Source organism: Sminthopsis crassicaudata, chromosome 2 (assembly GCF_048593235.1).
Source record: "Sminthopsis crassicaudata isolate SCR6 chromosome 2, ASM4859323v1, whole genome shotgun sequence".
In the NCBI taxonomy this organism is placed as follows: Eukaryota; Metazoa; Chordata; class Mammalia; order Dasyuromorphia; family Dasyuridae; genus Sminthopsis; species Sminthopsis crassicaudata.
The window spans coordinates 32,809,166-32,928,565 of record NC_133618.1 but is presented as its reverse complement, the minus strand read 5'-3'; the positions used below and the strand labels follow the sequence as shown (position 1 = coordinate 32,928,565).

General features: G+C 46.1%; 3 protein-coding genes and 1 long non-coding RNA gene across 7 annotated transcripts; 3 read left to right on the top strand and 1 right to left on the bottom strand.

The window, feature by feature from the left end:
- The first annotated feature begins 4,914 nt into the window (after positions 1-4,914).
- LOC141554076 (uncharacterized) lies at positions 4,915-7,183 on the top strand. The gene is made up of 2 exons (XR_012485775.1): positions 4,915-5,251; positions 6,348-7,183. It is a non-coding gene; the product is annotated as an uncharacterized LOC141554076 (long non-coding RNA).
- Positions 7,184-30,321: 23,138 nt separating this feature from the next.
- CAPG (capping actin protein, gelsolin like) lies at positions 30,322-68,151 on the top strand. Of its 2 annotated transcripts, none has more exons than XM_074285629.1 (10): positions 30,322-30,459; positions 55,546-55,582; positions 56,251-56,423; positions 56,618-56,772; positions 57,114-57,281; positions 61,729-61,878; positions 62,066-62,158; positions 64,070-64,202; positions 67,309-67,397; positions 67,902-68,151. In XM_074285629.1, exons 2-10 carry the CDS (start codon positions 55,560-55,562, stop codon positions 67,965-67,967), a joined length of 1,050 nt encoding a protein of 349 aa, XP_074141730.1. In that variant the 5' UTR covers positions 30,322-30,459; positions 55,546-55,559; the 3' UTR covers positions 67,968-68,151. The 2 variants fall into 2 exon arrangements, with proteins under 2 accessions (XP_074141730.1, XP_074141729.1); XM_074285628.1 differs by lacking the exon at positions 30,322-30,459 and adding an exon at positions 45,075-45,193.
- Positions 68,152-70,538: 2,387 nt separating this feature from the next.
- ELMOD3 (ELMO domain containing 3) lies at positions 70,539-92,903 on the bottom strand. 3 transcript variants are annotated; one of them, XM_074285626.1, is made up of 13 exons: positions 92,784-92,881; positions 86,838-87,357; positions 84,007-84,085; positions 83,390-83,464; positions 82,257-82,326; positions 78,401-78,475; positions 77,580-77,671; positions 76,425-76,548; positions 75,975-76,097; positions 75,426-75,556; positions 72,255-72,331; positions 71,697-71,824; positions 70,539-71,254 (listed from the first exon to the last, which is right to left on the bottom strand). In XM_074285626.1, the coding sequence occupies exons 4-13, from the start codon at positions 83,459-83,461 to the stop codon at positions 71,076-71,078; spliced, it is 1,071 nt and encodes a 356-aa protein (XP_074141727.1). In that variant the 5' UTR covers positions 83,462-83,464; positions 84,007-84,085; positions 86,838-87,357; positions 92,784-92,881; the 3' UTR covers positions 70,539-71,075. The 3 variants fall into 3 exon arrangements, with proteins under 3 accessions (XP_074141727.1, XP_074141726.1, XP_074141728.1); XM_074285625.1 differs by lacking the exon at positions 84,007-84,085 and having other exon boundaries at positions 92,784-92,903; XM_074285627.1 differs by lacking the exons at positions 83,390-83,464; positions 84,007-84,085 and having other exon boundaries at positions 92,784-92,890.
- Positions 92,904-92,982: 79 nt separating this feature from the next.
- Positions 92,983-111,763, top strand: RETSAT (retinol saturase). Its single transcript, XM_074285624.1, has 11 exons — positions 92,983-93,354; positions 97,421-97,603; positions 99,318-99,559; positions 100,419-100,620; positions 101,302-101,499; positions 103,959-104,078; positions 109,224-109,362; positions 109,672-109,781; positions 109,870-110,036; positions 110,279-110,438; positions 111,450-111,763. Exons 1-11 carry the CDS (start codon positions 93,189-93,191, stop codon positions 111,593-111,595), a joined length of 1,833 nt encoding a protein of 610 aa, XP_074141725.1. The 5' UTR covers positions 92,983-93,188; the 3' UTR covers positions 111,596-111,763.
- The last annotated feature ends 7,637 nt before the right edge of the window (positions 111,764-119,400 follow it).

The following is a 119,400-nucleotide window of genomic DNA, read 5'->3' as shown; positions in this document are numbered from 1 at the left end:
GCATTGTATATATATTTGTTTGCTTGTTGTCTCCCCCATTATATTATTTCATATCATGTTATATTGAGCTATATTACATTATGTAAAGTTCAATTATGTTGTGATTTGCTAAGTTCAATTATATTATGTTATATTGTACTAATATTAAGTTCAATTAGATTAAATTGTTATATTATGTTAAGTTCAATTAGATTAAATTATATTGTATTATGCTCCCTGAGGACAGGAATTATTTTTTGCCCCTTTTTTTGTTTCCCCACAGCTTAGGCACAGTGCCTGATATATAATAGTTACTTAATAAATATTTATTGGTTGATTGATCCAGGGATATTCTTATCTTCCTGATTCAGTTTGGAGGACTCAGTAGTTTTATCAACAACCAACTACCTTCCTCAAAAGGTAGTGTATTGGGTTCTTCCATTTTAAAATAATTTTTGATTAAAATTAGAAGTCCTTTGAGGATGGGTCCTACTTTAATGTGTTTTTTGTTGTTTTGTTTTTGCTTTTGTTATCTCCAGGCCTCACAAAATGCTTTGGAATGGATGAATGGACATTTTGTTTGTTTAGTTTGTTATTGTTCAATTGTGTCCTACTCTTTGTGACCCATTTGGGGTTTTGTTGGCAGAGATCCTGGAGTGACTAGTTCACCATTTCCTTCTTCAAGTCATAAACAGATGGGAAAACTGAGGCAAACAGGATTAAGTGACTTGCCCAGAATCACACAGGAAGTATCTGAGGCCAGATTTCAACTCTTGAAGATGAGTCTTCCTGACTTTGGCCCAGTGTTCTTCCCCCTGTACCACCCGACCTCCCCAGAATGAATATTTTCTGAACTTGGATGCTAGCCTGTGCTCTCTGTACAGGTGCTCATAGCTCCCTCAGCAGCTGTGGCACAGGACCGGACACCTAATTTAAATTTAATTTAAATCATCCACCCTTTCCCAGGCTGTTTCCTCATCTGTAAAATGGGGGTTGTAACAGATCAAGTGAAATGTTTTTAAAGCTCTTATCAGAGCACCTGGCACATAGTAGGCGCTTAATAAATACTTATACTTAATAAATACTTAATAATACTTATGTCCTTTCCCAAACACCAAGTAATAAAATGAGACAAGTAAAAAGACTGACTCCTGCCCAAAGGCCCCTGGGCTCTTTCTCCTCAGTGAGCCTAGAACCAGACAAGCAGACTCTTCCCCTACTCCAATTAGTTAGGCAATTTGTGTGATTTCCCCTGGAGAAAGTAAAAGTAAGCTCCTTGAGGACAGGAGCTTGCCAGCCTGCTTGTACATGTGTGCCCAGGCTTAGAACGCTGGCCTGCGCCCACCAGGCACTTAAATGCTTTTTCATCTTTCCTACACAGTTCAGGGATTCCAGAAATTCTTTTTTTTTTTTTTTTTTTTTTTCCTATTCTCTGTTCCTCTAATCTATTTAGGATCTCATTCTTTATGCCTAAATCATGGACCCATTTTGATCTTATCTTGGTATATGGTGTGGGTCCATATCTAATTTCTGCCATACTAATGGATTCCAGAAATTCTTGAAAAATATGATACGAATAGAAGATATTAATAATAATATATCCCATTATCTATCACCTTGTTTGCCCAGCCCTGGAGGGACATTAGGAAAGATAACTGCTTTTTCAGCGTTCAAGTTTTGATCAGTTGAGTTCAATAGATATTTATTTTTTTAAATATTATAGGCTTAAAGTAAAATTATAAAATAAGAAATAAAATTCCACATAAACCCGTGACATAATACAAGAGTGAAACAAATTAAATGTGGAAAAAAAACTGATAAAAGAAATGCTTTCCATCTCTGTACCCTTCTAGAACTGTTGAAGCTCCACTACCCTATTGTCCCTCCCTCCCTCCTTCCTTCCTTCCTTCCTTCTTTCCTTCCTCCCTTCCTTCCTTCTTTCCTTCCTCTCTTCCTCCCTTCTTTCCTTCCTTCCTTCCTTCTTTCTTCCCTTCCTCCCTTCTTCCCTTCTTCCCTCCTTCCCTCCCTCCCTCCTTCCTTCCTTCCTTCCTTCCTTCCTTCCTTCCTTCCTTCCTTCCTTCCTTCCTTCCTTCCTTCCTTCCTTCCTTCCTTCCTTCCTTCCTTCCTTCCTTCCTTCTTCCCTCCCTCCTTCCCTCCCCCTTCCTTCCTTCCTCCCCCCTTCCCTCCCCCTTCCTTCCTTCCTCCCTTCTTCCCTTCTTCCCTTCTTCCCTCCCTCCCTCCTTCCCTCCCCCTTCCTTCCTTCCTTCCTTCCTTCCTTCCTTCCTTCCTTCCTTCCTTCCTTCCTTCCTTCCTTCCTTCCTTCCTTCCTTCCTTCCTTCCTTCTTTCTTTCTTTCCTGTAGTTACAATCAATGTGTATACAATTCTAGTTCTATTTATCTCACTTTCTATGTTGCCTTATAGAGCACATATTATAATTTTCCACTGCGCTGTAATATGGCATTGAGAGTTACATAACAGGTTGGGTAGAAAATGTAAGCATAGAATTAAGAAGACTTGGTTCAAATCCTCCCTAAATCTATCCTGCTGAAGTCTGTCAGTCAGTAAACAATGAAAGGCTTACTCTGTGCTAGGCACATAGACAAGACAAAGAGAAAAAATAAGAGGGAGCTTTTTGGGGAGCTTTTGTTTCAATGGGGAGACATGCCAACAACCATGTATGAATGAGACTATGACAGGGTGATTTGGGGATAACTCAGAGGGAAAACTCTAGTGCTTTTTTAAAATAATTTTATAATTATAATTTTTTTTGACAGTACATATGCATGGGTAACTTTTTTTTTTACAACATTATCCCTTGTATTCACTTTTCCAAATTATCCCCTCCCTCCCTCTACTCCTTCCCCTAGAAGACAGGCAATCCCATATATATATTAAATGTGTCACAATATAACCTACATACAATATATGTGTGTAAATCCAATTTTCTTGTTGCACGGTAAGAATTGGTTCTGAAGGTAAAAGTAACCTGGGTAGATAGACAGTAGTGCTAACGTTTTACACTCAATTCCCAGTGTTCCTTCTCTGGGTGTAGCTGGAAAAACTCTAGTGTTAAAGAGATTAAATCTCCAGATTAAATACACACACATGTACATACACATACACATATACACAACCCATGTATTTGTGTGTATTTATGTATGTTTACATATGTATGTATGTATGCATATAAAATGTTTATATTTCAAGCTCTCCTTCCACACAACAATCCGACATTTTGAACGGGACGTGCAGGACATGTAACGTGTCCCCAACAGATCTCCTTCTCTTTCCTCTGAAACCCACCTATGTCTCAACTTCCTCACCTCTTTGGCGGTCCCGCCATCCTCGTTCCAAGTTCACAGCCTCATTCTCAATGCCCCCCCTTCCTTATATTCCATCTTATTATCCCGCCTCTACAAGGTCTGCGTCCTCCCCTCTCACTTGGACTGTCACAGCAGGCTCCTTGGTGGGCTTCCTGCCTCCAGTTTCTCCTGGCTTTAATCTCCGCACAGACTGAAGCCCCGGTGCCTCTGGGGACAGAAGGAGGCTGGTGACTTTGCAGAGCTCCGCTTCACTGAATCCAGTTCACTTGCGAGTCACGACATCCCCCTCCTGTGTCATTGGTTCTGGGGCACAACAAGCCTACTGAAAAAGCTTCAGTGCCTTCCTGCGAATATACGCAGTTTTCTATTTGACATGTGAAGCCCTCCACACTCTGTCTCTAGCCTACTTTTTCAATCGTTGGACATTACTTTCCTTTCTGCTGTATTATTATTATCATCATTGTTAAATAATGACAATAATATTCAATTATTTTATTCACTTTTGAAATAGTTGAACAAATATTGGCAAGAAATGGCCCTGGACCGTTCAGTTAAAATAAATCCAACAAGCATTCACTAACTGCTTCCTGCCTGCAGTATTGGAGGTGGCCCAGGGGAGAAGTCCTGCATTCCAATTCAGTCTCAGATATTTGCCAGCTATGTGACTCTGGGCAAGTCAGCTTACTTCTGTTTTCCTTGATCTGGAGAAGGAGATGGCAAGCCATTCAGTGTCTTTGCCACGAAAACCCGAGGTCGGTATTAGCAGGCGTTGGTCCATGGCGTCACAGATCATGGGACCCAACTGCTCTTGCAATATATTATTATGGAAATATCAGTGGATTCCTTCGTAGGTACTGCTGCCAATGAAGACACTGACTGTGCGGAGATTCAGGGGCAAAAGCCAGGATTATTGTACTTCAGCAGAGATCCAGAATTAATTCTGGGCCCTGAACAGAAACTTCCTAAAAGTCTTGTATAGTTCGAATTACATCAGAGAAGAACAGAACTTTTGGATTAGAGTTGGTAGAGAGAGAAAGGAATTGCCTTTGCTGGTAGGACAAAGTAGAGATTTACTTTACAAAGGCAACGGAAGGATAATATTGCAGATCTAGTTTAAATTAAAAAAAAAAAATAACTAACAAGGAAAGAGTCTGGAATTGGATATTATTAATTCTTTTACCCCCATCTGGTTTCTTATTTCAATTAAAATAACTGGGAGTCATAGGAGAAAACGTACCAGCTAGATGACTTTCCTTACAATTAAAGTGACTTTGCTGTACCCAAATTAATAATGAAGAAATAAAAACAATCGCTATGGCAATGTGGTGGCAGTAGGAAAGGCCTGGAGTGCACAAAAACAAAAAGAGGAATCCCTGCCTTCAGGGAGCTTACGTTCTATCCGGGTAGGGCTAGGGGAGAAGAGAGAAGACCTTTAATTCAGTTTGTGGAGCATTTCTTAAACACTTACTGCCTGCCAAGGCCTGTGCTGGGGCCTGGGTTACAAAGGGAAGATCAGTAACAGCCCATCCTCCAGGAGCTTCCGCTGTACATCCCATTAAGGGGAAAGACTGTAGTAGCTGTTTTATGGCTGAAATAGCCGGAAGGGTTCTCCAAGTGGCCACGGAGAAACCAGGAAGTTACCCAAACCGGTTCTCCCAATGGCAGGGAGTCACCTGGCAGGATGGCACTGCCAGGTGGTTCTGGCCCGAGACTTGATGTGCCAGTGATTGGGGTCAGAGGAAAAGCCTACGACAGGGCCCCCTGATGCTGCCCAGATGCTGAGACAATGCCGCAGAGGAGAGACCGGAGCATTTGGGAGCGACGGCTCTTAGAAAGGCCATGGTGAGGTGGAGGAGAAGCCAGCCTTCTCCCGATGGACTTCCCGTGGCTTCCAGTGTAATTCCAGCAATGGGGCTGGAGACCCTTCTCCTTCATCCTCTCCATCCCAGTGAGTAGGTTCAGGAGGGCATCTTTGTCACCCTTTTTTAGGAAGGACGCAGGAGGAGTTTGAGGAGCTGGTTACCAGTAGAGAACTCTGAAGGGGAACGTAAGGACCTTGTGACCACAGAATGTTGGGGGGATTCTTGGGTCCCAGTAGAGAAGAGGGTGGGAGAAGAAATTCCAGGGGTATGTGGGGGGAGGGGAGCTCAAGCATTAATTTTGGGGTAAAATAAAAATCCCTAAGTCAAGAAGCATTCAGCTCTTTTCCTTGCTATTTGGGGGGACGGATGGAGAACAATCAGGGCTGTTCTGGTTAATATTCAACAACTGACTTTCTGGAAAAAATACACAATTTTAAGTTTAATTTTTATTATTAACATATTTATCAACTTAATTTCTAAACAATTGATGAAAAATAAATCAGTCTGTGGCTCGGAGTATGTGTAGATTTTCTTAGTTGTCAAGTGCTCCCATGGAATTTTTAACAATGAGTTCTAGCTAGTTGGGGTCCCCTTAGGATTCGTGGGCTGAACACCCTCTGGTGACCCGAGGAGATACTGCAGCCTCCTACCCCAGAGAACCGGCATGGTGCAGGGCCAGGAGAGGGCCGCCTGATGGACATTACATTCCCTCACCGGATAATTCATATGGTGACATGGCTACTTTTCTGGAGCTTGGGGCAGCTGGGTGGTGCAGTGGTTAGAGCACCAGCCCTGAGGTCAGGGGGACCCGAGTTCAAATCTGACCTCAGACATTTAACACTTCCTGGCTGTGTGAGCCTGGGCAAGTCACTTAACCCCAATTGTCTCAGCAGAAAGAAAAAAAAAAGTCTATGGCCTCCTTTGGACCATCATTAATGGGGGGCCCAAGTGTCACATGATGTGCAGATAAAACACCCCATTAATGCGAGGTCACTTGAGGAAGGAGAGAAGCAAACGATCCAAAGGGAGGTTTTCATGGAGGAAGCCGGCTCCCCATGCACTTGGAGGAAGAAGGAGGTTTTGAGAGGCACAGAAAGAGCCATTCTGAGCTCCCTGCCCTCTCCTTTGAGTCCTCATGGGATTCACCATCAGTGCTCTCTCTCTTGTTCTCCTCTATTTCAGGTCTTTACCGTCACCTTCCTGCCATTTGCCTATGCAAAACCCTCCACCCAGAGAGAGTGGCTGGGCAGGCCGGAAGCCTGAGTCATGGAAAAATTGTCCCTTCTCTCTTTGTTTGATCTGGGCACCTCCCAGGTCCCCGGGAAAGGTCGGTCCCAGGGAGGAGCGAGAAGGGGGCCTGCAGCCGGGAAGACATGACCCTCCTTTGCTGCTAGGGGAAGTGGCCTGCCCGGGGACCAGGAATGTGATGGTTTAATAACTGTAAGCTCGTTTCCTGAGCAGGGCTTGAGCTAACCTGCCTGTGACTCATTGCTCGGAGCCCCTGACAATGTGGGTGGACTCGTTCCCCAGGGAAAAGGAGGAAATATTCACCGACAGGGTGTTCTTCAGCCTTTCCAGATCAGGGGCCTGAGAACCAAAGCTTGCCAGGAGCGTCAGGCTGAATGGAGGTTCCAGACGGGGCCCAGGAATGAAGGGAAATGGGTGTGGGCCCTCACTCTTCCTGCATCTCCCCAGATCCTGCAGGTGACAGCAAAAAGTTCCCGATCACTTGTCAAAGTATGTTTTTTTTACAGCTTCCTTTTTAATTGCTCTAGAAATATTGAGAAATTATATTTCTTTAACTTAAAACCCTTTCCAGATTTTTCCCTTTGACAAGGGGGAAGAACAGCGGTCAAGGTCATCCCTGGTCTAGATGATGGGATTGCTTCCCCAACCCTGAAGTAAGAGGCATCACGGCCCACTTAACCCACCCAACGACATGTTTTGAAATTCAAAGCTGAGACATTGGTCAGGGGAAAGAAGTCTTGAGGAAATAAATGAATGGGAACATTCTAAAATGTAACTCAAAGTTGTCTTTGTTCATTTTATGACCTTTTCCTTGTTTAAGATTCCTGAAATTTTGGGGCAACGAGGTGGGACAGTGGGTAGAGCATCATCTCTGAAATCAGGAGGAGCTGAGTTCAAATCTGGTCTCAGACACTTAAAAGTTCCTGGCTGTGTGACCCTGGGCAAGTCACTTCACCCCAATTTTCTCAGCAAAATTAAAAAAAAAATCAATTAAATAAATAAATAAGGTCTCAGAGACTTCCTAGCTGTGTGACCCTGGGCAAGTAAAAAAAAAAAAAAAAAAACCAAGAATAAAAAAAAAGATTCCTGAAATTTTGTTGGAGGTAGAGAGTCATATTGGAAGGCAAGGACCTTGCCAACTTGAATATTTCTCTCTCTACATTAGAAATGCACTGGAGATTAGAGGTAATTTTGATAAAACGGTTTCTGGCCTGTTTGAGCCTAAAATCACCAAAACCATTATTTTTCTTTCACCCACCTGCACCTCGGGATCATGGGAAGCATCACAAGAAGAGGCATCCGGGCCCATCTCTTGAGAAGTGAGAAAGTGAGGGAAGCTCTTGGGAGAGAATGTTTTCTCCGTCTCACCAATGTGGGATTTCTGAGAGCTGTTCGGCTTTCCTCTGCTGCGCTGATGTCTCAGTTTGGGGGCACCGCTTGCCCAGGAGAGCGCGATTTTACATTCTTCCTCTTTGATCCCAATCACTGGCACATCAAGAATAATAACCTTTTAGTGCTGATCCCCAGGTCTCGGCCCGTTTGCTGCTGCAGCTCCGGAGGCAGCCAAGAACTTAGAACTTGAGGGCAAAGGAAGGAAAATGCGCTCTCTGCCTACACATGCCAGTCCCGTCCTGCCAGGTGACTCCCTCCCCTGTGGGAGAACAGGCTTGGGACGGGACAAGTTCCCGGCATCTCCGTGGCAGCTTCTGGGATCCCTCTCACCGCTGCAGTCATGAGATGCTGCTGCAGAAATAGCTGCCAAGTTTCTTGGTCTGGGTACCTGTTTCTCCTTAATAGAACATACGACATAAGCTCCTGGAGGACCCGGCTGTCATCATTTTTTACCTTTGTGACCTAGGCCCTAGCTTGTCCACACACAGAGTAGATGTTTAAGAAATGCCTTTTAAAAAAAGAACTAAAACATAGAAATCTCTAGAACACAGAGCCCACCCTCCTTTATCACCTCCATGGGTGGGGAGAGTGTGCTCAAACTTAAAGGTGTGATCACTGACATTGTCTGTAACAAGGTCACTTCTGGGTGGAGCACTGCTGAGGGACAAGGTATGGTGCTCCCAAATTTGGAGGAGGCTGAGAGATAAAGAGATAGGGAAGGGGAAGAAAGAGACAGAGACAGAGAGACAGACAGACACACAAAGAGACATATATGCATGTATGTATTAAATATATGTGTATTACATATACACATACATACATGTATGTGTATATGTGTGTGTGTGTGTATATATATATATTCTTTTCTGTTTAAGCCTCTCTGTCACATATGCCCAGATGCAACTTGTTCAGAAGGGCACCAGAGTGTATGGTACGTGTTCTAAGGACTGGGACCCCAGTGGCCAGTCTTCCCATTGCACTTGCTTATGCTTTCAACACATATTAATTATTTACCTCCTAATAGCATTAGCACTTACAAAGCTAGGTCAGAGAGCCTGCCCTTGGGGGTCTTACAAGTGTATTGGAGGACACAAGATAGGTAGAAAATGAAACATTTAAATACAGTCAACCTCAATTTTTGGAATAATGTCTCTGGAAAATGATACAAAAGTTTAAAAAATACAAATGTTGATAAATTTAAATGGGAAATAGAGGGTTAAGATTCTGCAACCACTAATTGTGAATGGATCCAACCATTCTGGAGAGCAATTTGGAACTATGACCAAAAAGTTATCAAACTGCATACCCTTTGACCCAGCAGTGCTGCTACTGGGCTTATATCCCAAAGAAATACTGAGGAGGGGAAAGGGACCTGTATGTGCCAAAATGTTTGTGGCAGCTCTTTTCGTAGTGGCTAGAAACTGGAAATTGAGTGGATGCCCATCAAATGGAGAATGGCTGAATAAATTGTGGTATATGAATGTTATGGAGTGTTATTGTTCTAAAAGAAATGATCAGGAGGAGGATTTCAGAAAGGCCTGGAGAGACTTGCAGGAACAAATACTGAAGGAAGTAAGCAGAACCAGGAGAACATTGTAGACAGACATAAGAAGATTATATGATGATCAAGTCTGATGAATTTGGCTCTTTCCAACAATGGGATGATTCAGGCCAGTTTCAATGCTGTTGTGATGAAGAGAGCCACCCAGAGGGAGGACTCTGGGAACTGAATGTGGATCCCAACATAACATTCTCACTCTCTTTGTTGTTGTTTGCATTTTTTGTTTCCTTTCTCAGTTGTTTTTTCCTCCTTGATCAGATTTTTCTTGTGCAGCAAAATAACTATAAATATGTATGCATACATTGGATTTAACATATATTTTAACATATTTAACATGTATTGGATTGTTATGGGGGCGGGGGAAGAGAGAGAAATTTGGAACACAAGGGTCAATGTTGAAAAATTACCCATGCATATGCTTTGTAAATAAAAAGCTTTAATTATGGGGCAGCTAGGTGGCGCAGTGGGTAGAGCACCAGCCTTGAATTCAGGAGGACCCAAATCTGGTCTCAGACACTTAACACTTCCAGCTGTGTGACCCTGGACAAGTCACTTAACCCCAGCCTCAGGGGGGAAAAAAAAAGCTTTAATTTTAAAAAGGAGGAAAAAAAGATTCTGCAACCAAAAATCATGATCTTTTGCTAAAAGTTGCTAGAAATATACTTTCTGTATATAATTCTTCACAAGTCTGCAAACTTTTCTTAACAGTAACCATGAAATAACCCACAAAATGCGGTATGCAAAATAAAATCAATAACATACAAAACTTTTTTTTTTCTCACTAGTATTCCTTAGTATTCTGTGACCTTGTGTGCTAATTCTTTTTTTTCTTTTTTCCCCCCTGAGGCTGGGGTTAAGTGACTTGCCCAGGGTCACACAGCCAGGAAGTGTTAAGTGTCTTAGACCAAATTTGAACTCAGGTCCTCCTGAATTCAAGGCTGGTGCTCTATCCACTGCGCCACTGAGCTGCCCTTGTGTGCTAATTCTTAAAAAATATTTCAGACAATTGTTACTTTTTTAATGGATGAAATCTATGGTACCACAAATATTATACAACAAGTAAAATTCTCTAAATGAAAACATTTTTAAACCTTAACCTTACCTTCACATGTCAGATGGTGGTGTGGGAACATTATATTACATACTATATTGGTGTGAATCACCACCTTGGCTGCCCTCTGAAAACCAAAGGGAAGATTGTGTTGGGACTTTAGTTGCAGCTGTCAGAAGAAGAGGAGACTGTTAAGATCTTGACATCACCTCTGACACTGTGTCCTTCATGACTGATGGATGATGTTAGAGGTCTTGAGGGACCCGCCAGCTTGAAATAATCCTTCAGGATGGTTTGCTTCCTGAATTTTTTGAGACCCTTAAGGGTCTCCACCAACCAGGCTGAGTCGTTGGTTTTGTTTTTTGTTTTTTTTTTTTTTTTTCCCAGCAGTTGTTCAAAGTAGCCTGTGAAGTTTTCCTAGGCTATGACTTGAAGCCCAATGACAGAAATCCATTATGGTGGTTTCCAGGTTTGCTTCCAAGTATTTGTAGACACGGTAGTAGATTTCTCTGGTATGATGGGACTTAAAGGTTTTTATGATTCCTTGATCCTTAGTTTGGGTCAAAGAAGCAGTATCAGGTAGCATAAAAACAACGTCTATATTTTCAAGGGCATTTTCCAGCTGCTCACAAATCTGAACTGGTACATTGCTGAATATTTTTAAATTAAAAGACTCTATTAAAAGAATCTTGAACTCAAGGTTCCTTCCCTGCAGATATCATTCTGTCTTTGGAATGAAGTGGTTGTTGGACCAGCCCCAAAAGATCTCTGCAGTCATCCGTGGTTTTTTGTTCCAGCTCTAAAGTACTGACATTCTAACCTTTTTTTCCTTTCAAAACCCTGGGATTTGGGGCTCAGTAGGTCAGCAGGGGCTTATGCTGGAATCTCCAGTGGCACAACAATAGGGTCAAATGGTTTTTAAATGCCTTGGACCCAGGATGCTACATGATGACATTTTTTTATGTCTATGCTCTTAACTGTTTTCGTACCCAAACCAATCTCACAGGCAATAAACATTTGTTCTAGCTCCTTTTTTCTCAATCGGTATGGACGATATGATTTAAAACTCAGCAGCAGCCACAGCATTGTCAGAACCAGCTTCACTACAAACTCTCATATTTTTAAAACTATACTCTAACTTAAAATGATTAACCCAGCCTTGGCTAGCTGCAGAAGGCTTCCCATTTTCTTGGCCCTTTGCTACGTGGGTTGGGCCTTCAAGCTGGGGGTTAGCTGGATGGTTTTTATTCTTGCACCATCTCATTTACTTACGGATCTAGCTGTTTTTCCATTTTTTCCATTCCTTCATGACACATTTAAGAGATTACTTTAGTACTTCCTAGGGCCGATTCAAGAACTCTTTTACCAATACTTTCCTTCTTCATTTTGTGGACATAAGGGACCATTCATCCTTTACCACAAGTTGTGATATCTGTAGATATTCTGTCATGAGTTTCTCTTAACGTCGTTATTTTCCCACCAAGCCCTGTCACTGACTTGGCCCACTTGGGCTTAGAGTCCAAAGGACCTGCACTACACTTTGGGAACATAACTGCAGCCCAAAACTTGAGTTTTAAAGACAAACAATGAAAGTGGGCAACAAATGCAGGGGGAGTTTTTTATTCTCTAAGACCAGTGGAGCACCTAGTAGGATGCCAGCTGTTCCCCATACTAGTGGCCTGTGATACATCTCATTTTTTTCTTTACCATGCATAGCCAGGAATATGTGCAGCAGCCAATGAGAAGTTGAAAATGAAGTTACTAATAAGTTCACATAAATCCTTGATGTTGCAAAAGTTAAATGTGCTAATGTTGAGAATTGATTGTAATAGTATGAAAAAATTCTGATTGTCCATTAATCCGAGGGCAGGTGAAGAGTACAGCTAATGCGTCCCTGACTTCTGAAAGGGACTGAAATGATAAGAGGCAATTGCTCATTCATTTGATCACTATGTATTATGTACCAGATACTGTGCTAAGTATTGGAGATAATAATAATTAATAATAGAACAATAATAATTAACATTTATATATTTATATGTAGTGCCTACTATGTGCTAGATTGTATATGCTAAGATAATATTTAATAATAAAAATAAAAATAATATTTACATAGTCCTTACTATGTGCCAGACAGTTTGTGTTAAGAATTAGAGATAATAATAGTAGCTAATATTTGCATAGACCCTACTATGTGCCAGATAGCTTGTGCTAGGAATTGGAAATAATAATAGCTAATATTTATATGGCACCTACTATGTTCCAGACACTGTGTATTAAGAACTGGAGGTACAGAGTGTTGCAGTTGGAAAAGCCCTGGACTTGTAGTTGGGAGGATTTGGGGCAGAGGCTCAATTTTGAAGCTTGCCAGCTATGGGATTTGAGGCAAGCCACTCCCCCTCGCTGGGTTTCAGCTTCCTCATCTGTAAAGTGGAAATACTAATATTTGTATTATTGAGATCACAGGAAGGCTGTGAGGGAAGGTCTTTGTAAAACCTGACTTGGCAAAAAAAAATACCATTGTATTGGATTATAATGGTTGGAAAGACTTCAGAATCAACCAGGATTTTAGAGGACCAATGATAAAGGTGGCCAGAGAAGGGATGGACGCAGGAACAAATGAAAAAGATGGGTGTAAAACACATTATGTGGAGAGATTTCGTATTGTACTATCTCAGATATCAAGTCCAAGCCCCTGAGCGATGGAAGAACTGAGAATTTAAGCCCATAAGATTCTAAATCTCAACGTGCAAGGGACTTTAGAAACCAGTGGTTCAACCTTCATTTTTTGGTTGAGGAAATCTAGAACCAGGAGGTAAAAGTGGCAGAAGACAGATCCAAACCTGGGTCCTCCTGACACAGACCCGGCGCCATTTTGTCTCTGCCATTTTAGGATGGAATGGCCACTGGGATCATAAAATCATGGCTCTAGTTCTTGACAGGAATTTAGAATCATCTAGTTCATTTCCCTCGTATTACAAATTAGAAAATGTAGGTTAGGAGAGGCAGAGAGACCAGTCAAGCAGGTCCTTAAGGCAGTGCCAGGATAAAATGAGAGTCATTTTTTTTGCTTTTGGCTTAAGGTTATAGCCTAGAATAACTGCTGTGATTCTGACCTAAATGAGAGAGGATGAAAATGAGTTATTCTCAGAGTTAGGGATCGTGCCTTTAGAACTGAGCATGACCTTCGAGATCACTGAATCCAAACCCCTCCAGACAGATCAGAGATTCTGTGCAGGAGAGTACCTAGGAAGTCAGAGCCTAAGGCCACTTTTTCAGAGTTACATGGACAACAATTCTCCAAAGCAGTTAGTCAATAAGCATTTCTCAAGTGCCTGAGAAGGCCAGCTATCAGGCCAAGCTCTGAGGATACAAAAACAAAACAAAAAAACACTCAAGAGGGAGCTGAAAAGCAGTGTGGGAAGGAAAGTACCGTGTGGAGGTATAGTGGCAAAATCCAAAGAGTCAGGTCACCACTGGGAGAAGAATGAAAGAAGGATGGCCTAGTGCTCTTCCTCAAAGTGGGGTCCCAGGAGGAACTCACCAGTAGAAGAGGGCCTTAGGGGCAAAGGAAAGTTCTACAGGGGGAAGGTCATAGGCTTGGAGGGCCATCTGAGGGGAGGAGGCAGCTAAGGCCTATGTGAGAAGCAGAGCCAGAAAAGGCATGGAGAAGGGTTCCTGGACTCTTCTTCATATACTCTGAGCCTAGAATCCTATAAACCAATGGGTCTTAACCTGACATCTATGAATTTGTTGATAAAATTTTTTGATAACTATATTTCATTACAATGTATTTCCTTTGTAGGAGTATATATATATATTTGCTGAGGCAATTGGAGTTAAGTGATTTACCCAGGGTCACGAAGCTAGGAAGTGTTAAGTGTCTGAGGCCAGATTAGAACTCAGGTCCTCCTGACTTCAGGGCTGGTGCTCTATTCACTGAGCTACCTGGCTGCCCCAAGTATATATTTAATTCTGTGCATTTAAAATTATTATTCTGAGTCCATAATGGGCTTCATCAGGTTACAGAGGCATCCATGAAACACAAAAAATTACAAACTCATGCTATTGTTTATGTCAAATTGCTTCTTCAGTTTTAATTGGGTTGTTTTTGTGACAGCAACACAACATCTGAGTGGAAATGTCCAATATGCAATTAGATATCACCGGGGCTCCAGAGAAAGGTCAAAGGGAAAGCTATAAAGTCATACTTCTTCTGAATTAAGATGGTGGCTCACACTGTGGGAGAATGGGATGGATAGAGAAGAGTATAGAGAATTCAAGGCCTGGGCTTTAAGGAATGTCCTGAAAATAGGAATGGCCTTGGGACAGAACCAGGATGATATCGTTTTCCATTATTTGAAGAGTTTTATTTTCTAGTATTTAAAGTACTCTGCGTAGTTGATGGATTGGATTTGTTCCACTTGGGCCCAGAGGGTAGAACTAGAATTAATGGATAGAATGGCAGAGAGGATGATGTGAAAACCGAACTGGACCTGGCAGCTTTGCTCAGTCTCTCTTTGTAATTGTCTGGGAGACCTCGGGCAAGTCATATTACCATCATCACCATCACCATCACCACTATCATCATCATCATCATCATCCCCAACATCCCCATCCTCCTTCTCATCATCATTCCCAACATCCCCATCACTATCATCACCATTATCCCTATCATTAATATCATCACCATCCTCATGATCATTCTCACCACCATCATCACCATCATTACCATCAGCATTACATTTATTTAGTGTTTTCAGGTTTGCAAAGTGCCTCAGAAATATTATTTCATTTGATATGCACAATAGTTCCTGGAGGTAGGTGCTATTTGATCATATTACAGATGAGGAAACTGAGGCAGACAAGCCAAGGGTCACACAGCTTATAAGTGTGGAAGGCTAAGGACCTTTTGACCTCAGGTCTGTTTTCTTGACCTCAAGCCCACCCAACTGTCACAATCCAAGGTCCTCATGAACAAAATGGGAATATGTACTGAGTAGAGTGAAATATATGTGTTTGATGGGATGGCTGTGAAGATGCAAGAAGATAATATATTTCAAGAACTTTGCAAATATTAAAGTTGTAGAAATGATGATAAGGAAAGCCTTCCCTTCTGACCCGTCCCAAAGTGGAATGGACTGTATCACAGGAACTGGGTTCCTTTGGGCTATTGTTAGAGGTTTATTAGTAGAGGCTGAACGACTGCTGTGTTTTTCAGGAGGAGTCACATTTGCTCTGATATCTCTTTCAACTCAGATTTTGTCAAGTCAAGTGTCATAGGAAGCAAGTCACTTCATTTTTGACTCTGTTTCTTTCTTTGTAAAATGAGGTACTTGGACAAGATGATTTCTGAGGTCTATATCATAGGATCTTAGTCAATGGTTGGGGTCTAAAAATGTAATTAAATAATATTGTGTTGTAGGAAATGAACAGGAGGAATATGTCTTCTATTAAGCACCTCCTATACACAAAACAAAACAAAAATCAGTCTTCATTCTCAAGGAGCTTAAATTCTATTGTGAATCAATAACACAGGAAGACAACTCTTTTTTTTTTTTTTTTTTTTTTTTAGTTCTTTGTTTATTGGGACATGTATGTTTGCTGATATTCATAATAAATGTAATAGAAGTCTGGTCAAAGAGAACTCAGTCCTTTTGAGCACAGACAGTAGCTTTACCTGATAGAATCCCATGTGTATTGTGGAATTCTTTCCTGTCTGCTTATCTTGTGGAAGAGCCTCTCTAATTCATTGTTGAGCTAGAAATGATTGTGCACAAAGATTACTAGTTATAGAACAACATTTCACACCATATACCAAACTCAAAATGAGTACATGATTTACACATAAAGGATGATACCATAAGCAAATTAAGAGAGCATGGAATATTTTATCTGTCAAATTTATGGATAAGAGAAGAATTTAGAATCAAAATATAGAGAACATTACAAAATATAAAATAATTTGATTATATAAAATTACAAAGGTTTTGCACAAACAAAACCAAAGTGACCAAAATTATAAAGACAGCAAAAAACTGGGAGGAAATTTTTGCAACTAGTATCTCTGATAAAGGCCTTATTTCTCAAATATATAGAGAACTGAGTCAAATTTATAAAAATACAAGTTATTACCCAATTGACAAATTGTCAAAGGATATGAGTAAGGGATTTTCAAAGAAATCAAAGATACCTACAGTCTTATAAAAAAAATGTTCTAAAGCACTATCTATTAGAGAAATGCAAACTGAAACAGCTCACACCTATTAGGTTGGCTAAAATGATAAAAATGGAAAATGTTGAATGTTGAAGAGATTGTGGGAAAACTGGGACATTAATGTGCTGTTGGTGGAACCTAAGAATAGGAGATAAAACTTTTTTTGATTATATAAAATTAAAAAGTTTTTGCACAAACAAAACCAAAGTTATCAAAATTGAAACAATTCTAAGGTTCACTTCATGTCTTTCAGATTGGCTAAAATGACAAAAAAAGAAAATGTTGAATGTTGAAGGGATTGTGGGAAAACTGTCCTGATGGTGGAATTATGAACTGATCCAACCATTCTGGAGAGCAGTTTGGAACTAGGCCCAAAGGGGCATAAAACTGTGCATACTCTTCGGTCCAGCAATCCCACTACTAGCTCTGTTTCCCAAAAAAGATAAAAAGAACATATTTGGACAAAAATATTTATAACAGCTCTGTTTGTGGTGGTTAAGAATAGGAAATCGATGAGATGCCCATCAAGTGGGGAATGGCTAAACAAGCTGTGGTATATGATTGAAATATTATTGTGCTATAAGAAACGACAAGCAGAATGATTTCAGAAAACCCTGGAGAAACTTATACGAATTGATGCACAGTGAAGTCAGCAGAACCGGAACACTGTACACAGTAGCAACAATATTGTTCAGTGAAGAATCGTGAAGCTCTTCTCAGCAACACAAGCATCTAAGACATTCCAAAGGATTAATGATAAAGCCTGGGGCAGCTAGGTGGCGCAGTGGATAGAGCACCAGCCTTGAATTCAGGAGGACCTGAGTTCAAATTTGATCTCAGATACTTAACACTTCCTGGCTGTGTGACTCTGGGCAAGTCACTTAACCCCAGCCTCAATTAAAAAAAAAAAAAAAAAAAAAAAGAACTAAGAACTGATATTATTTGAACACAGACTTAAAGCTTGCTTCTTTTACTTTTTTTGAGTCTTCTTGTAAAAAATGACCCATATGAAAATGTTTTCCATAATTGCACATCTAATTGCTTACTGACTCAGGAAAGGGGAAGAGGAAGAAAGGAGGAAAGAATAACATTTGAAACTCAAAACTTTAAATTTTTTTTTAATTGGGGGGGAGGAAAGATGGCCAGAGGGCAACTTATTCTCTCTTTCCTGGGGGTGGGCTGTAACAGAAAGGACTGTCTTGTGCCTCCAGGTGGGAAGGGAGTTGGTAACAACAGCGACTGTAACTTCCTGCTGCGGCTGCTCATCTTGGCCAACATACGGCAGTCTGTTTCTTTGCCCACTGAAAACTGTTCTTCCCTTAGGTGAAGGAGACAGACCCGGCTCGGCTGCAACTTTGTAAGCCTCAGATGATCAGGACAGCACCAAGGCTCGGGGAACTGCGGTCCACACCTGAGTGTGCTGGGGCTGAGCCGAGTGAGTCACCGAGAAAGCCCCGAGGACCCATGTGCCGGGCAGAGCCCACGACTAGGTTGACTTCCAGATGGTGACGCCTGCTATAGCCAGGAATTATGACTCAGCCCATCACCGCCAGCCATGTTGCGTCTAGAAGTGAACTTGATGAGGTGAATGCCTTGTATGAACTTCTTTGTAGCCGCCCAGTGCCGCAGTCACAGGGATTGCCCCACTAGGCAGAGAGTGTCCCACTGGAGAGAGCACTGAGACTGGATTCAGGGCTTCCTTCCTAAACGTGTGAGCCTGGCCAAGTCACAGCATCCTGTCTGCCTCAGTTTCCTCATCTGTAAAATGGGCTAAAAAAGATAATGGCACACCCTTCCAGAGTCTTTGTTAAGAAAACTCCAAATAGGATCACAAAGAGTTGGACGTGACTCAAAACAGCTGGACAAGGACTGTCCTGGGACCGAAGAGGTAGCGGGGAGAATGCACCTGGGTCAGTGGGGTTGGGTTTGTACTTTGGTCCTTGCTATATATTCTTTTTTTTTTTTTTTTTTTTCTGAGGCAATTGGGGGTAAGTGATTTGCCCAGGGTCACACAGCCAAGCCACGTTGTGTCTGAGGTAGGATTTGAATTCAGATCCTCCGGCCTCCAGGGCTGGTGCTCTATTGACTGAGCCCCCTAGCTGCCCCCTTGCTATATATTCTTAGTAAACATCTCTTGTAACCAACCCCCAGTTGATGTTAAGTAGATTAAATTATATTGGGGCAAGAGAAATGCTTTTGGTGCTGCTGAAGGGCTAAATTAACAATGGATATTGGGAAAAGACGCCAGAACTGGGCGCTTGAGGTGATAGTAGTAAGAAAGAAGTCTTCCATGGTCTTCTAGAACCCGAGGGAGAAATGTAGCTAGCTCTGGGGAAGCTGATTCATCGAGTTCAAACAAGATGGAAACTAAGGATCCTGAACGGCGCTATAGGAGAAGGAAGGAAGGAAGGAAGGGAGGGAGGGAGAGAGGGAGGAAGGAAGGAAGGAAAAGAAAATGTAAAACAAAAGCAGAAGATGCGGACGAACGATTCAGGAGGGAGGGGGGAAGCAGGTGACCGCGGCCGGCGCCTCCGCTCTGAGCCGGACAGTCAGCAGCAGCCGCCTCGCCTTAAGCTGCGCTCCCTCCAGAGACGAGGCCGGAGCTCTCCCAGGTCTGGGCGGGAGGCCGAGGCCCGGGAGGGAGGCCGAGGCCCGGGAGGGCGCGACAAGGCGGCCCCGGATGCGTTTGCCGAAGACTTTCCTTGCTCCTAAGCAGGGTCCGGTGGGTGGGAGAGGGGATGTACAGCAGCGCCCGCGCGGTGGGGAGAAAAGGCATCAAGAAAACCCACAAGCGAGATAATGACCGTGAAGATCCCGAGGGCGCCTCACGGCCTGGGCTCTCTTCGCCACTAGCCGAGGGCTTAGGGAGACCCCTGGCGGCCGGGAGGAGCTTTGCAGCGGCCTCTGCCCCCTGACCCGAGGCTGCGGGACATATCGGGAGGAAGCTGGGGATTGGCCGCGTGGGTCCGAGAGCCTGGACCCGAACCGGGGGGAACCGCTGCTCGCCTCGGAGGCCCGTCTGTGTGGCGGCGCCGGAGGCTCGCTGGTTTCCGTCGCCTCACGTGCTCTCGTCTCATGGTCGGGGAGGGCCGGGAGACGCATGCGCGCATGGCAGAGGCGGAAATTGACCAGAAAAAGCAGAGCCTGCGGGAGCTTCCTTCACTAAGCACTAATTAGGCGCTTTTCCGTATCTGGAATCTTTCCGTCGTGTCTGACTTTTCATGACCCCATTTGTTTTCCCCTTGGCAGAAATACCAGAGGGGTTTGTGGTTTCCTTCTCCAGCTCACTTGACAGATGAGGAAACTGAGGCAGGCGGGGTGAAGCGACTTGCTCGGGGCCATGTAGTTAGTGTCTGAGGCCAGATTTAAATTCAAGAATATGAGTCTTCCCCTGGCACCTTGTGCCCCCAACTGCCTCCTCTGTCTCTCTGTCTCTGTCTCTGTCTCTCTCTCTGTCTCTCTCATTCTCTGTTTCTGTCTCTCTGTCTCTGTGTCTCTCTCTGTGTCTCTGTCTCTGTCTCTGTGTCTCTCTCTGTCTCTGTCTCTCTCTGTCTCTCTCTGTCTCTGTCTCTCTCTGTCTCTGTCTCTCTGTCTCTCTCTGTGTCTCTGTCTCTGTCTCTCTGTCTCCACGGTGCTGTGTATGTTTGTCCTCCAGCTGCCTCTGTGCGCACACACTCCATGCATCTGTACTATACACGGGTCATATGGATGCAGAGAGAACATACACACCGGCACATGTATATGTGTATACACACACATAGGACTTTTATTCATACACACACATACACAACACACACACAGGCACATATACATATATACATAGGCATATACAATGCATATACACAATACACACATACATACATACCATATAAACACAGGCATAAATGTGTATACATATATATAAAAATAAATATATGTGTGTATACTTACATGTAACAGTCCCTGACCTCAAGGAACTTAGGTTCTAGGGGAGGAAACTTCTCACATAGAGATAAGCAAACTCACCGTAAAGCAAACCAGATAACGCGGTAATAGATAGTAAACAGATAGGAGCTCCAAAGAACCCGGAGCGAGAGCGCTGGCGTCCCCGGCAGGGAAACCTGGGTGCAAGTGCAGCCTCCGGATCCTGAAACCGTCCCTAACTCCCGGTGCCCTGGTGCCCCGCCGCACTATTTGGGGAAGTTCTTCAAGGAGCACCTCTTAGTGATAAGATCACAGGCCAAGATTTAAAGAAGAAAACGGAAAAAAAGAAAAAGTGAAGCCTCACTTGCACCAGCAACGAGGGGAACTAAACCCAGACCACAGGCAAGAAGGAACTGTGCCTCAGCTGAGCCTTAAAGGAAAAGAGGAGCATTGCCCAAAAGAATAGAAACTGAATATTATGAAACGATGGTGACTGTGTGGTATGGAAATGGTGAAGGGTCACCATTTAATAAAAAAAGCTGGAGAGAGCTCTAGAGAAAAGCAAAGTTTATTGTACATTCTCGCGAGAAGGGCGTCCCACTCTTCGAGTAGACTATCGAAGAGAGGAAGCGCCTCCTGTGGGCAGGACAGCCCCTTTAATCCCTAACGCAAAACGCCCCCTCCCACCACTGACCCTCATCCTCATTGGCTGAGAGTCTTACATTCTAAACGCGAGATCTACCCATGAAATTGAGCTTGACCAATAAGTACATAGTTGCCCATATTTGGATGAAATAGGGAGATGTCATAGGAGGGGAAGGCAATGCCCTTCAGAGTCCTTCAGGCCTACTCGAACTCTGAAGTAGATGAAGCCTTACTCAATTTTCACAACTGTCTTGAAAGATCTCACCTCATCTCATTCAGTCCCTCCTCTTATTTTGTACACTGAGATCTCTTCAAATTTTTGTAACATAATTTCACATTCCCTATGAATTCCTCACTTCCTTCTGATTCCTGTTGGCCTTGGGCCACCGGCTCCACCCTTACCCTTTTAACAGCATTTAACAGACCCTTCAGCTTTCTCTTCCAACCTGATCATTCCAGATGATGAGTTTTGGACAATTCTGGTTATTAATCTGATCAAACAAGGGATGTAGATAGGGAATAATATAACACCACTAAGAGCTATAAGGCCAAACCAAAGGAGCTGCTTCCACCAGCTTCCCAAACCAGGACCATCTAGAAGTATTGAACAGTGAGGTCCAAGTCTGTACAGGAACAGGAGCAAGTTTCCTAATGTTCTTAGTGATTTCCTTCACTAGATTACCATTGTTATCAATCTTTATACAACATGTGGATTAATTTAGTTTAGCACAAACTCTCCCTTCCTCAGCCAACAAGTAATCCAGCACAAGTCTATGTTGTAAAACAGCTTCTCTGGTTTGAGTAGCTTCATCAGCCAAAAGATCTAGTGCCTCAGCTGTCTGATTGGTGATAATCTCTACAACTGCCTGAAGCCTAATTATCCTGTTCAACATGTATATTGGAGTTCTATATCCCCAACTTCCATCTTGAGCCCAGGTCGCTGGCCCATACTCTTTGACTATTCTTTCTGGAGGCCAGGCCTCCCCCCAACCATTTGCATCTCCAGTCCAAGTGATGGAGGTATCTAAACTCCGTTTCTCCCTTCCCAAATTATCATACAACTGAATCCCTAAATATTGGTTTGCCTGTTCGGGAAGAAAGAAAACTTTTGGCCTTATTAGTCCAATATAACAATTCCCTGTCCAATTGAGAGGCAGGTGATTATAGGCAGTTAAACCACAGATCCAATAATGACCCTTTAGAGCAGGTTGTTCCCTTGGAAATATGTCTGAGCTATTCCTTGTAAAAGGGTAATATTGTTGGTCTCTCGTCCCTAGGGGGCTTCCCCCCACAAAGGGGTCATATTGGCATTTCCATAAACCTTGCTCTTTTCTCCAACTACAATTGGCAACTGGCCACTGGCCTGTTAGATTAGAGGTACTCCAAAATGTGGAAAACAGAGTCCCATGTTGCCCGGGTGTCCCTGGGGTGACATTATACCAACCCCATTGGTAACTGTACCCAATGTATATGTTCCCTTTCCTCTTATTCTCTTTTATACATCTCAATACATCCCATTCTACTTCACTACACTCAGCAGTAGTGACTTGTTGATAGCAATATCCCTGCTCTCCTATTTCTGGGAGAACATCCAAGGTACAGTCTTTCTAGTCCTTCCCACACTTCAATTGAGGATTCCTCCCCGTATCCCGCCAATATTTAGACATTTTTGTACAGTCAATTGTCTTTGGCCTCAGGTCTGTTCTCGAATAGGTCCACTCACAAACACTATTTCCCAGCTTCAAACCTCGTCCTGTCTGATTTAAGCAGTATTTCCCTTTCCTATCTTTGGTCAATGACCACTGATGTTTCTCTTCTAAATTCCAGAAACCGGTCCCATTATGAATTTGGGATCTGTTGCTAAGGATCCAGGCTGGGCTTAAGGGGACAGGTACCCATGGCCATTGGTTCAATTGTTGGGATCCACCACAGATCCAACAATTTGATAAGTTAAATGTCCTCCCTATATTCTGCATGAGCAGGAGAAATTGGTTCTCATCTCTAGAAGGTCATAAGGAAATAGATAAACCCAAAGCTTAGGGAGAGCCTCATAATGTTCAACTATTATAACACCGTGAAGTTAAGGTGAACTTCCCAAAGGAAAATATATCAAATCACAAACAGGCAAAGAGACCCAAAGTAAGGAAAGAGAAGTCATACAGTTACAATGCACTGGATTCAGAATCAGTGTTCCCATTCAGTGGAGGTCCCCTCCTCTTATGTAATTGGAGGTCTCCCCTGTCTTCAACTGTCCACTCTGATAAAGGTGGCGCCACAGGTCCTTTTGTCCTGGTGTGGTGTGTCCAGCCTCGTTCCTGAGTGCGAATCGCAGTATCTGAAGTCAGTATCACTTGGTAGGGTCCGTCCCAGCACGGAGTCAGCTTCTCGTCCTTCCAGGAACGGATCAGCACCCAATCACCAACCTGAATTCTATGAACAGGGAAACCTAGAAGTCTGAGCTATTAGCCCTTTTTGTTGAAGTCCTTGCAAATGTTCCAGCAATGATTTCACATATCTCTTAACAAACAAATCCTTAGTTTCTAAAATAGGGTCCCAGTCTTCCTTAGGATAAGCCTGGAAAGGATGACCATACAATAATTCATAAGGTGAAAACCCAATATCTCTACGTGGCTTGGTCCTGATTCTAACCAGAGCGAGAGGAAGGCATTTTGTCCAAGGTAGTTGGGTCTCTAAAGATAACTTAGTCAGCTGCCGTTTTATTTCTTGGTTCATCCTTTCTACTTTCCCAGAAGAGGGAGGATGCCAAGGGGTATGGAGATCCCAAGTGATTTCTAAGGCCTTAATCGGATTCTGCAATACCTGGGCAGAAAAATGCGTTCCCTGATCCGAGTCTATCCTCTCCACCATTCCATATCTAGGAATAATTTGTTCTAATAAGACCTTACTTACTGTCGAGGCAGTTGCTTGGCCTGACGGGAATGCCTCCACCCATGAGGTCAGATGGTCCACTATGACCAGCAAGAACTCGACCCACTGGTGGCAGCTCAGTAAAGTCCACCTGGATGCTTTGGAATGGTCTGATTCCAGGAGGTGGTCCCCCTTTTGGAAGCTGGCGTTGGGCAGCCCTGTTAGTCCTTCGACAAACAAGACAACCGTCCACCAGTTGTTGAGCCATAGTATATAGGCCGGGGGAAACATACCTTGTCAGTATAGCATCACACAGGTTTTGGACATCCCAATGACTGCCCTGGTGCAGTTGCTGAAGGACTTGCCTCATACTTGCTTTGGTCAGTACCTCTCTGCCGTCAGGTAAGAGCCATCATCCTTCCGAGTTCTTAACTGCTCCGAGAGTTGAGGCTTTCTCTTTTTCCTCCTGAGTAAAACTAGGAGAGGGTAGACTAGGGGGAAGTACAGGTATCAAAGCCATTATATGAGAGATTTCCTGATCTCCGGCTCCCTTGGCCTCCCAGTCTGCTAATCTATTTCCCCTTACCTCAAAAGAATTTCCCATCTGATGTCTCTTTACATGTATTACTGCTATATTCCTAGGAGTCAGAATATTTTCTAGTATCTCTCTGACTAGTGTATGATGAACCAGTTCTTTACCTTTACTGTTTACATATCCTCTTTCCTCCCAAATCCTCCCAAATACATGCACCACACCCCAGGCATATTTAGAATCAGTATATATATTCCCATCTTGATTTAAAGCATACAATTCACAGCAATTCACAAGTTTGAGCAGACCAATGGGCAGGTAGACTGCCCTTGGTAACAGTGGAAGTTCTAACAAACCCATTTCTTTTCCCATTTACCATCCTAGAAGAACCATACATAAATTCTAAACAAATATTTATCATAACCTTGTGTTGATAACAATAAGGAATTTGTCCCAATGAGTTTATATCCAAGTAGATCTTTCATAAGTGAACATTATTCATACAAATCAGTTTGTTTTTAAAAAAACATCCAATGCAAATACAATCATATACAGAATGTCTAATTCCACACAAGAGAATTCAAGAAGTTTTGATAAGAGATTCCCATTAACTTGTAATGGGAGAGACATTCTGCTATTCTGAAACATAAGGTCTTGTCAAGTATTCTGATAGAGGCAGGGGGGTTTTTTTGCAGAACTAAGAGGCAAGGAAACTGAGGCAGGACTGAGTCAGGACAATAATTCAAAGTTAAAACATAAGCTAGCCAATCATAGTCTAGCAAATTTTCAGCTAGAGTCCCCTGTAAAGGCCTTTTGTCTCTGCAGCCTTCTCCAAACCCCGCATCTGCTAAAATCAGGTGTGTCTAGCTAGTGGACAGGTAAAGAGCTTTTTCAACTTTTTGCAGCCTCTCCCTTATCTGTAGAGACAAGAGAGCGAGACAAAAGGAGACCTTTTGTCAATCGCAGCAATTCTTAAAAGAATTGTGCCGAGCATAGAGCTCTAACAACGATCCAGGCCAGAAGCAGCCTGGATGTCCGGTGCAAAAAAAAGAAAAAAAATCTTTTACCTTTTCCAGAGTTCCATTCAGTACCCAAATTATGTCTATTTTCGAGGTCCTTCATCAGGGAACCAAAATGATGAGGTAAGCAAAGAGTAAGTAGTTTCCAATTAGGCCTGAACTGAAATAAGATATCAGTTTTTCCCAATTTTCTGACCAGTTGAAATCTCAGTTTCCCTCCCCCCCTGTTTACAGAAATTATCATATTATACACAACAGACTAGTAAATTTCCCAAAATAGCAATAGTCATACAGTTTTATACAGCAATAGTTCTGTTCTCCAGGGGACAAAAAGGAAGCAGGATTAAAATTTTTGCAAATAACCCTATCAAATTATCAGATCAGATTAAAATAAAACTTGTTTTCAGAAAACTTCAGTTCCAACTCCTTAGAACAGTTATAGACTTGAAAAATAAAAATAAAACATTCAGTTATCAACACCATATAAATGTAGGCTTTTCCTTTAAACAGTAGAAATAATTAATATCTAAATCAGCAAGGAGGTGCAGTTATTAAAAACAAAAAACCCCACTATACTTAATGGGAGGGACCTCTCCACGTGGTCACCCTTCCCCCACACCACCATGCTTCCCGACCCAATATATCATAGCTCCATTTAAACTATTAATTACTTTTACAAATCAATCTTTCCTGTCCCGCCTTTAAGTAAATATATATGTATATATTTTTAAACTTTACACTTCAATGTTTGCACGTAACTGACCCAAATTTCATAAACTTAATACATGCCCAACAGAGCTGACAAACACTTAAGGCATAGCTCAGTTACAAATTACCCAATACCTCTAGCAAACGTACCATCGAAGTAGGGAGATACAACCACAACCTCCCCTAAGTAAGCTACCAGCATTGTTTTAAAAACCTATGTTTTAACTTAAAATCCCAATCACAGCTTTAAATTCCCAATAATATAAAACTACTTTGCTATCAGATTTGAAACAATGAACTTCACTAAATAGCGGTTTCTTTCCCCCGGCCCACGTGGCCCTGCTGCAGTCAGGACACGTGGGAGGAAGAGGAAGGAAGCCACCATCTTCACTGGCTCAATCCCACATACTTCCCCGAGTACAGGGTTTCTGATCCCAAATGGGATCTACTAACAGCTATTTCTGGTCAGCTGAAACGACCCCTGCTTCAAAAGACCTAGTTCTCCTCCCCGCCCGAAGGCCCCTGGAAGGGCTAATGGAATTAAATCCTCTCAGGTCCTTCCTTTCAGGTACCATTTAATCCTTTTGGCACCACCAGTCTGCAACAAAACAACAATACCTTATCATCTTTTTCTTGCTTTTTATTTTTCCTCATATTTTGGCAGTTTGTTCCAATTACTTAATTTATCTCCCAAGGGAATATCTACCGGTATTTTCTGATATTTTTCTCATTTCTCTCCGCGAGGGCTGGCTGGGACTAGGCCACACCCATTGAATTTGGAAGGAGTTTAACAGACTCCTAAACGCCCAAACACGCTAACCGTCGCCTGTTAACTCAGTCACCCAGGAAGGCCTAGCTCTCTTCCTGTCTACCGTCTACAGCCCCCTCCAGAACCTATAACTAGACTCAAGGGGCTTCACAGGACGCTTACCTCTGGGTTGCTGCGCAACAAATTTCTTGACTGATCTGTCCTCCACCAACCGGTTGGGATTTTCACCGCGGAGTTTCCGTTGCTTTTCTCTGAGTTTCTCCACTTCGGGTCCACTCTACGTCAGGGAGCAAGGAGAAGCCCCTGGAAGCTGGCGGGCTGCCTAAATCAAGGCAGGGCGCCATCCCACTAGCACCCAGGAGTTCACTTACTCACCGAGTAAAGGATCCCGGACGAGCCCCCAAACTGTGTGGTACAGAAATGGTGAAGGGTCACCATTTAATAAAAAAAGCTGGAGAGAGCTCTAGAGAAAAGCAAAGTTTATTGTACATTCTCGCGAGAAGGGCGTCCCACTCTTCGAGTAGACTATCGAAGAGAGGAAGCGCCTCCTGTGGGCAGGACAGCACCTTTAATCCCTAACGCAAAACGCCCCCTCCCACCACTGACCCTCATCCTCATTGGCTGAGAGTCTTACATTCTAAACGCGAGATCTACCCATGAAATTGAACTTGACCAATAAGTACATAGTTGCCCATATTTGGATGAAATAGGGAGATGTCATAGGAGGGGAAGGCAATGCCCTTCAGAGTCCTTCAGGCCTACTCGAACTCTGAAGTAGATGAAGCCTTACTCGATTTTCACAACTGTCTTGAAAGATCTCACCTCATCTCATTCAGTGACCAAGTTTAACTCCACAGGAGAGACTGAAAATGCGCCTCCCTCCCTTCTTTGCTGGGGTGGGGGCCACGGATACGGAACACTGGGCTCAGGGGTTAGTTTTGCTCAATTCTTTTTTTTCTTTTTTTGATTCTTTGCTATGAGGCACAGCTCCCAAGGCGAGGGGAAGGCTATCTCAAGAAATGGAGTTATAAAAATAAAGAGCAGATATTTGTCGCACTGAATTAATGCCTGAGATAAAAGGAGAGGAAAAGGACCAGCTAGCTCCTCGATGCTATGGGCAAAGGGCACCCTACTGCCTCTGATGTAGGCTGGCACCTTCTTATATTTGCTTGAGTTAGAACCCCAACCCCTTACCCAGGATCATGGGTAATTAATTCCTCTCAATCTCACTTTCCTCATCGCTTAAATAGAGTATTAAAAAGGTACCTAATAGCATATGCAATGGCTTTGCACATTTTAAAATGTATTTACAGCCCAGCTGCTGTAATAATAATGCTGAGTCAGAGACTCTTCATATCTCAAACAGAAATAAAAGCATGGCAAGATAACAGGTTCTCTGCCCCCTCTGGGGAAGCATTGACCCCTTTCTGATGCCAAAAGAACCAATAATACCAGGAGAGAGGGATGGGTGTCCCTGAGGAGCATCTAGTCCAGACTGAGTTCAGTGCCCCAGACACAAGCCTCAAGCAGCCATTGTACCCCAAGGCTGTAACCTAATTATGAACAAGAGGGAAATGTTTCTGTGTGGAAGATCTATACCTGGGGAAATCTGGCCCGTAGCTCCAGCAGAGCCCAAACAGCTGGAGACTGGGAGGGAATAAAAGCTTGCTTCAGCCACTGTAGACTCCCTCTGGTTAAGTTTTATCAGTATGAGGCTGGCAACCTTGGAAGACAGAGCCTAAGAACAAGGGGCTTTGTCCTGCTCAGTTTTAGGTTAGATAGAGGACAAATGCTATAGAAACTGGGGAAGTTACCAACTTCCCCCAAAGGGTGCGTGTGTGTGTGTGTAGAGAGAGAAATAGAGGGACAGAGACAGAAAGAGGGCAAGATACAGAGAGAGAGAGAGAGAGAGACAGAGAGAGAGAGAAAGAGAGAGAGACAGAGAGAGACAGAGACACAGAGAGACAGAGAGAGAGACAGAGACAGAGAGACAGAGACAGAGAGAGACAGAGACAGAGACACAGAGAGACAGAGACAGAGACAGAGGAGAAAGATACTATTCAACAAAAGACCTCTCATTCAATAATTGAAATAAAACTCTTGAATACTGCCCATACCACCTCCTTGGAACAACAATTCATTGTTCCCTGAGAAAGATTCCAAGATTAAAAGGTCCCTTGTAGGATATTGAGTCCAACCACAGCATTTTACAATTACCTCAGGCCCAGGAAGGTGACCTGTTCAAGGTCACAAATTATTACTAATACGAATGATGATGATGAGGATGAGGATGAGGGTGGCAGCAGTAGTGTTGGTGATGATAACTTTTAAGATCTGCAAAGCATTTTAGACATCCTTATAGCAATCCTGGGAGGTTGGAGCCATTAGTAGTTCCATTACACAGATGGGGTCGCTGAGGCTGAGAGGTTAAGTGACCTGTCCAGGATCATTATCAGCTAGTCAATCAATCCATTAATAAACTTAGATGCCAGACAGTATGTTGTTTTTTTAATAATAGCTTTTCATTTTCAAAATACATGCAACAATAGTTTTCAACACTTACCCTTGCAAAACCTTGTGTTTCAAATTTTTCTCCCTTCCTTTCCCCCTCCCTTCAAGTAATCCAGTATAGGCCAAACATGTGCAATTCTTCTAAACATATTTCCACATTTATCATGCTACTGTGCTAAGTTTTTAGGGCTCAAAGAAAGGCAAGTTTTGACCTCAGTTCTTCAGAGAAATCCAATGCAGTGTAGCCACTGTAACTCTCTGTGAGAGAGGTAGAATTTGAACCCAGTCCTTTGCATTTAAATTCATTTCCCTCCCCTCCTCCCCCCATGCTACACCACTTCTAAGCTAAAAAGGTAAAAGGTCAATTGCCGGAATAATTCCTCCGATGATCCTAAAGTAATATGGAACCCTCCCCATTGGACATCCCTGTCTGAAGCTGTAATCAGAGATGTTTCCAGTTAGAAACATTCCAGCGCCTAAGAAGTAGGTGATTGTTTTGCCCAAACAACAACAAAGAGAACCCAATTCAGCTTTTAAGCATTGCAAAACAGTCTGAACCTCCCAGGGGAGAGGTTGGGTGAGAGATAAAGGGGGAGAGGTGATGCTCCCTAAAGAATGAGGGGTGGATGACATCAAGCACAGCCCAGGAAAAGCCTGAAATGGGGCTAGAGATGGAAAGTCCAATGCGTGGCTGACCAGTGTCGTGTCTTTGCTCCTGATAGGGCTGTAACCTGAGGCCCCACCTGGGAGCCAGACTGAGTTGAAAAGAGGCCTCAGGAGACAGGCTGCCCAGGGACCAAGGACAGAGCACATACCTGGGGCTTCCTCCCAATCAACAGGCAGACCACGGGCTGGCACAGAGGGCTCTGGGTAAGTCACAAGCTCTGAAAAGAGATGAAAGGGCTAAGGTGGGGAAGCCAAGGTCAGGATCTCTCTCCCCAAACTAGGATGCACAGCTGTGGTTAGGAACAGCAAAAAGATGGGGACCCCGTTGCTTTTCTTCCCTCTATAATCCAGGCTGGCTTGGCCTTGTGAGATGTGCATTTAGAGCTGGGAAATCATCGTGGAACTGGGACTAAGGGAAATGCTCATTTAGTAGGTAGGAGCTTGAGGGCAAGAGAAGGAAAGTGACAAGTGAATCAGCTACGAAGGGTGATGTCTGTCTGAATCTCTATCCATTATTTGATTTATAGTTGGGAGAGCCAGCCATTAACTGTGCCTCAGGTTCCTCATCTGTAAAATGATCCATTTGGAGCTCTGAGGTCTCTCCAGATCTAAATCAGCTCTACTAGGAGCCCTTGAACATCAGTGGCCCAGGGAGAAATGAGCAGGTTGGATTGGGAACCAGAGAGATGCTCTGGCCTGAGGCCTCTGGCTGAAATTGGGGAATTCAGGTCCCGCTCTCACCGCCCGGCTTGGGTGGGAGCCCATCTTAGCTTCAGCTTCTTTCCAAGTCCTGAGATGCCCTGCGAGTCTCCAGGGCCCCTCGTGCTGGCTGCAGTGGGGAATGGGTCTATAATAATAGCTTTAAGGCTTGCAAATAATTTGACTTCACGTAATTCTCACCAGGGACGTGGGGGATGGGAGCTGCTATTATTACCCCGATTTTAGGTTAACCGACTTGCCCAGGGTCAGGCGCCGGCTGGATCCGACACAGAGTGAAGGGGGGGGCAAACGAAGTCTCTCCTCCACAGGAGCCCCGGGGGGGGGGGAGGGAAACACGGAAAGAACTGGGTCCTAACAAGATCCACACACGCGGGATAAACTGGAGGAGATCAGTGGGGGGATGTCAGCTCGGGAAGGACTCCTGTAGAAGCTGGGCCTGAGGGAGCAGGAAGCGGGGCAGGGCTCTGGAGCATTCCGGCCCCCCGCCCGGAGTCGGGAGTTTAGAAAATCTGTTAAGGAACAGCCCGGAGGCCAGAGTCTGCAGATGGCGGGGGGAGGGGAGGGGTTAACGCGGAAGGAGGCTGGAAAGGCAAGTTATGAAGGGCTTTGGGTGATGAACAGGGTTTTTATTTAATCCTGGCGACGAAAGGGAGCCTGTGGAGTTATTTAATACAGGGCCAGATCTGCGCTTTGGGGAGATCAGTTTGACAGCTGAAGAGAGAGGGGGATTGGAGTGGGGAGAGACTCGGAGCAGGCCGAGCCTTCCCCGCAGGTTACAGCAGTGACCCGGACGTGGGGCTGCAGCGGGTGGGGGCAGGGCGAGAGGAGCCTCCCCTCTGTCCTCCCCATCCCCCGGCGTCTCCCCCTCCCCCACCCCCGGCCACGGGTTACAGCAGTGACTCGGGCGAGGGGATGCAGCGGGTGGGGACAGGGCTAGAGGAGCCTCCCCTCTATCCTCCCCCCTCCCCCACCCCCGGCCACGGGTTACTGCAGTAGACCAGTCGAGGTTTGCCCCAGAGGCTGGAATTGTCAGAGAGAAAGGGGGTGTTCGAGAGATGTTGCAAAGGGGAAACTGAGGAGGAGAGGACAGGCCCCGGCTACAATTTTTTTTTTTTTTGGAGGGGGATGACGGTGAGAGAGGGGGCGGCGCACAGGAGGACTCCGCCTGGGAGACCGGACGGTAACCGTAACGGCCCCGCCGGGGGTGGCATGGCAGCGCGGGTTTTCCTGATTTCAGCTGTCTTGGACACCCAGCTTGACTGCTGGCCCCGGGAATATTGTTCAGTTGAGGAAACTGAGACCCAAAGACTGGCCCGAGGTCCCGCAGTGGCAAAGCTAGAATTGGAACCCAGGGCCCAACTCCAAGAACGGCCCTCCCCCCTCACTGCTTTTCTATTCCTTAGGAATATGGATCCTGGAGGGATGCGGTAGGGGATGACGGGCCACGGAGCGGGGCTGGTCCCGAGGTCCGAGTCACGAGCAGGATTGGGGAAGGGGGGCAGGGAGAAAAAGCCGAACTGAGCTTAGGGTCTCTGCGGGTACCTCGGAGGGGCCTGAAGGAACTGATTGACAACTACCAGAGACAAGGGGCGTGGTCTTTTGCTGTCTCAATTCTGATTGGTTACTTTGCGAGATGGGTGGGGCATAAACGGGGCGAGGGATGGGTGCGGTGTTCTCTTTTCTAAGGCGTCGTGGGTCATCCCTCTCTTCCCCTCGAAGTCAGGCAGAACGATTCACAAACTCTCAGATTAGGGAGAAAGGCTTCCGTCCGAGGTCCCCCAAACTTAATCCATCCCTAAAAAGGCCCGGATCTTCTTCCCTCCTGCTGAATTTTGGGGTTTGTAGTACAGCCTCCTGAAGGGCAGCAGAGAGGGGGCTTCCGGAAAACTACCATTCCCAAGATGCTCCGCGAAAAGGGCGGGTGTGGCTTTGGAAGGCGGCTAATCTTGGGCGTTCGGAAAGGAGAACTTAGTGGAGCTCGTTGGGTGTGGCGGGCCTAGTGTGGCCTTCATTCTCGGTCTGTCAATTAGAAGTCACTTCCACGCCCCCAGCCTCTTTCCTCCCACCTCACCCCGACCTGGGATGACCATCCTCCCATCTCCGCCTCCTGCTGCAAGTCCCCGGATGCGGGGCAGTGCAGCCTCCTCCAAGAAGCCTTCCCGGCCTGGGGAACCCAGGTTCAGATGGACCCCTCATAGCTCTTCATCATAAGCCAGAGTGCAGCGATTTTGCCCGTAAACCGGGGCAGTGGTCCTGCTCAACCAGCGGGTGTCGTGCCCTGAGCGCTGGACCTGGAGTCGGGAGGATCCGAGTTCAAATGTGGCCTTAGTCATAGACTTACTGGTCACATGACCCAGGGCAAGTCATCTGACCTCAGCTATCCGAGGGGGTCTTCCTGGCAGCTACCTTGGAGAGGTGTTGGGAGGTTAAGGGGAGAATTTCAGTGTCAGTGTTACTACGGATCCTTGACGTTTGTAGAGCTATTGCCAAGGTGCATATAATAACTGATTTTTATATTCAAATGCTACTAGAGTTAGTTCTGTTATTAATATTAATGCTGCCACTACTTCTATTACTGCTGTTACTATGACTCCTTCTACTAGTGATGCTATTACTCTTACCAGTAGTACTTCTACCACCACCACCACTCCTCCTCCATCTCCTTCTACCATTATTACTAGTACGACTAGTACTTCTACCACTCTACTTCTCTTACTACCACTACTGCCTCTACTACTGTTACTACTACTACTCCAATCTCTACCATTAAACTAATACTACACTACCATTACTATACTCTTCTATCACTACACTTCTCTCACTACTACTCTTTCTACTACTGTTACTACTAGAACTTCTAATATGAAACTAATAATACTACCATTAATACTTCTTCTACTGCTGTTAGTAGTAAAACTACTACTTCTAGTAATATTGTTCTTTATATTACTATTCTATCACTACACTTTTCTTACTACTACTACACTGTTACTACTACTACCATTAAATTAATATTACTGGTAGTAGTAAACTAATATTAGTCCTACCATTAATACTATTATTATGTCTACCATTGCTCCTGACTGTAATTATTACTACTAGTACTATTTCTACTTTTTTTTTTTTTTGACAAGGCAATTGGAATTAAGTAACTTGCTCAGAGTCACATAGCTAGTAATTGTTAAATGTCTGAAGTTGGATTTGAACTCGAGTCTTCCTGACTACAGGACCAGCAGTCTATCTACTGTGTCATTTAATTGCCCCTATTTCTACTCAATACTATTACTACTTCTGCTGCTCCTGCCATTGATACTAATTCTTCTTCTACCATTAATACTATTATTTTTAGTACTACATTACTATTATTACTATTCCTACTACTATTGTTACTATTACTCCTCCTGTTCCTCCTCAGTACTACTCCTACTTCTACTACTATTAATACTACGACTGTTCATGATGTGTTGTAGCCCTTGGGAATGATGTCCTTGCTTTGGAATGTAGCTACTGGGAGGGATGTGGGCCAACCCCGGAGAATGTGTGTGAAAGAAAGGGAGTTGAGCCTGATCTCTTTATTCCTCCAAGCTGTCCTTCAAGGTTTTCCAGTCCGTCATCCAAAAGTCTGGGCTGCTATCTGCACCTGGATTCAAACAATGAGCAATTCTTTGTTTCACGAGAGAAGAAAAGTTGTTATTAGACCCCACTCCCAAACCTCCCACCAATCATGTGAACCCTAACCTCATGATGTCATTGACTCTGTTCTTTGTTCTGACTCCCCCAATCCCCAAAGCGTACTTGCTTGCTCCTTGCTAAATTCCTCTCTTGGAATTTAGCCCGCTCGAATTGGGGTTACAACTGTAATAAGCACTTTTCCTCTCGACTTCGAAATTATTTAAGTTTCCCAAATTCTGTTGGGACACCCGTGACACCAGTTTGGAACCCCAATATGTTTTGGGGCTCCCTCTGCACCCCAACATTAACACTTCTAGATTATTACTAGTAGTGCTGCTGCTGTGGACAATGATTTAATTAGCATGGGAAATTCTTAATCATTAAACGTTAACCATTTATGTGCCAGGCACTGTGCTAAGTAGCTGGGATACAAAAAGGCAAAATATAGTTCCTGCTCTCAAGGAGCTTCCAATATACTTGGGGGTGGGGGGAAGATAACAAGCAAATAAATATATATGCAAGAGGAGTGAAATGTAGTATAAATAGGAGAGAGGTAAAAGAGGGAAATCGCTGAATCCCAGGTGAGGACCCTCTCTCTACCAAAGCAGGCCGACAACATCTTTGTAACTTGGAGCCTGAGCAAACTGCCCAGAGTGCTTCAGTTAAATGACTCGCCCAGAGGATGTGTCTGAGGTTGGTTGCTGGCAGTTCATATTTATGCAGTGCTTTATATTACAAAGCACTTTCTCCACAAAAACCCCTGTGAAGTGGATGGATTTCCTGTTATCCCCAAGAGTGGAATGATCTCATTTTCTCCATCTCTTTGTCTCTATCCATTTCTCCCTCTTGTCCACCCTAGCCTCTTCTCCTTGTGTTGTAGTTGGACAGTGCTGGACCAGTAATCAGAAGGTCCCAGGTGTCCATGTTGCTATGTGGCCATAGGCAGGTCTCTTAGAATCTCATATTCTTTAGCTGTAAAATGGGGGTTTAAAAGTGCCTGTGGTATCTACCTAAATTGTTGTTCGCTTTCTATGGATTGATGTGTGCAAACTTTGTAAACTTTTTAATGCTTTAAAAATGTCAGCTGGATGATATATTGTGAAAAACTGCAATCCTGGCAATAGACTTGAGTCCGCTTTCTGAGGAGCAGCATAGCTAAGTACTGGGAGGTTTTTCACTCAATCAGAGACAAATTCTTTGCACATGGCACCCATGAAACAGAGAAAAAATACAAGATGGCCTCTGTCCTTTGAAGCCCCTTTCCACTTTCTCACTGAGGATGGCAGAGAAGGGTAGAAGGATGGTAAGAATCACACCATTTTGAGACTATAAAATTCAACTGAGTTGTTGGTTTTCCAGATGTGAAATCCTTATTCAGTGACCCATGTGTAGACATACTACAGTAGGAAATAAATTCTATTTCTACATTTTCCCTGTAAATAAAACCCAAAGTAGCTTGCAACTGAGTGCAAAGACAGATCACACGGATAAGTGAAGGGACTGGTAGAGTTGTTCTTATGTGCCTACAGGCAACAAGAAATCTGAATTTTCTTTATTCATTTGTTTATTAATTTTAAAGAAATATCATCTTTAAAATAGTGAAAGAATAGGAACAAGCAGATCTCAAAGGTAAAAAAAAGACACTTTCGACAACCATATGAAAAATGCACCAAATCACTGATAAATTAGAGACATGAAGATTTTTAAAAACCTGAGGTTCCATCTCATACTTTTTCAATTAGTGAAGATCACAAGGAAGAAAATGACAATTGTTGGAGGGGCTTTGGGAAAATAGGCACACTTCTGCCATCTATTGATGGATTTGCAAATTATTCTAGCCATGCTAGAAAACAATTTGGAATTATGCCCCAAATTCACTAAATTGTGTATATGTATGTGTATAGACATATACACATGTACATACATACATGAGTAATGGAGAGAGAGAGAAAGGGAGAGAGAAAAAGGAGAAAAGGAGAGAGAGAGAGACAGAGAAAGAGAGACAGACATACAGACAGACAGAAAGAAAGAGAGAGAGAGAGAGTAGGTCATTTCCAGGCATTCTGACCTATGTCTTGACACTAGACTCAGATGAACCGGAGTAAGGCTGATGATTTTGCTTAGTCCTGCCTCACATTAAATAACGTCCCCTTCCTGATATGTGATATAGTCCTTTTCAAGAAAAATGGCCAAACAATGACGTGTGTGTATACACATGTGCTCACATACACAGTGCACACTCTAACCCAACAATATGCTACAATTATCCATATACCCTAAAGAAATAAAAAGAAAGGGACCGATATGTACAAAAATATTTACAGGAACGCATTTTGTTTCGGCAAAGAACAGGAAACTACGGGGATGCCCACTAATTAAGGGATGTCTTGAGCCAACTATGGTATATACATGTAATGGAACATTATTGCTTTGTAAGAAATGTCAAAAGAGAGATTCAGAGAAACCTGAGAAAACTTGTGTGGACTGATGCAGAATGAAATGAGTAGAACCAGGAGGTTCTACATAAATTATATATATAAATATTCAGGAGAATATTTATACAATAACAAATAATGACAACTTTAAGGATTTAAGTTTACATTCAATCAATGTAATAACTAATCTTAATTCCAGAAGACCCATGATAAAGCAGGCTATCTGCTGTGACAGAGAAGTGATGGACTAAGATATAGAATAAAATATACATTGCAGACAGAACTAATGTGGGGTTTTGTTTTGTTTGATTTTTGTTCCAAGGGTTTTCTTTTTCTTTATTTTTTTTTTCATGAAGAGTAGGAAGTGCTGAAGAAAGAGGGATATTAGAGATACGATAACTAAAAGAGAAAAATTTTTAAAGGAAAAAACTCATTATTTTTTTTTTTTTAAATGCACAAAAGGAAAGAAGAAGGCCAGAAAGAGTATGAGGTACAAGTAGGACACCTTTGAAAGCTACTTGCTGGATTCATTATATATTTTAAAATAAAACCATAACAGAAGGTTTTGCAAAGATGAATATTGAAAAGTATCTATGCATATGCTTTTTTAATTCAAAATACAATTATTTTTGGATAATAATAGATTTCCGTTCACATAACTTAAAGGTTTACATATTATCTCATTTGATCTTCACAATTATTCAGTGGGATGAGCAAAACAAATATTATTGCTCCCATTAAATGGATAGAGCAAGAAATGCAAAATGAGTTGGGGAAGGAAATGGCAACTCACTCCAGCATTTTTGTCAAGAAAACCCCAAATGGAAGCACAAAGATTCATGCAAAACTGAGATCATTGAACAACAATAATAGAAGAAGGGTGAATGACTTCACCATTATTACTTGAACCAGAACCCCAAACTAGGTATTTTGAACCCATGTGCAGTGCTCTTTTTGTATTATACTACAATTCATACTGCTATTGTAATAAATTCACATTTCTTATATTTAGGACAGCTTTGAAGTGGTAGAGTGGATAGAGTACTATGCTTGGAGGTAGGAAGATCTGAGTTCAAAGCCAGTCTAGGACACTTATTGGCTGTGTGACCCTAAGCAAGTCATTTAACCTGTGCCTCAGCTTCCTCAGCTGTAAAAATGAAGATAATAACAGCATCCTACCTCCTATGGGCTTTCTAAGGACCACATGAAATTATATTTGTAAAGCACTTAGCCCAATGCCTAGTACATAATCAGTACTATATAAATGCTATATGAATATGTTTTAAAAGTAAAAAGCTTTAATTTAAAAAAGAAACAGAAAAAATAAAAGATAAAAATAAAACCATAATAGCATTATGTACATAATTGTATTTAATAGAGATTCACAGCTGAATGTAGCATTTTAAAAAATTCTATTTATGTGAAAATGTACATTTTATTTATCGTGTAAATATAGAATTTTCAAATAATTTCTAAAATCACTTCATAGCACATTTGATCATCCCATATTGTAATATTTGTGATATTGTGAACAAATGTAACTCGTGTTCAAACACTGGTAGTGGATAAAATTGAGAGATTCAATGAGGAATTGCTTATGTCCTCCACATTGAATCTGCATATGTTTTGCTACTCAATGACATCAGAGCAAGGGTAGAAACAGGGGCAATGGATTTAGAAATGTTTTGGAAATATATAGTTCAGGAGAAAGAAACAAGAGGCCAAAGTTTGAAAGTCTCCCCAGAAGCCTGATGCTTCTAGATTATGAGTATTTTTTTCAAGGGAAAAAATCAGTAAATGCTTGTATGACAAGCCTTGACTAACCACATAAAGATAAAACTGATCATATTTTAACAGACAGGAAACAACTTGTTGTGGATGTGGGAGTTTTCTATGAATCAGTCATCTGTATACAGTCATACTGCCTACTTAGGGCAGAGAGCCAGAGATAACAAAGCTAGTAAAATAAAAAGGAGAAAAAAAGATAGGACGTGTGATTCAAACCACTTCATCTGAACTTATTATTTATTATCAAATGAGATAATATTTATAGTGCTTAACAGAGTGCCTGGCACACAGTAGTCATTTAATAAATGTTCATCCCCTCTTATTTAAAAAAAAAATTATTAAGGATGAAAAATGGGGCACAGATAGAAGAAAGGACATAGACAAAGATTTCAATAATTTAAAGTCACCAAGCAGTGATCAAGTCCTTATTGTGTAATAAATGCTAGGATACAAAGACCAAGGTGAAACTGTTCCTTTCTTCGAAGAGCTTCCAATCTAGCTGGGGGAGACATGTCCACAGGGACATGCCTCCTTATCAATTGATTGACTATGGTTTTTAAAGTGCTTTTGGTCTCCTTGTTTTGTTAATTTTTGAATTTTATGAAAATTTAATATATTTTTATAAATTATCTCTACACAAAATATCTATACATATACATATAAGTAGACATATTTGTGTATATTTGAACACATATGTATACACACATGTATAGGAAGGAGGAAACTTTCTAATCCTCCGAATTCATCACCTGGTAAGGGGAAGGGGACTTAATTGTCTAATTATTTCCCTTTCTAAACCTAATTTCCAGCTCACCAATCAAAGGCTCCTTTTTAGTAATGAGACCTATAACAAATTGGAATGGTCTAAATCTCACAGAGAGGCATGGGCCCCAGCTTCTTCCACATGGGCTGGCTGTGCAGAGATGCTAAATATACTTAGAGCATACATAGATCTTCCACTGCCAAGTCCTACACACATTTATATATATATATATATATATATATATATATATATATATATATATATATATATATATATATATACACATATATAAATAAGGAATACAATGTTGGTTGGAAACTAGGGGTTTTAACAGACAGAAATGAAGAGGGAATACATTCCAGCCACAAGCACAGCTGGGACAAAGACACAGATGGCATCGGAGTCTCGTGGGTGTAAAATGAGCAGGCCAATAAAGCTGGATTTCAGTAGTGCATGGAGTGGAATAATGTGTAAAATGACTGGAAAATTAGGAAAAGGCCAGGTAGTATTGAGATTTCAATGGCAAACTCAGGAGGTAATAGGGAGCTACTGGAGTATTGAGTCAGGATATGACATGCTCACGTGGACTTTGAATCATGGCAGCCAAAGGCAATACTGGTTTAGAATCCAGTCTCATTTGTAAAATTTTACAGGGAAGTGTGATCCATGATTATGAACTGCATCGTCTCGTAAAATGGAACTAAGCAATGGAAAATAAAATTAGTTTAAAGAGAACTTAATTAGAAACTCAACTGAGCAAAGTCAACCCGAGAGCATAAAAATGGAAGGACAATGGAAGAAAATCCTTCTTCAAGGATCTTGATGGCATTTTATTTTGTCTTGCTTGAATGCTAACACTGCAGTCCTGATATATCTATAGAAGAGACTGAAATGGCACTAAAGAGAACAAAGATGGGAAAAGCAACCCTTCCAGATGAAATTTACATGTACTTTTTTTCCCCTGAGACAATTGGGATTAAGTGACTTGCCCAGGGTCACACAGCTAGGAAGTGTTAAGTGTCTGAGGGCAGATTTGAACTCGGGTCCTCCTGACTTCAGGGTTAGTGCTCCATCTAGCTGCCCCCATGTACATTTTTTTAATCCCATTTAGCACACATTGGCACTTAACTGCTTGTTGATTACTTGGTTGTGAGTATATTGATTCACAAGATAGATATCTAAAAGAAGGAAAGATTTTAAGGGCCTGGGAAAAGCCTTAGATCATATTAATCCAAAATTACAGCAAATAACTTTGGTGATCATTGGATGATAATTATCATATATACTTACCAGATATTTACCACTGTGACAGAGCGATTTAGAGTGGAGTCCATGTTGAAGAGGTATTTCCTATGGATGGTGAAATGCAGGAGATGTTACTGCTTGCAAGTAACAAAAGGCTGGTTGCAGCAAATCTGGAACCACCATGGAGATTCTTGGAAGATACTTGTAATGTCTCGATAAGAGTTTATCCTGACCAAAGGAAAAGCTAAATAGATACAGAGTGCCTGTTATTGCCCAGATTGTGGCACAGATTAGGTGGCTGACCATAGATCTCATCCATCATTATCTTCTTGGGCAAACAATTCAAACAAACAAAAGTGCTTGGCACATAGTAGGCATTTAATGTGTATTGACTGACAAGTTGTATCAGGAGGATGAGCAGGCTGGATTGCTTCTGAGAAATTATGCAAGTCTTTTAATTATGGAATTTTTCTAATGATTACAAACTTCTCTTGGTACATCCTTTTTTCAGATTATGAAAGATTTTATTTTATTTTTAAGAATAGCTTTTTATTTTCAAAATACATGCAAAGATAGTTTTCAACATTCACCCTTGCAAAACCTCGTGTTTCAAATTTTTCTCCCTCCCTTCCTCCTACTCCCTTCCTTAGAAGCAAGTAATCCAATATATGTTAAACATGTGCAATTTTGAAATACCTATTTCTACATTTACCATGCTGCACAAGGAACATCAGATCAAAAAGGGAAAATCATAAGGGGCAGCTAGGTGGCGCAGTGGATAGAGCACCAGCCCTGAATTCAGGAGGACCCGAGTTAAAATCTAGTCTCAGACACTTGACACTTCTTAGCTGTGTGACCCCTGAGCAAGTCACTTAACCCCAGCCTTTAAAAAAAAAGAAAAGAAAAGAAAGAAAGAAAAAGGGGAAAAAATGAAAAAAAAATCAAGCAAAAAAGGTAAAAATACTATGATGTTTTTCCACATTCAATTCCCATAGTTCTCTCTGGACATAGATGGCTCTCTCCATCACAAATCTATTGGAACTGGCCTGAATCATCTCGTTGTTGAAAAGAGCCACGTCCATCAGAATTGATCTTTGTATAATCTTGTTGCCATGCATAATGATCTCCTGCTTCTATTCACTTCACTTAGCATCAGTTCCTGTAAGTCTCTCCAGGCCTCTCTGAAATCATCCTGCTGGTTGTTTCTTATAGAACAATAATATTCCTTACCATTCAAAGACCATAACTTATTCAGCCATTCCCCAACTGTTGGGTATCCCCTCAGTTTCCAGTTCCTTGCCACTACAAAAAGGGCTGCCACAGACATTTTTGCACATGTGAGACCTTTTCCCTTTTTCACGATCTCTTTGGTGTATAGACTCAGTAGAGACACTGCTGGATCAAAGGGAAAACACAGTTTGATAGCCGTTTGGGCACAGCTCCAAATAAGGCACAGCTTTTTAATACCCAGTTTGCTGGGGATCGTGCAGCTACAAGTCATGGAACATTTTAGTCTTTAAAGAATTATGAAGAAATATCTCTCAGAAGACTGAAGGGAGGTACCTGGTGGGTGTGAATAAGCTGTGGTATGTAACAAGGAACTATGAAAAAGAACTGAAATAAAGGATGTCATCAAAAAAATATAGAATCAAAAAGGACAGGCTAGTCATGTGGTGAGACCAGTGGAAAAACCATGTGCTTTGGAGCACCGTCTCAATGTGGGTAAGTCTCCTGTGGGGAACATATGGGAGGAGACAGATAACCCAGCAGACATGAATAGGTTGCTATCCTGGTCAACAGAGGAGTCATCCACATCCATAAGATGGCAAATCATCTGAATACTTGATTAATTAACAAGCTACCAGGATGGGGGCAGCTAGGTGGTGCAGTGGATAGAACCAGAAGGACCTGAGTTCAAATCTGGTCTCAGACACTTAACACTTCCTAGCTTTGTGACTCTGGGCAAGTCACTTAATCCCAATTGCCTCAACAACAACAACAACAACAACAACAACAACAACAACAACAACAAAAAAAAGCTATCTGGATGCTCTGACTTGCTCTAGTCATAAAGCTAGCTGAGTATATTGGATCTTGAACCCAAGTTTTACCTCCAATTCTCTTTCCACTGTAGCCCTCAATATATTTGCCAAAAAGCCTGGGGACCACATCATCAACATACAGAGAGTATTAATGGCCTGCTCTTTAGAAGCCTCTCTAGGTAGTAAGTACATCATTAGTTACAGTAAAAAGTTAGCAACTATCTATCTTCCTTTCCCAACTGCCCCACTCTAGGCTAACTCCTTCAGCCCCAGCCCTGCCCTATTCCCTCTCTCCACCAATGGAATTTGTCTTGACAAGGGCCTGTTTCATGAAGTTTAAGTGGAATGAAAATTGCTAGTTATAGCTCTAAGAGACTGGGCTTGGAAATGTTGAATGGATATATGAAAGAAAGAATGAAGAAATGATCACATGAAATGCAAAAAGATAAGTAGTAACCAAGGGAGTAGGCAAAGTAACTGCCATAATATATGGAAGGAGAATCTGGATTTTTTTCAGAAAGAAGCAATGGATTTCCCAGCCCTGCTCTGTTGATTTCCCTCTCTCCACCAATGGCATTTGTCTTGAGAAGTTCATTTGAGGATCTGTTTCATGAAGTTTAAGTGGAATGTAAATTGCCAGTTATAGCTCTGAGAGCCAGTGCAAATGAAAGAAAGAATGAAAAAATGAGTGCATGAATTGCAAAGAGATTAGTAGTAATCAAGGGAGAAGTAACTGCCATAATGTATGTCAGCAGAAACTGAATTTTTTTCAGAAAGAACCTCCTGGTTTTCCTTCAGCCACATGTAATGACATGCATATATATATATATATATATATATATATATATATATATATATATATATATATATATATATATATATATATATATATATATATATACACTCGAATGGGTTCTACAAAGCCAATAACAGTAATGGTTGCCAGTAGGAAGAAGACCAGGGCTCAGTCTCAGCAGTCAGAACAATCCTTATCCTGGGGGAAATGGGGAGCTAAAATCTTTGGATTCGAGAGTCAAAGTGTGCCTCTTTGGTCCTAGATGCAGATGCAGAAGGGAGGGGAACTCTGTCCACCGAGGCAGATCTCAACCCCCCCTGAGTAAGTAAATCCAGGGGATTTGTTGGATGTTCAGTGACTTGTGCAGTGTCGTACAACTAAGTGTGAGGTGGAACATTTACACCCAGGCCTTCCTAATGATTCCATCATTCTCTGATGGCCAAGCTGCCTGAATTCCTTACATGACAAGGAGCATAGTGTGACCAGAACTATCATACACTCTAAAATGAGGGAGCTGAATTGGTTGACAGCCCTTTATTTTTTCTTTTTGATTAAATCTATTTTATTGTTTATTAATTAAAGCTTTTTATTGACAAAGCATATGCATGGGTAATTTTTCAACATTGACCCTTGCAAAACCTTCTGTTCCAACTTTTCCCTCCCTTCCCCTCCCCCCTCCTCTAGACAGCAGGTAGTCCAATATGTGTTAAATATGCTCAAATCTATGTTAAATCCAATATGTATACATACATACATATATATATATACACACACACACACATATATTTATACAGTTATCTTGCTGCACAAGAAAAGTCAGATCCAGAGGGAGGAGAAACCCTGAATGCCAGCAAACATCAGCAGAAGGGACACCCCTTTCTTAAGCAGCAGCTGTGTGACAGGGCCTGTGCTAAGTGGGGTCGATCCCTTAAGGGTTTCCCCCTGCTCTAAGTCTCATAATTATGGAATAAAGGCTTTCCTGCCCATGCCCACCCCTATCCACAGGGGAAGAGAAATAAGGAGGGCAGGAAATGAGGGCAATTCTCACTTTCTTAATTTCTGCACGTTCTCCCTGTCATGGGCCTTCCTCCAATTTTGGCAACAACCCTCTGTGAACCCCCCAAAAGAGGATGAGGGGATTCAAGCCCACTTCAGGCCAACGAGCATTTAGTGTAAGTCCGGGGCACTGTGGGGTCTCTGCTCCCGCATCAGTCCCGGGGATGGGTCTAAGGAGGGAGGAGACCCCGGAACAGGAGAGGCTTCTGGTCCCGGAGCAGCGTTAGGGATTCCGAGATCTCTGCCCGGGGGCCGAAGGGCGAGGACTAGGACCCGGGCCAGCGCCCTTTCCCTGGGCGCTCCCCCGCCCCCGCAGCCCCCGGGCCCTCCCCTCTGACTCACGCCAAAGCAACAAGAGGGAGAAGTTGCCGGGCCAGTTACGTGCAGGGACTGAGCGGCTCCGAGCGCGGGAGGCTCGCAGGCAAGTGGGGCTGGACAGCGGTCGGGAGGGGAAGGAGCCCCCGGGGAATAGGGGGGGCGCCCGTGCAGGGAGGCCCCGGCTGCCTGCGGGGGGAGGGGCGGGCTCCGGCCGTCGCGACGGAGCTGTTCCCCCGAGGGGAAGGTGGGGAGTGGGGTTCGGTCTAGCCCAGGCAAGAGTCCGCTTCTGGGATTTGGGAGGGAGAGGAAGCCGGGGAGTCCCCCCGGAGGGTGTGGGGGAGAGCGGAGGGAGGGAGAGGAAGCCGGGGAGAATCTCTACCCGAACCCGGACTGAGGGCCTGGGAGGGGCCCTCCTCGCGGAGAGCCCAGGCCCGCCCCCTCGGGACTCCGCGCCTCCTGCTGCTTTCCACTGTCCTTTCCACGGAAAAGGCGAGTTCGGGCCAAGAAGTCTGCCGGGAGTCACCTAAGTTAGTGGGGAAAACCCCGGCATTTCCCGTCCGATCCGGCCTCTCCACGAGGCTGTCAGTTAGTTTCGGGCAGAGACCCCCTTCTCCGCCTCCCGTGGCGCGGCACCCGGGGCCACTCGGTCCGCTGGAGAACGAAGAAAGCCGGGGAGTGGGCGGGAGTGAGCCGCGGGACTGGGCCCCGCCTCCCGCCTGGCTCGGGGCGTCGGCCCTAGAGCTCCGGCGGCTCCTTCTCCCGGCCGGCTGGGCCCGGTTAGAAAGGGGCTTCCGGCGCCGGGGGGTTTGCCTGACTTTTGCGGTGGGACGGCGAGGCTCTGGTTTGCCTTACGGAGTCCGGAACGAGGTCGGTCCGGCCTGGCTCGGGCCCGTCACCGGACGGTGCACTGGGGTCCGAGCCGGAGAGTCCCTAACTTTGGAGGATGCGGACCCCCTTTAACCAAAAAGCAGAGGCAGCCGCGTAGTAGTTCCGAACGCAGGAGTCAGGTGGACAGTAACTAGGGTGGGGCAATAGGAAGTGTGCTCCAGGGCTCTGACATTTAGAAGTCATTTTTGGGGGAAGGAGGACTGAAGGAGAGAAGGATGTATATGGAGGGCAGCGGGCGATGAGTGCCGCTCCGAGTCAGCCTAGGCAAGTCACTTCTCCCTGTTTGTCTCGGTTTCCTCATTTGTAAATTGGGCAGGGAAGGGGGTGGCAGCCCCTCCGGCATCTGTGCCAGGAAAACCACAGACGGGATCACTAAAAGTGGGACGTGGCTGGACCACGCAGAGTGTCCCCAGAAGAAATTAACAATACTCGGTCAGCAACAGATTCGGAAACTGAAGTCTCAGCGGAGCGCAAAAAACTTCGCCTTCCGCATGCTGGAAGCAACCGGCGATTAATTACCCTCCTGCTCAGTTACCTTGTCCCTAATCGCTTTTCGTACGACGAATTACAAAGATGATTGAGGGGGGTTTACAGCTGGCTCGGAGCCCAGCGTTAGCTCCCAGGGCCGAAGGCTTCCCGGATTTCTCCCTTTTGTGTCCTTGGTTTTCTTCTCCAAGAATCGCCATTAGAACCCACACACTCTTGAGGGCAGAATGAGGCAGGTGGGAGGAGCAGAAAGTACCACTAACCTGGGAGCCCCGGAGAAGGAAGCTCTCCCTGTGGGGGCCCTACCCAGCAAAGATGGGCAGGTCGGCTCCCCCCTTGGGTTCCCCAAACATTCGTTCTTGCATGGATCCCAGCACGAGGGTTTGTGCTATACCTGGAAGGACCTTCAGGGTCATTTTACAGACGAGGAAACTGAGGCTCCTGTCCAAGGTGCTGCCGATATAAAAACTAAAAGGAGACAATTCCTACCCTCAAGAAGCTTGCAGCACTGCGGCTCCTACATAACTAGGAACACGAAGAAGTGATTTTAAGGTGTATTGGGGGCTGTGGAGATCAAGCTAAGCCTCTGAGCTCTAGTTTCCCAGGAAATGGGGGAGGGAGGATTAAATGATGTGTTCTCACTCTAAAATTCTTGATTTCTCTGCGAAATCAGCCTGGAGGCCAAGCTCTGTCCGTCTTTGTGAGTGACCACAGACAAGTCATATTACCTCTGGTTTTCCCCAATTACAGAATGGGGAAGTTCTACTAGGAGGAAAAAAACCCACTTTAAAAAAAATCATTCTTTTTAAAAATTTTCAGTTCCAAATTCTCTCCCTCCCCCGCCCTTCTTCCATCCATCAAGAAGGCAGTAAAGATATCCCATAATACATGTGAAATCATGTAAAACATACAGAAAAATTTTAAAAGGCAAAAAAGCTGCTGAGTTCATACTTGGTTTTTTATGAATTTATATTTTATTCACCACAGCAGCATCCACCTGCATTTGCAAAACAGCCATACGTAGAAAAGCGACTGTTGGCTTATTTATTTTACAGAGGGACACCCTTATCATTTCTTTGAGGATGCCCAGGAATTTGAGACCCACAAATTGGGGACCATTGGCCCAATCGATGTTTTAATTTGGATTAAATTAAATTTTTAAAAATTTAATTTAATTTAATCCCTCATTTTTAAAGATAGGGAAACTGAGTCCCAGAGAAGTTAATTTCTTGATTCCACTTGACCCTGAAATCGTCATTAAGGTGCTCTAAGCTTGGGAAGCCCATGGTTGGGAGAAGGCTTTCTATTTTTATTTTCTTGCTTTTATTTTTACCTTTGGTTTTTATATCAGCATTTCTGGATATTTTCCTTCTCCCCTCACTGAGTTTTAAGAAGAATAAAAAGGAAAGATAGGGCCGATTTGGGGACTCTCTGGTTAGGAAACTGGTCCATACTTTGGGGCAGGGCAGGGATGGTGACAGCGGCACAATTCGTCTTAGTTAACTAGAGCATTTAGAAATTAAGGGACTTAGACAAGGTCCCAAGGCCAGGATGGGGGAGACGCTGTTGAAGCCTGAATAAAAAATCATAGTCACCCCCCACCTTCCTTGCTTTTAGGAGTGGAAATAGAATTTAACAAAAGAGCCCGGGGAGGGAGGGGGAATCTGGAAGCTCTGACCACCTTTATGTACCATTGTGTCATAAACCCCAGGTTCATTATCTCCATCCTTGCTAGGATAGTTCTCCCTCTATTTGAATATTGCCCCTTGCCTCCATGTCTCCTGTCCAGAACCTTATCTCGACCCCTATTCTGTCAGGATTAATTTATCATCCTTTCCTGGGATTGTGGCTTGTCTGTCCTCCCAGTGTCCTTGCCCCTTTATCTGCCTTTGTTTCCCTTATAAGCTTGTATACTCAGGTTATGTATTCTGTTTGCAAACCCCAGTTAGCTAAAACCCTATATAAGTTCCTGCCTCAGTTTATCTGCACTGAATGCTTTGGACAAGAGTCTCATCTTTTTAACTAGCTTAAGCTCCACATTAAAGATAAAAATCAGTCTCTGCCTCAGTTTCTCTGGTATTACGAGGCAGGACTATATCCAAGTAAACTCTGCTGGGAGAGACAGAGACAGAGAAAGACTCAGAGACAGAAACAGAGAGATACTCAGACAGACAGAGGGAGAGAGATAGACACTCAGAGACAGAGAGAAAGACTTAGAGGCAGAGACAGAGACAGAGACAGAGGCAGATAGACACTCAGAGAGAGATAGAGAGAGAGACAGAGACAGATAGAGAGACAGAGAGACAGAGACAGAGAGAGAGAGAAAGAGACAAAGAGACAAAGAGAGAGACAGAGAGAGACAGAGAGATACACACACACACACACACACACACACACACACACACACACACACACCCAGACCTAAAGACAGAGAAGGAGGGAAGGAGAGAAGCAGTTTAACAAACCAACCCTAGAATAAAGCGGCTTCTGCAGAGAAGGGAGGGAGCTTCCTCCTTAGCTCCCAGAGTTCCCCCAAACTAACCTTGCTCAGGAAAAAGGGCTAAAAGAAAGGGGGAAGGATGGACACCTGAGGAAAGTGAGAGGCATGGGTAGGGCCTCGGTTCCCTCTGCATTCTGGGAGAGAAAGGAGGATGTGGCCTGGGGGAGTGGGGGAGGGGAAGGCAGAAGCCCCACCGCCACCCTCCCTGGGTGAGTGACTAAGCTTGACGAGGCCGAGGCTGCGGCTGGTCCTGCAGCTGTGGGAGCATCTGGTACATCTGGAGCAGAGGCCGCCGGTTTCCTGTGTCTGGTGTCTCCAGCCCCAGGCTCAGCCCTCAGACTTCCTGGGCACCCAGGGCTGGACCCTGCTTCTCTTCCTTCGCAGCCCCCCTTCTGATACCTCTGAGCAAAATGCAGGGCCCCAAATGGGTCTGGTTGCCTTTGATTACCCTCCAAATAACCGATAACAACGCTACCTCTCTGGTGTAAGGGACGGAGTGCTAGGCTTTGAGATTAAGAAGACTCTTGGTGAGTTCAAACCTGACCTCAGACACTTACTGGCTGTGTGACCTTGGACAAGTCACTTAACCCTGTTTCCTCAGTTTCCTCATCTGGAAAATGAGCTGGAGAAGGAAATGGCAAACCGCTCCAGTCTCTTTGCCATGAAAGCCCCAAATGGGGTCTTTAAGAGTCAGATGTGACTGAAAACAACCGAAGGAGACTGAGATCCAAGCCTGCCCGGCCACCCAATATCTGTGCAAGTCCCTTCTCCCTTTTCAGTCCGACTTTACTCCTCTGTAAAATGGGGATGATAATAAGGGCGCCTCCCTCCCGGGGTTTGGGTCCACCAGAGGTGCTGGGGTACCGGGGCTCTCGTTGCAGTGTCTTCTTTAAAGAAGTGAGGCCTGGCCGCCAAATCAAGCAAAGGCACTTCGGGAGGCCCGTGCCCTCTGCGGGCTAGACTTCTGGAAGGGGGAGGCAGCCCACAGGGATTGTACAGACAGAGACAAGAGACAGAGAGAGACAAAGACAGGGAGAGGCAGGGGCACAGGCAGAGGGATTAGAGACAGAGACACAGACAGAGGTAAGAGACAGCAAGAAAGAAACACTGAGACAGACAACAGGGAGAGGCAGAGACAAATCCCGAGACAGAAGTAGGGAGAGGCAGAGAGACACAGAGACAAGAGACAGAGAGAGACGGAGGCAGGATTATTGCAGCAGGTGAGATTCCGTCACCACAATGGTTGAAATAATCAAGTGAGATCACATTTGGGTGCTGGCATTTGCACTGGCTGGGGGAGCTGAGCCTCGGGTTCACCTCTTGTTTGGCTCGCCTGGACCCACCCCAGTGAGGAGTGTTTCTGCTTTCCCGAAGGGGAGTCTGAGGGTCAGGGGCGTTTCAGAGCTTTTCCCTCAGAATGACAGGGGTTAGTGGGGTGCTGGGTGCAGGGATCTCCTCAGTCGATCACGGGGCTTCTCAGTCCAGTCCTTCGCACCTGGGAGAGAGGAAAGAGCCCTGAACCAAGAGCTAGAGGTGCTGGATTCAAATTCTGCTTGACCTTGGATCGCCCCGCTGGGCCCTAGTCTGTGGGCAAAGACAAAAATGGACTCATTGAGGAAGCTGCCTTTCTTTCGTAGGCCCCAATTTCCCCTGAACAAAGGGCAGATGAAGTGGGGTCCCTTCAAACCTGAATATATGATTCAAGGGATTTTAAAGTCTCCCATTTTACAGATGAGGAAACTGAGGAAGGGGGAAGTTAGAGGACTTGCTAGGGTCAGGAGGCCTTAAGCATCCAAGGTGGAAATTGGACCCAGTCTTCTGGACTGTTAAGTCTTTTGTTCTCAATCCTCTGCCTGCATCATCCTGCCTCCAACCTGGCTGTCCCCGCCCCCCAGACTGCTTCCTCCACGACCCCACCCACCCACCCTTGGGTCCACACTGTTTTTATTGCTTTGCTCCGTTTAAAGGAAGTAGGAAACTAAACCGCTAACCAGGACTTCCTCTAAGCCGCAGATGGAGGCCATGTGTAGCAGGAGGTGACACGAGGAGAAATCTGAGGGGCGGCAGGGGGAGGGGTCAGAACTGGGGTGGGGATGAGGTTTGAGGGGGGAGGAAATGAGGGAGTTGGGCAGGAGGAAGGTGAAGAGACTTAGCAGAAACAAAAGCAAGGGGAGGCTCTTAAACTGCTGGGTCGGGAGAGTGAGGTTCAGGTGGGAAAGATTGGATGGATGGGGGAGAGGGGAGTCAGAACTCAGATAACCTGTTGTGGTATTTGGGGGGCCGAGGTAAGTGGGAGGCTGAGTTAGGGAGAGGGAGAAAGTTTGGGGGGAGGGAAGAGGCAGGCAGAAGACCCTTAAAGGAAACCCATCCATCTCCCTAAAAGAGAGTAAATATAGGAAATATTGGTGGTGAGGAAGACCGGCCACAGCCTTCCAACCCACAGCCTTCCCTGGTCTAGTTAAACCTGTCAGAAAAGGTGAAAGGTCAGTCTGTATTCTTTTCTTCATTCTTACCGAGAGCTGTGCTCCCCCATCCCCATTTCTTCGTAGGCTGTTCACTAAATTGCCCCCTTATAATATTGTAAGACAAGGAAGAGAAAAAGTTTTTAAAAAATGAGGACATCTGCCTTCCATTATTGTGGCAATTCACCCGTTCTCTATTGTCTTTCTTTTTAAATTATTTTTTTTCCTAACAAAAACCTCCCTTCCCTTCCCCTGAAAGCAAAACATTTACAATCAATCTGAGTTTAAAGAAAACTATCTGAATCCATCAACTATCTAGATGGAAAGCATGTTTTATCATGGATGCTCTGGAATTGTGGTTAGTCTTTGTATTTATGAGAGTTCCTAAGTCTCTCAGAGACTTTGCCTTTACAGTATTATAATTATGGTCTAAATTACTGGCTTCCCTTTGTATCAGTTCAGCAACTCTTCCCAGGTTTCTCTGAAATCATTCCTTTCATCATTTCTTACCACAGAATGTATTCAGTCACAGGTGCCATAACTCGTGCAGCCATTCCCCCCTTGATGGCATCCAATTCTTTGCCATCACAAAAGTATTTTTGTACACATGGGTCTGCTTACTCTTCCTTTGATCTCTTTAGGGCATAGACCTAGTAGTGATATTATTGGATATTTAAGAGTTTGGGGGGCATCTCCAGAATGGCTGGACCAGTTCACAGCTCCATCAACAAGTCATCAGGGTCCCTGTTTTCCTCTTATCTTCTATCATTCTTCATTTTCCTCTTTTGTCAGCTTTTCTAATCTGTTAAGTATGAGGTGGAACCTCAGAGTTTTTAAATGGTCATTTCTGTAATTATTAGTGATTTAGAGCATATTTATAAAATATTTTTATTGCTAATTGGAAACTGCCTATTCATCTCCTTTGATCATTTATTAATTGGGCAGTGGCTTTTATTCTTATAAAAAAATCTTAGTAGCATTTCTGATTAAATCCTCATTTCAAATATAGCATAGATTCAAAATTATAGTTATTTAGTTCTATATTTATGTGAAGACTGTTTTGTAATGGTGTTATCTCTCTGGTCTTTCAACTAACCTTGACAAATGGCTCAGCAGCCACATCTGCCTAAGGAAAGGTCAGATGAACTCATCAAAGACAGCTAAGTAACTTTTTACTATGATAAAAATAATAATGGGTAGTATTTATAGGGCATCTTAAATCTTGAGGTTTGCAAAAGCATCTTAAGGTTTGCAAATTACTTTATAAATATAATTTTATCCTCACAACAACCCTTGGAGGTACATGTTATAATTATCTTCATTTTATAGATGAGAAAATTAAGGTTTACACAGATTTTATAATTTGCCTAAAGTCACATAGCTAGTAAATAAGTTTTTGAGGTTATTTTTTTTAAATTCAATTTGATTTTATTTTCAGTTCCAAGTTTTCCCCTCCCTACCATGCATTTAGAAGGCAAGAAAAAAAGAAAAAAAAAAACAGAACCCATTACAAACATGCATAGTCATTCAAAATAAATGCCCACATTAGCCAAGGCTAAAAAAACCCATCCACATGCACTCTGAGTTTATCCTCTCTCTAGAAGTGGGCAATATGTTTCATTATAAGCCCTCTGGAAATGTGATCAGAGTCCCCAAATCTTTCAAAGCTATTTTTGTCTTTACATTGTTATTATTGCATAACTTGATCTTCTGGTTCTACTTGCTTCACTTTGCATCAGTTCATACAAGTCTTCCCAGATTTATCTGAAACCATCCTCTTCATTCTATCTTTTAGCAGCCTTCCATCACAGATTTACTTTAAGTTGCTCAGCCATTCCCCAGGGCTGGGTATTCTTTTAGTTTTCAATCTGTACAATATTTTTTACACGTGCATCTTGAGGCTACCTTTGAACTCAGGTCTTCCTGTCCGTGAGCTACCTCACTGCTCTCAAGGAAATCAGTTTGCCATCAGTCACTTCTTTTGTCTTGATGATGTCAAAGATGATTCTCCTTGGCAGAGCAGACCAAAGCAAAATGAACTTTCTTAGCTTTATTGCAATCGTCCTTTGTCATCATTCTATTTCCCTTTTATCCTTTCTCCAATAAAGGTTCGCAGGGTGTGCTTAGCAGCTTCAGCTCATTTAGAGCTCATTTATAAGCCTCTGACATAGGATCAGGCTCAATTTAAAAGTTCAATCCCTATTACTTGTTGGTGCTTTCTAGAATTTCTTTTTTATTGATACATTTTGTTTGGACATAATCCACTCGTTTCTTCTACATACATTAAGCACATTGCTGAAAGAAAGCTGCCCAATGCTTTATTTGCAAGTGGGACATTGCTTCCCACTTGGGTAGCTTATAGATTGTTAACTCTCATAGTCAAATACCAGTATTGGTTGTAGTATTTGACCTAGGTTTTTATTCTCTTCTTATTATATATAGCTTTCTAAAATCTAAATTGATTAATGAATTACTTGGTTATCCCTGTGAGGAAAATCCCTCCTTTTTTTTCTTTATTGGAATTTGCTTCTCATTTGTCTAAAAATTTTCATTTGCGACAGTTTTCCATTTCTGTCTGGACTGGTTTTCACTGTAGATTTTAGTGTATGGGAGGCTACCTATCTTTTCTCTAATACTTTAAAATCTGCTCTCCCCAAGCTAGGATGAATATTCTATCAAAGTTATTTCTCCTTGTTGGGTCTTTCACTTTTTGAAGAGTGAAATTGTCATTATTATTTGGATCAGGAAATGGGCATTCAGAAATACAAATCTGAATCTGAATCAAAACCACATTCTTAACCCATTTTTTCTTTCCCCAATGACCTCTAGTTAGCAGCTTGAGGTAAGATCAGAAGTGGTTAGCAAACCGAGGCAGGATTAGAAGGCTCCAACTATCAGGATCCAACAAAGCAGACGAGGCACGTATTCTCCAAGCAAGATAACAGCTTATTAGCTGGGCACAACGCTGGTAATAAAGCGGGTCTTGTAAGTTGCCTCAGTTTACCCCAAAGAGGTAAAGAGCTCATTTTTATAAGATTAGAATAAAGAATAGAACAAGGTTAAGTAAAGGAAGAATACAATTCATTACAGAGTGGACAGCATTATGGGGGTGGGGACAATATAATTGGTTACGTCAGGAAAAAAACATTCACACATACCTGGGGAGCCAAGGATACCCCTCTCTATCTTGGAGAAATGCTTTATTGATTTATGGGATCCACCTGCATCCTGAGGCTATGGACTCTTCTGGGAATGAGATAAGATCGTTTTTAATTGGGACTTGATTAGCTTACAGCCCCTCAAAGATAACACAGACGTCTTGGAGCTTCTCAGGAGGTAAAGTTATGCCGGATAACACATTTTCTTGGCACAAAGCAGTTTGCAGGTGCTGTTGACTAACAATTCCCTCAGAAATAATGTGTTTTATGAGAATAGGAACCTCTAGACTTAGCTCAGTTTTTCTTTAATTAAAAGTGATTGATGGGAAAGCTGCTTTGGCATCTAACTGTAAGAGAAGCCCGAACTTTTGAGCTTCGGGTTATAGAAAATTCAAAATAGAACCAATGTCAGGAGGGAATCCAATGTAAATGACAGGATCGACGTTTGGTTTTTACCCTCAGATCCAGGCTCTGTTGCTGAAAGACTCATGGATTGACCTAAGTTTTTGATCTCTTCTTATTGCATATAGCTTTCTAAAATCTAAACTGATTAATGAGTTCCTTGGTATCCCCTTTTCCTCTATTGGAATTTCTCCTCTTGTCTGAAGTATTTCATTTGCAGCAGTTTCCCCATGCTGTCCGACTGAAGTCCGTTTGGACTGATAGAGCTCAGGCTGGAACAGGGCGGGATCGATGGCTTTTCATCAGTTCTCATGGTTGCTGACAGTTCTGGGGTCTCCGTTGCCTTCAGGAAAAGTCCAAAGCTCTCTGCTTGGCATTTGACGCACAAGTGGACTGAGAGAATTTGGGACCTCTTGGATAGAGATGATAGAAGTGTGAGGGAATAAAGAAAGGGATGAAGAAGGGAGAACTGGGAGATCAGAGAGGGAACAAGAGGAGCTATCCGAGGTACCCAGCTGGGGAGAGAATTCTAACCACCTCTTCTATCTCATCTTTCTAGGTACTCCAGCAGCCATGTATGGATCCATCCCCAAGAGGTACTGGGCCTACCCCAGGCTTGCTCCGCCTTTCCTCCTGGTCCAGTCTCCTGATCCAGGGTCTTAACTGTCCTTAACCCTAACTTGTTTAAACCCTGCCTTTTTTTGGCTAGGTAGTTGGGGTTAAAGGTCACACAGCTAGTCAGTGTTTTGTTAAACTATGTCTTAAGAAAGAATCCTGACCCTAGCACATGTTCCGGTGGGGAGAGGGAAACAATGAGGGACTGCACTGGCTTCTGTCTTGTGAGCTCAGCAAAGAGAATTTAGGAGAGACTTGGGTCCGCATCTTGTCTCAGACATTAATGGGCTCTGGGAAGGGAAGGACTTAGTTCTCTGTGACTCAGTTTCCTTGTCTGTAAAGTGAGGGAGCTGGACTGGATGAGACCTCTACGTCCCCTTCAGCTCCTTCTCTGGACTTTGGTCTCAGTCTTTCCTCTCTGCCCAGTCTATCTCTTTGATCCTCTGGAGGGTCAGAGGGTTGGATATGTCGGAACCTGGGTCATATCCCTAGGTGTCCCTCACAGCAGTCATCTTATCCCTACCCATTGTTCCCCATCCTTGCTCCTTGCTGAAGGCTTCCCAGTCTTCCTTGGACCCCCTCCCTTTTCTTCACCTTCCATGCTCCTCCGGCTCCCCACTAAGTCTCTTCCCCACTTCCCTCCTGGCAGTGCTTCTCCATTTGAATCTACAGTGCAGGAGCCAGGCCTTCACGTGTGGAGGGTGGAAAAGCTGAAGCCTGTGCCTGTGCCCCCTGAGAACCGCGGGATCTTCTTCTCTGGGGACTCCTACCTTGTCCTGCACAATGGCCCTGAAGAGCAGTCCCATCTGCACCTCTGGATCGGTCAGTGGAGTTGGAGCCCAGAGAACAGGCATGGGATGAGGCGAAGGGGGTGGCACTAAGGGGGCAAAATCTGAGGCAAGAGGCGGAGCCAGGGAAGGGCAGGCTCTGGGAGTGGCAGAGGGGGACCGATGGATGCTAATGGGGACCCCAAAGCCTCCCTCCCTGGTTCCTCCTCCCCTTTTCTCCTCTCCCAGGCCAGCAGTCATCCCGAGATGAGCAAGGAGCCTGCGCAGTGCTATCTGTGCACCTCAACTCCTTGCTGGGGGAGCGGGCCGTGCAGCACCGGGAGGTCCAGGGCAACGAGTCGGACCGCTTCATGAGCTACTTCCCTCGGGGCCTCCAGTACCAGGTCAGAGCCCAGGCTGCTACAGGGCCCCCAATGGCTCTGCTCTCGGGGTGACTCACAGATGAATGCCAGGCCAGTGGCCCAGGGGCCGTTCTCACTGACCGCCTGTGTGCCCATCTCTGCCAGTTTGACATTCAGGTCCGGAAGGCCAGACTTCCCATCCTTCCTAAACAGCAGCCCCAGTGGGTTTCGGGGATTTGTTTCATCTCCATTTCCTCCTCCAGGCTCTCACAGAGTGATGGGTAGGGGGCCTCAGGGCATTTGTTCTCTGGGTGCTTGTCAGTCTGTCTCCCAAAGTGGGAGCCTTAGCTCAGTCGGCCTCCACCATCTGTTCTGTGCTCTAGGAGGGCGGCGTGGAGTCCGCATTTCACCGGGCCGCGTCCGGAGCTCCCTCAGGCCCCGTCCAAAGACTCTACCAGGTCAAAGGCAAGAAGAACATCCGAGCCACCGAGCGGGCCCTGAGCTGGGGCAGCTTCAACACCGGGGACTGCTTCATTCTGGACCTGGGCCACGTGAGTTGACAAGGGCTGCGCCACCGGGAATGATTCCCGCAAAACTTAGCGAGCTGTGTTTGTGGTGGAGAGAGGGCGAGGGCTGCCACGGGGGCGAGAGCCGCCCTAACCAACTTGTTGGCTACATGATGAAGGGCAGACCCGGGCAGCGCCATCTTGCCCCACCACTATTGCTGGGTGAGACTCCAGCATCATTTCCTTAGGCCGGGGGTCTGCGGCATGATGAGGGGGAAGGACGTCAATTCTCACCCAAGTGCCAAGCGGGCTCCGGGGAGTTTCTGCTTAGTATAAATGGAACCAGTCAAAATTCAGCCTTGAGATCTGGATCCCTCCATTGCTCTGCGGCGAGCTCATCTGCCTCCTTCTGGTTCTCTGCTGAATTGCGGCCAGTGTAGAAAGCCCCCTCAAGGCTGTGTCCACCCTTTTGTGAGTCAGACCTGGGCAGCTCAAGCAAAAATCTTCCCTGCCACGGCTCAAAGTAAGGGCTCCAGGGAGTGCTGGAGGTGCTTCTAGAAGGAGGAGAAGCAGACCACCGTATGGGTGCTTATTCCTTTTAGTAGTTTTTATTTTATTAAAAAAAACTGAATAAAAAAAGAAAAACAGAAAAGGAAAACAAGACAAACTAGAACACTGTCATGTGCCTGGCAGAACATCGGGGAGGATTCAAAATATATAATTTTAACAGGAGAAATTGGGTTAAAGGGACCACCAAAGGTTGCTCTAACGGGGAAATGAGCTGCAAAAGACAGATTGTGTGTGTGTGTGTGTGTGTGTGTGTGTATTTATGGAAGGAGTTATTTTCCTTTAAATGTATAATCCTGAATTATATTCTTATTGTATTGACTTTGCGGTAGTAGGGAGACAATTAAATAGAAATATTTAGGAACTAGTTATTTGGGGCTGGGATGAGAAATTGCCTGATAAGTCACTCTATCTTTCTGGGCCTCATTTCCTCATTTGCACACAAGGGATAATATCAAGATTTCAATGGGGATGATACAAAGTGGTTTGTACTTACTGTTTTTGATGGAGATAAAATGAAATAACGAACATAAATGTCATTTATTATTATTCTCCGTTTCAGAGTTATCAGCCTAAAGGCGATCACTCAAACCAATAAATAGATATTGCTATCTGAAAGCCATTGACAAAGAGAGCAGGGCTGAATAAAGCACAAAGCAAATGTTGAGGAAAGAAAACAATGAAGTCTTATTGAGGGGAAGAGCAGTGTTAGTCTAGGGAATATCTTTAAAGTTCAGCCAAGTGGCTTAGTGGTTAGAGTGCTGGCCTGGAGTTAGTAAGCTCTAAATTCAAATCTGTCCTCAAGCATTTACTAGCCGTGTAACCCTGGTCAATTCAGTTAACTCAGTTTCCTCATATGTAAACCTGAGTTGGAGAAGAAAATGGCAAACCACGCTAGTATCCTTGCCAAGAAAACCCCAACTGGGGTCATGAAGAGTTGGACGGCCCTGAATAACAATCTTTAAAAGTATTAGGCTCCTATTAACATCTTGTACAGGGGTCTCAGCCATTGGGATTATTTAACTAAAAGTATATTTTTAGTGAGCTGAGACATCTCTAAAGCAGGTAATAAAGTCTTATTAACAACATATAAGATCCTATTTTTCCAGAACTCCACGGAGCAGGCAAATTTGTTTTTCTTTTGAGAAATGAATGCAAAATGTAAAAACTAATTAGGAATTTAGGAAATATAGAAATTTTGGGAAGAATATAATTATGATAAAAGAAATGTAGACATTAATTGGGAGAAGAGCCAGAATTAGCCATGGGAGACAGTTTTAGTCTGGGAGACAGCCTGTACTGGACCTTACAAGTACAAGGAAACCCAACAGAGGCATGGAAATCTAATCTTGTCAGCTTCCATATATACAGATCTGCCAGGTCTAATGATGCACTTAGTACTTATCCACACCCATCACATTTGGGGTACTTTCTAGAATGAACTTTCCTACAGAAGCCTCAACTAGAAATACATAATTTGTCACAAAACAGAATTTTTCCCTCTTGGGACTTTGCATCAGCGGAAAACTTGCTTGAGAAAGTAGAATTTATTCCTTAGGATTTCATTTGCCGCAGGGAGTAAATGGCCTTAGCATCTCCACTCCCATCCCCAACATGCACACTCCCCTCTCCCTGAGGAAGAAGCAGTCTCATTTTTAAACAATTTGGACAATTACTTTCTTTTCAAAGTGCATTCTACTCCAAGGAAACAAACCAGAGAATGGGAAATTGGCAGGGACCCAATAAGTCAACAAAGATAATCTTATTTCCTCGTTCTAATAGCCATTACTAATTGAGCTAAAATGTTGCTTTGGCTTGTTCGGAGTCAAATTTTAACTCAGAAAAGTTTCCCATGATCTTGACTGGCTAAACAGATCCCATCATACACATAGCTGAGCAACTGGGGGGTTTCTGAGGGCCAGTCTTCTGCAGTGGGTATTGCTGATAAATTTTGTTTGACTGCTTTCGGTGGTGGGAAGAGTTCTGTGATTTAAAGAGAAGAGCAGTCGGTGGGTTTCTGCAAAGGCCTTAACTGTTTACTGTAGCACCTTCCTTCTCTACTTGAGATATAGTTGCCTTTTTTTCTTTCTGTTACTTTATACAGGAAAAATCCTGTCCTTTCTTTTCTTTTTTTAAAATTTATTTTATTCTGAATTTAAGAAATAAAGTAAGCATTTCCATAACATAATAGAATAGAAAAAAAGTTAATAGTACATGAAACTGCAAATCTATTATAAACAACTTGCTATATCTTTTAAATATATAAAGTTATTATGTAATTTCCTTTTTTTTTTTCTTTTTTCTTCCCTCCCCTCCCCTAGACACCATTAGACACAAATATGTAAAGATGTACACATATATGTAAAACTGTTTTATACACAATTCTGTTTATCAGTTTTTCCTCTGGATGCAAATGGTGTCTTCATATATCTTTTGTAGTTAATTTAGATAGTTATAATAGTTAAAAAGACAGACATTTAAAGTTGTTCTTAAAACAATATTGTTTCTATGGAACACAACATTCTCTCTCTTCTGCTCATTTCACTCTTCATAATTTTGCGAGTCTGTCCATGTTTTTCTAAGTTTGTTGAATTCACCATTTCTTATGACACAGTAGTATTACATCACAATCATACACCATGATTTATTCAGTCATTTCCTAATTGATGGGCATCCCTGCAGTTTCCAATTCTTTGCAGTCACAAAGAGAGCTGTTATAAACATTTCAGGACGGATATGTTCTCTTCCTTTTTTCCCTGACCATCTTTGTTTTTCATCTTCTTTTCTTTTCTCTCTCTCTCTTTCTTTTCTTTTCTTTTTTTTTCTTTTTTTCTTTTTGCTGAGGCAATTGGTGTTAAATGACTTGCCCAGGGTCACACAGCCAGGAAGTGTTAAGTGTCTGAAGGCAGATTTGAACTCAGGTCCTCCTGACTTTAGGGCCGGTGCTCTATCTACTGCGCCACCTAGCTGCCCACCTTGATCATCTTTGGAAGTGAACTTAGTAGTAGGTTATTGCTAGGTCAAAGGTATAGGCAGTTTAATAACTCTTTGGGCACAATCCATGGTCATACAGCTAAGTAAATGTCTGAGGTTGGATTTGAGCTCAGAAGGTAAGAAGGAAGGAAGGAAGGAAGGAAGGAAGGAAGGGAGGGAGGGAGGGAGGGAGGGAGGGAGGGAGGAAGGAAGGAAGGAAGGAAGGAAGGAAGGAAGGAAGGAAGGAAGGAAGGAAGGAAGGAAGGAAGGAAGGAAGGAAGGAAGCTAGTGACAAAACAGGGGCCTCTCCCCCAGAGCCAGAGCCCACGCTGTGGCCCCCGATGTCCTGTGTTTGTCTGACCACCTCCGGAGTAGTTTGGAGTGCCACATTTTAAGAGATGTTTAATAAGCTAGTGTGACCGGGAGGGAGCTCAGTATTTGGGATAGCAGCCTGTTCCTTCTGGGGCAGCATCATTATCGTGGATTTTATTCCCTTATGTTGGGCTGAAAGCCGCCTTTATGGGTTCTCTCCTCTGCTTCAGCAGGTCACATTCTCCTTCCCATAACTGTCTTTCTGATCTTGAAGGCAATGATCACTTCCCCCTCAAATCATCTTTTCTCTCTCCAATCAAATTCTGTTGATAAACATTATCTTTATACATTCAATAAAATTCTCATCCCTTTGGAGGACGCCTGTAAAAAGTGGGTGCATCAGTTCTCTGGCCAAGTGCCCTTGGGTGTCTTTCTGGGGCAAGAGGGGCCTCTTTCCACCTTGGCAGAGCTCTCGTTCCCTTGGGGGCTGGCCTAGCTGGCCAGAAGGTGTTGCTGCTAGTGGGAGGAGAGGGCAGGTCCCTTCAGATCCCAGGCTGTATCTGCCCTGCGGAGGGGGAAGGAGGACATGAGGACTGGGGACCCGAGGCATTCGCTCCTCACTCTACCTCCTCCTCCTCAGACCATCTTTGTCTGGTGCGGGAGCAAATCCAATATTCTGGAACGAAACAAAGCCCAGGATCTGGCTCTGGCCATCAGGGACAGTGAACGGCGGGGAAAAGCTCAAATGGAGATTGTCACCGACGGGGAAGAGCCGCCGGAAATGATCCAGGTTTGGTGGGAATGCCAGGAGGGAAGGGCAGGGAGGGAGGGAGGCGAGTTTGGGGAAGGAATAAGCAAAAGGGGGCCCTTGGGTGGATCGGACCATGGGAAGGAAGAGAATCGTAGCCTGGGGGGGTCCAATGTGGCGTGGGGGGTACAGAAGCTTGGAGAGGCGCGTGAAGTCCTGTTCTTTGCAGGTCCTGGGGTCAAAGCCAACCCTGAAGGAGGGAAATCCCGAGGAAGACCTCCGGGCTGACCAGACTAATGCGCAGGCTGCTGCCCTGTACAAGGTGAGATGCCAGGGTTGGGAGTGTGGACGGTGTCCGGACTCTCAGTTTGGGAAACTGTGTGTAGAGGGACAAGAGGCCTGATGGGACGTTCTGGTGGTCAGAGGGACTAAGAACGTTTGTTCAACAAATGTTTCACATGTAAAGAGCCAGAGGCACAGGAGTGCACACACACACACACACACACACACACACACACACACACACACACACACTCACACTCACTCACACACACACTCACACACATACACTCACACACTCACACACACATACACACACTCACACACTCACACTCACACACTCACTCACACACACATACACACTCACACTCACACATACACACTCACACACACACACACTCACACACATACACACACACACATACTCACACACACCACACACACACACATACTCACACTCACACTCACACTCACACACATATACACACACTCACACTCACACACACACACACTCACACACACTCACACACACTCACTCACACACACTCACTCACACACATACACACACTCACACACATACACACACACATACTCACACACACACCACACACACATACACACACACTCACACACACATACACACGCACACACACATACACACACTCACACTCACACTCACACACATACACACACACTCACACTCACATACACACACACACATACTCACACACACACCACACACACATACACACACACTCACACACACATACACACGCACACACACATACACACACTCACACTCACACACTCACACACACACCACACACACATACACACACATGCACACACACATACACACACACTCACACTCACACACATACACACACACACACACACAAGCTATGGTCAGGGGTAAAAAAATAACGTCCTTCTTAGCCATTCTTGGATTAGAACAAAAATAGAAAGTAAGCGGGTGGCTTTGGCTGGAGAGGTCAGCGCTCAGTGGTCTGTTCAGAAAAAGAAGGGGGCTGGTTTCAGTCTCCCTAAAGGGAAGGGGCTGAGTCGCACCCTATTGCACTCATTTCTTGGGGGAGCGGTGTCCTTAGCCCGCCGTATTAGGAATAAATTGTTTTCTCCACTGGCTGTGTTCCCACTAAACTGGGGACAGACTGTCCAGCTTGGGAATGAAGTCAGGGTCATGGATGGAGAGTTGGAAGAGACCTGGAGAGGCTCTTTCCCATTTCCACCACTAGGCGTCCCCCTCTCACACCTGCCTCCTGGATCAGAGGTTCTTAACGTGGAATCCGCACTGGAGAGATGTCAGATGGCCCCTGACTTTTGATGGGGAAAAAATGACATTTTCACTCACTTTTGGCTTCTCTCGTAATTTAATGCATTTTATTTCTTGCGCTTAAAAATTAAAAAAAGACTAAAAAAATAAGAAAGAGTCTCTAGGTCTTAGCTGACTGCCGAAAGAATCCATGATCCATGACGGATTAAGAGCCCCTGGCCTCCGTGATCCCCCGAGATTGGTGCCTCAGATAGTCTGCGTCAGAGTTGAGAAACAGGTGGGGAGGGAGGGATAGGGAATAAGGAAATGTAGATCATGTATATAATGTACTTTGTAATTCTGAAATTACTCTATTGGGTTTTTATTATTATTATAATTATATATATAGCTTTTATTATTATGATATGTATTATATAACATGTAGAGCTATATATTACAGCTACTATAATAATCTCTATCTATACTATAATATATATATAATATCTATATTGTATATTGTTATATATAACATACATATTATAATATCTATGATATGTATTATAGAGTGCCCTAGAGAGTGAATGATTTGGGTGGAGGATTACAGAAAGTGATGTTGTGGGGTTGGTCAAGTAGAGCAGAGAGCATGCTGGCTTCCTTTCACCCCGGCCTTTTTCCATCTCCTAGGTTTCTGATGCTACCGGCAAGATGCACCTGTCAAAGATGGCGGACTCTAGTCCGTTTGCAGTTGACCTATTGATTGACGATGATTGCTTCGTGTTGGACAATGGCCTCTGTGGCAAGATCTATGTCTGGAAGGGTACGTACAGCTTGAATGGGAATTGAAGAGGGATTTATGGACCTCTCTTGTTTTTTATTACAGCGTTTTATTTACCAGATATATGCAGGGGTAATTTTTCAGCATTGACAATTGCCAAACCTTGTTCCCCTCCTTCCCCCATCCCTTCCCCCGATGGCAGGTTGACCGATACATGTTAAATATGTTAAAATATAAGTTAAATACAATATATGTATACTTGGGACCTCTCCTTAGAGGGGCTCTGCCTTGTATACAATTCAGCTTTGTGCTGTGACATCTGCTGGTTATTTTTAAGGATTCTTGGAGTTTTCCTAGACTATAAGTTCGTATATTGATCACTCTTCTCTATTTCTTCCCAGCCCTTTTTGGTGTCTTTAAATCTAATTTGAGTTTATCCTGGACTGACACACTTCAGTCTCCTATTTCCTCCTAGCATTGTGTTCCGCACTATCTCCTTACTCTCTCTAAGCCGGTCGGTTCCAATTTCCTGAAGTTGCTCCGAGGATTAAGAGCTGTCAGGATGTGCCCAGTAGATCTTAATGTGCTTTTGTAAGATTCAGTTATTAGCTTGTTGCAGTCGGTATTTAAAAACAAAAACATATCAATCCTCTGCTTTGCTTACTTTTAATATTGATTGATTTCTAATTTTCTTGTGTGTTTTAAGTCATTTTTTTCTCTTGGGGATTTGCTTTTTGGGGGGCCCCCTCACCCCAGCACATTTTATTGGTGGTCTGGGATTGGGAAGAGACTGGAGACTGCAGAGCTGGTGCCAGAACCATCAGCCCCAACTTGAGCCACGAGTCTCTTTTGTAGCTTACACCAGAGTCCCCATGGAATGCTTCAATAATAGATGAAAATCGATGGATTTTTAATAGGTGGAAAAACTAGAACTTTTAGAAAAACATTTACATCAGACAGCAAGAGAGCCATAGAATTTTAGTGCTTTTCACCACACTACAGAAAAGTTTCAGGCAGGCACAGGTTAGAGTGGGAACATGATAACCTGGAAAGGTCTTCACATCTGCATCCTAAGATTCGTCGTATCAAACGTCACTTGAAAAACTTGGCGGTATACTCCAAATCAAGTTAACGAGCATTTATTAAGTGCTTACTATGTGCCAGATACAAGATACAAAGAAGGCAAAAATAGTTCCTGCCCTTGAGGAGCTTTTATACTCTGTTAGGGTAGAGAACAGTCGGGGATCCACAAGAGATGGACAATGGGAGCGGCAGGCAATGGTGGAGCTGAGAAAGGCCACTTGCAAAAGGCAGAGTTTAAGTTTTCTTGGGAAATGCAGGAGGTGGAAGGAGGCAGGTGTTCCAGGCATGGGATGGTCAGTAGAAGATCACTGAAATGGGAGACACGTGTGGTGTGGATGTTGTGTATACATTAGAGTAAATGGGTCAGTGTGATTGGGAGGAATGTGTGAGAAGATAGGTTTAAGACAAATAAAAACAGCTCCTTTATGCAGGTGATGCACAGGGAATCTGCCAAGAAGTTATGAAGGAGGCATTACTTACAGGAACTTGTTAAAAGAGTTCTATATAATTTTATATTCGATGCGGTTTGGTATTTTGAAAATGCTGGCGGGGGAGACGAGGTATGGATCACGTCAGGTGGAGGACCAGCTTGGGAAATGGGACAGCCATCAGTCAGGAATCGTACGGTCCTGCATTTCAGAGGCAGATGGATGAGAGGAGATCGGACTGTGCGAAGGGCAGGCGGCATCCACCTTAAAACCAGCAAGCCTATCGTCAGCCTTGCAGCTTTTTCGTGGCTAGATTTCCTGAATGAGGGCAAACCTGCTGCCGACAAGTTCCCCATCCGATCTCCCTGTGGTTCCCTGAACTCTGGCTTCTGTCCCCCTCATTCTCCGGAGACTGTGACGGTCACTCAGAACCTTCTCACCCACCTTTTCTTAGTATAGAGTGGCTGCTCTTAACCACTGTTCCCATGGCAAACATGAATAAGACAGGGCCTTAGCTAAGGGCAGAGGGCAGCCTGTGAAGAAAGGGTGAGTACCAGAAAAGCTGAGAAGAAGGGACGGATTTTGCTAAGACTAGTTAGCATTAACCCAGTGCTTTAAGGCTTGCAAAGTACTTGGTAAACATTTTATCTGCAAAATAACTCCGAGAGGTCGGAGGTATGGAGGAAGCAGACAGAGGTGATGACTTGCCCAGCCAGAAAATGTGGGTCAGGCTTGAATTCGGGTCTTCCCATTGGTGACCCTGTGCTGTCTCACTGTGCCATTTAGCTGTCTTTAGTAAGTGAACAGACATCATTGGGAGTGAGAGGAATCAAGAAGAGAACGAGATTAATTTCAGAAGGAGAAAAAGCCCAGGAGGGGAATGCTCTGGTTTTGTAGAAGGGACTATGTTGGCTTCTGACGTGCTGCCCATCCAAGCGGGAATGTCCAGCACAGCTGCAAAGGCAGGGGCGGAATCGGGCCCTTTTAGAGCTGCCTTGGAGGCCAGCTAACGTCTGCCTGCCAGCGTCTATTTGATTATGAAGCACGGACTGGAGAAGCCCAGGAGAGGGAGGGCATGCTGTGCCGGGGAGGGAAATGCTCGGCTGCCCTGCCGTTCAAGCCCTTCACAGTCGGGCTCTAACCTAGTCTCACGAACCCCAAGTTCCGGGACACGGGCTTCCCCCTCCCCTTGGAAAGTGGCTCTGTTCAGAGCTCTCCGCTGCCGGCCCCTGGGGCTCCCGGCCAATAGCCCATCGTTCGTATTCCTGGCTCCCCTTCCTTGCATCTTCTGTATTGTCTGCGATGCTTTTTCTATGACAGCACCTAGCAAAGTGACGGGCACATAGTAGGTGCTTAATAAATGCTAGTTGACTCAATCTGAAAGGTGGCCGTTGTTCTCGTTATAGACAGAAGCCCAGGAAACCGCATAATGTGCTTATGACTGGAACCCCTGCCAAAAAATGTTCATCCTAGCGGGTCTAGGCCTGGAATGGCCTCATTTGGGGTAATGTTGTGGGGTTCACTTCAGTTTCCTAAACTAAGTTAGCTGCAGTTGTTGCTTGGGCGAGGTTCTGACTGAACCCCCTAAAAGCACCGGCATAAGGCTTGAGCCTTATTTGATCTTTTCCCCGATGCAGGGAGAAAAGCCAACGAGAAAGAACGGCAAGCTGCTCTAAAGGTGGCGGAAGACTTCATTTCCCAGATGCAGTATGCCCCCAATACCCAGGTGAGGACCCCTCCCCCCCAGGCTCTGGATCATCTCCCTTTCAGCCTTGGAACCGCTAGGTACAGTCAAGTCCCTGCCTCAGAGTAACTTCGGGGGAAGCCCCCTCTAGCTGCTGAAAACTCCAAACTCGAGGGCATCATAGTAGGAAATGCCCCAAATCCGACAGTCGCCCCAAGTGGGAGGAGGGCAGCGAGGCGCTTAATGAGCACAGAAGCTTCATTTGCAGATTCCCAACTGATGGTCGTCCCAAGTGATGCCTTAAAAGCATTTTCTCTAAATCACAGTCCCCCGGTCTTCCCGCAGCATCTCCCGGCCCAGAAATGTCCAACCCCAAGGGAGGAGAGCGCCGCTGGGGCTTAACCCAGATTCTGAGCGAGCCTGCTAGGATTTAGGGTTGCCTCTGGAGGCCAGGCCTGCCGGGGAGCCGGGCAGGGAGGGAGGTCCCTCCATCAGGGCCAGGAGCAGCGCTGCCAACGCGCCCATGCACTCTCCCTGTTTTTGCAGGTAGAGATTCTGCCCCAAGGTCGGGAGAGCCCCATCTTCAAGCAATTTTTCAAGAACTGGAAATGAGCATTCCCCTTTCCCCCCTTCACCCTTGCTCCTCGGCCCTTTAACCACATATTATACTACGGTTTATACTCTGCCCTACCATGGCTGGCCAATGGTTACCCTGTGCCCCTTCTCCACTTGTGCCTTCCTGCTTCCATCTGCTTGTGCTTGGCATCCTGGAGTTAATTAAAAGCAATGAACTGGACCACTTCCCTCTCCCCTTTCCTTGGTGCCCGACCAATCCCAATACTGATCCTTACTGCTCCATGGGTGGTACGCGAGCTTGAGCACGAGTCCCAGGGGGCACTGCATCTGCCCAAGCCCGGGAGTCCGGCTTCTGGCGTGGGCCCATTTCTGGCCACAGGCTTCAGGACCACCTAGAGCAGACCGGGGGGGGGGGGGGCTGTGTCCTTACTCTGCCCTGGCCACCCTCAGAAATCAAGAGGATGGAAAAGTTTCTGCAATTGGAAGAGCTGATAGGAAACCAACAGGAGGAAGCATTTTTCCCAGGCATTGGGGCCAATTTTTTTCTCTGCAGCAATTGGGGTTAAGTGACTTGCCCAGGGTCACACAGCTAGAGGGGCCACTTTCGTAGCAGGAATTCATTTGGTTTTATATTCCTAAGGTTTTCTCACTTTGTGGAAAGCTCCCACTTTTTATAAATTCAGGATGTGTCCCATAAAGAATATATCCTAGTAGATAATTGATCGTACCAACAATTCCATCGTAAACCAATGATCCAGTTTTGGCCAAACTTTCAGCGAGCCTAGCAGTTAGGGGCAAGTTTCAACCAGTCTTCATTTCCTTTCTCTCTAAAGTGAAGGGGATGGACAAGGGGGTCTCCTCGTCTCCCCCAAGCTTTAGGATTCCATATCTCAGATGTATGGCTAGGAGCTCTATTTTATACACTATGACACAGAGAAGTGGGAGCAAGGTCACTGTCCCTGAAAGAGGCAGCCAGAGAGCCCAGGGTCTCAGAGCCCCATCACATGAGACAAAAATGCTACTTTCAATATGGCTGCCTTTTTTTTTTTTTTTTTTTTTTAAACAATTACCCCAAACCAAGTAGTCTCTGGGCTGACAGAAGTAGCCGGAGGTTTATCCAGCAATCTCGAGCCTGGCATCTGACTAGCTGGGTTTTTCTGTAACCCGAGACCTGTTACTGTTTGACCTGGCTGTAAATACCAGGTGACCTCAGGTGCTCTTTGCTGTTGCTCCCAAGCCGTGAGTTAACGAAAGAGCATTAAGGGCTCCCCACGTGCCAGAGCACTGTGCTAAGCTCTAAGGACACAAATGCTAAGGGGCAGCGCCTGCTATCTGGGAGCTTCCGCTGTGGGAGGACAGATGGGAGAAGCGCTGGCCCAGAACATTTCTGGAAGCGAGTGGGCCCCATGGAAACAGAGCATGGTCTCTGAGAGCTGCACGTGGCTTTTTAGAGGCAAAGTAAAAATCACAGACAGCTCTTAAAAAATTAAGTAAAAGGATTTTTTTCCCTCCAAGCTTCTCCAATTCCTTGTACTTCTGAGTAAATTTTTTTTTTTTTTGGTTGAGGCAATTGGAGTTAAGTGACTTGCCCAGGGTCACACAGCTAGGAAGTATTAAGTATCTGAGGCAGGATTTGAACTCAGGACCTCCTGACTTCAGGGCTGGGGCTCTATCCAGTGTGTCCCCTAGCTGCCCCTGAGTACTCTTGTTCAAGCTGGTCTGATAAGGTCTCAGCTGGTAAGGAATGAGAGAAACCAGCCTGAAGCAACTACAATTCCTGTTTGAAAGGCTGAGGGGGGATGGGGCAGTTTTAAACGCTGGAGTTTGGGGGCCCAGGGCTTTCCTCATGCAGAGAGTTGGGGGGAGGTGAGGAGGGGCTTATGCTCCAGGGGAACCTCAGGGCCTAGCCTAGGAGAGATGGCCATTGATGGGGCAGAGAAACCCGCTTGTGGGGGGCTGAGCAGCCCGCCTCTCCTGGCCGGGGACTCAGGGCTCCTCGTCCCTGATGTGAGCGGGCAGTCCCACGGGTAACTGGAAGAGGAGTCCGGCCAAGGACTCCATAAAGGAGTTTCGCCCTTTCTGGATGGTCATTTTCTCCTTGCACAGTCTCTGGCTCCCCTGCTTTAAGTGAGGGTGTTTCTGGGGCCCTGGAGGGCTAACTGGCTTCCACAGGGCTCTCACCCAAGACTCCTGCAAATGATGGTTACAAAGAGTGACACATCAAGGATTGTTACACAATAGCCCCGCTGCTGCTTTCTCTCTCCCTTCGTACTGAGTCTCCCTTCCCTGCTGCTGTCTCTAACTATACTTAGAAAATTAATGAAAGAAAAATAAAAATTCTGTGAGAATCTAAAACTTTGATAATCTTTTTTTTTTATTTGAAAACTGCTCCTGTGAAAACTGTGCCTTCCTCCGCCTGGCTGCCTCTAGCCCCATCTCTATGAAAACGGTCAAAGGTTAAGGTGGCTGGAAGATCAGGAAGCCCAGGGGCTGCAGGTGTCTGGTCTGGAGGAGCCACCTAACCCTGGGGGGGGGGGGCGCACAAGGGCCCAGGCCAACTTCTGGTGGGCCCAACAACCTCCGACAGCAGTTTCCGCCATCACTGCCTTTTTCTTCTCTTCTATCCTACTGCTCTTCAGGCTCAGACTAATTTGCTCCTAGTCGGCTCCTAGCTGAGGTCATTAAGCCGGGAAAGCTCTCGTGCCAAAGAATGAGTACTCTACTTCTTCATGAGTAATCTCTTACCTCAAATCTGCCCATTCCTCACCCAAATATTGAGCAGAGCGAAAGCTTACAGCCCTGTTGGTCTCTGCTGAATTTCAGTGCAGGAGTGGGAGTACTAGGAAGGCCTCTGCTACATGGACAGGCCGACAAACCTCGGGCAGCAGTCCACGTGGAGTGGGCTCTAAGTTTCGATGCCCGTGTGTCCCGTGGACCTGGCTTGGGGGTGCTTGCCACAGCCTGGGGGTTCGAGGTACTGGGTGATTCTGTCTCCCTCTAAAAGCTATACCTCAGCGACAGAAAAGGGTTGACCAGGCCATACTCCTAAGTGACGGCCTGCCCGGGCCTCTCCAAGAGCGTCGAGCTCTGGCATTCAAATCTTGGGGCTGCTGGAGTTGAACAGCCTGCGCCCCTCAGTTGTGTCTAGTGCAGGTCGCATATTCCTGTGAAGTTGAGGGTCTTCGAGTGGGGGTCATGGGATCCAGAGATGTTCTGTGTTCTCGACAACATCCCTGGGGACAATCCTTTGATCCTTTTGGTCAAGTAGGTGTCCAGGTTCCTGAGCAACTGCTTTGGATTCCTTTTGGCCAGGATTTCCAGGTCTGGAATGGAAAAGGATGGATAGATCTCTTTATCCAATCCCAATAAAGGGATCTATCCCATAGTTCTTTGATGGAAGATAAGCCTTCAGGCTGGCCCAGGCAGCCCAGAACCCCAAAGGTAACCGCTTTGGGAAACACTCCTGAGTTCTGGGTGCTCCAAAGGAGAAAGCCTCAAGAGAAGGCAGTAGAAGGTCCTTTCAAAGGCATAAGAGCAGGACTGGGGCCTGGCAGGGACTAAGGAAAGCTAGAAAGGTGGGGTATGGACAGTGAACAAGTGATAAAAACAGGGGCAATGGGAAAAGAAAAGAAAGACACACAAAGTCTGATACGGAACCCGGTGAGCCGCTTTAAGAAAACACAAACCCTGCAGCTGAAGGAACTGGCCTGGGGGCTCTAAGGTTCCCCTGGGGGAAGGAGGAGGCGCCACTGGATCAGTACACACCTTTAAGAACAAAGCTGGAGTCTAAAATGGTTTTCTGCTGGGTCTTCCAGATGTAGGCCAGGTGGAGAAAGATGGCTGCATACAGACTGTTCACGACGGGGAACACCGTGTGCTGGCGATTGCATTCTCTACAAGGCAGCGGAGGAGAACAGGAGTGACTGACTTTGAAAAGCTCAGCAAGTCATTCTTATGCTCTGCACTGATACGGGGGGACCTCCAGAACCACTGTTCTTTTCACGCCACGTCTAAGTCTCTACCACTGACCACTGACCAGAAAGCCCAAACACGGGCCATTTCCTGATGCTCCTGGGTTATGATGGCCTGGCTAACGCCACTCACTTTCTCCAGCACAGCCCCAGAGAGGTTTGCTCGTGCTAGAGAATGGCTCCCTCAGCAGCGGAGCTGGGCGCAATGGCGAGCACAGATTTTACCACGGACCACATGCCCACAAGCGGCTGGTCACGGACTGGGCCAGAGGCGGATGAGGGACGGTCTGGCCAGTTGGTGCTGAACCGCGCCCAGCCGGCGAATTTTCCACAGGAGCAGCTGGGGACTCACTTGGAGAGACACTCCTCCCGAAGGGCGTGGATCACTATCTGGGTGATGTTCACGGACATCACGCAGAAGGGAAAGTGCTGGAACAGAAAGGACACCAGGTCAGCGGCAGCCCCGGCTCTAATGGCCTTTCCCCACCACTTCTACACCCTAAAGCCCCTCTGGGCCATCATCCCACCAACACCTCCACAACCTCCCCTTCCTAGGACGGAATTTGAACCCAATGAACAGCCACTCCCTGCACGTCATTCTGTGTCCCTAGAGATGGGGGGACCATAAGGGTCAGTTCCCAAACATTCAGCAACAGACACAACCCCAGGAATGGACTGAACTAATCTTATATGGTTCAGCAAAATACGAAAGCGGCAAAGTGGATCCCATGGCAAACTGGGCCAAGAATCAGGAGGTTCTAATCTCCTATCAACTGCTGACCAGCTATATACCTTCAGACAATTCATATCAAGTCTCCAAGACCATTTCCTCATCTGGGAAATGGGGATAATATTTGCCTTACTTATCTCACTCACAGAGTGTTGTAAGGAATTATGGAATAGTACATGGAGGCACTTCTCAAGTTTGTACAGGATTAATCAAATTTAAGGTATTATCATAAGATATATTAGAACGAGAAAAAATTAACTATTAAAATAAATTAAGAGCAAAACCAATTTAAAAGCAAATAAACTCTGCCCTGAAGAACTGTTGTCATGTGCTAGTGGCTGCCTACTCTCGAGACCAACTGGACCAGGTACTGTGCTACAGAGTTGGGTCTACAGGGGCGGGGATGAGGTTCTGAGGGCCAAGTTCCTTGAAGAGGAAGCTGTTTCAAGCATTTTTAGACCACTCAACAGGAGATCTTGGGGTCACCCCTCAGGCTGAGTGCCCCAAACTTACGTTTGATCCCTCAGGTAGCTCTTTGGAAGGAGGGCCTGAATTTAACCTTCCAAAATCCACAAGGGGAATTACCCAGAAAAATTTCATTTGTCCAAGGAAGCACAGAACATACTTTTAGAGCACAAAAGGGTTTAAGAAATCACCTCATCCTTCGCTTTCATTTTTACAAATGAAGAAATAAATGCTACAGAGCTGAAGAGATTTGCTTCTGGTCACACAGCTAATTAATAATAGCCACGGATGATCGGATCTGTATCCTTTCTACTGCTGCCTCTCCACCCCCTGGTATGATAAGTATATTAAATTAGTAAGCATTAAAGAGAAAAAATGCAAGGTCACAAATTAAAACTAAATGATATGGTCACAGGCAGATTAAAAAAAAAAAAAAGCTAGAGCTCTCAGTTTTTAGAAATAAAACTGGGTGGATGAATGTCTAGCTGGGCTGATTCTAGGAAAACGGCCTTGCGCAAGACCACGGAAACATGGACACGGAAAACCAAGCGGCCCTCACTCTCGAGATCCTGCTGCTTAGGATGATCAAGCTCCAATGAGTTTGTGGCAGTGGGAGTGAGCCCCCTCTCCGAGGGGCCTGTGAGGCAGCCCCCTGAACATAGACCAGCGAGCCCCTGAGGAATCTGCTGGTCACGATCGACCCTGAAGAAAACACAGGTTTGGTTCCACGTTCAAATGGCCCCCAGCACCTACTCTAGTTGGGCCGAGTCTGACTTTTTTCTCAGGAGACTGGGCTTCTTCACAAACCAGCAGAAACTTTCTTCCAGAACGGCCGGCCCGAAGACCAGCCATCCTGAGCTTCTTTCTGAACGGAGGGTGTAAGAAACCACGGCAATAAGGCCGTCTTAGGGGTGAACAGCTATGGAAGGCCTAGGGAGACATTTCTCCTTTTGCCCTGGAGGCCACAGGAAACCAGGGCGTCTGCTGCAAGAGAATTTAATCTACCCCCATTGAGGTACAGAGGAGGCCCGGGGAGGGAATATGATGCCCAAGATCCCACACAAAGGCAACAAAATAAAAGCTGCACTGGACTCTGGGCTCTGTCTCTAACACTAGAGGCAGCAGAGTAAGAGGTAATTTCCCACAACGCTCAAATAGAAACAACCAAAGGGGAAAGTCACCAAAGCTGAGCTACTTGGAAATGGGCTTTTAAAATGGTTCCCATTCAATATTCAGATGAAGAGGACCAACTTACCAGTGATTAGCTTCACCTGAGATCAGTAAGTGCAAATGCAGGAGAATGTCACCCACAGAAATAACAGGGGCACTTGCTGTTCACAGCAGAGAAAGCCTTGGGAATCAAAGCACCGCAGTGGAATCCCTGGGCTTCTGACCAAAGGTAGCCCCGCTCCTCTGTCCCTTCCTTCGGGATGGGTCTGACTGTTCCTCCAAACCCCCTGAACCTTCTCGCTCTTTCTGAGCCAATCAGCGGGCATGGAGCCCTGGGCCCTGGCACTGGGGATCAAGGCAAGAACGGAACATTCCCTCCCCTTGAGAACTTGTATTCTGTCAGGGAGAGGATGTGAACAAAAAAACAAGAGGGAAGGTGGAGTAACAGGCAGTAGGTGGGGGAGAGGACAACGACTGGGGAAAACCAGGCTTCATGTACTATCACTGCCTCTGAGGACAACCAGGGATTCTCAGAGGTAGGCAGCAGGAAGGCGGGCAGCTGGAGCCAGACTCCTGACCAAGGTACCTAGTACTGGATCTTGCACACAGTTGGTACTTAATTAAAGGCTTGCTGAGTTGAAGACACTTGGATCCCTGAATGGGCTCACCAAGCCTGAAGCTGGACCATGATGGCCTAAGAAGTCGCTGGCCAATTACCCATGCATATGTTTTGTGTATAAAAAGCTATAATAAAAAATAAAATAAAAAAAAAGTCCCTAGCCACCCCAGGGAATAATGAGGTCATTAACAAGCCCTGTCTGAAATAAGCTGGGGTGGGGAACAGGCTTGTAAGCTCCCGGACGCCGCTCCTCGCTTTATTGCATGTGACCTCAGCAACGCTTTTACTTTGTATAAAATTCTCCCTTTCCCCATGAGGGTCAGAGAACAAAGATTCATGCAGAGGCTGAAAAGTGGAAAGGAGAGGAATTCTCCTAGGGAATATTAACTCAGGCATGTGGGAGGCCTCAGGGAGGCCCGCCTGTGGGGTTACAGTAGGGCTGTCAGCCCAAGGCCTGTGGCCTGCTGTGCGCCCCTCACTCAGCCCAGGACTGGGCACGGTGCCAGTCAGGGGCTGCAGCACATCTGGGCCAGCCGTACCTGGATATGGTGCTGGGAAAGTCGGAAGATCTCATGGGCTAGCAGAAGGGTCTGGGAGTCCATCACTAAGTAGAGCAGATGCAGGAGAGCCAGGAAGCCCGCCCCTCGAAGGTCTGTGCCCGGGTTCGATCCTGTAAGATGGAAGTATCAGAGAGGTGGAGAGGGACTGGCGCAAGAAGCTGGAGCCGGGTCTTACTGGAGGGCAGCAAGCTGAGGAGCCCACTGATCCTCTTCTATCCCCCCTCCCACCAGGGTCCTGGACCACTTCCAGGACTTCTCCTTTCTGAGAGCCATTGCTTAACAAATTATTTTTTAAGGTTCCACAAAGGCAACGGGCATGGTGCAGTGAACTCTGGGTCAGAACTGTTTACCCCAATGGTCAGAGAGCAGACCAAGACAAAAGTGCTAAGTGCGCCCCTACCTGGAATTAAAGGACTCTGTACAAGAGCTTTCAGTTCGCTTTGCTAGCCCACCTGCCCCACCCCCAGTCCCACTCCCATCCTCACTGGAGCAGGAGCCCTTTCGGCTCAGAACGTTCTGCTCTCTTACCTTGAAAGCCCAGTTCCTCCCAGTGGGTCCCGGAGAGGGCACAGTCAAATCTGGAACCCGTGAGCTTCTTATAGATGGTCTGCAGGACACGGCCATGCACGGGGTCCTTGTGGTCTAGGCTGCCTACGTCACAAACACACGAGTCTGCTTTCCTCCCTGCGTGCTTCCCCTATGAAGGCCCTTCAGCAGGAGGAGAGGTCTTGGGCTGGAGGTTGGGACATCCCACGCTGAGGCCAGGCCGGGCCCTGTCCTCCCCCAAAACCTTCAGCAGCTGCCTGCCTTCCTAACTGACCGGAGGGTCAGTGACAGCGCTCCCCCACCCTGCCCTCGCCCCTCTCCCCTCTCCTCAAGTGTCTGAGGACAGGTCCCTTCCCCCAGGCCTGTGGACAACAGCTGCCCGACACCTGGGTCCTGACTCTGGGAGCAGGTACACCCAAGGGTGTCGCTTACACTGGGCAATGGCCAGGATCAAGTCACGTTCTTCCTGAAGGCCGTCACGCAACTGGGGGGGGCCAAAGAGGCAATGAAAGAAAGCCGAGAGTCCTCTGCGAGGAACCGTTGACTGGATCTTTTTCTGAGGAAAAGAAAGGAGCACTGAGCTAGGACAGCCAAGAGACAAACAAATCTACTTCCCAGGAAGTAGGGGCTCTGTGGGATCCCCAAAGCCCACCAGGGGCCTGCATCCTAGGCCAAAGACCAGGGAAAGGCCCTTTGCGAGACCCATCTAGGTCCTAAGCCCTTTATAGCCTCAAATCCTCCACAAGCTGTGGCTCCCCTCTGAACTTTTCTGGAAACAGAAATAACAACTTCCTGCGGCTGGTGGGAAATACCCCATGGGGCTGGTGTGTCAGTGCGTGCTCTCCCAGTGCTTGGTCCACGAGTTCCTCCCCTTGCAAGGGGTCAAGAAGGACAAGGGTCTGTAGCACCCCCACTCTAGCCCGCTCTGGGCTTGTGCCTTTTTTGTGTCATGGTCCCTTCAGCAGTCCGCTGAAGCTTTTGCACCCCACCTCACAAGCATGATAATGAATACACAACAGAATTACAAATGGAGCCAGTTAGAGCCTGGCAGCATTATGTTGGGACCCACATCACAGAGATGGGCTTTCTAAGGCCGGGGCCTGGCGTATAAGGGGCCCGGTGTATTTGGGGCCCAGCACATAAGGGGCCTGGTCTATAAAGGGCCCGGCGTATCCGGGGCCCAGCGTATCCAGGGCCCAGCCTTCCCCAGGTCCAAGAATGCCTTCCTTTCACAAGTGCTCCTGGCTGGCTGCTCTCCTCCGCCACTGCCCACTTCTGTTCTCAAAGGCTCCCTTCACCCCCTTTCTTTGGGCGGGACAAGTTTCTGAAACCCTCCTTGCTCTGAAGTCGACCCTGGTAACCCAGGAGACGTCCGGCAGTCTCAGCGGTTCCATCCCTCATTTTCCCATCCCCTTATGTAACGACTCAGCTGACTTCCTGTCCACTCGGGGCCACAGGCCAATTCCATGGTGTCTCCACACAGGATGCCTTTCATCCTGCCTGGCTCCTTCTCCTGGACCTATGAGTGAATCTGGGGCCTGGAGAGAAGCTGACCCGCCTCAGCCTGAAAGCCTGTTGTGGCCGTACCCTGCAAATGGAAAGGTCAGCTGACTGGAAATACTGGAGGGCCTCGTTGAAGGAAATCAGCTGCCCGGTCCTCTCTGGCCTCTCCCAGGAGCCTGTGGACAAAGAAGGGCACGCTCTGGAGGTCACGTCCTGTCTCAAAGCTGCTCCTACGTCTACATGGGTCCCCCAGCTCCCCTTCCTGCTCCGGGGCCATTATCTCATGCATCCAACCTCTGCTCCCCAGCCCAGGTGCAAGAACCCCGGAGGACTGACTCCCTTGTGGGACTCAGGGCAGCAGGTGGGACCTTAAGCCAGGGAAGAGGGAAGTGTCCCTGGTGCTCCCTGACCCAGCCCCCACCCTGCTTCTGTCAGGACTTAAGGAGTCTCTCTTCCAGGGTGAACTCTAGGACCCCCCAGGCAGGGCTGGGGCTGATCTGGCCCATCCCCCATCCCATATCCCACATCTTCAAAGGCCCGGAGGCCTGCCCCTGGGAAGCTGAGCTGCCCTCTGCTTCCCCTGCTTCTGGTACCAGTCCGGGGGGAGCCAGGAGGGGAGAGTGGCCCTTCTCACCGCGCTGAGGCAGGAAGGACAGATGTCCCTTCTCACCTTGGGACACTGAGTGACTAGCGACCTTTCTGAATTTGAGGATCTCTTTCTAAACAGAGGAACAATCCTGTGGAAACCCCTCCCTGCCAGTGCTCCATCAGCACGCAGGTGCAGATCCCTCACACCCCAAGGTGGGGGCCTTCCAAGAGCAAAGACAAGATGGAAGCAGCCCCCCGCACTGCTGCCTCCAGAGGGCCAGCTCCCCCGCAGCCAGGACTGGTGCTCCTTCACTGACCCGATTCTGGCCGAATACTCTCCACTGCTTCCCACTCCTCCTCAGCTCTGAGCATCTCCAGACTGTCATCTGCAGCTGTGAGAAAAGGGTCGGAACATGGCTGAGTGAGTCACCACCATCACTATATTTTAAAAGGAGGAAGGGCCCCTGAGGGCCGTGAGGACTTCTTTCATTCCTACCACAAATTGGGGAGCTGGCTCTCCCTATCATTGAACTCGACCAGGAGCCGGTGCTTCCAGGAGAACCAGCAAGGGAGGCTTGGGCTGAGGCTGAAGGCTCGTGCTGCCTCCCAACTTTCCCTCAGCTCACTTAGTCTCAAGTTCAAACAAGGGACCCAACGAGCAGAAACTTGTGCTTCTCCCTCAGAAGGAGAAGAGGCGGGGAGAGAAGCTGGAGGGTTTGTGAGGGGTCTGGAGAGGTGACCTGGGAAGAAGCTTGGGTGGAGAGCCTGAGGGCTCGATTCAGATATGGAAAGGGAACCGAGCCAAAGCAACATCACAGAGTCAAACTGGAAAGGAGCTCAGGCGTTCTGGCCGACTCCTCATTTCTCAGTAGAGGAGAGTGAGGTTCAGGAAGGTTCTATGATTTGTCCAAGATCACACAGCTATTACGTCGAAGAGGCAGGATTTGAATTCAGGCCTCTGACTCCATTCCCTTCAAGATGCTGCCTTCCCTGAGCAGAAGCTCTACACTGAGAAGAACAAGATTTCTCTTCCATCTTTTGGGCTATTCTTTGAATATTCAAATGTCTATAGTTGATGATGATTGTTAAATTCTTAATGAAAAGGAGGAAAATGTGTAAAGTCAAGAAGTCAAAAAGATGGTGTCTGAGTGGATTTGGATTTTGGGTTACAGCTTAAAATACAGAAAGGGTGGCCTGGAGGCTGAGAATGATTGCAGCCGAACAAAGGCTGGTAGGGATGGACTCACTTGGATTCCTGGGAAAAGGGCATTAGAGAGAAGGGGAGGGGAAGGAAGGGTATTGTGCATGCCCTGCAGAACTCTGAACCAGCCTACGAGGGTCCACACATAGATTTCAGGAGGGCTATGATTATTTTTCACTAACTTCTACTTGAAATTTAACATTTCCTTTCCTTCAAGGGTGAGTTTTCAAAAGCCCACATTATTCAGGCCCATGATACAAAAAAAGCCAGAGAGGACAGCTAACTCAAGGAGAAAGGGGCCCCGAGAGCCCACAAGTCCAAGGAAGGGGCCCTTGGTAGAGGGCCAGCCTTGGAAGGCCCCTCTCCAGAGGCAGGTGGAGCTGGCTGACAAGGGAGATGGGAGCTCTCAAGAAGGAGGGCGGAACATGCCCAAGAAGGAGACAGAGCAGGTTTTCTCAGGAGATCCACTGGGTGCCTTGGGGGTGGGGAGCATGGCGGACCCCAGCAGAGAGAGGAGCACCACCATGTAGGGACACATGCAGACCAGGAACAGTAACAATCTGGCCGAGGCTAGATCTGACTGTCTAGGTACCAGGTGCTCCCTTTCTGCAAAAGCGACAGGTTCACTAATTCCTGAACCAGGGAGGGGAGACCCCATTCTGTGCCTGCCTCCCACCCAAGGGAAAACATGGCGGCTGGCTGGAAATGAGGGCCCTGGAGAGAAGGAGAAGGAAAGTGGACTAGTATGACGGCCTTTGCATCTGTGGGGTTTGGGGAAAGGACAGAAAAGGGTCCATCAGACTAAAACTCTACAGTGGAAGTCAGGAACCCCTTAAGAATGATTGGGGAGATGCAATTCCCAAGGAAGAGCCAAGAAGTTTGCACATGGAATTTACTAACCAGCTCAGGTTTTAAGAATCTCATCTGTTTGATGGATTAAAAAACCACCCAACACTCATAAATTTTGTTGGCCCCATTCCGGGCTTCGTACTCCATTCAACTATCTACCAGGACAACGGGGGCACACTAGTACTGGCTGTGCTGAGCTCCCCCCACCTCTAGACTTTCAAAGGCTTGCTCTGGAAGCACCAATAATACTAATCCCACCATGTGACAAACCACCAGTGCAGTGACAATCCCCCAGCTACTTGGGACAAAAGTCCCTTCTCCAGTCACTTTCCCCCCGGTGTAGCCTACTCCCCATCAGAATGTCAATTTTCTGAGAGGGCCCACCCCATTTTTGTCTTTTGTTACGTCCCCAGAACCCTCACACATAGAAGGCAATGTCTATTAAATGCCTCCTAATTAAGAACCCACATACAGAAGTTAAAAGCAAGGGCAAGTATCAAAGGATGATTACACAAATATGATATGAGCCTCACAGAAATCTTGGCTTCTTACCTCAATAAGCTGAGGCTGTCAAAGAAAGGGAAGGAAAACAGAAAGATTTTTAAAAATACAATACACTGAGAAATAAAGGAGGGTCCAAGCAGCAAAAAGGTCCCTATCAGACAGGACAGTTTGGTGATAATTGACAAGAGTGAAGGCAATAATTTAATTTTTTTTTTATTTGTTTAGAAGAATGATCTTTGGATTGAGAGGGCCAGGACAAACACAGCTAATGGAGCACTGACTTCCAAAATCAATAGGGAGATAGTCAAAGAGCTCCTGGATGCCCCTGATGAGTTCAAGGTACTTGGCCCACCAGAACTAGATTCTTGAGGGCTGAAAAAACTAGCACATGCAACTGCTGAACCACTATCGGTCATCTCTGACAGGCCACGGAGCAATAATAAAGAATAAAGAATAAAGAAAAACACCATCCAAAGACTTAAGGAGTCAGTGACATGTAATGAAAATGTGGTTTCAAGAGGGCTGAGGAAGAGACACACTTACAGAGACATCGTATAAGAAACATGGAGTGGTAGAAATGCTATTTTGGGGGTTGTTCTCTTTGTCAAAAAGAAGGATTCTGTGGTGGAGAGAAGTTTACTAGAAAATAATAATAATGTTGGGGGGGAAAAGGAAGCAAAATTTATCAAAAGTATTTTTAAAAAGAAAAGATTGTGGAGGAAAACAGACAGGAATAGAGCTGCTAAATGTGCCAAATGTTTTTTAAAAAAGTGAATGGAGTCTGGAATCACAGACCGATGAGCTTTACTTTTAATTTCCTGGGAAAATGCTAGAATGTATTATTGAAGGGATGGTTAGTCACAAAGAACAAGACCGGCTTCAGCTTTTCATAATTCCCATGTTGGGTTCTTACGGCTTCTCAGGATTCTTTGCACCAGACTGTGGGGCAGGAAGGGGCACCAGCTTGAAAGTGGGGAGATGTGAGAATTCCATCACCCAAGCTCTCAGAACGGTGGGGAGGGGCTGTTCTTGATTAATTCTGATGTGGTGCAGCTTTCATGAATGGTGTAGTAGCGATCCCAGGCTATCCGGCCTTGGAAACGATGGAGAGACCTCAATAATATTAGAGACCCCAACAGTTTTCAAGAAGTTCCAGGTCTCTTGGAATGGCCCACCTTGGGAAAGATGCCGTCACCTTAGGAACGTAGATATTGGGAAACATGGCCCAACCTTAGAGCATGTGTGTGAAAGAAGGGGAACTGGGCCTGATCTCTTTATCCCAGGAGGCTTTTCCTTTAAGGATTTCTGGTTTGTTATCCAAGTGTTTGGGCTGCTATCTCGCTCCTGAATTTCTCACCTTAAGAAAGGGGGTCTTATTGGCTCCCATTACCAAACTTCTCAGCAATCATATGGAAATTAAATAACTTTTTCAAATAACCTAAGAAATCAGCAACCAAGCTGGAAGCAGAGTCTGCTCTTCTGAAGCAGGAGAGCCCAGTGGTCATGATCAAAAAGCAAAGTCTGTGGGATCCTCTGAAAGAGAGCAGGAGATGGGGAACAGCTCTCTGGAGGCCTTATTCAAAGCTCTAACTACACCTGGGGTTAGCTAGAAGACTCACCAACTGGCTCCAAGCTACTGTCTTCCTCAGTCAGATCCTGGAGGTCCATCTGGTATTTCAGGGCAGATATCTGCAGGAGCCAGAGACCATTAGTATGGGGATGGATCCCAATGATGCCTCTATGAAGATTCATGCGTTAAAATGCCCTGTAGTCCTAGAATTAAGTCCTGGGGCCTCAGAAGGAGAGGTTCAGAGACAATATGAAATTACTGGAAAACCACGAGCTCAGAGCTGGGAGGACTCCGGGGTGTGATGACAGCCTTGACCTAGAAGCTTTCCAGCCAGACTCAGGAACCTTCCTCTCCCATCACTCCAGATAAAGCTCCCCCTTTAAATGACCTGCCCCCTTCTTTTCGAGGTTTCTGTGTCTTCTTTGTCTTGACAAAGAAGCATCTCAGCTTGCGTTCTAATACTTTAGCTTTAGATAGCATTTGGAGGTGCCTTCCTCACAAGAACCTCATGGGGAGGCAGTGCACTCACTATTCCCATCTTACAGATATGGAAACTAAAGTTTAAAAAGCTAGGTAACTTTCTGATGGTCATGCAGGTAAGCGAGGAGCCCGAAGTGAGGATCTGAATAGAGGTCTGCTGATTTTAAGATCACTGCTCTTGCCACTAGACTCCAGTGACCCCTGGGATGCTCCTTAATGGTGTGGCCGTAACTCAGTGAAAATATCTGAAGGTTGTTTTCTGGAGGCTGGGGACTGCCTCCCCATTGAAAGTTCCAGGGTCAACAATACAGCAGAACATGTTTAACTATTGGATTACTTGCTGTCTAAGGGAGAGGGGGAAGGAAAGGAGAAAAAAATTGAAAACACAAGGTTTTGCAAGAGTGAATGTGGAAAACTATCTCTGCACGTATTCTTAAAATAAAAAGCTAAAAACCAAATCAATACAGCAGAGATGGCAAATGTGAATAATTAATGGAATTGGATAGTGCCCCTTGATTTTTGGGACAGAAGCCAAACTATTTGAAATAAGTTAACTGGAGATCCAAAGCTTTTACGATTACAAATAATGAAAGGGCAGCACAGAGAGCTAGGGGACGTCCACATATATACAAATGCTGGCTGAATGACAGATCTATGGGTCCAGAAAAGCCAGAACTGACTCAGGCAGAGAGAGATACATACGGGAACACATCTGATGTCTGGAAGGAAGCTGCCGTTCTCATCAATCAGAGAGGACTCAACAGAAATTCTCATAACCTAACAGGAATTAAGGAGAGGAATCAGTTTACTTGGTGTGTGTCCACTTCCCTTTTAATAGTTTCATGCCCATAAGTATCTTATTGCTTCTTGACTCCAATGTTCTTTAAAACAAATTCATCTCTAGGAAGGGGAAAAAAAAGGGAAGAGAAAACTATCAAACTGCCTCACCTCCTGTTCCCTCAGTTCACAAATGGGGAAACTGAACCGAACATCAGGCATCGGCCTCCTTTGAGCTCTTCCCCCCCCCCCCAGGCTGGGGTTAAGTGACTTACCCAGGGTCACACAGCTAGGAAGTGTTAAGTATCTGAGACCAGATTTGAACTCGGGTCCTCCTGAATTCAGGGCTGGTGCTTTATCCACTGCGCCCCCTAGCTGCCCCCTCTTTGAGTTCTGATGTGCCCAGAAACCCTCCCCGTACTAGCTCTCGACACACTGGTGACTCCTCTCTTTGAAAGATTTACCATCTGCACACCTTGGGCACCTGACCACGTATTACTTGCCTTCTCTAATGGACTATTCCGAGAATCGCCGGCTCTCACCTTTGGAAACTTATTTCAGATAGTTTGGCTTCCATCCCAAAAATCAAGGGGCACCTGAGTCATCTAATCCCCACTAGCCCTGAAAATAATTCCCTTTGTTACATCTCTATGGTGGTGGTGCCTCTGTTTCCTCGAACAGCACACCTGGCCCTTCCCAATCATTCTGAGTATCATCAGCCAGATCCCACTGTCATTCCCCCTCACTAGATTCCTCATTCCCATTCCCTTCAACCCCCCCAAAAAATGTCAACCAAATATCACCCGTGCCCTCTGGAATGCCTATTCTACAGACAGTAAGCTTCCCTTCATCCTAAATCTTTTCCTCTCCCAATCCTTCCATCTTCTAGCTGTCATGGCTTCCCCTAACGATCCACCTCCTTGGCCACCCTTCCCAACACTGGCTGCCCCTTCACTCCTTCCCCTCAGATTACTGGTTAAAGCAGGCTCCTTGCTCCCCCCGCCATCCCCAGGTCCTCCCCATCCCCCATCACTCATGCTGTTCATCTCTACTACACAACCAAAATCTCACATGGTGCAGCTGATTCTGTCACTCAGGCTCATTAGTTCTATAAAGGGACGATGAGTTAGAGAACAGGGAACTGCTGCTCTCGGCTCTGGCTCCTGGGAGCCCCTGGTCACAACAGGCCTTACGCATTTTCTAGACATGGACAGACTGGTGAGTTTTTGCTTGCTTTCTTCTGGTTGTTAACACTGAACTCAGGGCCAGCAGCCCTGTCATCCATGTCTAAATGAGGCTTCCCAAAGGCACAAACTTTCTCTCTCGGGGGCTTTCCAGCCTTTTCCCACTTAGGATCACAAGTGATCCTAGCAGTAAAACACTGTCTGAGGCCATTTTAAACCACGAAATCTCCGACCAATAAGGTGGAACACTGTGGCACCGGAAAAACCGCAAGAAGGCCGCTTGTTCGGAGCAGGGAGACTATTGCTGCATCTGATGTAACAGGTCCTCGCTCTGCATGTGGCCATGAGGGAGGCAGGAGAATCCACAAATACAGGAGGTGTGAGGAGCTGGGTGGGCTGGGGCGGCACTCACAAACCTCCAGGGCACTCCCTTCCTCCCCGGATGGAGCCAGTCCAGGGCTCCCAAGTTTTCTGGCCTTCATACTAGGGGTCCTTAATGCACCTGGACTGTCACTCAGAGTTCTCTCCTGGCTCCCCCTCCTGCCTCTCTGACCGCTCCTTCTCTGCCTTTGCCTAAGGGTGTCCTTCAGGGCTCTGTTCTGGGCCCTCTTCTGCATGCCTTACCTCAGTGACCTCATCTGATCCCAGAGATTTAATTACCACGCCTGTAGGATGATTCTCAGATCCACCCAATCTGCCCCAAACTCTCCGCTGATTTCCGGTTGAGCCCCATGTGTCTGATAGCCTTTCCTACCTCTAAATCTGGATCTCCAATATATAACTCATTACCTTTGCCCCTAAGCCCACCCCATCCCCCACTCACTTCCCCTCTCACCATTAAAGGCAACATGCCAGCCAGGTTCTCAGAGTAACCATAATCCTGACTCTCTCTCACCTCCATCCCTGCAGCTGCCCCCTCTCTGCTCCAACACTGCCTCTCCTCTGATATGAGCCCGCGTCACTTCACGCCTGGATTACTGCATCAACCTGCTGGGGGTCTGCCCGGTTCTACAGAGCCACTAAAGTTATTTTTCTAAAGTGCTGGTCTGCTGTCACCCTCACCCACTCAATACACTACAATGGCTCCCTACTGCTTCCAGGATCAAACACAAATCCTTTGAAGCCCTTTATAACTTACCCCTCTCCTACCTTTCCATTCTTCCTGGCCTTAATCCCCAACATGGGTACTTGGTTACCGGGATGCCAGGCTCCCCTGCTGTTCCACAAATGAGACTCTTCCAGAGTCTCGTGACTCTAGCATTTCCTCTGCATTTTTATACCAGCAGGACAAAGGAAGGGACCCCAGAATCTCTACCTAAGGGGCATGGCACAGGAGGGGAAAAGAATAGTAAAGGGAGGGAAAGGACAAGCCCCTTTTGAAGAGGAGGAGCAAGGTGGCAGCAAAAGCCACATTCTTTTCTCTGGGGGGGGGGTCTCCTCATCTACAAGGGTCCAGCTGCAGAAGCCCAGTTCACACTGACTGGTGCTTGTCAACTCCCAAGGAATCCAGTTTGGGATGCAAAAAACACATTCGATCAGCTGGGTGGGGTGGTTTGGGGATGGGGGATATGCCCTTGATAGATTCAGAGCCTCCCGCACACTCTGGGCCCAGTGTGGGAAATTATGGCATCTCAAAAAGTTCAGAGACCTCTTTAGCAGTCCTTAACATAAGCAACATTAGAATATTTTAAAGTAGGGCTGAGCCAGACAACTGATGCAGGTCTCATTCAAAGAAATGCCAAAGAACTGAGAGTTTCTGAGCCAGAGGAAGGAAGGTGTTTGATAGAGCTGTGGCAGCTGAGACAACAAACGACAGCCTCAAGCTCAGAAAAATGGCTATTTCCCAGGTTTCAGATTTCTCACCCACAGAGACATGTAGGAGAAGGATGGGAATAACAACTTTAGACTTTTCCCTTGGGACAGCAGGGATTCTGTCTCATCTAAAACTCGATTTCTTCCCCGATGCTCAGCACAGCAATCTACCCAAACTTCCCAAATGTCTGGTAAGTTAAACATTAAGTTCCTCAAGTGGAAGATCCTGGATGGTGGGGAGAGTTTAAATGTGATGAATGAAGATCTCTTTCCCATATATTTCTAAATTTATTTCCCATATATTTCTAAATTTATTTTCCACTCACATTAAAAACTCATCTTCTTTAATTCTCTGGTCCTCAGCTCAGAGTACTTACCTGCTCTTCTCCTCTCTCTTCCCCCTTAGGGGGATAGCAAGCGCCTTCATTCATGTCTTAACAGTATTCCTTTTGGAAAGCCTTGGGGGCTCAGCACAAAATTTATGGCAAGGCTGAAAAGTGAGAAGCCGCAGGTGATGAAAAAGTATGGCCTCTGTCTTTTCTCTGGTCACACAGGCTGAGGCTGAAGAAAGAAGGCTCATAAGAAACCAGAAGGCTCCCCTCCAGCCATCTCTGGGGGGCCTCACTTCTCCCTTGGGATCTCCCAAAGATGCGCTGATTCTGGAGACGTGGATTGGCTAACTTTTCTGCACTCTCAGGCCAACCTGTTTCTATAGCTCAAGTCTCTCTGGATCCTCAGATCCACAGGAAGGGTCGATTCTGCCTCAGTTCTGCTAGCATGATCACTGGGCTATGCTTCCATGAACCAGAAAGTCCTCACGAGATCCAGGCCCAGGGAAGAGTTGGTCTTCTTGTGCAGCAAAATCCTAGGCAGAGGCCGGGGCTATTGGGCTCAACCCTACAATAAAAAGCAAACCCCCATTATCATCTGCAACAATGGTCTCCTCTATGGAGGGGACCTGTGCCCTGAGAAGGGGATGGCACATGCCAAGGGTAACCAGCTGCAGGATGGGATGATGGGTCTCACGTCACCTTCCACTATTTTCTTTTTTTACTGTTTATTTTTTCTGGTTATTCACATACATTAATTTTTTTAAATACACATTTCTTTATGAATCACATCAGGCAATCCATTATCTTCAATATAATTCCATCCTACCCTTTGCAATGCCCCCACTGGCTCCTCCCAACCTTTTTGTTCTTGCTGGGACAGAGTGAGCATGCTGCACCAATGGTCTCAGGACCAAACTCCCGTCTCTGTTCAGTGTGCCACCATCCTTTCGGTCACCTTCCTCCCCCACAAATCCAATCTGTAGCTAAATCTCGTTCATGATACCTGACACCTTGCTTCTTTCTGCCTACTTCTCTCCACTGAGATGGCCCCTCTCCCCAGATTAGTGCAATAGCTTTCTCCTCTGCTTCCTGAACTTGGTTTTCCTTAATAGAATCCAGTTTCCATACTTGTCAAATTGATAGTCCTAATACATAGGTCACTCCTTTACTCAATCAATGGTAGTTCACCATTGACTCTAGGATGGTATTTCTTCTTTATTTCATCCTTTTTAAATGTCTATTTTTGTGCAAGTTTAATAATATATGTAATTATTAGTAAGTCATAGATATATATACAAACTTTATACATATATGTATGTGTGTATTTGAATCATGTGCTCAAAATCTGTTTTACTTGTTGGGGTGTGTGGCCAAGAATGTCTGGAGACTAATTTAAAATGTCTTTGGTGGGGTGGGCTCTGGATCGTGATTTAATCAGTAGAGGGAACTCTGTAATTTGTGGGGAATTAATAACCTTAGTGAGTTGCCAGAGGCTCTACAAGATTGGGTCATCTGAGTGAGAGAGAGCGCAAAGACTAGATTGCCAGGCCTCCTAATCCAAGGGCCAGCCTTTGTTCTATACATTAATCTGCCCCGACCCACGTCACACTTTATCAGCTTGTCTAGGAAGCAAGAAGCCGGGGAAGCAGGATGACCCGCACCCCCCAAGCAGGCTGAGCCAGCACTGTGAATAGCAGGCAGGAGATGATCAGGCTGACAAAGTATGTTCTCTTCAGTTTAGGCCAGAGTCCTGCAGGTGACCTTTACTGAGACCTCCTGCCTTTAAATACCAGCACGTGGAAAATAGGGATAATAGCGATTATGTGGCAAGTGGAACGATGGCTGGAATCCGGGTACAGAGCCAGTGTAAAGAAGGAGGTTCACCTGTCCTTGGAAGAGAATTTTTTAATAAAGATGAATTCTTTTCAAATCAACATATATTTATCATCACATCACATTTGCAAGGCAGCAGGTGGTGCAGTGGACAGAGCACTGGGCCTAGACTCAGGAGGACGAGTTCAAATCCAGCTTCAGATACTGACTAGCTGTTTGACCCTGGGGAAGTCTGCCTCAGTTTCCTCATCTGTAAAATGAGCCAGAGAAACCAGCATCTCTGCCAGAAAAGCCCCAATGGGTCACAGAGAGTTGGACAACTGAAAAATGACTGAGGAATACCACCACCCAAGGCGCCGGAGTAGGCGCTGCCATTTTCACATCTTTCCTTTGGGCAGGAGAGCAGAGCTGAAATGGGAAGAGGACGAGACTACTGAGTGCCCTGACCTGGTCTCAGACACCAAGGCGCATCTCTGTGACATCAAAGTACTCCCGGAGAAGCCATGAATCATGAGACATTCTCATGTCAGGTGATCTAAATTGGAGATGACCAAAAGCACAATGTTGGGGGGGAGGTGCAGAGGACATTACTGAGGACAAATGACTGCAACGTGGTACAGAGACGACAAGAAAGAGGTCAGACCCACATCCACACAGCACGAAAGCTCCACCGGCACCTTGGAAAGACCCTTTAAGAAAGGGGGCAAAGCCGTGGAGCCAGAGCTCAGAGCCGGAGCTTCGGAGCCAGAACTGGACGCTCCTGAACTCACAGTTTACACACGAGGAATCGGAGGGGGGAGTCTTCCAGGCAGTAATCACTGGAGATGAGATTGAAACCCAGGGTCTCTGTAGAGTGCCAGAAAAACCGAAGGGAGTAGAGACTGGTGTAATTTTAAGTGGAGCGTTTAATAAGCCAGTGACTGTATGGGAATATGTTCCAAAGCACATGGTACCAGAGAGGCACAGAGCTCATATAGGGTTTTAGCTAACTAGGGTTTGCAAACAGAAAACAGACGTTGAGAATGCAGTTAGCCGGAATCTTGCAGCTGTTGCTATCTTCTGGGAAACACTTCAAAGGCAGAACAGGGAAAGAAAGGCCCATGAGGGAGGCAAGGACACTGGGAGGAGAGGAGAGCTTCAGGGAAGGACAAGCCTGTCAAGATATGCTTTATCTAGGCTTAAGTCATGTTCTCCTAACTCCTTGTGTTGTGGAGGACTGGAGACAGAGAGACATGGGACAATTCTCAAAGTCCCGAGGGAGGGGAGGCTAGAGACGGGGAAGCGGGCGCCTGGTCAATGTTTTTCTTCCTTCATTGTGACACAATGGTATGTGAAGGGGGGTCGGAGCCTCAAGGTTTAACGTTTTCTTTTAAACCCAATTTTCCCAAGCTTAATTGCACAAATAAAAAGAGGAGGGGGCTATGGCCTACTATCCAGGGCCCGACCAGTAGCGTGGTACTGCACTGCCCCTTCCCACAGAGTGCAAAAGCAGAGCTGGCTGCCGCCTACACTGGAGGAAGCTTTGCCCTCACCAAGCAGTCGTCCGTCCGTCCGCACAAGGGGAGGCCTCTGAACAGGTGCTGGAATTGAGTGCCTGCTTTCATCCGTGTCCGCGCTCAGGTAGACAACACAGAGCCCGGCGTCTCAGCGTCCGCTCCAAAGCAGCCAAAAGTCAAGCGTGCTCAGGGCCTCACTCACGGAGGTCAAGCTTCCAGCCCCCAGGAGGGATCGGCCGCTCTCCTCCCCACTCAGCCCCTACCTGCGCAATGCCTTCAGGTCCAGGAAGTGCAGCTTTGGGAGGGCCAGAGACAGGGCAACCAGCGAGGGGAAGGGCTCAGGTGAAGGCGACGCAGAAGTCTCAGATGACACCTGGTCACTGTCTGTGGAGGAGGCGTCATCCTGCTCTGCTGCCTCCCAGGGGGAGAGCCAGGGCAACACGGACAGGGACACCTTCCACCTGACCTCAGGAAAAGCTTCCCCACTATCAGCGCCCCCTGCAGAGCTGGGGCTCCTTCTCCCTGGGGGCCCCCAGAGGCCGGACCCGGCAGATACAGCAGTTAGGCTTCGTTTAGACGATGCACTGGATGTCAGAATATGTGGCTGCATAGCTCCCAGCTTCTTAAACCGTGGCTCGCAACCCTACATGGGGTCTCATGACCGAATTATGATTTATTATCAGTGTTGACTTGCATAATGTGGATGCAACGCACCCATTGTATACACCTACGCACCCAGTCACGTAAAAACGTCTCAGGTGAAAGGAGGCTGTGAGTGGAAAAAGTTAAGGCCGGCCATCACTCGCTACAAAGAACTAGGGATCATGGGAGAATGAGGCACCTGGGGCTGCCGGCAGCAGCAGACCTAGTTTCACTCACAGAAGAGACCTCATCCTCAGAAGGGCTGGGTTGGAGCCCCTCTCTGTGGTGAAAGGCGGATTGCACTCCCGTCGCTGTCTCTAAGGCTGTTTTTCATTCCCAATGAAAACTGCCTCCTGTTCCCATGACAACCAAACCAGCATCAGGCGGAGTTAAGACTCCTAAATGCGGCCGTCACTTGGGAGTGAAGCCTGCGGGACTTTGCTCTGTCCTCGTGGGGCCGCCCTGGGACAATGGAGGCTCCCATTCTGCAGCAGACACAAACAGAAAACAACGCCCCCCTGGGGACCTGAGAGAGAAGTCACACAGTGAGAGCAGAGCCAGAGCGTGGGCGGGGCCGGAGCCAAGACCGGCGCCAGGGCTGGGCTACGCACCCTCTCTGCGCTTCCTATCATAAGGGTCATTCGCAAATAAACAAAGGTGATCCATCCATGTTTGCAAAGTACTGTTTTCCAAAAGTCGCTCTGGGAATGAAAAAGGTCTCCAAGAAAAATGGAGGTTAGAGGAGGAAAAGCATCGCAGCCCAGTGGGGGAGGGGTTCAACTCCAGCCTCTGACGCCCACAAGCTGGGGTTTGGGTTTCAGTTTTGAGCCTCAGTTTGCCCATGTGTGAAACAGGAAAGAGCCCCTGCCTCGTGAGTAATGCCAGGCCAGGAGTTACTGAGCTATTTCCTGCCCCCGCAGGGTCTCCTTCCCCTGCCCCCTGGCTCACCCTGGGATCACTCCGCCTAAGGGGCTTCTCTGCCTCAAGTCTTTCTCATGCCACTCCACTGCCCACAAAGCGCCTGGAGTTATTTAGTCTGACTGTGACAACTTCCTACTTCTTCCAGAATCAAATAGAAGCTCTTCGCAAACTGACCCTCTCCTTTCCCCCACATCCCCCATCCTCCCCTCCACACCCTCTTGGGTCCTCTGCTGATGCTCTACATCCCACCTCCACACCTTTGCCCAAGCTGTGCCCTGACTCCCTACAAGAACGAGATCAAACAGCTCCTTGGGTAGCAGGCCCCGGCCCGGCCTCCCGCCATCCATGCCTCCCCTAGGGCTGCCCTCCATTCCCTCTGTACAACTGTCTGTATTCTAGAGACGGCTCTCTACTCTCTGTACACATCTGTACCCCTCTCCCTCTATGTGCACGCTCTGTACACATCTCCGCTCCCTCACATTGTCAAATCCCTGTACAAGACACGAATACGAGCATCCTCTGGCCACGTCCCCCCTCCCCCTCCCGTTAGAACGTCCCCCTCCTCGAAGGCAGGGAATGCCTTTCTTTCTCTTCTGTAACCACAGTGCAAGGTACTCAGCAGGCACTTAATAAATGCTTATGGGAGTGGGCGGCGACGCTAAGGGCTGGGGGAGTAAAGAGAGGCACACACGCTCCGGCTCTCAGTGGGGGGGGGGGAGAAGGGGGGAGGGAAAGGACGGCGTCGGAACGACGGCCCCGCGCCGGGTTGGGTTGGGACTTGGATACATCAGTTTCCGTGCCGCCGGCCCCCGCAGCCCCGCGGGCAGTATTTGATGCATTCAGGAATTCTCGAGAACACGGCCCTCAGCTTCCCCCCGTGACCCGGGGAGGGGCGGCCCTCACTTTCAGAGGCGGTGACGGGCAGCCCGGCCGGGCAGCCCCCTGCCCCATCCCTGTCTGCGCAGGCGCGGACGCAGCCCGGGCCCAGAGAAGTTACTTAGTGCCCATTCCTCAGGGTCACGCCTTCCTTCTGCCCAGAAGGAGGCTCTCGGGGCGGGCGGGGGCAGGACCTTCCGATTCGGGTAGGGGAGCTACTTGCCTCAGCCTCCTACGCCGCCCCGCAGTCCGCGGGTCTCCATCCTCCGGGAACCGCCTCCGGGTAGCAGCTGCCGCCTCACACCAACGCCTCCAGAGTCTGCACCTGCGCAGTGCGTCGTCCGCGCGGGCGCGCCCGGGACTACATTTCCCAGCAGGCCTGATGAGCGCCCCGGACGGCTGCCGGCCAAGGACAATTTTTTCCTGGCGGGCGGAGACCCGAGGTGCAAAGTTCTAGGTCGCCTCTCTGGGGTTTTCAGCGGGCGCGCTGAGAGCCCCAAGGGTACGGGATGGGCGGGATGGGCGGGATGGGCGGGGTGGGCGCCCGGGAGGGGGCGGGGCGATGTCCGCAGCCTTCCTCCCCTGGATCGGGTGACCAAGGGCTCCATTCCGGGAGGCGGCCGGCGGGATGTGGCTGTGGGCTGCGCTGGTGGCGGCGGGGGTCGCGCTGCTGGTGACCCGGGTCCGGAGGTTCCTCCTGGGCTGCGGTCCGAACCCCTTCGCCGAGGACCTGCGGAGACCGCGGGCGCCGCTGGTGACCGACCGGGAGGCTCGCAAGAGGGTCCTCAAGCAAGGTGCGTCCCCGCGCGCGGCCTCAGTTTCCCATTTTGCTAAGTGGGGGGGGTGCAGGGAGCGGGCGCGGGCTGGGCGTGGGCACTAGTGGAACCGACCCCAGGGGGCGACGTGCCCCGCGGCTTCACTCGCTCGCCTCAGTTTCTTCGCGTGTCCCATTAGGGCCGGGGTCCCATCCGTCTCCTCCCGCCCGGGCCGCAGAGGGGCCGCGGGGCAAACGGGGTCAAACGGGGTCAAGTGCTTACGGATGAGGTCAGCCTGGCCCGATGGCCTCTGGCTGCGAAGTCTCCCACAGCGACGGTCCGGAGCTCGCTTTCGTGCGGAGCCCGGTTACCCTCGGAGTGAGTGTCCGGGGCTCGGCGCGGAGGGCTCGGTGCGGGTCCCGGGCTCCTCCCCTCGCACCCTGACCCCCAGCCGCCGCCTCGTCCTGCCCCGGCCCCTTGTCCGGTAAAATTGGGAAAGGGGCCGCTCGGCGCCGCTCGCTCATCCTCGAGAACTCCTGCACTAACACTTCCAGCCTCTTTCCCCCGAAATTGAACTCTCCCAAAGGGTCACCAGACTCCTTGCTAAAAGTGAGTGAAAACTTTAAACAAAAGCCTGTTTTCCCTTCGAACTCCTCCAGCCCCTATTGAAAAGAAAAAACTAAGTAAATCACTTAGTCAAAAACGAACAAATAAATAAAAACGAAACAAAACCAACAAAAACAAAACACAAAACAAAATAAAAAAACTAATTCCCTATGTTTAAAAAACAAAAAGTTCCCACCGCGTCCTGAGTCTGAGGCCTCTGTGGGGGCGCGGGCCCTCTGGACTCTTCCCCGGCTTTGCATTCAGCAGCGCTTTGGAAGTCATTTGTCCTGCCCACGGAGTTATATAAAGCGTCTGCTGCAGCTTTTTTCCCCCACTTTGATCACTTTATTCGAGGTTTCCCGGACTTCTATTATTACATTCTTATCATGGTCTTTCAGCCATTTCTCAGGAGAAATGGCTCGGTCATTTCTCTCTCGGGCTCGGTCAGTGTCAGTGTTACCGTCCCAGACCTGAACTGTGGGAAAGAGCTTCGATCGCCCGGGTCCTTCCGCTCTTGCTTTGATTTCCTTGGCCGCGGCCGAGCAGTGGCCTTATAATTGAGCAACTCTTTGGGCTCCGCTCCAAATTGCTTCCGGAGGGCGTCGGTCACTTTCCTTCTTTGTCACCTTTGCCCCTCCCAGGGTTGTGCGGTGGAACTTCGAGACGGTGTTTGTGTTTTTTATGCCTGTTGATCACTTGGGGGTTTTCCCTAGAAAACCACCTGTTGTCATTTATCAATTGGAAGTGGCTTTTGTTATAGATTTGGATGAATTTCCTAAAGATCTCGAAAATGAAATTAACAGCGAAATTTGTTTCACAGATTCCCATCCCCATGTTTCCCTTCTAATTTTAGTTGATTTTGTTTGTGCAAAAACGATTTAATTTTATGTAATCAAATTTGTTTTTTATCCTCTTTAGCCATATCTGGTCATGAGCTCTTCCTTACTCGTGGATCTAAAAACTGCTTTTTTATTTGCTCCCCCAATTGTTTATGACGCCATCCTTTATGTCTCTAATTATGCAGCCTTCGGGGATCAAGACCTTAAATCTTCCGCGCCTTTTCTGGAAGGCACTGACCACCTTTTCCTCCTGGGCTTCCTCTTCTCTCAGCTATTGGCCCGCCGCTCTCTCTGCTTCCTCCCACTTCTCAGATTCCTCCTCTCACCGGATCTTCATTCTTGCCACACTTACTGCTCCCTGGTGTCCCCCAGTTCTGCCTTAAAGCTTCATCTCTCTCTACGCTCTCCCCCTTCGAGACGGCATCATCTCCCATGGTTTAAGTTTAATGATCACTCTCTGCAGGTGATTCCTACATGCAGCCCTCGTCTCCACCCCAGGCCCACAGCACCACCTTTGTATGAGACATTGCAAAGAGGGGATCCCATGGGCACCTCAAATCCCACGTTGTTAGGATTCTTACAAGGTGCTGAGTCACTGGCATGGGTATAATTACCTAATGGCTCAGTATGGTTGATCTGATCCTACAAGGGAATGTTATGGGCCAGAACTTGAGACCAGGTACTTATGCACTTAGTTCACACCTTTAAAGGAGTTCGCTCATTGGTTCACACATTAGACTTCAAGAGCATATAAAAGGACAAGCCCACTCACTGTCTGAGAGAAGACTCAGAGCCTGGACTCTGTGGGGAGATTCACAAGTCTAAAGGAAAAGCCTGCTCATGGATTCCGGGAGATGCAGAACCAGGATTGACTTCTGGGAGAACCAAGGAGAGAGGAAGGCCTCCAGAAAGCTGGCCGAGCCCCAAGTGAAGGATTGGGAAGAGACAATAAAGGATCCGGACTTTAGCTCCTGCTGCATTTTGGGATGATTGAACTGAACCAAAACTAAGGCTGCTCCAGAAGCTCCCCGAGAAACCTGCCCCCAGAGAACGACTGCAATCCAGAGAACAGAACATTACACAACATGTCCCAAACTGCCCTCTTTCTCTTTCTCCCCAAACAGATCCACCTTTTGTACTTTACTTTTGAGGGAACCACCACCAGCATCTTCCCAGGCTTGCAAGCACAGCATCGTCCTTGTCTAATTGTTTCCTCCTCATCCCATCTCCTCTATCTGTACTCTCGCCATCATCGTATTTTAGGTCACCATCCCCTCTGTCCTCTGCTAGTTTAGTCTTTTAATTCATCTCCGTGTTTCTAGTGTCTTCCTGTTCTAATTTATCCTCCATTCAGCTACCAAAGTGATTTTCCTGAAGCTGAGCTCTGTTCTTCTCTTTTCCCTGCTCCCTTTCCCCGTCCTCCCCCATTCATTAAGCTCCACTGATGTCCTGTTACTTCTAGGATCGGATAGTAATTCTTCTCTTTGGCCTGAAATCTCTTCATAACGTGGCCCCTTCCCAACTTTTTCTGTTTCTTATCCCCTTTGTGCACTCTAGATTTATTCCAGCCATGCTGGACACTTGATATTCCTGTAAAATGTAAAAAAAAAATAGTATAATAGCTGTCCTTTATATAGAACCTACTACCTGCCAGGCACTGGCCTAAGCACTTCAGAAATATCTCACTGGATCCTCACTACTACCCTGGGAGGTTAGGTACTCTTATTATCCCCATCTTACAGATGAGGACACTGAGGCAGACAGAGGTTGCATGATGAGCCTAGCACTGAAGCTAGTAATTGTCTGGGGCCAGATTGGAGCTTTTCCTGACTCTGGGACCTCGCTCTGGGCTCCATAGCAACACCAGCTTCCACCAATCAGTGATGCTCCACTTCTTCTGTGCCTTTGCACTGGCTAGTTCCACAAACCTAGAATGTCCTCTCACCTCACCTCGGCTCCAGCGGCACCTTTTTACGGGGCCTTTGCTAATCTCCCAGTTCCTGAGGTTACCTTCCATGGCTACCTATATCGGTACAAGTCGTCTCCCCGTTGAACTATAAACTTCTCACAGGCAGGCTGCTTCTCTTGTATCTTAGTGGGGGCCTGGCCCACAGGAGGCCCTTCATTGCCGAATTTCAAAGGGGCAGGTGTGGATGTGATCCTCATATTACAAGTGCCCCCAGTGGCCTTGGCTGTCTGGACTGTTCCGGGAGGGCAGGGCCCCTTCTCCGGGGCTGAGTCACCACATGGCTGAATCCCATCTGAATGAGGTGGATTCGGTGGCCCTGAGGGCCTCACCCACTCCGAGATTGAAGAGTGTAGCAGAAAGGTTGCTGGGTTTGGGATCTGAGGACCTCTCTGCCTGTGTCCGGATTGTCCCGTATCACAAACCAGCCTCCTCTCTGCCCGGCCCTGGGCTTCAGTCCCTCATCCTGGGCTGTTTGCACTGCAGGTCCCAAACTGTCCTTGGTGGTTCTCAGCTGCTTTGTCCAATGAGGCACATCCTCTCAGCTGCGGGAAAGTCGTCTTTGGGGTGGACTCTGCCAATTCAGATGGCGGCTCCCCGCAGGTTCAGTGCCCTTCTGGTAGCGTGGCTTTGCCCGTGGTAGCCGTGTTCCCCCTTGGCTCATATTGTTCTTTCTCCCACACTTTGCCTACAGCTTTCTCAGCCAGCCGGGTACCCGACCGGCTGGATGCTGTGGTGATCGGGAGCGGCATCGGGGGCCTGGGCGCGGCGGCCATCCTCGCCAGAGCGGGAAAGCGCGTCCTGGTGTTGGAGCAGCACACGAAGGCAGGGGGCTCCTGCCACACCTTCGGCCATAAGGGGCTGGAGTTTGACACAGGTAAAGCGGGTCTGGGGAGGAGCAGGCACCCACCAGGGCAGCAGACTCACCAGCCCAGAGGCCAGAATCGGACCCTGCTTCCTCCTGCCTCCCAGGGCCTCATGGGCCATTTGGCTTCTGTAGTCCCTTTCCTCTCCAGATGAAGGAAGGATCTCATTAAAGTCCTTCACCAGGTATCTTGGACCAGGATGGGGGAGACCAGACAGAAGCAGACACTTCTTCCTAGGGATGCTTTTTTTTTTTTTTTAATTTAAAGAATATACTTGGGACAGCTAGGTGGCGCAGTGGACAGAGCACCAGCCCTGAAGTCAGGAGGACCCGAGTTCAAATCTGGTCTCAGACACTTAACACTTCCTAGCTGTGGGACCCTGGGCAAGTCACTTAACCCCAATTGCCCCAGGAAAAAAAAAAGAATATACTTTATGACATTATAAAAGATACCAAATTCTAGTAAACAATAATCTAATGACATCCATTGAAAAGAATCCAATCAGAGTCATTCTTTTATTCTCCCTCAGATGTATGTAGTAATTGAGTAACAATTCATTACTCAGTTGTAACACTGATGGGAGATTCTCCAAGGATACATTATCAAATTCCTTAGCATTTCAAAACCTTTAAATAATATCAGTGTAATACATGTGCATTTTACAATATCATCTGTTTTCACAATATAGTCACAAAGGAAAACATTAGTAGGGTTTTTTTTTTCAATTAGGAAACTCAAAGGAAAGTGCTTTGTTTTTGAATAAGATTTAGAATTTTTTACATTAATGTCATGCTGAAATTCTATTACGTTAAAAGAAAAATCTGGTCAATATGTAGAATCGCTGCATTTCATCTGCCTTGCAAAAAGAGCCTAGATTGCTGTCTATTAAATTGTATTCATGCAGTCAAATTTTTTTAATGATCCATTGATAATTGCCCATGAGATCCATTTAAAAAATTTTAAAAATGACACAATTGTTAAATATAAATTTTATAAGATCAAGTGCTTTGGAGTTCTCATTAACTTTTTTTTTCTTTTGTTGAGGCAAATGCGTTAAGTGACTTGCCCAAGGTCACACAGGCAGGAAGTGTTAAGTGTCTGAGACCAGATTTGAACTCAGATCCTCCTGACTTCAGGGCCGGTTTTCTATCTACTGCACTACCTAGCTGCCCTTCTCATTAACATTTGTTAAAATTGATCAGATATGTTTACTGTGCAGCCTGATAAATGTGGAAATATGTTTAGAAGAATTGCAGATATTTAACCTATATTGGATTACTTGCTGTCTAGGGAGGGGAGAGGGAAGGAAAGAGGGAGAAAAATTTGGAACACAAGGTTTTGCAAAGATGAATGCTGAAAATTATCATTGCATGTATTTGGAAAAGTAAAAAGCTATTAGGTTTTTAAAACTAAAACAAAGTTGATCAGATAGCCTAAAGTTATACTCAGATAACTTTAAAATCCTGACAGGTTAGTAAAAGCCACAATTAAAAATTATATATGAATTTCCATATTCAGTGAGGGGCAAAAAACTCCCTCCAACAAAAAGGCTATCTAACTTTAATTCCATGGAGATGAACTGAAGTCTAGGGGAATCCCAAAAAGAAGGGTTAAGGCCTTTTGTTTTCTTCCCGTATATAAGAATTCTCTTTAGCCTTGCTCATGGACTCTCTACCTCCTTAAGTTCTAGACTTGCTCAAATCTTTCCTTGCTACTGTTTGACAGGAATCCACTATGTTGGGCAGCTGAATGAGGGCAGCGTTAGCCGCTTCTTCCTGGACCAGATCTTTGAGGGGCAGCTGGACTGGGTTCCCTTGGACTCCCCCTTTGACATCGTGGTGCTGGAGGGACCCAATGGCAGAAGGGAGTTCCCTATGTACTCTGGAGAGAAAGCCTATGTTCAGGGTCTCAAGAAAAAGTTTCCCAATGAAGAGGCCGCCATTGACAAGTACCTGAAGATGGTGAAGGTAAATCCAGGGTGACCTGGGGGGCCTGCAGAGACCCAGGAAGAGCCAACATGGACCTGGAGGAGGTATAGATCGAGCAGGCACAAAAGTCCTGGGCCCAACTGCTTCTCCCCAGAACATTGGAGGTCATTGCCATGACTAGGCCATTGCCTCAGGGATTCCTCATTTATAAGCACTGAGGGCTCTCATGAAGATATCAATATGTTTCTGGCAGAGATGGGAAGTTTTTAGTACCTAACAAGTCACTTAACAGCCAAGTGCCTCAGTTTTCTCAGCTGTAAAATGGGGATAATATTCATGAGGACCAATGATTTAAGACCCTCTGCTGGCACTTAGTAGGGGTCATAAAAGCTATCATTATTAACTAAAAATTAGTAGACTATAGTTGATTAGATTCCTGAAGAAAAGGGATAAGGGCAGAGGAGGTTTATGGAAGGAAGGAGGACTCTGGACAGATTGGGAACATTGGACACTGCTGTGGAGAATGAACCTTCTGTGGTCTGTGGGTGGGGCACAGCCTGGGGGCATTGGACCTATGGAGGGAGCCATAAAATGGAAAATCCCTAAAACAAACATGGGAATTCCCCAGTGTTTCTTGGAGTAGATCCAATCATGGAGTGCCTCCCCCCAAAAAAACAAACAAACAAACAAACTGTACTGGCTCTGAGATAAGATTGAATGATCTAAAGTTCTAGATCCTGATCTTTCTAACTGGGAGGGATGCCCTTTACATTTAGGCTGAGCTTCTTTCCCAGAATGCTTACTGCCTGAAATCTGGTTCTTGTCACTCTGGCCTCAGCTCTTTGGGCTAGCAGGATCACAGGAGCTTTTTTCTCCCTGGGTTCCTTTCTTTCCCCAGGAGGTAGCAAAAGGAGCCACTCATATGGTCCTGCTGAAGATCCTCCCTTTGCCAGTGGTGAGGCTGCTGGACAGTCTGGGGGTGCTGGCCTTTTTCTCCCCTTTCCTGAGAGCGGCCACTCAGAGCTTGGAGGAGGTGCTCAGCCAGCTGCCCGCCTCCCCGGACCTCAAAGCCGTGCTCAGCTACATCTATCCCACCTATGGTTCGGACCTTGGGCTCTGGGGTTCCTGGGGGTAATGGGTGCGTGAGGATAGGGGGATGGGCTGCTGTCCTCTTGGCTCTTCTGCTTTAATGGAAGTTGGAGTAAGAGGAGTTTAGGGGGCCCTCAGGAGCCAGTTAACAAGAGATCCTGTCATCTGTAGGCTTCCAGGTGACACAGTGCTGGGCCTGGAGTCAGGGGGAACTACGTTCAAATGCAGCGTCAGGCATTTACCCCACGTTCAACTCTGAGCAAGTTTTCACTTAACCTCTCTTTACTTCAGTTTTCTCAACTGTAGAATGGGAATCATAATAGCACCGCCCCCCTGGGCTTGTTGTGAGGAATAAGTTCGTATTGTAAAGTATAAAAAAAAAAAAGTTTATATTTGTAAAGTGCACGAAGCCCCGTGCGTGGTTAATGCCGGGTAATTCATTATTATTCTTGTCACTCTACCCCACAAAAGTTTCACTTCATGCCGTGGAACTCTGGCTGTCCTGTGAGCCGGGGTGCAACATCAGAGACTGCTGAAGTTCCTGGGTTTGGTGGCTGACAGGATTCCTTGAAAGATTAGGGGTGGGGGGAGATTCTGTTCATAGAAGGAAGCTTTTTTTGGAAGGGATCGTCGTCCTGACCTGTAGCTGTGAGGGCCGGGCCTAAAACTCTCCCTTTGCTTTTCTCCCCCAGGTGTCCCTCCGAAGAGCACCAGTTTCTCCATGCACGCCATACTCGTCCACCACTACCTGCGCGGGGCCTTTTACCCTCGGGGAGGCTCCAGTGAAATCGCCTTTCACCTCATCCCCGTGATCCAGCGGGCTGGGGGCGCAGTCCTGGTCAGGGCCAAAGTGGAGAGCGTGCTGCTGGATTCTGCTGGAAGAGCCTGTGGTGAGAGTGGGGAGATCCCGCCATGAGAGTGGGAGCAGACTTAGGAAAGTGAGGGAGAGGCCCGTAATTGTAAAAGTTCAGTTAGTGTTTTCAGCTCAGGGAAGGATGAGCTGCGAGAGGCTTGGTGTGAGGAAGGTCTTGTGCAGGGAGTGGCGCCAGAGCAGAATCTGAAGGAAGCTGAGGAACCCCAGAGCTTGGGTTCGGGATGTTCCGGGCAGGAGCCATGGCCTGGAGCAATAGTGGAGGTTGGGTGTGAGGTACAGCTGACAGGGTGGGCCATAGGCTTCAGAAAGGGGAGTAAGGTATGAGATGCTGGAGTAGCAGGTGGGGGCCATGTGCAAAGGCTAAATCAGCCAGAAGGAGAGGAGCAGGCTTTATGCTGGAGGCGTCAGGGAGCTGCTGAGGTCTGAGTACAGGAGGAAGGCTCATGGCGAGGTCCGCCCCTCAGGGAATTACTGTGTTGGATCTGGGTTCGAGAGAAGAGATTGGCAGGGGGAGTCTGAGGGGGAGATGGTTCCAGCAGTCTGGACCAGAAGCAGTGAGAGGTTAAAGCAGCTTGGTGACTGAGTTGGGAGAAGAAGGCGGGTGTCAGAGATATTGTGGAGGTGGGCGTGATGACTTCCTTGTTGTGATGAGAGAGTGGGAACTCGTCGATAATGCCATCTGGAACATGAGACCCAGATATTGGCCATCGGCACAAATAATCCTAAATTGTTGGTAGTCATCCCATAGGTTGTGACAGAGATCATTGCACAGGGATAGACCAAGCACTAGGGAGTTCTAAGAGTAGGAAAAGATTCTTCCGACAGAAAAGTTTTCGTGGGACAGGTGGCATTTTCAGTGTGGGTGAAACTGAGGCAGAACCAGGGGGCCGAGGGTGATGCCAGGAAATAGCAAAAGCGGGAAAGCAGAATGTGTATGGGACCAACAAGAGCAGCCCAGTTTTATTGTATCAGAGTAACTGAATAATAAATGACCTTTTCAAGTGCTTAGCAAAGTCTCAAAGGGCTAAGGGCTGGGCCTTAAATCCTGCCTCAGACACTTCCCAGCTGTGGGACTGCCTCAGTTTCTTCATCTGCAAAATACACTGGAGAAGGAAATGACAAACTAAAAGCTTAAAGGGGCAGCACTGAAAACAAGAAAGTGCTTGCCACGGGTGAGACTGGGAGTTAGCTACTCAGGGTACAAAGAAAAGAGCCCCTGCCTTCAAAGCACTCTTGAGCAGGGTAAGACAGCTGGTACATAACAGACAGATGCAAAGAACCTTCCATGGAAGATCCTAGCAGTGGGGGGACTAGGAAAGGACAGCTGGGAGCTAAGTCTTGAAGGAAGGGTTTTCAAAGAGAAACAGTAAGATTGGACAGCTGGTGGGGCATTCAGATGAGTAGGAGTGATGGACACCTTGGTTACAAGCCTGGGGGCCTGGGAAGATGAGTGATGGCTTCCTCAGAAGAAGTGGAGGCTCAGAAGGTGGGTGTATTTGGGGAGCAGGAGAATGAGTCGAATTTGATGTTTGACTTCATGATGCCCTTCAAATCTCCTCTTTGAAATCTAATGGACATTTGGTGACATAGAATTGGGGTGTAGGAGGTGAGGATTGAATCTGGAAATGAAATTATCTTCCAAGAGGTGGGAAGATCCTGCATGAGAAATAGGGGAGCAGTCAGAGAGGTAGGAGCGGAACCGAAAGAGAGAGAGGAGCTTTTCCAGGAGCAGCAGTGGGTGGTCAGCGGAATCCGATGCTGCAGGGGGGTCCGGCAGGCAGGGAATCGTTGGAAAGGACAGCCAAATGATGAGCTGGGAATCAGATTATGGGGGCTTAGAAGAGAGTGAGCGGAGGGGAAGCAGACAGCGCGAGCGGAGATTAGAGAGGGCTTTAGTTGAGAGGTCTGTAGGGCAAGAACTGGGAAGGGAATGATCCCATGGGGAAGTTTTTAAAGTTAAGGGGGTCATGAGTGAGAGTTCGTAGACAGCAGGGAAGGTTAGAGAAGGTGGAGATGAGGGTGGGGCAGCATTCTTCTAGAAAAGGCAGGAGCTGTTGGTATCACAGGTCCGTGTAGAAGGACTGACTTTGGCAAGGAGAAGAGCTGGTCCTTCCTCACGGTCAGTTATGGAGGAGGCAGTGAGCGATGCTGGACTTATGGTGGGACTTTTGATGAGAAGGGAGGACTTGAATGACTGATTTTTTTCAGGAAAGTGCGAGCGGAGATCTCAGCTGAGAAAGTCAGGCAAGGGGCTGCTGTGGGAGGTTTGGGATGAGAGGAGAAAGTTGGAGTCAGCCACCGTGATTAATGACACAGGGAATTGAGGAGAGGAATAGAAGCATTGCTGTGCTGGAGTGCGAGCCCAGTTGAGATTAAGGACATAGAGTGAAGGTTGGGCCTTTGGGCTCTGTAGGGCCGGGGGCTTCTCTTTCCTTTCTGTGCTTCCCAGACCTCATCCCGTCTCCTGTTCTGCAGGCGTCACTGTGAAGAAGGGCCACGAACTGGTGACCATCCATGCTCCCATTGTGATCTCCAGTGCGGGAATATTTAATACATACCAGCGCTTGCTGCCTGAGCCCGCCCGCCACTTACCAGGTAAAGGCTGCTTGTCCTTCCTGGCTGCATTTCCAGGATGGGTCACTGTCCCCCGGGCCCTGCGCCCAGCCAGACCTGGTGTCCGGCTGGCGGCTTCCTCTTGCCGTGGGCCTGAATCCCGATCGTCCTCCCCTTTCCTGATCCTTCTTGGTGCACGAATTCCTCCTGTCCATCTGTCCCTCTCTCTTGATCGTCTCTCTATTAGTAGCTAGCCCTTGTGTAGCACGTGACAGTTTTCACAGGGCTCTATAGATATTTTTGCATTTGATCCTCAGAACCTTGGGGAGGGTAGATGCTGTCATTAACCCCATTTTGCAGGTGAGGACACAAACAGGTGAAGTGGCTTGTCCAGGGTCACACAAAAGAAGTATCTGGGGCCGGATTCAAACTTGGGTTTCCCCGCCAGAAAGCAGGAAGTTTGGTGACTGTTAGGCAGCAGTCATCGACCTCGTGCCCTTGGGGTTCTGAGCCCCTCGTTGTGCCCAGACAATTGTAGGCTTTCACAGGGGCTGCGTCCCTCTCCCAGCTCACACACACATTTTTAGGTTTTGGACCGGCAGTGGAGAGATAAGGCTAGGTTCTGTGGGCGGCTTGGGGTCTCCTTGATCAGGGGCTGAGGCCAAAAGAAGCTTGTTTGGTGGGAGATGGGCTTTGTGTTTGAAATGTGTAAGAAAAGCAGGTGTCAGTGAAATTCAGTGGGGGGGCACAGGCAATTACTGAGCACCTACTGAGCACTGGGCTACTGTAAGGATGAGAGATTTGACACCAGAACACCTTCATTGGAGCTCCCATCTCTGCTACTCAGTCCCCCTGTGATCCTGGGCATTAACTCAATGAGCTTAAAAACCATCATCCTCTGAACAAAGGTTTTTGGGAAGAGAAGGAGAAAGGAGACAGGCTCACAGGATAATAGCCCAAAGAAAGTGGCTTTAACACCAAGGGGCAAAGCGGGGACAGAGAGCAACAGAAAAAGGAGTCTTAGTGTGTGACTGCAGATTTCTGTCAAAGCTGGAATCTCCTGGAGGATTCATAGGATGGGTTTGTTGACTGAATAGCTTTAGCAACTGTCCATGCCCACTGGGGGATTGTGGGATGTGTCACTGGGTCAACTGAACCATTTGCTTTTTCAGTCTTAAGAGGGAAGAGGGAAGGGGCGCATTTGGAAATGAGGGTGATGTCTACATGAAAAGCCCCAATAAAAAGTGAAAATATGCATCTAGATGAGGCCCAGCGCTGTGGAGAAAGGGAGTGAAACATGTCAGGATCCTGTGGAGAGGAAAAGACCAAATCAATTTTTAAAATATATTTGTTTTCTTTGATTTTCCTGTCACCTTCGTTTCCTCCTTAGGAAGCTCTCTCTTACAATAAAAAATCTTTAAAAGAAAGAGAGAAAAAAAGCATTCTAGCAAAGCAAATCAATAAGCATTTTATGAAGGGCTGATTGTGTGCTGGTCACTGAAGAGGAATAGAAAACTCAGCCCTGCTCCCGGGGTTCTCCCGGTCTGTTGGGGGAGAGAAGATGTAAATGGTGATGAGCAAACAAGATACGGACTGGGTAACTTGGAGATGATGTCACAGGTGTGGACACTGAGGAGATTGGGAAAAGCTTCTTGCAGAAAGTTAGACTTTAATTGAGACTTGAAAGCAGACAGAGAAACTGAGGGGCAGAGGAGAGGGGGTTCTAGGCACAATGGGGGAAGGAGATGAAGCGCCTTATTTGAGGAACAGCTGGGAAGGCAGCGGATCACATAGTATTTGGAGGATAGTATAAGACAGTTGGAAGTGTGGGAGGGGGTCAAGGTTTGAGGTGCTTTCAGAGTCAAACAGGATTGTTTGTTTGATCCTGCACATTACAGGGAGACGTTATCAGGGGAGAGTGACCTGGGCCGGCCTGCACTTTAGGAAGATCGGTTTGATCACTGCGTGGGTAAAGGACGGGGGGAGGATTAGAAATTTGGGGCAGGGAGACCGGCAGCAGGTATTGCCATTGCCCAGAAACAAGACCGTACCAAGATGGTGGCAATGTCCAACGAAAGAATGGAGGTAAAATAAGCCTTGGTGGTGGATTAAAGTAGGGAAGGAGATAGAGGAATGAGTGGAGGATAACATATAGGCCATCAGGCTGGGTGACTGGGGAAATGCTGGTCTCCTTGACAGTAAATAGGGAAGTTCAGAAGAAGGAAGACCAGGGGAAGATCATGAGCTCAGTTTTGGACACATCATTGGGACGCGCAACTTAAGATGTCCAATAGGCAGTTGGAGATGTGAGCCCGGAGAGGAGAGAGTCAGCTCTGGACACGTCGATCTGAGAATCGGTTATATAAAGATGATGACTGAATCCATGGGAGCTGATAGGGTCCAGAGGGAGAAGAGAAGGGCCCAGGTCAGTTAATCCACGTTAATAATGGAGGTGGTTTGGATTCTGCAAAAGAGATGGAGAAAGAGTGGGGCAGAAGCCAGGAGGAGACCAGAGCGTTGGAGAGACCAGAGAGACAGAAGAGGAGGATGGACAGCGTCAGAAGCTGCAGGGAGGTTCAGAAGAGTCCGGGTTGAGAAAGTCTATGGGAGGTGTCAGCTTAGAAGTTGCTGGTAACTTGGTTGGGGAAGTTAGGAGCCAGAGTGGAGAGAGAAAACAAGAGAGGGAGCGGAGAGGAAGGGGAGGACCTGGGTGTAGATGGCCTGTCAGAAGAGTGTAGCCAGAAAAAGGAGAATACAGGATGAGGATGGACTGATCAAGTGATGATTTTTTGAAGGTGAGGAAGACACGGACATGCTTGTAGGCAATGGAGAAGTCACGAGGAGACAAGGAGATTAGTGAGAGAGTGGGAATAACAGAGGGAGCGAGGGGCTGGAGAAGCGGGGACTGGAACAGGCTCTTGTGCATGTAGAGAGGTTGACTTTAGCAAGGAGAAAGGCCTCATCTTCACAGGAAGGCAAGATGAGAGTGGAAATCTTGATGGAAGAAATGAGGGGCTGAGGCAATGAAGACATGGATCTGAAAATGGCCTGTTTTTTTCTGTGAAATAGGAAACTAAGTTCTTAACTAAAGCAGGGGGAACTGTGGGAGGCTCAAGAACGGTTGGGAAAGTTTGGAAATATTGTTATAGTGAGAGGTATAATGATTCCATAAAGGAGACATAAGAGAGGGGAAGAAAATAAGCATTTGGATGATACCCATGATGCACCAGGCACTGCTTTACAGTTATTATCTCATTTGATACTTACAACAACCTTGCTGTTATGATCCCCAATTTACAGATGAGAAAACCGGGGCAAACAAAATTAAGTGACTTGAGCAGGGGGGGTATCTGAGGCTGTATTTGAGTTCGGCTCCTTCTGCCTCCAGACCCTGTGTCCTCCCCTGTCATCCACTCCTCTTAGCCAAGACTTGGCTTGCTAAGGTCCAAGGAAGGTCCAAGATTAAGTAACTTAAGCTTTTGTGGATCAGTCAAGAGAGTTTCATGAATTTGTTCGGCTTCAATTAGTAACACATAAGTGGGGGCAAAAGGAGGAGATGGTCATCATGATCCAAAGGCAGGATTTCCCCTAGAATAAAAGGGCAAGGGACTAGAGAGAAGAAGATAGTTTAGGGGTGAGCTTATTGGTGTCTTTGACAATAGATAAGGAAGTTCAGGACTTTTATGGTTGGAGCCTTTCTCGGATTTTTTCCCTTGGGCTTGTGAATTTATTGGAATTCCTCTCATATTCTTCCTCTGATGTTTTGTGCTTTATGGTACCTAGTTTGGTAAATAAACAGGCAGTTTATTTTCTGTTTTCCTTTCTGGTTTAGGGGCAGGGGAAGGGAATAAGCATTTGTTAAGCTCTGCAGTTTTGAGGTATTTACAGATCTTATCTGGTTAGATTCTCACGTATCCCTTGCAAGTTAGTGCAGGTGAACAGGTGAGGAAACAGACAGACAGTGGCTAAGGGACTTGCCCAGGACCACACAGCATTGTGTCTGGGTCCAGAGTTGAACCTAAGTGTTCCTGAGGTCAGGCCTGGCACGCTTTCCACTGCTTACAACACCAAGCCACCCAGCTCTGGCTGTGGCCGGGAGCTCATCATTCCTGTTTTTTAGGCCATGAGCCAATAGCCAGATTTAGGTTTCACACATCAGTTTCTTACACCGTTCACTTCCTAAATCTGTCTTTCGGCTTTTCTCAATAAGTCAGCAGCAGTGATTAAAATATCTGGGCCACTGAACCTTCAATTTTTTAACAGAATGAATTGATGAAAAAACTTTTACTAAGTATTATGAAGTACCATCAAGTAGAAATGAAGACAGTCTGCTCTGAGGGAGTTCCCAGGCACAACACTTGTGAGAGGTTAGATAGAGGTAGATAGGAAGGCCCAAGGGCACCCACAGGAAGGAGGGGTGGATGGCCTACTGGTTCTCCACCTTACTGGCATGGTCACAGCTGATGAGACCTAAGTCCTCTAAGGGGTGTCAGCAGCCCGTGGCTCTTGCCTGGCCAGCTCAGTGGCGTGAGGGAAGGGAAGAAGGGAGAGGGCATCTCATCGGTGGCTGGCACAGATAGCCTATGGCCTGAGACTTCGTGATCTTTGTGATGCATTGTCAGCTATCGTTTGTCCTCGCCACAGGCACCTCAAGTGTGGTAGTGAGCTTTGCCAAATCCGGGGACGTTCTCCATCTTGTCTTGGAGATTGATGATGGAAAGACAGCAGAACTCTGGACTAGTCGTACCTCGTAGACAAATGGCTTCCTCTCCCCGCTCAGAGAGTCGCCATGTGCTACTGGGGGAATATACAGTTAGTTAGCCTTATTACTGCATGGAGGATGAGTGACGCTTCTGCCTTTGGGAAAAGCCTCATGTCTATTGTTTAGCTTGAAATGTCCTCTACTACATACTTCTACTCTCTAACCTCCAGACGCGAGTCAAGATTTCCTTCTGCAAAAGGATCCTTTCTCAATTCCTTTCCTCCATGAGATATTTTAGAAGTAGGAATAGTGTCCCAGTCTGTTCACGAGAGGAAGAGAAAGTATCCAGCACGTTGCCGCAGGTAAGATGGGTACGCCAGCAGGCAAGCTTCTCTGAGGTCTGTGACTTTAAACAATCCCATCTGTGGGCATTTCCACGACTGCCTGTCTGGGTCTGGGTCCTGAAGTCCTGGTCTTCTTGACAGGTATAAAGGCTCAGCTGGCAATGGTGCGGCAGGGTGTGTCCACACTTTCTATCTTCATCTGCCTCCAGGGATCCAAGAGCGACCTAGGCCTGGAAGCCAACAACTATTATGTCTACTTTGACACAGACACTGACCGTGCGTAAGTGCTAAAAGGGGAGGGAGGGTATGATCTTCCTCTTTCCTAAAATCTGGGCAGGAAAGGGGCCCAAATGACTCATGAGTCCAGGGTCTGCACTTTTTAGTCGCCCACTCTCCCTTGTTGAGGTCAGACCCCTGGGTAGCTCCTGTCTCTTTTTCTCCTCCATCTCCTAAGCCAGCTTCCTCTTTTCTTAGCTGTCTGGATACTATCCAGCTCCCACTTCTACAAAGGGAGAATGATTCCTGTCCCCTTTTTGTGAGAGGGTTCAGGTCCATTAATCTCATTGGCTCATCTTTTTCCTGCCCGCAGGATGGAGAGATACCTGTCCCTCCCCAGGGAAGAAGCCGTGGCACACATCCCATTTTTCTTCATCACCTCCGCTTCAGCCAAAGACCCAATGTGGAAGGACAGGTTCCCAGGTGGGATGGAGGCTGTGGAAAGGGGGGGAAGGAAGAGGGCAGGAGAGGCCGGGCGCCAGGTATGGTGACCCGAGCTCTGTCTCCTCAGACCAGTCCACACTGATTATAATGCTTCCTGCCCGCTACGAGTGGTTTGAAGAATGGAAGGATGAGCCTCAGGGCAAGAGGGGGAGTGACTATGAGGCTGTGAAGGAATCCTTTGTAGAGGCTTCCATGTCTGTGTTGATGAAACTTTATCCTCAATTGGAGGGGAAGGTACTACAATAAGTGGGTAGAGGGAAGAGGGTGGGTCAGGAAAGTGAGTGATAGAGAGGGACTATCTCCTTGTCTTGGTGCAAGAGAGAGAGTCCTAAGGGAATGTCACACCTGGGGGTGAGGGGATATAACCCTGGGCACCTTGATGGGGTGCAGACAGGAGAGAATGCAGAGAACAGAGAAGCTGGAGTTGGAGGCACTAGTGGATTTCTTCACCTCAGTTCCCTTCCTCATCTTCTCAGGTGAACAGTATTTCAGTAGGGTCCCCACTGAGCAATGAGTTCTTCCTGGCTGCCCCCCGTGGAGCGCCCTATGGGGTTGACCATGATCTGAGCCGTCTGCAGCCCCATGTCATAGCCACGATGCGGGCCCAGAGTCCTGTCCCTAATCTCTACCTAACAGGTACGCTGTCTCTCTCTGCAGGACTTCTGCTGTCCCTAAGTGCATTGCATAGCTCCCCACCTGCCCCTGAGCCTAAATCCCTTCCTCTCCCCCAGGCCTTGCCTTCAGTGTTAGTGATGGGCACATGGGAGCAGTCAGCAGCACATGGAATCCCAGAAAAATCAGGGTAGAGGGTTGGGGGAAATGATGGGAGAAGGAACAAGGCTGTGGGGTGCCTCAGGGCAGTGTCCTGGAATCTTCAGTACTGCTCTGAGCAGGGACCCCATAGCACCCAAGGCCCACTTGTGTCCTCAGTGGGCAGCCACTTGTGCTTCTCTGATTAGTGTCCCCACCAGAGAAGCAGAGCAGAGGCCCTTCCTCTCCTGAGCTCCGGCGCCAGGCTGAGAGACGGGGTTGGAGTTCCCTAAACGCATGTTCAGACCCTAGAACTTGAGAGCTGGAAGGGACTAAAGGTGACATCTTGTCCAACTCCTACATGAAAGGTCGTTCCCTCTCTGAGTGAAGAGTTGGGCTGAGCCTCCATTCCAATCCAGTCCAACCCAATCCAATCCAGTCAACGTTTATTTAGCGCCTGCCACGTGCCAGAGGCTGTACTAAGCATTGGGGATCCTGCCCTGCCCACAGTGAGCTCACCCTCTAACGGGGAGACGGCATGCAGAAGGAGGCAGCAAAGGCAAAGGGGGAGACCAAGGGGTGCCCGCTGTCCTTGTTCCTTAGAGTGGGCACCAGGCAGCAGATGCAAGGTGGAATGGGCTGAGAGTCCAGTTCTTCCCTCTACAAAGAAAGGCATTGGGAGTCAGAGGGGAGAGGAAGCTGAGGGTCTGTTACTTTGTGATGTCAGTCCAGGCTAGCATTAGCCTGGAGATGACATTAGAAGTGAGGGACCCGACCCGGGAAAGGGGGAGCTGTGTGGTCCCTGCAGTCACACCCCCATCACCTTGGATGGCTCTCTTGTTAGTAAGGTTCTCTTGACATGACTCCCATGACCCTGCTTTTGTTTTTGCTTTGTAGGACAGGATGTGCTCACCAATGGTTTTTTTGGGGCCCTTTTTGGGGCCATATTGTGCAGTAGCACCATCCTGCAGCGGAATGTGTACCAGGACTTCCTGCGGCTCCGGACTCAGGTCTTTACTTCCCTGTCCAAGAAGACGAATTAGTCCAAGTGGACGCTTTCTGACAAGGGAGTCCTTGGTCCCATGTGAGCCTGTGAGAGCAGGGGAAGATTCCAGGACCTTTAACTTCTATAACTTGTAATGTAACTCAGTGCCTACCACACTCTGACTTGAGGAAAGGAGTAACTGCTCAATAAATCAGAGTAATTTTAACTGGCTCGATTTCCAGTGCATACCCCAAAGGGAAGTTCTTTGATTTTAGGCTGCGGTTCTCAAAGTCAGATCTCTGAGGCTCTGCTAGCTGGGCTCAGTGGTGTTGTTAGCCCTACTTCTGTAACATGGATCTTTGGGATTAGGTACACAATGTACGTAGTCAGTCACCATAAAATCATGTTTGAGAAGCCTAAATCGCCATATAATCTAACGTTCGACAAACTTAAATCGCCAATAAACTAATGTTTGAGAAACATAAATCACCATATAATCTAACATTTGAGAAACCTAAATCGCCACATAATCTAACATTCAACAAACCCAAATCGCCATATAATCTAATGTTTGATAAATCTAAAAATTCAAATTTTAGTGGAGTAAGAACTCATCATTTGACAAAAATTTCTGGGAAAACTGGAAAGCATTTAGGCAAAAACCAGGCAAAGATCAACATATCACATAGCATATCAATATAGCATACTGCCAAAATGGGAATACAAGAAGCAAATGTGTTTGTGGCTACAAAAGATCAAATGCCCTTTCTAGCTATGGATCAGATAACTGGAGGAGTGACTACACCTTTCTCTGTCACATCACCTCCGGAGCACTGAAAATTCCCAACCCCATAGAGCTAGCTCTGAAAAGAGCAGCATGAAAAAGCCTAAAATGATGTCTCCCCTCATCACCATAAGTGAGCTGAACTTTAACATGTATTAAAGTCACAAAATGGGCTGGAAAAATCCACAAGCAACAGTAAGTTGTGTTAAGAGGGAAGGGAGATTAAGGGAGGCAGGGGTCAAAAGCAAAACACTTTTGAAGAAAGATTTGTTTTTAAAAAAAAAGAGAAAAGGATAAACAGGATGAAAGTAAAAGGAGTGAGTAATCATAATTATGAATGTGAATGGGATGAACTCATAAAATGGAAACAGATAGCAGAGTAGACCAGAAACTGGAACCCCGTGATATGCTGTTTACAAGAAATACTCACAATGGAAAGACATGCGGAGTTAAAATAAGGCACTGGAGCAAAACCTTTTCGTGGTTTCAGCTGAAGTTAAAAAAAAGCAAGGGCAGCAATCATAAACTCAGAAGAAGCAGAGGAAGCATTCTGGGATGAAAGCAGAGTAGATGGGTATATTTTGAGCTTTCCAGATTTCCTGCAAACAGAACAAATTTGCGTTTCAGGGCGAACAGACTGGTGAAAAACCAAGAAGAGTTGGGGTAGAACAGGAGTCCTTCTGGTATAACCCAAGGAGATCTGAAGAAAGACCCCTGACTGGGGTTATCTGTGTGAAGTGCAGCCCCCTCTGGGCTAGCTCCACAGAAACATCAAGTGGGGACCCCTGGGAATAGCTGGGGGTGGCCAGAGCCTCAGCAGGAACCACAGACACTTTCCCAGACTGTTCATGGAGTAGGGGTCTGAGTCTGGGAAGACTGAGGAACCTCGGCTGATTGGGAGTGTCAGGCCCAGTTGTACTGCTGAAACTCAGCCCTGGTTTAGGAGTCAGCATATTAGGAGTGCAGAGACAGTGGGGCAGGAACACTGATGACTGCGGGCACTTGCTGGAGCGGGGAGCTCTTGGTCTGGGGTTTCAGGTCAGGGGAAAGAGCTGAAGTGAAGCTAGAGGCTACAATTTCCCCACCCCACAATTAAAGATGCTTACACTAATGCCTCATATTAAAAAAAAACAAATGAATTGGCAAAGAACCCCACAATAGAAACTCACTATGGGAACAGGGAAGACCAAGAATTATCTTTTTTTTTTAAATTAATTTTACAATTATAACATTTTTGATAGTACATATGCATGGGTAATTTTTTACAGCATTATCCCTTGTACTCCCTTCTGTTCCGAGTTTTTTCCCTTCCTTCCCTCCACCCCCTCCCCTAGATGGCAGGCATTCCCATACATATTAAATGTGTTACAGCATACAGGAATTATCTTAAAAGGAGGACACTGAAGGAAGAAAAAAACAAAACAAACTTTTTCTACCCCAAAGAGTAATGTGAAATGGCTCCCTGCTCAGAGAGAATTTATAGGAGAACTTAAAAAACAATCTAAAAACCAAATGAGAGACATTGAGAAAAAACAAAAAATTTAAGAAAAACAAGATTTTGAAAAAAAAATCAACTAGAAAAGGAAATACAAGGTCTTGAAGACTAAAATAACTCAGAATGTTACAATTTGGCAAGGGAAACCAGTGAAGCTATGAGAGACCAGGAAATAACAAAATAAAATATAAAGAATGAGAAAAATAAAACAATGTGAAACATCTCATAAGAAAAACTATAGGTCTGGAGAACAGATCAAGAAGACAAAATATAAGAATAATAGGACTGCCTGAAAGTGATGATCAGAAAAGAACCTTGACACAATAATGTAAGAAATTATCCAAGAAAATTATTTTAGAGTGATAGAACATGAGGGAAAAAGTAGAAATAGGAAAAAAAATCTACCAATTACCACCTTAACAAGATTTTTTTTTTAATAGAAAACTTATTGCTAAGTTTCAAAACTCTTAGATGAAAGAAAAAATTTTACAAAAAGCAAGAAAAAATATTTCAAATACACTGGAGCTAAAATTAGAATTGTACAATCTTACAGTTCAAAATAATTTTTTCTCATAGATGGCTGTGTGTGTATGTGATTTTTCCGATGATATTCAAGTTCATTTTGACTACTTAGGTTATGCTTTAACTTTCAAATAACATTTTTAATGACAAAAAGTGCTTGATGTTCTAGTTCTAATTTCACAAAATGTCCAATTTGTGGGGATTTTAATTCTGATGAAATGTAATGACCTATTTAACATTGTGACTTGTGTTGAATTTTTTTGTAAGTCACTTCCATCTTGATCCATTTGAAGAAGTGTAGAAATAAAAATCTAAAAAGACTGAAGATAAAATTAAAAAAAAAAAAAGAAAAGAAAATTAGAATTGTATAGGACTTAGCAGCAGCCACAATAAAAGACCACAGATCCTGGAATCATATTTACTGACAATCAAAAGAACTAGACCTGTGGCTAAAAATATCATATCCAGCAAAATTATCCATAATATTGAATGATAAAAACTTGCAGATGACCTGAACTTAGTAGAATATTTAACATATAGGAGCCAATATTAAAGATCAATTTCAAAGAATTTAACATGGACAAGTTGTTTTATGTTTTCTTATATGGGAAATGTATACCATATGTTTAAGATTGACCTTAGCAATAGGGTAGCTCAAAAGACAGAGTTGAGGTAAAAATAATAATCATGTTATACAAATGAGATGCAGAGGAGGATTAGACACAGAAGCATTAGAAGGGGGAGGAAGGCTTGCAGTTCCAAAACCCTTTTCACATCAGGAATGGGCTAAACAGGCAACACTGCATATATATCATGAAAGGTATAGCAGCCTCCAAAATCTATAAAGAAATAAGCAGGGAGGGATGGGCCGGCAGAGAAACAAAGGATGCAAAAAGACAAGGAAGGGATTCATAGGTGGGGGGAGGTTAAGTAATGAAAGCAAGTTAAGGAGCAGAATTAAAGAGTCAGAAGGGATAGGAAAAATATGTATAAGTTTATATGTGTGTGTGTATCTACATATGTATACATAAATATATCCTTTCTTAACTAGAGTCTGCTTGGGGAAGTGAGGGGGATGAAAGGAGTAAAAAAGGTGCACAACAGAGAACAAAAGAACAATTTATAAGGAAATAAAAGATGAACACTCATGCATATAATTTCTTCTACTAATATATATGTATACATGTATATATTTTCTTGAACTGGTAATTCATTGTTATATATTTTGAATCCTTCCTGATGTTTTGCTGGGCACATGACAATGTTTTCTTTTGTATTCTTTTTCTATTTTTTAAATTGTTTTTAAAAAATAAAAGAAAAAGTAGACTTACTTAAAAAGATATAATCTGGGGGCAGCTAGGTGGTGCAGTGGATAGAGTACCAGCCCTGAATTCAGGAGGACCTGAGTTCAAATCTGGTCTCAGACACTTAACACTTCCTAGTTGTGTGATCCTGGGCAAGTCACTTAACCCTAGCCTCAGGGGGAAAAAAAAAAGATATAATCTGAGAAATTTTTGCTAAAAGATACTATTGTCAATGAAGAGCAATGCTAAACATATATGCAGCAAATGGCAGAACATCTAAATTATTTTTGTTTTATTAAAGTTTTTTTTTTATTTTAAAAACATATGCATGGATCATTTTCAAGATTCAACCTTGAAAAACCTTGTTCCCAATTTTTTCCCTCTCTTCCCCTCACTCCCTCCCTTAGGTGGCAAGTAAAATACAACATATGTTAAACATATACAATTCTTCTATATATATATATTTCCACAATTATCGTGCTGCACAAGAAATATCAGATCAAAAAGGAACAAAAAATTGAGAAAACAAAATGCAAGCAAACCACAACAAAATGTTGTTGTAGCCCACTATGTTGTGGTCCATAGTCACTTCCCAAAGCCCTCTTTCTGAATGTAGATGACTTTCTTCATCACAAGACCATTGGAACTGGCCTAAATCATCTCACTGTTGAGAAGAGTCATGTCCATCAGAATTGCTCATTGTGTAGTCTTGTTGTTGACAAAGGCTACACAAAGGTTACATGGCTCATTCATAAATCATTGCCTGTGAAATAAGCGTTTAACGCCCATACTCACATGGTGACTTTGCCTGTGTTTTGAGGAAAGATAGGGAGCCTCTCTTTCTTTTCACATCCCGCTTTCTTATCACCTTGATGTCTCTGAGATTCAATACCCAAAGAGGTAATTGATGTTCAGGCATAGAATGATGGGATTTAGGGGAGCAATCAGTACCAAATGTTGGAGTTCAGTCATGTGAAGAATTCACAATAGTCATTCTCTTTGGTAGATTTATCTATGAGAAGAGATTACAGACAATGAAGGGGTAAAGTAGACACCAGGAATGGTAAATATAAAACAGATTTGGGAGCACTTATAGTTAGACACCATGAGGCATGGGGGAGGGATGTGAAGAAAGACACCACGAGCCAGAAAGTCTCACACAAAGATCACGTGGGCCACGGACAGATTTGCTGGGGAAATTTAACTTGGGGGTTGACATGCTTCTGATCAAAAGCAGTAAGATGGGGTTACCCAAGACTTCCCCAGGGGGTGGGCCTGTAAGGTTGAGCCGATCCCCATCAGTGCCCTTCCCTGCTTGCCTCAGGGACTAATTTTATCAGTACTTTAGGCTACCTCTGCCAACCTGATCTGGGGATCCAGGACCTCCTCAACCCGACATGGCTCTCTTCTCCCTCTCCGTTCCCTTGTGTTGTAACTCTCCTTGAAGTCTGAGTTGATACACGAGTAATTAGTAGGAACATCTGGGACCAGAAATAAAGGTTACCCAAGACCAGAAAGGGATTTTGGTGCTGGAACAACACACCAAAGTCTATTTTTAGTATCATGTTTTGGGCTAAAAAAAACCCAGCAGTAGAGATGAGCATAGTAAAACTGGTGAAATTCTTTAAAGAACCTGCAGATCCTGAACTGTTGTTGTTTGCCTGTTATTCTTGAAGAGGACCATCACCCCAGGGAGGTGATGCTGTGACAGGTGAGTGAATTGGATTTAAGTGAGGGAGGGCTGTGCAGAGTCACCTGCCTCACTTTCCCCTCCAGAACCATTTGGGTCCATTGGCCAGAAAAAGATCAGGATGCCTAGAGATGCAGTTGGATGCTAAGGGAGACCTTGGCTTTTTAAAACTAAGGTCTTGGGGCAGCTAGCTGGCGCAGTGGATAGAGCGTCAGCCTTGAATTCAGGAGGACTTGAGTTCAAATCTGGTCTCAGACACTTAACACTTCCTGGCTGTGTGACCCTGGACAAGTCACTTAACCCCAGCCTCAGGGAAAAAAATAAAAAATAAAAATAAAACTAAGGTCTTTAACAGGTCTCAATTTAACCGAGGCAACACCTATTTAGTGATTAAGGCTGGGTAAATATTAATGCAAAGAATGGCCTCTTACCTTGTTTAAAAAAAAAATCAGTCTGAGAGGGGAAGACCCTTGTGGTTTCTGGCCAAAACAGAAGCAATTGCTATTTACATTTACTCTGAGTCAATAGGCCCAAACTATGACCAAGCTGGCTTGTCCTGGGACCTATTGTTGGCCAACCAATGAGAGCCAGAGTGATTTCAGTTTAAGGCTTGGTCCTTAAGAAGGAAATCTAGCTGATAAAACCCCAGGAAATCTCAGGTGGTTCCTGGGATCAAAAAAATTTTTTTTTCTGTTCCTTTGATTGGAGCACCTGCAAGTATAAGGGTAATACCCACGAAGCAACAAGCTAAAAAGAGCTGTATTGTCCAAGTGACCACTTCCAGTGGGGTTCCCAGTGGTGCAGCTCTACTCGCAGAGGTCATTGGATGTTCTAAAGGGGTGATCTCAGCCCTAAGCACTTCCTTCCCTTGGGGAGTTCTCAGTAAGGATAATTGCAGTGAAAGGGGGAGGGAGTGGGGCAGGGGCAGCTTACATCCCCCTCCCCACCATGTGTGCGTGCATGTATGGTGTCTCACTTTTTTCTGTCTCTTTTCATCTTTTTTCTTCAGAAGAGCCATCAGACATCCCCCCAGTAGTGGGACTCTGCAGCAGAGACCTCTGGAATTGACAGCAGAAGTAGCCAAGTTTGGGGTGGAGCTTGTGTGGCAGTTGAACCAGCCTAGTTGGGATTTGACCCATCAGCTGAGACAATGAGGACTGGAGTGAGTTAGATCCACTAAGCTGGGGAGGCCATCGAATCACTGAGGCCCAGAGCAAATGTGATGGAGAATCTATGAAGGAAGAATAGGACTCCCAGGGCTGATGTCATAGGGTGATATAGGGAGGCCCAATTTAAAAAAAAAATATATATATATATATATATATATATATTGGGTGTGTGTGTGTTTACATGCATGTATACATACAAATTCTGGAAATTAAAAAAATGAACAAATGCAAAAAGTGAATTGAATTAATAATTAAATTATCAGCTGGATTTTTAAAAAATGGGCTATTTTAGGTGAATTTGATTTTTTTAAAAGAACAAATTCTAATTAACATGAAAAATAAAAAAAGGAGAAATGAGATCATTTCAAGAGAAAATTGTTGTAAAAATTTTTTCAGTTGTGATTATGATGTATTTTCCTCTAAATTACTTTTTTCCATTTATCCTTCTCTCTCTCTCTCTCTCTCTCTCTCTCTCTCTCTCTCTCTCTCTCTCTCTCTCTCTCTCTCTCTCTCTCTCTCTCTCTCTCCTTTTACCCTGTCTTTTCTCAAAAGTATTTTGTTTCTGACCACCATCTTCTCCATTCCTCATTTCCTTCTTTTAGCCATACCCCCCCCTCTCTTTTCCACTTCCCCTCTTATTTCCCTGTAGGCAGAGAGTTCACTGTTCCAAGCTTTAGTTTTTTGTACTGCTGTTTTCAGAGTTAGTTCTAGGAGTCTCTTCTGTGACCACAAGCTCTGGTCTGTTCCTCCTTGGCCTGCAACTGTGACCCAGAATCATGAGAATGGCACCCTCCTTCCAGCAAAGGGTCCTTCTGATCCATCTGTGGGGCTGAGAGCTCTGGACAGCCACTGCTGCCAATTCAGTTGTCCCCAAGAGCTGCTGATACCCAGGGGAGGCC

Bases quoted from the DNA above. Each gene is read 5' to 3' on its own strand.
- RETSAT (XM_074285624.1), top strand. From the start codon at position 93,189: ATGTGGCTGTGGGCTGCGCTGGTGGCGGCGGGGGTCGCGCTGCTGGTG. The intron at 104,079-109,223 runs GTAAAGGCTGCT...TCTTCTTGACAG, and splicing joins GCCCGCCCGCCACTTACCAG to GTATAAAGGCTCAGCTGGCA. The intron at 109,363-109,671 runs GTAAGTGCTAAA...TCCTGCCCGCAG, and splicing joins GACACAGACACTGACCGTGC to GATGGAGAGATACCTGTCCC.
- ELMOD3 (XM_074285625.1), bottom strand. From the start codon at position 86,891: ATGAATGAAGGCGCTTGCTATCCCCCTAAGGGGGAAGAGAGAGGAGAA. The intron at 83,465-86,837 runs GTAAGTACTCTG...AATTCCTGTTAG, and splicing joins AAGAGAGAGGAGAAGAGCAG to GTTATGAGAATTTCTGTTGA. The intron at 82,327-83,389 runs GTATGTATCTCT...TGGCTCCTGCAG, and splicing joins CAGACATCAGATGTGTTCCC to ATATCTGCCCTGAAATACCA.
- CAPG (XM_074285629.1), top strand. From the start codon at position 55,560: ATGTATGGATCCATCCCCAAGAG. The intron at 55,583-56,250 runs GTACTGGGCCTA...CCCTCCTGGCAG, and splicing joins TATGGATCCATCCCCAAGAG to TGCTTCTCCATTTGAATCTA. The intron at 56,773-57,113 runs GTCAGAGCCCAG...TCTGTGCTCTAG, and splicing joins CTCGGGGCCTCCAGTACCAG to GAGGGCGGCGTGGAGTCCGC.